Source organism: Mauremys reevesii, linkage group 10 (assembly GCF_016161935.1).
Source record: "Mauremys reevesii isolate NIE-2019 linkage group 10, ASM1616193v1, whole genome shotgun sequence".
In the NCBI taxonomy this organism is placed as follows: Eukaryota; Metazoa; Chordata; order Testudines; family Geoemydidae; genus Mauremys; species Mauremys reevesii.
Genome location: NC_052632.1, coordinates 53,103,923 through 53,245,401, shown reverse-complemented (window position 1 = coordinate 53,245,401; position 141,479 = coordinate 53,103,923). Strand labels below are relative to the sequence as shown.

Below are 141,479 nucleotides of genomic sequence, written 5' to 3'. Positions count from 1 at the left end.
ATGTCGAAGAAGGGCTGATCTCCAAAGGAAGCCTTTCCCACAGTCAGCACATTCGTAGGGCTTTTCCCCTGTGTGGACTCTCCGGTGCTGAATCAGGTGTGAGCTCACTGTGAAGCTTTTCCCACACTCGGCACATTCATAAGGCCTTTCCCCTGTGTGGAATCTCTGATGCTGAATGAGGGCAGAGCTCACACTGAAGCTCTTCCCACACTTGGAACACTCATAGGGTCTCTCACCCGTATGGATTCTCTGATGCTGAATAAGGTGTGAGCGCTGCCGGAAGCTTTCCCCACACTCGGCACATTCATAAGGTTTCTCTCCAGTGTGTGTTCTCTGATGTTGAGTAAGAGCTGAGCTCACACTGAAGCTCTTCCCACAGTCACCACATTTGTAGGGTCTCTCACCTGTGTGGACTCTCTGGTGCAGGATAAGCTGTGAGTTCCCAATGAAGCTCTTGCCACACTCACCACATTTATAGGGTTTTTCTCCTGTGTGGATTATCTGATGCCGAATGAGTTTTGAGCTCATACTGAAGCTTTTCCCACACTCGGTACATTCATAGGGTCTGTCCCCCGTGTGCTTTGTCTTATGCTGAATAAGGTGCGAGCGCTGCCGGAAACTTTCCCCACACTCAGCACATCCAAAGGGTTTCTCTCCGGTGTGAATCCTTTGATGCTGTCTGAGGTTTGATCTCAGCCGGAAGCTTTTCCCACAGTCATCACATATTACTGGTTTCTCCATCTTGGGATTTCCCAGCTGGATAATGTCTGGCAGTTTCCTAAAACCTATTTCACATGCAGTTGATTTACCTCGTCTCTTCCCTGGAGGAGTTCTTTGATGCCTTTCTGATCTATGCTGACCCTTACAGGCTTTGCCCTGCTCAGAGCTTTGGGAAATATTCCTTTGGGATGCTCCTGATAATGTGTCATGTGGTTCCACTGACTCATGACTGTCCTGGTGCAGATTCTCCTCCCCATTCTCACTCACAATCCCATCACCTGTTAGAATAAAATGAGAATCTAGAGATGAGTGACTGGAGAGAAAGGAAACCTTGGGAAAGGGAACAGAAAGGGAATATCATATTTCCATATAAACACATGGTACCTACTGTTTTTACAGGTAACCCATAAGATAGTAAAAGAGTGGTTCTGCTCTCAAGCCTACTGAAAAGAACCTTCTGAATATACAGTAGAGCAGAAAAGCACCATTAACAAATGTATAGAAAATGTTATAAATTAAGTTATATTGTTTAAAGAGAGAATTGATTTTTTAAAATTTAGTCAATTAAATGAAATCAAGTTGACCGCAGTTCCCGGGAGACACAATCAAGGATCAGGGTCCCACTGCCCTAGGCACTGTACAAACAACTAATAAGTAGAGTTCCTGTCCCAGAGCGCTCACCGTCTAGCTTGAAATAGGGTTTCAGGACTAGAAGGGTTCCAGGTTTCAAACAGGACTAAAATCATGAACTGAGAGCAGATTCTTCAGCAAAAGAGAGGGAGAGGCCCTATTCTCCTTTCGCATTCCATCTGAACTCTCAGAGGAAAAACAAGTGAGGTCACAGACTTCCACCTGAAGTCAATCAGTATGGCTGGGAAGCTCTCAGAGATATCGGTCTTGAGAACGAGAGTATTGGTTACAATAGTGGGACAAAATGGTGTGAGCTCACAGCATTTCTGGGGGAATTCCAGAGTTTCATTTAACTCACTGACAGTTCTCCAGACAGTTTAGCTTATTCCTCACCTGCACAGGTGCCACTCAGCATCTCCTTTTCCTCGCAGCCCTGGAGATCAGGAACTTACGGCTCTTCCTCTCGGTCTATGAGGGAGATTATGTCCAGGTTTTGAATTGGAAATTCTGCTCTGGGTAGGAAAAATGAGCAAGATCAGGGTTTGTCACATCTTGCTACAAAAAACCCTGCCCCTCTCTTTGCTGGAGCGGACATTTCATCTGTATGGAAAGGAAATACAGTAACTCCTCACTTAACGTTGTAGTTATGTTCCTGAAAAATACGACTTGAAGTGAAACGATGTTAAGTGAATCCAATTTCCCCATAAGAATTAATGTAAATGGGGGGGAGGGGTTAGGTTCCAGGGCAGCTTCCCCTACTCTGCAAGCACCAGGGGCAGGGGGCTCAACCCTCGGCCTGCCCACTCCACCCCTTCCCCCAAGTCCCCACCCTTGACCCGCCTCTTCTTCCCACCTACCTCTTCCCCCTTTACTTCGCATGCTGCATCCTGGCTCCTCCCCTCTCCCAGTTGATTGCTGTGTTCGGGAGGCAGGGGAGGGAGGGGGAGCCTGCGTGCCGAGTCCTCGCTCCTCCTCCCTCCCTCCTGCCTCCAAAACGCTGCAAGCCAGCTGATTGCCGCAGGCAGGAGGCGGGGGAGGAGGGGGAAGGCGCTGATCCGCGGGGTCTGCCGGTGGGCAGGAGGCATAGGGAGGCTGCCAGCTGTGGAGAAAGCAGACAGCCAAACAACGTAAGAGTGGAGCATTGCACAACTTTAAATGAGTATGTTCCCTAATTGATCAGCAATGTAACAACAAAATAACGTTAAGCGGGACGACTTTAAGGGAGGAGTTACTGTAGCTCCTGGGAAAGTCAGATGTGCTGTGAAATGTGTTGTGCCCCCTGTAGGAGATTCAGAGATCTTCACACAGTGGGGGACTATGGCAGAGTATTACTGCGCCACTTGCACATCTCTAACCCAGCCTGTTAGAGACCAGGGCCTGCTAGAGAATAGAACCAGCCCAAGGGTGGAGGAACAGCCATTCTATGTGTGTGACTGACCAGGGACAGGTCAATGTCACAGTTCTTTCCCCCTTGGAAGTCCTGGGCAGAGGGAGATTGGCAGTGGTGCAGTATCTCTGACCCTCTTTCCCAAAGGGAGGAGATAGGAGAATACAGTCTCTGCCCACAAGCTTTGGGAGCTATCAGGAGTGAATACATAACAGGGAGCATGCCGCCGCCAGGCATTTGCTGATGGTGGTGACCTCCTATCTAGGCCATTGGGCTGCTTAAGAGAAGGAACAATGACCTGTTCTGTGCTAGCACTGCCTGCTCTCACTCATTTGTCCAGCATGGCTACCTCCAGGATTCACCCCTACCTCACCAAGGGGAACAGGACAATGAATGAGGACTCAGAGATCCCTTCCTTTCAACATGGAGAAGGAGAGAGGCCAACTTCTGGTCTCCTCATTCTTACTCTACTCCTCCATGGAGACCAGGGAAAACTCTCTCTGCCACTTCCATGTGGATGGGACCTCAGGGCCCCTCTGGGAGAGATTCTGTTAGCCAAAGAAGTAAGTGTGACTGGGGGTCTGAATGGGAAGGTGACTAATGTGTGAGGGGCAGAATGGCAGGATGACTGGTGTGTAAGTGGCTAGGTCTGTATGTGACAGCATGGCTGATGTATTATTTGTATGGGGTAGACTGGGATGGAGGGATCATGACCTAAGAGTGGCAATTTTGGGGGGGTCTGAATGAGAAACTGGACTGAATGATGAAGGCAAAGAAACTGTTGGTGGGGAGGTGAAGAGAGTATTAAAAGATGAAGAATGGGAGTAAAATATTACAAGAGAAGAGGGGAAAGGGGAGGAGAAAGCATGATTCAGGGAAGGCAAGGGGGATTGAGAGAGAAGGAAATAAGCAGGGAGAGGGAGAGAATGCAAAATGAGAGTGGAAAGAAAGAAAGAAAGAAAAAGAAAAGGAGAGACAAATTCAAACACAAATTACTCAGTTATTTTTGGGCTGCTTGAAGATATTGTGTAGAATGTTTCCGCCTTCCGGGAACCAGAGAAGAACCCAGAGCTGAAGTCACCCTGGGAACACTAGAGATCACAAAGCTCCTACTAAATATGGACAAACAAATCCTTCACCACTGATAGCAAAATCCGGTCATTCTCCTGCACAATGTCTTTGCAGAGGGCCCCTTCCCTTTCACCTTAAAGGCCGCGCTCTGCCTAGGTTAAACACATGGCTGCTTCCTCACATCACTGGCATCACTCCCTTTTTTGGTCCTTAAAGAAAGAGACTTTGGGAGGACTAGAATAGATAGAAGAACAGAGAGCGACTACTGAAGTAACCTTCACCACCATGGTTGCCACAGCCCCTTTGGGGGGCTGGGTTTTTTGTCATCCCGAGAGATGTCCTGACCAGACCAGGCCAGCAAGAGGGATCCAAATGATATCACCCTCCCTACCAACTCTAGCTGAATCCAAAATACTACCTGAGATGAAATGGGATGAGTCTTTAACACAATAGCTCTAGCCCACCTCAATTAACTTCTTGTCTTTTCCCCAAAGGATAGTTATTAGCATCTTTGATACTATCTAAGAGACTGTCAAACAAGGGGGGTTTTGCTACTAAAGCTCTCTCCAGCTAGAGAGAAAGGGAAGAAGAAATGTAAAGTTTTAAGTAAAGCTTTCATTTTAACAACATTTCAACACTTGAACTGGTTTTCCTTTTCTGTATCTTTAATAAAAAGTTAAAATGGTGCATTTGCCATTGTACTAAGCAGGCTGAGGTCTCTGTATACCAAACCTCAGACCTTCTTACTGTTTAGATACTGGGTTATCTTAGCACATATATTCCACCTAAATTAATATAACAGGTGATCTGGAGTGACACACAGGAAGCTATTCTACAACCTGTCAGGGTGATAAAGGGTTTTGGTCCATTTTAAAGCTAAAGTCTCAGGCTTTCCTTGGGCGCAGATATTCTAAACTCTAATATTGAAAACCGCTTGGTCCCTTTACTACAGTGCAGGCCCAGCATCTTCCCCGGGACTAAATGAACCAAGACATTTGTGTTACCTCCCTTTAACAGACTGAACAAATTTCTGTAGAGGAGCAGAATAAAACGCTACACTGTGGAGAGTTTCCCTGACAATGTCCCTAAGAACAGTACATTTCCTTTGCAGCATGGTTACTAGGCAGAGATAGGGCACTGCCTTTTTACTCTTGCTCCTCTCAATCTGCTCAGTGATGCTGCAGTAACAGGACTGGGAAGCACTGGGAGCTCGTCACCTCTCATTATTTTTCCTGTCTTTTTCAGTCCCTCTTTCCTTTCTATCTCCTCCCACTCTGCTGGGAGATTTGGTGACTCCCATTTCCGGGTGCATTGGCTCTCCCGTACCTGGATTGGCTCCCGCAAGTACTAACAGGACCAAGAACCTGTGTGTGCCAGTAAAGTCAGCAGACCTGGGACCTACAGTCACACATGGAACAGACATAGGCGTGGAAGGGGCAGTTTTACAGTCACGTTCCCCAAGTTCTCTCGGTTACCTGGAGCCTTCAGCTCCGAAGGAAGCTAGTGAAACTGACCCCACCTTGCTTGGAACAGAAAAATCTTACCATGCAAAAGAGGAAGAGAAGAGAGTGAACAGCAGCCAGCGTGCTCGGGCTCCTGGGAGAAATGAGGCAGCCGCAGCGCAGCACACATCAGTCTCAGCTGCAGCAGCAGCAGCATAACCCTTGTCACGTGACAGTGGTAACGCTAAGGAACCGGGAATTGTCATGTGACAGTAGCAGCAACTCGCAGAACCCCTTTCTCCCAGAGCTGAACAAGGGACGTGTCTAGGTGCAACCACAGGCTCATTTTGTTGGTCTTTTAATGTTAAATAATATGCAAAAGCATAACCGCTCTCTGCTCTGAACAAGACTAAATTAGTGCCAACAAAGAGAATGATTTTATCCTATGGAAATTAGAAACCGCTACGTTTGAGGGTTCATTCAACAAAACAGTGACAAAGGGGTGCAGTGGCCACAGAAGCAATGAGTTCTGTGTCATTCGAGGATCACATGCATATTGATTTGCTTATACACTAAAATAAAAAATGTTGTAAATACGATTGGCCAAAATTCTGATAACAATAAAATACAATATTTGTAGACTATTAGAGGACAAGACTTTATTTTATGGCTTTGGTAAAACAAAGGATTTCCAGGTTCATTTTAATAGAGATACATCAGATCTCTAAATCAAGAATACCTGAGCATTCGCTTTCATGTCAGAAAATGTAACTGAGAAGAAATTAAGATAACTGGGAAGGTCAGAAAGAGAAAGAACTTTCCCATTAATATCTCCAAAAGAAGTAATCCCCAGAAGACAAATGAAAGCTACAGTATGCCATGCATTGGCCGAATGTTGCAATTCAATGCGAATGCCATATTAGACCCACTCTGGGCAGTATATTAATATGACTATAATGGAGCTGCAGTCTTCTCAAAACTGGACAATGTTAAGAGTTACCATATGAGAACCACACCCTAGCTACATCACCATGTGTTCTACTCACGTTGGCCTCTGGATCTATCAAAATTTGTCATTTGGAATACTGTTGGCTGCAGAAACATTGCAAGATATTTGGAGACAAATAATGAGTCCTCTGAATAATGTGCTGAAATACAATGATGACATTCGTGTCTTTGCAAAAAGACATGATGAAAAGCTCAGGAATGGCTCCTTGTTTTCTCCCTTCTCCTCATCAACATAAGGCTACGAGCAATCTGCACAAAGACCTGGGAAAATAGAATAAACTAATAATATAATAGTATTGTTTTCCTGTTTCAAGTTCCCCCATACAAGTAGCAAATACAGCTGTAAAAGCCTGCAACATACAATATCTATTTTATATCAGAAAACAAAAAAAGCTAGAGTAAAGACAGTGCTCAAATCATATTACATATAAAAACTATGTTAAAAATTAGGTTGTAAATTCAAGCACTCCAAAGTTGGAAAATTCCAGATTTAATTCTTTAATTCTGCTTCTGTGTGAGTCCCTGCTGTGTACTGCATGAGGCAGGGGTCCTGAAGGAAAAGCATGTTATAATGGAATTAAAGACTGCGTCATAATGTGTATACAGAAGGAGACCAAATTAAGATTGCACAGGCAACTTTATATCTGGCATATTCTAACTTTCAGCACTTAATTTTTAGGTGCCACTCAGGAATGACCCTTACTCATAGCCCTGTAAAGCCATGGCTTTACTTGTTCTCTTATTCCATGTGGGAGATCTTGTCAGTTTTGGAAGTAGGAAATCTTGTTTAGAGGAAGAGAGATGAGCAAGAGCACAATTTTGTCATAGCTTCACTTATTATTTGCTATAAAGAACTCTCCATGATTTTAAACCCAACTCCTGTCTATATATTGGGAGGTTCTCAGACCTGAGGAAGAGGTCTGTGAAGCTTGAACGCTTGTCTCTTTCACCAACAGAAGTTGTTCCACTAAAAAGTATTACTTCAACCACCTTGTGTCGCCTATATATTGGGGGGACATTTCATGTACATGGGAGGGAAATAGCTCTTGGGAAAGTCAGATGTGCTTGGAAATGTGTTGTGCCTCCTGTAGAAAATTCAGGGATCTCCACACACCCGGGGACTTCATCAAAGGGCAATAATATGCCACTTGTACATATCTAAAATGGCAGAGATAACACAAGATAGCACCAGAACCAAAAACAGAGGGATGTTTAGAATGCAGAACAAAGCTCGTCCAAGTTTAAGAAAACCAGGAGATCAGTTCTGAAAAAAATGAATGAGGTAAACTATTGACATCACCAGCTGTTGTTAGTGGACATAAAATGTGTACTCTAAGATCCTACAGGGATCAAGATACTAAGCACAAAAGAAATGGCAGCATCATTCCAAACCCAGCTTAATTACTATGTGACTCTGATAGCAATGGCACTCCCATCATAATTTTAGTGACAGGAGCAAATGCTGTTGTGAATAAATCCTGAACTAACTGAAAAGAAGGCTACACCTTTGGGATTTGATAATCTAGACTAAAGCACCAAACAAAGCCCATCTCTCAAGACCAGATCTGGATGAGTGCTGAAACGGCTTTCTCATTTGGATCTTTTGTGTTGTAATTTGTTAAATATAGGTTCTGTTCTTTAAATCTGTCTTAGGAAGCTGGGGAGAATTCTAGGTAAAGATCTCCAGTGAAGCAATGGTAGAGTCAGATGAGATTTAAGTTAATACTTCAGTAAACGGGAAATGACTGCCTAGGAAGGAGTACTGTGGAAAGGGCTCTGGGGGTCATAGTGGACCACAAGCTAAATATGAGTCAACAATGCAACACCATTGCAAAAAAGTGAACATCATTCTGGGATGTATTAGCAGGACTGTTGTAAGCAAGACACTAGAAGTAATTCTTCCGCTCTACTCCAGGCTGATTAGGCCTCAACTGGAGTATTGTGTCCAGTTCTGGGCACCACATTTAAGGAAAGATGTGGACAAATTGGAGAAAGCCTGGAGAAGAGCAACAAAAAAAATGATTAAAGGTCTAGGAAACATGACCTATGAGGGAAGATTGAAAAAAATTGGGTTTGCTTAGTCTGGAAAAGAAATGATTGAGAGGAGACATGATAACAGTTTTCAAATACATAAAAGGTTGTTACGAGGTGGGGAGAGAAGAATTGTTCTTCTTAACCTTTGAGGGTAGGACAAGAAGCAATGGTCTTAAATTGCAGCAACGAGGGTTAGGTTGGACATTAGGAGAAACTTCCTGTCAGGGTGGTTAAGCACTGGAATAAATTGCCTAGGGAAGTTGTGGAATCCCCATCATTGGGGATTTTTAAGATCAGGTTAGACTAACACCTGTCAGGAATGGTCTAGATAATATGTAGTCCTTCCATGAGTGTAGGGGACTGGACTAGATGACCTCGTGAGGTCCCTTCCCGTCCTATGATGCCAGTACCTGTGATATTATCCCAAGCGCTCCTATTTTGGGGCATTTCTAAATGTAGCTTAGTGATATGATCAGCTACAGTCAAAATTTTTCAAGTGCCAGCAGGTACCCTGTTAGTCACCAGAGGCCACTATTTCATTCACTGAATAGGCAACATTGGCTGTGCAGTGAGCCCAACATAGGAGGGCCGAGGGCGTAACCACAGTATTGCCAACCTTAAAAGTTCAAAATCATGAGTCAGACCCCCCCCCCACCAGAATCAGGAGATTTAAAAATATATTATATCATGTGTTTGGACTATCATTTGATGTTTGGATTCCTCCTGCCCACCCCCAGTGTGTGCAACAATTTCAGAGCTGCCCATTCTCCCAAATGTATAGAACAGTGATACTCAGACCTCAGTAGTGTGAATTCATTATTTCATCTACTATTCATATTTAAAAACAGCATGCTCGGGGAAATATTTAGTTTATATATTATATTCACAGCAAATAAGTTAATAACAGTACAAGCTGATAACTTGATTGGTTAATACTGTAGAACCTCAGAGGGACGAATACCTTGGGAATGGAGGTTGGTTGTAGCTCTGAAATCTTTGTAACTTTGAACAAAATGTTACGGTCGTTCTTTCAAAAGTTTACAACCAAATATTGACTTACTACAGCTTTGAAACTTTACTATGCAGAAGAAAAATGATGATTTTAACCATCTTAATTTAAATGAAACAAGCACAGAAACAGTTTCCCTACTTTGTCAACTCTTTTTTAGGTTTGCCCTTTATTTTTTAGTAGTTTACATTAACAGTATTTGCTTTTTTATTTAATCTCTGCTGCCTGATTGCGTACTTCTGGTTCCAAAGGAGGTGTGTGGTTGACCGGTCAGTTTGGTGTTCATAATGCTGAGGTTCTACTGTAATTAAATCACACAGTGTTTTAATATCATGTGCTGCAAAGAGCCAAAGGAGACACATTAAAGAACCACTTTCCACTCGTGAGCCGCAGTCTGAGTATCACTGGTATCAAACAAGAGGATTTTGGCCCCTGTTGTAGGAGCTCTCGCTACAAGACCCAGCTGAGATCAAATCATAGTTTTGTCTAAAACACTGCCTGATGGCACAGAGAATTCACAGCTTCTTTTCAAACTCAGATTCTATTTAATTAATTCTGCATCCCACCTCAGCCTTTCCCCTGCTCCAGCAATTAATTATGCACTTCCAGCCCCAAGAACAACCTCCTCTTATTGATCCAGGAACGTGTGTGTCCCCACCACTGTAGTGTCTACTTGGTGTACTTTTTTATTCCTGAGTTACATTCAAACAGGTCTGCTTGTCACTTGTGAGTATCAAGTTTTCCATTGCATATTCTGCCTGTAATTATCCTGTTTCTATGCCCCAATTATACAGTCAATACTAGGAAAGGAGGGTAGGCCACTTTCTGTTTGGGATCAAAGGGAGAAGTTGCGGGGTGGCAGGAAGCAGTGGCCAGTACGTCCCTCGGCCCGTGCCGCTTCCAGCAGCTCCATTGGCTTGGAGCAGCAAACCGCAGCCAGTGGGAGCCATGATTGGCTGGACCTGTGGACGTGGCAGGTAAACAAACAGTCCCGGCCTGCCAGGGGCTTTCCCTACACAAGCGGCATCCCAAGTTTGGGAAACACCGATCTGTAGAATAATGACTGGTGTGGAGAAAGTAAATAAGGAAGTGTTGTTTACGTCTTCTCATAACACAAGAACTAAAGCTCACCAAATGAAATTAATAGGCAGCAGGTTTAAAACAAACAAAAGGAAGTATTTCTTCACACAACGCACAGTCAACCTATGGAACTCTTTGAAGACCAAGTCTTTAAGAGGTTCAAAAAAGAACTAGATAAGTTCATGGAGGATAGGTCCATCAATGGCTATTAGTGATGGTGTCCCTAGCCTTTGTTTGCCATAAGCTGGGAATGGGCAACAGGGGATGGATCATTTGATGATTACCTGTTCTGTTCATTCCCTCTGAAGCACCTGGCATTGGCCACTGTCGGAAGACCCAATATGGCTGTTCTTATATCACCACTGCTCCCAACCCTTTCTTTCTGCCAAAGAGATCTCAGAGAAATTTCCCATTTCCCAGTTCTGTTTCTATTTTAGGGTTTGCCTACACAGGGGATTTAATCTGCAGCTATTTGACAAACTTTATGTAACACACAATAAGCAAGTAACACAAATAGCTTGCCTACAGAACAGGTGTACCCAGTTCAGTTCACATTACGGTGTGCACACGGTGGGGATCTGCTGCATACTAAGTATGTGGCATGAGTCTCTTAGAGGATATCCCCTGATCCTTTGCTTTGCTGCTGAGCTGTGTGCATACTGGGATTTTTCTCACTGCACATTGTGGGATGCATATAGAGGAAGCAAGGCAGAAGCCAGTGGCATTATGGGATTTAGGGTCAAATTTTAAAAATCCCATGATTCCACACTCTCTGTCCCATGCTTCCTCTTTCTGGGCATGCTAGCACCATTTTCTAATTGCCAGCATGGACCCAACAATGTTTCACACCACTATGCTGGCAACCAAAAATACACAGAGGCTGCTTGGGGTGTATTTCAGCTCTCAAAGTCAGGTGGCTTAAGTTTTGGACTTCACCCACCACACCACCAAGCAGATGATGTGGTAGCAGCAGCAGATCCTCCAGCAGCAACAGCTTCAGTGGTGGGAAGTAGGACAAGGATGATGAAGAAGGGGGTAATACCAAGCAACTGCTACTATAAGAGCAGTTCCTGGGGCAGTTTCACATGGTACAGTGCTGTTTCTGGGCTTGGGAAAACAGCATTGATTGGTGGGAAAGGATTGCTCTGCAGACCTAGGATGACAAACAGCGACGAGATAATTTCAGGATGACAAAGGTGATCTTTTTTGAAATATGTGTTGAATTAGCTCCAGAGCTGCAGTGGGAGTGTACCAACCTGCAGTGCCCCATATCATAATGGGTTGTGAGCAAGCTGCTTGCTTGTAAACAGGAGAGACTCTCCTTCCTCCTGTCAGTACACCCCATTACAGTCCACCCCCACCCCCCATCCAGAAGTGCTGCAGGAGTGGAAGGAAATTGAGAGTTATACTGGGAAGAATGTTCATGCAGCTATCCCTCATAACCAGCAATTTCTCAGTCTCAGATTTTGCTTTATCTCCCCTGCAGACATGATGAAAGTGCAGAGAAAAATGGAGAGGGTTTTGCACTTATTGACTGAAACATTCACTGTTTCCAGTCTTTCTTTTTGCACGTCTGTGAAAAGCCATTAAGAGTGTTGCTATCGCTAAGGGAGCTGTAGTCTTAGTGCCTGTATGACTATGCAACGCCCACGTCTACTTCACGTAAACTGAGAATACTAAATGAACTTCTTTTCCTGTAACCACTGTCTCAAACAGTTGAATTTCCCAGATTTTTTCATTATCACATTTTCATTATTAAACTATGCTGTGGGAGAGGAGGGGAGGTGGGGTAGAGGTTGTGGCTGCACTATGCTGCTGGCTGCCATTTTGAGCAAACAAACAGGGTTGGGGAGTGGGGTAGGAGGTGGTTCACTGGGCAGACAGGGGCAGGAAGGGAAAGAAAAATAGGTAGATGAGTATGTGCCCTCCGTGGCATGGGCTTGCAAACATGTGGCCACTGTGTTTGTTTTATACCCTCAGTCCATGTGCTTGGAAAACACAAGTCCAGGCTTGTCTGGGTGCATTGCTGAGTCTCCTGGCATGATTGAGCAATTCCCCTGGTGTGGCCTCATGCAGGTGAGTCATTGCATTGTAGCTCCCTTGCTGGACAATGGTTGTTGATGGGTTGATTGACAGCGCACTCACATGTTGGCTACTTTCCTTGCTGTTGCCTCTGGGGAACTAGTGTCTGGCTGATTCCCCAACATACAGCAAGTATTAGTGACCACAATACAACATAATTCTCATAACTTCATATGCATTAATGATATACATATATGGATAGAGAAATGACTTTCAGCAGATCATAACCTTTCCCCTGATACATATAAAGCATGCCTTGTAAGGTAAGATCATGCTTATATAAAAATGAGGACTATAGGAGTTCCAGGATGCTCCCCCAAGGTATAGAATGTCTAACCTTGGTTTTAGTGTAAATACCCGAGCTGTTTGCTCAGCATTGGTAGGCATCCAGTTGTAACCCTTTGCAAACATCTTCTTAGCCACAGCCACAAAAGATCTTTATTCCAGTGACTTGCCACATGAGATTGCTGCACCAACACTTCTCCCCAGATGGCTAGGAGATCTAGGGTCTCAGCACTCCACAAGGCATGTTGCAAGGTTTCTGGAATAGCACTGCAGCAGTGCTGCTATACTCAATCCAGGAGCAAATGGGAAACTTCTGGGTCTGTGCCAGTTTTCAAATGCAGGAAGGGACATCTGGTCAACTTGACCCCAGAGCAGTGGAGGGCACACAGGTAAACAGACAGGTCAGTACTGGACACCTGCAAAGCAGTATGGGATAGAAGTTGGAGGACTGCCAATACAGTGCATCGCAGCATTGCATGTAGACAAACAATGGACCTAACTAACTCGATTTGCATCAAACAATACACTTTGAAAGAGAATTCCAGAGCTTCTGATAAATGTGGCATTCATGCGCTGTGATGAATTGCATTATGTATATGCAGACATTTTCATGCTGGACTAACTTGAGTTATTGAGGACTAACCCCCATCCCATTTAGACACCTCCTTAAGGGTTTATACTGCCTCCCATCATGCTGCGAGCAGCGGCACAGGAGGCAGCAAACAGGGCTGCCAACAGGGGAGTTAGCGTGGGAGTTCCCATTGGAGGAGCAGTGTGTGTATCTCGCTGTAGAGGCCCGGAGGGGCAGGCTGCTGAAGGGGCAGCTGAGCCAGGATTGGCTGAGCCCTGAGTAGGGGGAGGAGCCAGGCTAGGAGGGGCCTATAAAAGCGGCCGCCCAGCCAGGCAGTGGCACAGCTTGAGCAGCGGCACAGGAGGCAGCAAACAGGGCTGCCAACAGGAGTTCCCATTGGAGGAGCAGTGTGTGTATCAGGCTGCTGAAGGGGCAGCTGAGCCAGGATTGGCTGAGCCCTGAGTAGGGGAGGAGCCAGGCGCCCAGCCAGGCAGCGGCACAGCACAGGAGGCAGCAAACAGGGCTGCCAACAGGAAGCGTGGGAGTTCCCATTGGAGGAGCAGTGTTTGTATCTCGCTGTAGAGGCCCGGAGGCAGGCTGCTGAAGGGGCAGCTGAGCCAGGATTGGCTGAGCCCTGAGTAGGGGAGGAGCCAGGGCCCAGCCAGGCAGCGGCACAGGAGGCAGCAAACAGGGCTGCCAACAGGGAGTTAGCGTGGGAGTTGGCAGGGGAGGTGGAAGGCGAGGCAGAGACAGCAGCAGCCAGCAGCCATGAGCCAGGCAGCAGAGGACACACCGAGGATGAGAGCATGCAGCAGCTGTGGTATGTACCTGGTCCTAGCAGGGGACCCAGAACAGTACTATATATGCACGAAGTGTCGCCTAATAGAGCTGCTGGAGGAAAAGATCCAGGGCCTAGAGCTGCAGGTGGAAACCCTGATAGAGAATAGAAGGGGGTTTGAGAGGCTGATGGAGCAATGGCAATCAGTAACTGAAGCACAGGGGAGCAGGGGCTGAGGCAATGTAAGGGGGAGCAGCAGAGGAGGAAGATGGGCGGTGGAAGCATGTGACCATGAGAAGCAGGCCAAGGAAAAGGAGAGCCAGTGAGGGGGAAATCGAGCTAAGGAACAGGTTTGAAGGTTTGGAGAATGAGGAAGGGGTACAGCAAGTGGTAGCTGACGGTGGGAGGCCAAAGAAAAGTCGATGGAAGTAGGACCAAGTTTGGGCCCAGGAGGATACAGGATGGCTTAAGGGGAACCACAAGGGATGATAGGAATGGAAGGAGCTTGCAACCAGGGGAACAGGGGATAGGTTAGAGGACGTGCTGTCCCCAGGCGAAGGCTGGTCTATGTGATTGGGGACGTTGGACAGGCCTGTGACCAGGGCCGATCCGGAGAACAGAAGGGTGTGCTGTCTACCGGGTGCTAAAATACGGGATGTGGACCTGAGGTTGAAAAGGATCCTCAGAGGAGCGGGTAAGAACCCTTTGATCATCCTTCATAGAGAGGATCAAGGGAGACTATGCCAGAAATTGAGGCTCAGGTGATCTTCAGTGGGATTCTACCTGTCCATAGTTGGCTGAGGGAGGGCTTTGGGATGTATGGGCACTGGGAGGCTTTTGGGGACAGACAACAGTTCTCAAGGGATGGGCTCCACCTAAGTAGGGAAGGAAGTAGACTTCTAGTAGGGAGGCTGGCTCATCTGATTAAAAGAGCTGTAAACTAGACACTGGGGAGACGGTTGGGAGAGGTCAAATTTTCACATTGGGAGTGAGGACAACAAGATAACAACAGATATAGCCAGAGGGGGCGTGTTGTGTAAGGAAGAGGGGGACAGATACTAGATCTACAAGTCATACTGGAACTGTGTCCCTACGAGTTGGGGTGAAAGAGTGAGAGGAGCCCAACAGGAAAAATTAGGATGTTTGTTCACCAATGCAAGAAGCTTAGGTAACAAAATGGAGGAACTGGAGCTCCTGGTCTGGGAATTGAAACCGGATATCGTAGGAATAACAGAAACATGGTGGAACGGTAGACATGACTGGAGTACAGGTATGGAAGGGTATGTGCTGTTTAGGAAAGACCGATGCAAAGGTAAAGGTGGGGGAGTAGCACTGTATATCAATAATGAGGTGAAATGTAATGAGATAACTAGCACTGCAATGGACAATACAGAGTCTGTTTGGGCAATGGTCACATTGGGGAAGAAAACTACCAGAGCCTCACCGGGGATAGTGATTGATCTAGCTTAGAGATGGATAGAGAGCTCTTTAATGTTTTTAAGGAGGTAAACACTAATAGGAACTGCTTGATCATGGGGGACTTTAACTTCCCGGATATAGATTGGGAAACAAATGCTAGTAATAATAATAGGGCTCAGCTTTTCCTAGACGTGATAGCTAATGAATTCCTTCATCAAGTGGTTGCTGAACCATGCCATTTTAGATTTGATTTTGGTGAGTGATCATGAGCTAATTCGTTTCCAAATAAATGGGAGGATAATCAATAGTGCATCTGAGACTAGGGTGTATGATTTCAAAGGCTAATTTTTTTTTATAAAGGCGACTAGTTAGGGGAGTGGACTGGGCTAACATATTTAGGGATCTAAGGGCAGATGTTACTTCAGGTTGAAGTTGCAGGAGTTGTCAGAGGCATGTATCATAATCTTGGAATGGCACAATATCTGAACGAATACTTTGCCTCGGTCTTTAATGAGGCTAATGAAGGGCTAAGGAATAGTGATAGAGGCGATGGGAATGAAGATATGGGGGTAGACATTACGGTATCTGAGGTAGAAGCCAAACTTGAACAGCTTAACGGAAGTAAATGGATAATCTTCATCCTAGAATATTAACTGACTGGAGATTAGCTAATGTAGTTCCTATATTCAAGAAGGGAAAAAGTGACCCGGGAATTATAGGCCTGTTAGTCTAACATCTGTAGTATGCAAAGTCATGGAAAAATCTAAAAGAGAGAGTGGTTCGAGCATGAGGCCGATGGCTACTGGGATAGATTACAGCATGGATTAAACCAACTTGATCTCCTTCTTTGAGAAAGTAACAGATTTTTGGATCTAATATATCTGGATTTCAGTAGCATGAAGAATTACTGGTTAAATTGGAAAAGATGGGGATCAAATGAAAATCCAGAGGTGGATAAGGAGCTGGTTAAGGGGAGACTGCAGAGGGTAGTATTGAAGGGGAACTGTCCGGTTGGAGGATTCAATCTATTTCTTGCTGACCTGGGAACCAAGTAGGAGTGGGCTGAAAGAGGATCGGATATTCTCCAGGGAGATTTAGATGACCTTGTAAACTGGAGTATTAGTAACAGGATGAAATTCATAGTGTGAAGTGTAAGGTTATGCATTTAGGGATGTCTAACAAGAACTTTAGTTATTATTTCTATAGGGATAAGGAGGTGCTAGTCCCATTATAAGACCTCATTTAGAGTATTGTGTCAGTTTTGGTCTCTCCATGTTTAAGAAGGATGAATTCAAACTAGAACGGGTACAAAGAAGGGCCACTAGAATGATCCGAGGAAGGATAAGAGGAGATATGATTACACTCTTTAAATATATCAGAGGGATAAATACCAGGAAGGAGAAATGACTTTAAGATTAAGCTAGATAAGTTTATGGAGGATGGTATGATAGGATATGCCACACTGGTAAATAGTACAATGGGTCAATGGTATGATATAACCTTTCCAGAGGTTTGGCTGGAGAGTGCCTGCATCTTGCAGGAGGTCAGACTAGATGATCATAATGGTCCCTTCTGATCTTGAATTCTATGATTCTATGATGCTAGTATCTAAGCACCTTCTATGTGAAATCAATAGCATTAGTCCCTAATGGCCTTTATGGAGTCTGTCACTACTCCTTTTCAGAATGAAAATAAGCTTAGAGTGGTTTTTTTTTTAATTAACACATTTTAGATTGATTGGTTTCAGGTTTTGGTTTTTTGTTTTGCCATTCCTGGGAGGGATGCCAGATGGGAGGGGATGAATGCATTTTTTGGGGTAGAAGAAGGTGGCAATGCCATTTGCTCCTGTTCGGATTAAGTGGATGAGGCTAGTATAAAAAAAAATAAATAAAAAAAAAACTAAAATGATTTGTCTAATGATTTGAACACAAGTGTCAAGACTTTTTCTCCAATAATCTCAGTTGTTTGCCAACCTGTACAAAGACAAGTGGGTGAATGTAATCAGAGCCCAGCTGTTGAGACGCAACTTTAAGCTCCATCTATAGTGCCAGAACCTCCAAGGGGGTCTTTGAGATAGAAAATGGGCTAGCTGAGTATCAAGGAAAGAGGATGTAGAACTCTTGACACAGCAGGAAACTAGGGTATTCTAAAAAGTACCAGAAAATTGGGGCAGGAGCTAGGCATCCAATGGAAACCACAAGCCTGGGGTGGAGTCTGGCCAGAATGTCTTAAAGGAGCTCTTATTTAAAGAAAAGTTTGCTGAACTCTTAAATATAAGTGGAAACCACAAACAGAAGATCGGTGCTGAAGACACTGTCAGGTTCTCCCTGTGAGAACAGCTTCTCAGGAAGGAGCCATCCCAGCTGGAAGGCTTTATCTACTTTAAGGAAATTTGCCCTGTTGTCACTACATAGTTGGTACTGGATTGAACTGCCCTGATGACAGCCCATATTATGCTGTGCAACATGTCTATATCCAGTGGTGGCACTGGTGTAACTACATTAATTACACTGATGAAATTTCTTTAATGCAGTCAGAGCCTGAATAATCTCTTGAGCTCACATGTACCCCTGATTCTTGATCACAAGCATTCATGAATGGGCTGGACACAGAAATAAGTGATTTCCACTGAGTGGAGCTGTGGATCTTTTTGACATACTACTTGACAGTGAGAAAGTTTCCAGGAAACTGGAGGAGAGACAGATCATTTTAAACAACTTTTTATTGGAACTTTAAAAAAAAATAAAGATCATGTTTTTTTAAACTAGAATTAAACTCATACCTTTGAAAACCATATTTCAGACACTCACACACACAAACAGAAAACACACAACCATACTCCCTGCACTCACAAAAAGAATCCTCAAAGCTCATAACGTCAAGAAAAATTCTTGTCAGTAACAAGGGCTACAGAATCCCAGAGAAGGAAGCTGGTTTCTTACATTGTAAACTCTTCGGGGCAGGAATCGTGCAAACCTTGTTGTGCACCACCTAGTATAATACAGCCCCAATTCCTGATGAGGCCTCTGGGCACTACTTTAATAAAGTCATTAATAGTAAAATCCTCCTGTAAGAGTTATTGTCTCTGTTTTACAGATGGAGGGAACGAAGGCACAGTGAGGTGAAGTGAGCTGCCCAGAGTTACCAACCAAGTCTGTGACAGAATTGGGAATAGAACCCAAGAGTGCTGACTTTCCACCTCCTCTATCTGCTAGAAGATGCTCCATTTATTTCCAACTATAAGTTCTCTGAGGCTCTCCCTGTGCTCATTTTTTCATTCCTCTTAAATATATTTATTAAAAATGACTAAAATGATTTCCCCTTAATTACACTACCTACTCCTCTTCCATCACCCAAATAACCCACCCCCCAACACCTCCTGGTCCCTTCCTTTGGCTCCCACCATGCATTCCTCTCAACACCCCAGGGCCTTACATGACTCTTCTTCGAGCACCAACACTGCCTCTTTTTCTAACTCGACCACCGACACTCCATCCTCAGCAAGGCATTTTTCATTCACTATGAACAGGGAAGAACCCTGTGATCCCAAAGTGGAAACACAACTGGGAGACCCTGGAAGGATATCAGATACGAAACTTTCTCCGCTTTCAGACCACTCTTAGGGCTCCCCCCCGATGTGGATTCTCTGATGTCGAATAAGGGCAGAGCTCACAGTGAAGCCTTTCCCACAGTTGGCACATCCATAGGGTTTCTCCCCAGTGTGGATTCGGCGATGCTGGATAAGATGCGCGCTCTGACGGAAGCTTTCCCCACACTCGGTGCATTCATAGGGTCTCTCTCCTGTGTGGATTCTCTGATGTCGAAGAAGGGCTGATCTCCAAAGGAAGCTTTTCCCACAGTCAGCACATTCGTAGGGCCTTTCCCCTGTGTGGAATCGCCGGTGCTGAATGAGGTGTGAGCTCACTGTGAAGCTTTTCCCACATTCGGCACATTCATAAGGTCTTTCCCCCATGTGGAATCTCCGATGCTGAATGAGGGCAGAGCTCACAGTGAAGCTCTTCCCACACTCAGCACACTCATAGGGCCTCTCGCCTGTGTGGACTCTCTGATGTTTCATAAGCTCTGAGCTCTGACTGAAAGTTTTCCTGCACTCGGCACATTCATAAGGTTTCTCTCCAGTGTGGGTTCGCTGATGACGAGTAAGGGCTGAGCTCACACTGAAAGTCTTCCCACAGTCACCACATTCGTAGGGTCTCTCTCCTGTGTGGATTCTCTGATGCTGGATTAGCTGCCAGTTCCCACTAAAGCTCTTGCCACACTCGGCACATTTATAGGGTTTTTCTCCTGTGTGGATTATCTGATGGCGAATGAGTTTTGAGCTCATACTGAAGCTTTTCCCACATTCAGCACATTCATAGGGTCTCTCCCCTGTGTGGATTCTCTGATGCTGAATAAGGTGCGAGCGTTGCCGGAAATTTTCCCCACACTCGGCACATCCAAAGGGTTTCTCTCCAGTGTGGATTCTCTGATGCTGTCTGAGGTTTGAGCTCACCCTGAAGCTTTTCCCACAGTCATCACACATTACTGATTTCCTCCTCATAGAATTTCCCTGTTGGACAATGTCTGGCAGTTTCCTGAAAGCTCTTTCACATGCAGTTGATTTACTTTGTCTCTTCCCTGGAGGAGTTCGCAGATGCCTTTCCAATCTGCGTTGACCCTCACAGGCTTTGCCCTGCTCAGGTCTCTGGGAAATATTCCTTTGGGGTATTTGTGATAACTTGCCTTGTGGTTCCATTGACTCAAGACCTTCCTGGTGCAGATTCTCCTCCTCATTCTCACTCACAATCCCATCACCTAGTCAATAAAATGAGAATCCAGAGATGAGTCACAGGAGAGAAAGGAAACCTTAGAACAAGGACTCATCTTGAAAATCTTATTTACATATGAACATACGATACCTGCACTTGTTACATGTGACAGGTTATGTCTACACTTCGAGCCTGGGGGTGTGATTCCCAGCTTGTGGAGCCATATTCATACCAGTTCTCATCTAAGTTAGCATACTAAAAACAGAATACAGCCCCAGCAGTGCAAGCAGCAGGATGGGCTGCCACTAGCCACTCTGAGTGCATGTTTATGGTCTTGGGCAGACAAGCACGCCAGGTGGCTCCCTCCAGTCACTTATCCTACCATGGCTACATTTTATTTTTTGTTTAAATAAATATCTATATATAGGGTATACTCCTGGTTAGTAAAAAGTACCAAATTTAGTGTAAAGGCTGTATTTGGTTGAAAAGCACTATGTTTTTAATAGTTATACCAACCACAAGATTTAACATTTCCTTAGGAAAGCAACTAAAAAGTACAAATGCAAACAAAATTAAAATTAACTATTTAAATCAAGGTTTCCTGCTTGCTTATTTAACACATGATTTAAATCAGAGATTTAAATGACTTTGAAAAGCCCTGGCTGGGATGATTTAGCTGGGGGTTGGTCCTGCTGTGAGCAAGGGGTTGGACTGGATGACTCCTGACATCTCTTCCAGTTATTTAACTCAATCTAGCTGGTGCTGCATATTCATCAGTTTGGGTTGGCTAGCTGGGGTTTGCCAGAGGTCTTCGGCTGGTTTTAATATGCCTTTGTTAATGGGCATTTCTAGACAGAGGGTATCAAATAATTTGTGGGCCTTCCTGTTGAACCACTGAAGTCTCAATCTCCAGTGTCTCAGTGATTCTGACTAGCAGATCCTGAAAAGCTTTAAAGACATCTGAGGCCAGTAATCGTGCTAAAGATGCTGCTGCCTCAGGAGAGGAAGATGAGAGGTCCACTGTAGAGGCTGGATCTAGAGGCTGCTGATCATGGTCTTCCTTATCCATGTATTCTTCTATCTGTTCCCTAGCAACTGAAGAAGGTGTAGGTAGGCACATCGCAGTGTGGGGAGTCAAAATGGAAGCAGCAGGGGAGCACGATCTTCACTGTTGCATAGATGAATGAGAGGGGCAAGTTTTGGAGCAGGGTGGATAAAAATGAACAGATTTTTTGAAAAAATGTTTTTTGGGGAAAAATCCTATCTAAAGAGAGTTTTAATTAAGATACATTATAGCTCAAAGATATCATCATGGAACAGGGATTATAAATTCTAATTCTATAGTATGAGACAATATAGTCATGTAATGTTTGAGAAAAGTTTTGTAAATGAGTTCCAGTAGTTCATGGATTAGGGACCTAATCTTATGGGGTTCCAGGGGCTTCTATATAGATTTATTTAAGTTAATCTTTCTACAGTACAGACCTGTTTACGCGCAGATGTCGGGAGTCAAGCTGTCACGACCGCGTGTTAATGGATTGCGGGTTAAGAGGGCCATGCTGAAATATCTTAAGATATCTATATACACACACACATGTATAATTATCTAGGATTACATACATATTCACAACGTCCCAAATACTGCAGGCCTATCTGCTAACTGCGCTTTGCAAGAATATGAATTCAAATGTGTAATCTAACAAAAACCATTATTACTACTACACAGGGGTGAAAGTAACTCAGGACACTTTCCGGTAAAGGGTGGGGGCAGGTCTGGCCCCCGGAAGGGGAGGGGCCTCGGGTGGAAGGGGCGGGGCTAGGGTCAGCACCCCCCAGCCAGCCCTTCCAGGCCGCCTGGGATTCCCATGGTGATTTAAAAGGCCCGGGGCTCCAGATGCCGCTGCTGTTGTAGCGGCGTCCAGAGCCTTGGGCCCTTTTAAATCGCCGGCCCTGGGGCAGCTGCTCCCTTTGCCCATTCCCGTCAGCGGCCAATGGGGGGGCAAAAGGGGTAGAGACCGTAAAGCGCTGCAGGGTCCTTTGCCACGGCAGGACTTCAATGTTGCTGCGTGCCCCCCCACCCCCGCTGTCAGCAGCCCAGCGCTGCTGTGGCAAAGGACCATTCTTAAAGTGCTTAATGTCTCTGCCCTTTTTGCCCCTCCCATCGGCAGCCCTGCTGGTAGGGTCTCTACCGGCAGGGCTACTGACGGCAGGGTGGGGTAGGGGCAGCAACGTTAAAGCTCTGCCGCGGCAGCACTTTAAGGATGGTCCTTTGCCGCGGCAGCACTTTGAGGATCCTTAAAGCGCTGCTGCAGCAAAGGACCATCCTTAAAGTGCTGCTGCGGCAGCGCTTTTAACATTGCTGCCCCTTTCTCCTCCCCCGCCCGTCGGTGGTAAAGACGTATAACACGTTTCCGCTCTGCACTTCCTGTCAATTTCTAGGTCAGTGAGTTAGTGAGCAAATCTGTAGCGCTACATAGCAAGTTCCTGTACCGCGTGTTAACGAGTCTTGCATGTTAAATAGGTAGCACTGGTAGGCATGGCGCTACCACACGTTAAGCAGATTCGCGCGTAAACAGGTCTGTACTGTATCTACACAATGGAACTCAGTGCTCCGTCTAGAAGATACCATCAGAGATGCTTAGTTTTGCAGTTCTCAAACTGTGGATTTGTGTCTCCAGAGATAACATGCTTGTTAACACCAAAATGTTTTTATATAAATCAATAAATAATACATAGAGGTGAGAAATAACAGACCTCAACCCTACTGTCCCTCTGCAAATCTGTGTACACAGACTCATTCCCACACCTCTCTCTAAAAGTGCAAAGTTTCAAAAAGTTAAATGAATAGAAGATTGTTGGGGGCAGAACAGATCTGGACAAGAAGAAGTCTGGAGATAAACGTGAGACGGGAGGGACAGGCAGTAGAACCAAAAATGAAACTGTTTGAGCAGCATATTCCAGAAGTCTTGAGCTCTTTCTGAGTGTAGCCTTCATTGATTTGAGATCTACCATAACATTCTCTCACTAGAAGGGAAAACGTCTAATAGCAGCAGGCCATAAAAGAGACCCAATTTGGGAATATTTTAATGAAGTTCCTCTACCTGTGGGTAAGACAGGCATGTGTGCAAAATGCAAACAGTGCAACAAAAAAATGCAAGGCCTGATTGCCCGAATGAAACAACATCATGAGAACCATTCCTTCTCAGGAGGAAGCTGGGTTGAAAATGATGAAAGGAACATGTCTGAACATGAAGGATCTTCAGGTTGGTAAACGTTATTTCATACTTCATTCTTAAGGACTGCCTGTCTTCCTTCTCGACTATTCTTGAATTCTCATGTTTGAACAAAAAATATAGTTGTTACTCTATGGTACTATCATTTTAGATGCAGTTGTGATAAAAAATAAATAGCTGAAATAGGCAGATCTTCCTTTTACAATTTCACCTTTAAAGGAGATCTGAGTGTCAGTGAATGCAATGAGTAAAATGAGCAGTATGGTAATAATAATTAAATAACTGCATTAACTTATTTTGTTTAGGAGAATCCATCCTCAACATACAGGATTCGGAAGACTATCCACCTTCAAGATAATCATTTTCTACAGTTTCAGAGTTATCTGCCAATGATAGTGTTTCAGTCACATCATTTATGTCACATAGCCACAGTATATCACCTGTAGCAAAAAGAAAAAATATCTCCATCATCCAGAAACAACCAGAGATAAGTTTGTGATAAGAACCAGCAGATTACAAAAAAGGGATTGATGAAAAAATTGCCCGGTTTGTTTATGCAATGAACTCTCCTTTCCATATGATTGAGAACCCACACTTCATTAACATGGTTCAGTCACTAAGACCAGGATACAGTCCACCCAACAGAGCAGATGTCGCAGGCAAATTGTTGGATAAAACGTATGAAAGAGAAATTGAGCAGTGTGCAAAAAGTCTAGAGGGTAAAATTGTTAACCTGAGTCTTGATGGGTGGAGCAATGTCCACAATGATCCTGTTGTATGTGCTTGTGTGACAACTGAAGAAGGGAATGTCTTCCTTACAGAAACAATTGATATATCAGGAAATGCACGCACAGCAGAATACTTACAAGAAGTAGCAGTATAAGCTATAACAAACTGTGAAAAAAAATGTCTAGTACGCAAATTGGTCACAGACAATGCTGCAAATGTATCCAAGATGAGAAGAAATTTAGAAGAGAGTCCCAAGCTAACAACATACAGTTGCAGTGCTCATTTGATGCACCTCCTAGCCAAAGACTTCAGTGTTCCAGAAATAAAGGCTAATGTTGTTGAAATTGCAAAATACTTCCATAACAACCATTTTGCAGCAGCTGCTCTGAAAAAAAGTGGGAGAAACCAAGCTAACTCTCCCACAAGACGTGTGATGAAACTCAGTAGTGGATTGTTTTGAGCACTATATCAAGAACTGGCCTAATCTGATGACAGTTTGTGAAAAAATCGTGAAAAAAATAGATGGCACTGTCACAGCCAAAGTTCTCAACATTGGGCTTAAGAGAAATGTTGAACACATGCTGAATACCCTGAAGCCTATTTCTGTAGCCTTCAACAAATGCAGGGAAATAGCTGTTTTATTGCTGATGCTGTTGAAATTTGGAAGGAACTGAGTGAGATCTTAAAAGAGAAATATTCAATGACAGAGTTAAATTACACGCATTAAAAAAACAAATGGAACAAGCATTATCTCCAGCTCATTTTCTTGCAAATATTCTCAATACTCGGTATCAGGGTCAAACCCGAACTGCTGAAGAAGAGGAGTTGGCTATGACATGGACATCTAGCAATCATCCCTCCATAATGCCAACTATAATAAACTTCAGAGCTAAGGGTGAAACTTTCAAGAAATATATGTTTGCTGATGATGTTTTAAAGAAAATCACACCAGTGAACTGGTGGAAGTCACTTAATCACTTGGATTCAGAGACTGTTGAAGTGACGATCTCACTTTTAATACCAGTAGATTCTTCTGCCGCTGTAGAAAGAACATTTTCTTCCTTTGGACTAATTCATTCCAAACTGAGAAATCATGTGGGACCTGAAAAAGCACAAAAGCTTGTTTTTCTTTTCCAGATTAAAACAAACAGGAAAATGAAGGTGAAGACAACTGTTTTAGCTGCAGAAGCCATTATTTTAAGTTTCTCATGTTGACCTGGCTAACAGTCGATTTAATGTTTGTGGTTTTTTTTTTTTAAATATTTCATTTAAACTATTTTAGTTTAAAACAATTTTAACAAAAACAAACCTGATTTAAAAAAACTTGAATGTTTAGCTAAATTAAAAAATTCATATGCTTGTTTTGTTAAAATATTATATGTTATAATAATAATAGGAGATCCAGTTCTAGGAGATAGGTGTAAGGGACCTTGAAAGTCCAGCCCCCTGCCTTCACTAGCAGGACCAAGTACTGATTTTTGCCCCAGATCCCTAAGTGGCCCCTTCAAGTATTGAACTCACAACCACCCTGGGTTTAACAGGCCAATGCTCAAACCACTGAGCTAGTCCAGAATACATTAATGTTGTTATTTTAGTTAAATAAAACAATTTAAATGTCTGTCTGGTGACGTTCTCCTCCTAACACAGCATGGCAAGAAACGCCTCCAAATATTAATGATTAACCTGTTGAACTGGAGATATTTATGAAGTCATTGGGAGATGAACTATCTGCTTCAATTACCTTTGGTAAATGAAACCACCAAACAATCATTCATTTTCTGATATAGCTGTAAAACTAATCTGAAAAGTTTTCAAAATAAATCACTTTAAAATGTATAGTGTGTACCTTCTAAAAATGAAACCTACATCTAACTCTGGGTTGTGAAGAATATGTATTAAGGTAATAACAACCAACAAGAATGCACTTTTATGTAGAAATCCATGATTAAATTGTGTCTTCCTGACTAGTGATTTAAATCAAATCCACCCTGCTTTGGAGGGAGGGCTTCAATATCTAAATTGTTGCCAAGAGGGAATATTAAAAGGAAAAAACTGATAGGGTTGAGTACGCCAAGGTGAGGGCCAAGCAGAATGTGAAGGGTGAGATGGGGCCCTAGGATGAGAAGCCATACGTTGAGAAGGTGACCCATCACCTAACCCAGTTGCACAGGGAGAAGAAACTGGGGATGGTTTCTAGCTAGAGGAGGGAGAAAAAGCATGGTCAAGAGAGGAGAAGGAATATGCTATAAGTAGTGATCTTGATGATGACAGAAGCTACCAGTGATATGGTGATTGCAGCCAACAGGATGTCTGCTGGCACCGTGATTGACTCAACCACTACTGCTTGTTCTGGTACCAAGGGCTTCAGTGTCTAATAAGACTGCCTTGTTTTGGACTCTGACACCAGGGTTGATTTGACTTTGCTTGGTACTGAGCATGCAGGCATTCGTGCCTCACTAGTCCCTGCTGTAGGAGATGGCTTAATGTTTGGCTCCTGGGAGGAGGCAGAGGGATATGACTCTTCTTAGGCCTGTTAGATTTTTCCTTTTGCGGGGAGGCAGATAGGTGCCGGAAGTCTTTTGACTGATGCTCTGACCTGCCTTGCCATAGTGTGGAGGAGGCAGGGTTGGTCTTTGACACTCCCAGTGGTGCCAAGTGTGGATTAGGAATCCAGGGATGGCCCAACACCTAAGACCAGTATTGATACTGGTCTTAGGTGTTGGGTCTCCACTCACAGGAGCACTGGCTGGATATGATTTCAAGGCTGCAGGTCCTTTTTTAGTGTCAGAGGTGCATTCTTCTGAATGAGATGTTCCGCTCCTTGACTGTTCCAGGAGAAACAGCTTCATATGAGTATCGCTCAACTGACAGGTTCTTGAAGAGAAGGGCTAGCAGATCAAACACCTATCAGGCACACGGTTCTCATACAAACAAAATAAGCAACAGCAGTGGCCATCAGCCAGGGGAATAAGTTCACTACAAGATGGACAAGGCTTAAAGCCCAAGGGCTTTGAATCCCCTATTCAAGGTGGTAGTGACAAAGACACAAAGAAAGAGATAACAAAGAAACCTTTTTTTAATTAACAAAAAGAACTAATCAATTATTAAGAGTTAGAGAGAAAAAATGATGCACGGTAGAAGGCGGACACCATCGAGTTCAATCTTGCTCCCAAGGGCAGTAAGAGGGAATTTGGGAACAGCTGTGGCCACTCTGCCCTTTATGAACTCAGATGAAGGACACAAGGATATGCAGGGCGCAGGGGCAGCCACAATGGACTGGTGAAAGATTCTGATCTTACACACATGAGGCACATGTACAAAGACTCAAAGACTGGTTACAACAGTGGTCTGAGTTAGACAAGACAAAGTGATGGGAACTCACAACAGGGCTGAGGGAATTCCAGATTTTCATTACGCTCACTGACTATTCTCACCTGTGCCATTTGGTATCGCTGTTTCCTCATAGCCCTGGAGAGAGGGGATCAACGGCTCTTCCTTCTGTTCCATGCGGGAGATCATCTCCGGTTTGATAATTGGAAATCCTGCTCAAGGGAGGAGAAATGGGCAAGATCAGGACTCTCTTTACCAGGGGACATTTCAGTTGCATGGAAGGGAAATACCTTGTGCTAAAGTCAGATGTGTGCTAGGACGTGTGTTGTGTCCCCAGTAGGAGAGTCAGCTCTTCATAAACTGGGGGATTTAGAAAGAGAACAATATTAAGCGACTTGCAGAGATCTTACTGGCAGAGACCAGGGCCCATCAGAAAACAGAACAAGCCTGGGGTGTGGAGGGGACAGTGACTCTGTGTGTGAGTAACCAGACAGGTCAATGTCACAGTTCTCTCCCCCTAGGAAGCCCTAAGCAGAAGGAGATGTGGCATCTCTGACCCTCCTTCCCAAAGGCAGGAAATAGAAGGTGACAATCTTTCCCCACAGGCACAGACATTTGCTGTGTGTAGCGGTTCCCTTGCTGGGCTGCTGCAGGGCAGAAGCAGTCACCTGTCACTTGTCTGCTCCCACTCACCTGTCCTGAAGAGCTGCCTCTCCCTCTTAATTAAAGCATTGCTACCCCAAGTGTTCAAATATCATGTAATTTTTAAAAACAAATTTATTTGCCTTCTGATTTTTGAGCCTTTAGAAGTCATGTTTTAAATGATAACAGATTCTCACATAATCACAAAGCTGGAGCTTTAAGAGAAACATCAATTATCACAAGAGTTGGCAACACTGGGTTAATGTCTCCCTCCTGCCTTCCTCAATTTACTGCTTCCTCATCCTTTTCCTGATATCTCCATTAACAGTTCCCTGCGCCAGCTCCCCTGCAGTCGTTTCACTTCCCCCAGCTCCCCGGGGAGATGGGGCACAGTAACACATGGATGTTGTTCAGATCAGGGCAACTGGGGAGATTTTTATAAAGGGTTTCAGTCCATTTTGAAGCTGACGTCCCCTCAGGCTCTTCTGCACAGATACCACTTGCTTGGTCCCTCTGCTACCCTGCAGACCCTGCATCTTCCACAGCACTAAATGAACCAAGACATTTGTGTAACCGCCCTTTAACAGAGCCTGAACAAAACCCTGCAAGAGAGCAGACTAACAGGCTACACTTTGGGTGGTTTCCCTGACAGTGTCTGGGAGGGCAGCCTTTCAGTCTGCCTCCTTTTAGATTAATCCTTCTCGATGATACAGTACCAGCCCTGGGCAGCCCTTCTCTTGGAGTTTATCGCCCCCTTTTCTTATTTTCCCTTTCCCTCTCCGGCTGGGGGACTTGGTTAGCGCTCCATTTCCGGGTGTACTTGCTGTCCTGGAACGGGGTCAGCCCCTGTGAGCGCTAAGGGGATGTCAGCAAAGCCAGCCGGTCTGGGACTCGCAGACACGCCGGGAGCGGCGATGGGCAGCAGGGGGGTGTTTTTACAGACGCACGTTACCCGAGATCTCAGTTACCTTTAGTCTCCGGCTCAGGACTTGGCGTTTGGCGCGTCTAGTTCCAGCTGGCCAGGCTGGGAACAGAGGCCGCGGAGAGCCGACGGCCGGGACCAGCTGGGGGCCCCGCGAAGAAAGCAGGAGCCGGAGCCAGCCTTTGTCACGTGACATGGCTAAGGAATCACAGACACTGGTTCTCCCCTGCTGAGCACGGGGCTGTCATGTGACCGTGCTAACCAATCACAGAGAGGGACATTGCTCCCAGGGAGGAAGAAGGGGTCGGGACTGTTATAGAACAAACACGCTGTAAGTTGCTCTTGTGACGCTCCCGTTACTTGTAACTCAGAAGCGAGCCCATGGGAGCAGCTAAGGAGCACAGGGAGGAGAAGCCCTGGGTGGCCATTGAGCAGGGAACATACATTCACTAATATCCATAGTTAAACCATGGGATTCTCTTGCAAAGAAATTAAAGCCCTTTCAATAGTCTCTGTTACCAACATACAAAAACAAGACTTTCTATACTGAAGACTGGGGGAAGCAGGTATTTATATATTCAGTGACGCATTCCACATGAAACCTTATTTCCGTGAGAGGGGAGAAATAAAACTGCCAAGAACTGCAGGATTCACAACATTTACAAATCTAGGACTACAGCTCTCAGAAAAGAGCAAAGAAGCATTAGATAGGGATGTTTTAGTAAAGATAATTCAGTTGTTCCAGAGAAGAGTATCAAAGAAGCTGGGTCTTAAAGCTTTGAATAATTTTGATACTGTAATGTTAGTTGTGACACATTTCTTATTAGGAAGGACAATGGGAGCATCAGACTGAATCGATTCCATCCTCCAACCCTGCTCCAGCCCTTACTCCCATTTTACTGACCCCTCCTAGCTCCAGGTACAGTATCTCACCCTCCTTGGTGACCATGGGACCAACACTGCTGAGCCGACAACATTGTTTGGGGAGATACGTCATACCAGGAAGGTCAGACCCATCACATTGTTCCCTCTAACCCCACTCCAGGCCTTAACCCCATTTTACTGACTGCTGGTAAGATAACAGGCTGGAGTCAGATGAGCACAGAGAAGTGCGCACATCCTGCGTTACCACCAGGTGATTTTATCAATGTGCCAGCTTGCTCACTGTCTCTCCACATGGTTCAAGCTACATTTACCTCCTCCAGATCATCCCTCTCCTCACTCACCACAAATAATCTGTGCTGGGGATGTCAAGGACTATGAGGCTTGATTCAGGGCAACATGCCTCCTCTTATGCCATCAAGGCAAGCAGTTAAAATAGGCCCTCTGCTAAGCATCTGGAAAGACCCTGCTTACCCCCCAATTTCAACCTCTGACTGCCCCAGGAACTCCTCCCCACATGCACTGATTTCAAAAAGAAGAAAAGCCATTCCTCCCGTGGTGAGTTCCCTCCCCACCCCCCAGCTCTCGCACTGCTATTGTCTGCCCCTCCCAGTCTCTTGATGAGGATGAAGAAAGGGGTACCTGATTTCCCTTCCTTGTTTCATACAATTCATTCCCATATTGTAATTTCCTGCCCACATTTCCATTCTCTCTAGGCTCCTTTGGATTATTTCTCTGTCATCAACAGTCCTTCCAACCCCACTTATCTAGTCCAGGAATGAAATCTCACTTTCTCTCCAAGAGATCCTGGAGAAATTCCCTGGTCAGAATGGTTTTGTTTCTCTCCTATTTAGATGACATATATGAGTCTATTTTAAAATGCCAGACTAAGATGATTTAACTAATAACTTTAGATTGTAAACAAGAGTCAGCTGTTTTGTCCAGTGATGTCAGTTGTTTGCCGACCTGTGCAAAGACAAGTAGACTGATGTGCAATCAGAGACCAGCTGTTGAAATTCAGTGGTCCCATCTACATAGCCAGAGCCTCCAAGGTGCAGCTTTGACACAGAAAATGGGCCAGTAGATACCAGGGAAACACACCAGGGAATTGAGTATTCCAAAAAGTACCCAAAAATTGGGACAGAAGGTGGATAGCTGATGAATACCAGAAGCCTGGGAGGGAGTCTGGCCAGAACCTCTGAAAGGAGCTCTGGCTCTTCTGTTTAAATAAAAACAGTTAATTAAATTCCTAAAGAGAAATGGAATCAACAGAGGGGAGACAGGTGCAGATGTTGCTGCCAGGGAGGAGACAAGTTGTGCCCCAGCTGGAAGAGTTCAAAAGTCCAGGCTCTCAGGAAATAGCCTTTCCAGCTCTAATGCCCTATCTACATTAAGGAAAGTCATACATGTATCCCTACATTAGTGTTACCAAACTGAGCTACCCAATCAAAGCCTCACTTTGTGCCATTCAGCATGTCTGCATCAGGGGTTGGCATCGGTGTACATTCATTATACTGGTGCAAATTTCCTTCAAGTAGCCAGGGTCTGAGCAAGCTGTTTAGTGCACACATACCCCTGATTCCTGACGGTGGAGAGAGAAATGAGTATGGGGGAAATTTGTCACCTCGGGAATCTTTGTTGCAACCATCTCAGGTACTGAAAACATTTCCAGGAAACTGGAGGACACAAAGGAGTTTTTAAAACAAGTTTTTATTAGGAATTTTAATAAAGGTTAAAGCTAGAATTAAACTCTGATGCTCTCTGAAGCCACATTTTCAGAAAGTTCACCTCAGCCTAGAGAAAAAGGAAAAGAAGTCTAGTCCCAATCTCAAAGCTCCAAGAAAAATCTCAGTAATAAGGAAGCTGAGACCCACCTTACTGTAGGCCTGGCCTAACATGAGTAATTAGACATTAGTGAGGTCTTATTTTTGGCAAGACAGGATTAGGGAGGTAATGAATTAGCAGGCTGGAAACAGAATGTCTGTACTAGCAAAGATAAGGGGGAACACCCCTAGGAACCATTCAATAATGTTGTAATTGCTTTAAAATATAAAATTAAGTCAATATATTCTAATAATAACACTTGTAGTATTTTAAAAAAATACATGCTATACAAAGTAAAAGCAGCCTTAAGTAATATAAAGCAAAACAACAACAACAACAAACCACTTGTCCTCTTTTATTACCAGAAAAAAATTAAACATGTAGTACAAAAAGGTAATACCAGTTAGTGCAAAAAAAAAACCCAAAAAAAAAAACCCCCAAGAGTCCAATACCATAAAATTAAATGCAAAAGCACTGCAACCCATACAGTGTAAAAAAAAAAAAAGTTTGTTTTCCTTCTTTCATGCTGCTTCCAGAAGCAACTGCATGCCCCCTCTTTGGCTCTTACCCATAGGGGCAGCCAGGGGGCTCCGCTCCGCACACTGCCACTGGCCCAAGCGCCGCCCCCAAAGCTCCTATTGGCTGGGAACCACGGCCAATGGGAGCTGCAGGGGCAGCGCCTACAGACAGGGCAGTGCACGGCAGAGCAGCCTGGCTGCGCCTCTGTGTAGGAGCCAGAGCGGGGACATGCCGCTGTTTCAGAGAGCCGCTTGAGGTAAGCGCCGACAAGAGCCTGCACCCCTGAGCCACCCCCCAGCCCTGATCCCCCTCCCATCCTCCAAACCCCTCGATCCTAGCCTGGCGAACCCTCCTGCACCCCAAACTCCTCATCCCCAGCCCCATCCCAGAGCCTGCACCCCCAGCCAGAGCCCTTGTCTCCTCCCACAGGTGCACCAACCCCCTGCCTCAGCCCCCCCGCTCTCTGAACTCCTCGGTCCCAGCCCAGAGCACCCTCCTACACCCCAAACCCCTCATCCTCAGCCCCGCACCCCCAGCCAGAGCCCTCACTCCCCTGAACCCCCCCTCCACCCCAGCCCGGAGCCCCCTCCCACACCCTGAACTCTTTATTTCTGGCCCCACCCTGGAGCCCGCACCCCCAGCCAGAGCCCTCACCCCTTCCCGCACCCCAACCCCAATTTTGTGAGCATTGATGGCCCGCCATACAATTTCTATACTCAAATGTGGCCCTCAGACCAAAAAGTTTGCCCATTCCTGCAGGGCTGGCTTTATGACCCACGGGGCCCGATTGGAATACTTGGTGGTGGTCCGGAGCTTCGGTGGCATTTCGGCGGTGGGGGGTCCGCTCCGGGTCTTCCGCGGCACCGAAGGACTCCCCACTGTCGAAATGCCGCCGAAGACCCCCAGAGCAGGGCCCCCTTAGGCGCGGGTGCGGGGCCCTCTTCAGCGCGGGGCCCAATTCCGGGGAATCGGTGGAATCGGCGTAAAGCCGACCCTGCACCCCTGCTGTACAGGGATTGGTTCCTACAAAGTAACCAAGCCAATCTCAAAACATGTAATGCAACGTATAGTAAATGTAATGTAATGTGTAATTGTATATAAAAGAGGTTTGATGTGTAACTTTAAATGTGTGGTACATCCTATAGTCACTCCATATGCTTGAGTCTAATGAACTCAGCATAGGTTTGCTGTACTGCAAGTATGAAAACCTAAGTAACAAGACTGAGGTCAAACTAAGTTTAAAAAAAAAAAAACAAGCGAAAAAGGTCTCAACCCTCTCCCTCCCCCCCAACACCTATAAACAAAGAGAAGAGAATCCTAGAAAAAGAATCTAGTTTCTTAGACTATATAAATTCCTCTGGGCAGGGACAATTCTATTCCTTTTTGTGCAGAATTTAATGTGGCCCCAATTCTTATGACTCTGAGAGTCTATATTAAATAATATGTGAGGTGAGTGATTCTTATCCCAGTTTTACAAATGGGAAAACAAAGGCATGGAGAAGTGGAGTGAGTTACCTAAGGTCGTAGAACAAGTAAGTGGCAGAGCTGGGAAAGAATCTTTGCACCCCACTCTGCCCTCCAGAAGACCCTCCCTACTGGAGCCAGGAGTAGGTTTCATTCCATCCCACAGCAGTAAGCCATGCAGTCCCTATAAAGTCCCCACTTGACTGTGAAATTCCCACTATAACTTGTCTGAAGCCCACCCTGTGCACAGAGAAATGGGTAACTTTACCTTTCCTCCTAAATTTATTTATTAATACCCTGTCAAAGTGACTTCCACCTAATTACACTACCAGGTCCCCCTCCCTCCCCAAATGATCCACCCCCTCCAGCATCTCCTGGTTCCTCCTCTGGCTCCCACCACACATTCCTCTATATGACTTATCTCACTGCACCAACCTTTCCTCTTTGTCTAACTACACTCCATCCTCAACAATCCACTTCTCGTTCTCTATGAACAGGTCAGAGCCGTACAGGCCCAAAGAAACACACTTGGCTTCTATCTGTTGGGAGGGATATCTGACACAAAGCCTTCCCCATTCTCATCCCAGTCTCAGAGATTCCCTCCCATGTGGATTCTCTGATGCTGAACAAGGTGCGAACTCTGACTGAAGCTTTTCCCACACCCGGCGCATTCATAGGGTCTCTCCCCTGTGTGAATTCTGCTATGTTTGATAAGTGCTGAGCTCCAACTAAAGCTCTTTCCACACTCAGCACATTCATATGGTCTCTCCCCTGTGTGGATCCTCTGATGTTTCATAAGGTCTGAGCTCTGACTGAAGCTTTTCCCACAATCGGCACACTCATAGGGGCGCTCTCCTGTGTGGATTCTCTGATGCTGAATAAGATGAGAGCTCACACAGAAGCTCTTCCCACAGTCAGTGCATTCGTAGGGCCTCTCTCCTGTGTGAATTCTCTGATGTTTCATAAGGTCTGAGCTCTGACTGAAGCTTTTCCCACACACGGTGCATTCATAAGGTTTCTCGCCAGTGTGGGTTCGCTGATGACGAGTAAGGGCTGAGCTCACACTAAAGCTCTTCCCACAGTCACCACATTCGTAGGGTTTCTCACCTGTGTGGACTCTCTGATGCTGGATAAGCTGTGAGTTCCCACTAAAGCTCTTGCCACACTCGGCACATTTATAGGGTTTTTCTCCAGTGTGGATTATCTGATGACGAATAAGGTTTGAGCTCACAGTGAAGCTTTTTCCACACTCGGTACATTCATAAGGTCTCTCCCCCGTGTGCTTTGTCTGATGCTGAATAAGGTGCGAGCGCTGCCGGAAGCTTTCCCCACACTCGGCACATCCAAAGGGTTTCTCTCCTGTGTGGATTCTCTGATGCTGTCTGAGGTTTGAGCTCACCCTGAAGCTTTTCCCACAGTCATCACATATTGCTGATCTCCCCATAGTGGGGTTTCCCAGCTGGTCAATGTCTGGCAATTTCCCGAAACCTCTTTCACAAGCAGTTGATTTACCTTGTCTCTTCTCTGCAGCAGTTGTCTGACGCCTTTCTGATTTGTGCTGACCCTCACAAGCTTTGCTTTGCTTAGGACTCTGGGAAATATTCCTTTGGGGTATTCCTGATAATGTGCCACATGGTTCCATTAACTCAGGACCTTCCTGGTAGGCATACTCCTCATTCTCACTCATAATCCCATCACCTGGTGCATTGAAATGAGAATCCAGAGATGAGTCATTGGAGAGAAAGGACACCTTAGGAAGGGAATCTGAAAGGGATACAACTTGAAAATCTTATTTCCATATGAACATATGATACCTACCATCGTTACAGGTGACCCCTAATTGCTGCTGCTGCTCTCAGACTCACTGAAAACAGCCTTCTAAACAAACAATAGAGCAAAAACATGCCAGCAACAAATTTTAGAGGACATTTAAAAAAAATCAGAGCAGACATTTAAAGAGAGAGATTTACTTATTTATATTAGTCAATACAAATAATCAAGTTGATTCTGTCCCTTGAAATCCAGTGAAAGGTATCACCTTACCCACCATGTCTCTCTAATGGTTCCTAACATTCTGTTAGCTTTTTTGGCTTCTGCTACACATTGAGTGGATGTTTTTGGCCATCAACAAGGTTAGGCTTGATATTAGACAAATGTATCTAACCCTCAACGGAACGAAATTCTGGAACAGCCTTCCAAGGGGAGTAGTGGGGACCAAAAAAAATCCTAATTTGTTTCAAGACTGAGCTTGATAAATTTATGCAGGGGATGGTATGAAGAGGTTGCCTGCAATGGCATATGGCCAATCTGCAACTGCAATTAGTAAATATTTCAAACCAGTGAAGATGGGACACTAAAGAGGAGGGTTCTGAGTTACTACAGTGAATTCTTTACCAAGTATCTGGCTGATGGGTCTTGCCCACATACTCAGAGTTTAACTAATCACCATATTTGGGGTTGAAAAGGAATTTACCCCCAGGTCAGACTGGCAGAGACCTGGGGATTTTTTGCCTTTGCCTGCAGTGTGGGACCTGGGTCACTTGTTGGTCTGAACTAAAGAAAATGGCAGATTCTCTGTAACTTGAGGACTTCAGTAACTCAGCCAGAGGTTATGGGCTATTACAAGAGTGGGGCATGAGGTTCTGCAGCCTGTGATGTGCAGGAGGTCAGACTAGATCATCATGATGGCCCTTCTGGTCTTAAAGTCTGAGTCTAAGTCCTGATGCAGAAAGCTATCTAGTTCAAAATCCTCTGTGTAGAAGATGCTGATCTCCCATCCTTTCTGCACATCAGTCTCAGCGAGGATCTAATTTGTTTGCTACTGTCAATATAGAAAGAGAGAACTCATAGCACATCTAATGTGTGGAGTCTCTCTTCGTCTTTATGGCTATGAGGCTTTGGAAAGAATATCAAAAGATGAATCATTTGATTCAGGTGAAAGTCTGATACCACTTTATTTAGGAATTTGGGGTAAAGTCTTAAAGAAACTTTATCTTTATAAAAGACCCCACCATCAGACACTGTAGCTCTTCCACTCTGACATGATCACTACCAAGAAGGCTATCTTTTTAGACATAAGAGAAAAAGAGCAGGAGGCCAGTGGCAAAAATACCATGACGAGGGCCCAGGGAGGAGTGGGTTCATGAATGAGAGGATAAATCCTAATTAGTTCCTTCAGAAATCTCCCAACCATGGAATGTGAGAAAACCAAATGTTCTTAATTGGGAGAGTGGATTGCTGAGTTGTATGCTAAATGAACTTTTACTGAGCTCATCAAGAGGTCCAACTCCTTCAATTGCAGTGGGTATTCCTGCATTTTAGATGGCGAGAGAGAGTATCTAGCGGCCAGATGGAAAATCTCTTCCACTTTGCAAGATAGGTTTCCACCAGGACAACTATTCCGCTGCTGATAAGAATGTTTTGAACTTCTTGAGAACAGGCTCTTTCCCCTGGGTTCAGCCACTCAACTCCCTTGCTGTGAGGTGGAGACCGTGAGGGTTGGGGTGGAGAACTTTGGTCATGGTTCAGTGTTAGTGGGACCTGAACAATGGTAGCACCATTGGAGGCTGTATCGAGAGAATCAGGAGGTCTGACAGCCAGTGCTGTCTCAGGCATGCTGGGACTATAGGACTCAGCCTGGCACGTGCCTTCCTCAGCTTCTTGAAGAAACTGGGTAGCAGTAGGACTGGGGAGAATGCATAGAGAGGCTCAAATCCCCAAGGAAGCAGAAACACACCCCTGACTGAGCCATGACTCAGACTTGCCCTGGCACAAAAACAGTGACATTTTCTGTTTTGTCTTGCTGTGAACAGATTGGCAGGGAGGCTGACAGGAGATGCAGAAATCTTACTAGCAGGGACTAGTACAACCCCAGGGGCCGGAAGGGACTGTGACTATGACTGTGACTATGCCATAGCCTGCTCCCCCAAGCCCTCAGCACTCCTTGGGAATCCCAATGCTCTTGTTGTCCCCGTTATAGTCAAGGGGGTGGAGTTTCCAGGGACGGGCTGACTCGAGATGTTCATATGTGAGCAGCTACTGGGCCCAAATTTCCCGCTGATTGAGGAAATGTTTTTTACAGGGTGTACCCGCAGGGATTACCCACCCCCTCCCATTACCAGTCTTAAGCTGTCTGTAAATGGGAGGTCTACAAAGTTGATGGTGACCGTGACAAAAGAATTGTCAGATCCAATGGTGCTGGGCTGCTAATGGGGCCTGGTAACTGGCCTGCTACAAGAGGCAAACCAGTCATGCCAAGATGCTAACTTGCCTGGGGGAGAGGGACAGGGTGGATGTACTGCTGGGAAAGATCTTTCCCTGAACTCTGTGGCCCTACTACTCTGACCCAGAAAACAAGTGAAGAGCATCACCTTGCCTGGAAACAAGCTCTACTGACACGTTAGGGCCCAGGGAGATTGGCCAAAAAAATCTGCTGCCAACTAATATGACTCTGACAAGAAGGGTTTCTACAGATATGTTAGCAACAAGAGGGTGGTCAGGGAAAGAGTGGGACCCTTACTGAATGGGGGAGGCAACATAGTGACAGATGATGTGGAAAAAGCTCATGTACTCAATGCTTTTTTTGTTTCGGTCTTCACAGACAAGGTCAGCTCCTAGATTGCTGCACTGGGCAACACAGTATGGGGAGAAGGTGAACAGCCCTCAGTGGTGAAAGAACAAGTTAAGGACTATTTAGAAAAGCTGGACATACACAAGTCCGTGGGTCCAGATCTAATGCATCCAACAGTGCTGAGGGAGTTGGCTGATGTGATTGCAGAGCCATTGGCCATTATCTTTGAAAATTTGTGGCGATCAGGGGAGGTCCCAGACGATGGGAAAAAGGCAACTATAGTGCCCATATTTAAAAAATGGAAGAAAGAGAACCTGGGGAACTACAGACTGGTCAGCCTCACCTCAGTCCCCGGCAAAATCATGGAGCAGGTCCTCAAGGAAGCCATTTTGAAGCACTTGGAGGAGAGGAAAGTGATCAAGAACAATCAGCATGGGTTCACCAAGGGCAAGTCATGCCTGATCAACCTGATTGCCTTCTATGATGAGATAACTGGCTCTGTGGATATGGGGAAAGTGGTGGATGTGATATATCTTGACTTTAGCAAAGCTTTTGATATGGTCTCCCACAGTATTCTTGCCAGCAAGTATGGATTGGATGAATGGACTATAAGGTGGATAGAAAGCTGGCTAGATTGTCAGACTCAACAGGTAGTGATCAATGGCTCGATGTCTAGTTGGCAGCTGGTATCAAGCGGAGTGCCCTAGGGGTCGGTCCTGGGGCTGGTTTTGTTCAACATCTTTATTAATGAATTGCACCCTCAGCAAGTTTGCAGATGACCGTGACAAAAGAACTGTCATACCCAATGGGAGCAGTGAACAGTGGAGAGGCTAACAGAGGGAGTTTTACTGGGATCTGGCTGAGAGGAGGTATGCTAAACACTGGGGGGCTGTGTTGGTGAGTATCTGAGTGTCTGTTGAGGGGACAGTTTATCAGTTTGACTGTGTGCTTGATTGTTTTAAAAGTGTGAATTGGGAGTGCTTTGTTCCAGGTGGGCCTTGAGTGGGCCTGTTATAAAAAGCCAGTCAGCTGCGAACTAGAGGAGAGGCTAACATAGGGAGTTTGCCTGGGAGTTTGCCTGGGGAGATCCCACTGAGGCTTTCAACTTGCAGGCTCCAATAGCTGAGGAAGCTCTTAGAAGGAAGGTAATATGGATGGTGAGCAATCAGCTGCTGTGACCTGCACAGGATGTGCCATGTTTGTCTTTCTTCCACAGGACAGAAGCAACTTTGTACAAAGTGCAACCTGGTCTCCATATTGGAAGAGAAGGTTCAAGGTCTGGAAAAACAAGTATCAACCCTGCATTGCATAAGAAAAAATGAAGATTTCCTGGACAGACATCAGGATATGCTGTACCCATAGAAGCAAGGAGTTGCAAAGTGAATGGTGCAGCCCAATTGTTCTAGTTCCCAAATCAGACAACAGCGTTCATGTTTGTGTTGATGTTAGAACTGTTAATATACAATGATGGGGTCTAAATTAGCTATTACCACTCAAGAAAGAGATCTTGGAGTCATTGTGGATAGTTCTCTGAAAACATTCACTCAATGTGCAATGGCAGTCAAAAAAGCGAACAGAATGTTGGGGATCATTAAGAAAGGCATAGATAATAAGACAGAGAATATCATATTGCCTCCATATGAATCTATGGTACGCCCACATCTTGAATACTGCATGCAGATGTGGTCATCCCATCTCAAAAAAGAGATATTGGAATTGGAAAAGGTTCAGAAAAGGGCAACAAAAATTATTAGGGGTATTGAACGGCTTCTGTATGAGCAGATATTAAGAAGACTGGACTTTTCAGTTTGGAAAAGAGATGACTGGGGGGGATATGATAAAATCTATAAAATTATTACTGGTGTGGAGAAAGTAAATCAGGAAGTGTTATTTACTCCTTCTCATAACACAAGAACTAGGGGTCACCAAATGAAATTAATAGGCAGCAGGTTTAAAACAAACAAAAGGAAGAATTTCTTCATACAATGCACAGTCAACCTGTGGAACTCCTTGACAGAGGATGTTGTGAAGGCCAAGACTGTAACAGGGTTCAAAAAAGAACTAGATAAGTTCATGGAGGATAGGTCCATCAATGGCTATTAGGGATGGTGTCCCTAGCATCTGTTTGCCAGAAGCTGGGAATGGGCAACAGGGGATGGATCACTTGATGATTACCTGTTCTGTTCATTTCCTCTGGGGCACCTGGCATTGGCCAAAATCAGAATGCAGGATACTGGGCTACATGGACCATTGGTCTGACCCAGTGTGACTGTTCTTATGTTCTAATGCCATGTCAAAGTTCAGCTCAAATCCCAGGCTGGAGTAGATGAGTTGCTGGGTGAGGCCCAGTTTATGACCACATTCAACCATACTAAAGCTACTGGCAAATTCCTCTGGCACCAGAATCCAAAGAAAATCTGACCTTTGCTACCCCTTTTGGCCAATGTCAGTTTCAAACCCTCCCATTTAGATTCTGGGAGGTGCCTGCCACCTTCCAGTGTCTAATGGACGGGGCACTGCAGCCCCATTGGCAGTATGCTGCTGCCTATCTCAACAATGCTGTACTCTAGTCTAGCCCCTGGGGAGAGCATCTCCAGAGGATTGCTGCAGTTTCTAAGGGAAGCAGGCCTAAGTGCACGGTGAGTAGTACCAAAATGAAACACTTAGACCAGAGGTGGGCAAACTATGGCCCGTGGGCCACATCTGGCGCACAGGACCCTCCTGCCCAGCCCCTGAGCCCCTGGCGGCTAGCCTCCAGCTCCTCCCCCGCTGTTCCCCCTCCCCTGCAGCCTCAGCTCACTGTGCTGGCGGCACAATGCTCTGGGCGACGGGGCTGCGAGCTCTTGCTGGGTAGTGCAGCTGCAGAGCCGTGGCCTGAACCGGCGCTCTGTGTTATGTGGTGGCGTGGCTGGCTCCAGCCGGGTGGCACGGCTGCCTGTCCTGGTGCTCTGGGCGGTGTGGCTGTAGTGCTGCCAGCCACCGGTGCTCCAGGCAGCGCAGTAAGGGGGCAGGGGAGTTTGCGATGGTGGTCAGGGGGCGGGGATGTGAGGGTTGGGGCAGTCAGAGGGTGGGAAACAGGGGGGTTGAATGGGGGCAGGAGTCCCGAGGTGGCAGTCAGGGGTTGGATGGAGCAGCGGGGGGCAGTCAGGGGTGGATAGGACAAGGGCCCTGGTGGCCATCAGGGGGTGGGCTGGGCCATGCCTGGCTGTTTGGGGTGGCACAGTCTCCTCTAACCAGTCCTCCATACAATTTCAGAAATCCGATGTGTTGCTCAGGACAAAAATTTGCCTGCCCCTGACTGAATCTGACCTTTGGCCAGCTAAGTGAAAGTCATAGAATATCAGGGTCGGAAAGGCCCTCAGGAGGCATCTAGTCCAACCCCTGCTCAAAGCAGGACCAATCCCCAGACAGATTTTTGTCCCAGATCCCTAAATGGCCCCCTCAAGGATTGAGCTCACAATGCTGGGTTTAGCAGGCCAATGCTCAAACCACTGAGCTGTCCCTCTCCTCTGCTAGAGTCCTGCTAGAGTGCCCAATCCCTGCCCACCAAAAGGCAGGTGAAGACATTCCTGGGGTTATCAGGGTATCATAGGTGCTTTGTCTCCAGGTTTTCCACTAACAGCACTCCTCCCAGACCCCCTAAAGAACAAGCCCATCAAAACGTCCAATGGACGCCGGCTTGTGCAGGTGCATTTGGCGCAGTCAAGCGCATCTTGTGCAGTAAACCAGAGCTGCTGAGTCCAGATTTTACAAAAGGATTCATACTACAAAGTGATGCCTCTGAGGTGAGACTTGGGACGGTTCTATTGCAGGTGGCGGAGGATGGAAAACACTCCATCCTACATCGCAGTAGGAAGCTTCTCCCACAGAAGAAGAACTATTCCAGTATAGGAAAGGAAAGTCTTGCAGTGAAGTGGGCAGTGAAATCATTATGATACTACCTCCTGGAAGCGTCCTTCACCCTGCAGGCTATGAAAGATGACAACCCCAGACTCGCCCTGCAGCCATTTACTTTTTGTTGCGCCACAGCCCATGGAAACACCAATTTTTTTCCCCCAGAAGGGGCAGGTGATGTTTCCACAGAGCGTGCCCTTTGCCACACTCACAGGAGTGCGTGACAGGGTACAAAGGCACTCCCTAGCCCAGACCCTAACAGGTTAATGCAACAGCCAATTAACCCTGCTGCTTAGCGGGAGCAAGGGAAATATAAAGGGCTGCCTGGGTGATGGGGGAACAGCTGGGTATGAACTGGAGTCCCACCCTGAGGTCTACATGGGGAGACCATTGGTTGCAGTTTCTGTCTTTGTTTTGCTGTGGCAGGTTTTGTTCTGTTTGGACACCCTATGTTTTCATAAAGACAGCCCTGTAGAGAAGGGGCCACAACTGACTGAGGGCTGCCTGACTCTTATTTTTGTGCCTCCGAAACACCCCTGTTTGCTGCTTCAGTTCATCGGCTCAGAAGTCCCGCCCCATCCTCCCACCCTGCCCCCAGCATCTGACTTATCCGCTAAGCCTGACTGCCCAGCTGTCAGTACCAGTGACATATTCACCCCACTGAGGCTGATCACAGACCCAGAGGTCCCAGCCACATAGCTCTCACTGAGGCACAAGCATCCCAGACTCATCTGACCTATTCACAGCCCCAAGGCCCAGCCACACAATCCTTGCAGAGACAGACTCAATGCACATTCATCTAGTCCCTCTACACCAGGGGTTCTCAAACTGGGGGTTAGGACCCCTTGGGGGTTATGAGCTTATTACATGGGGGGGGGGCCCACGAGCTGTCAACCTCTACCTCAAACCCCGCTTTGCCTCCAGCATTTATAATAGTGTTAAATATATAATTTATAAGGGGCGGGGTCATACTCAGAGGTTTTCTATGTGAAAGGGGTCACCAGTAAAAAAGTTTGAGAGCCACTGCTCTACACCCAAGGACAGAGTCCATAGCTACGCCCTGGGAATCACCCGTTTGCTATTCCTGTTCACCTGGGATGGTGGGAGCTCACGGCAGCACTTCGGCAAATCCAGATTTTCACCTCATTCACTGACAGTTCCCAATTGGTTTAGTTTATTCCTCACCTGCGCAGGTGCCACTCAGCGTCTCCTTTTCATCGCAGCTCTGGAGATTAGGCTCTTCCTCTCATTCCCGGCTGGAGATCATGTCTTGTTTGGGAATGGGAAATCCTGCTCCGGGGAGGAGAAATGGGCAAGACTGGGGTTGTCACATCTTCACCAAGGATTTGCTATGCAGATCTCTCTAAGGTTTAAAACCCAGCCCCTCTCTTTGCTGAGGGGACATTTCACCTGCACAGAAAGAAAATACCTCCTGGGAAGTGTGTTGTGCCGCATACGAAATTCAAGGATCTCCACACACTGTGGGACTTGACAAAGCAAAACCAAGCCACTTTCACATCTCTAACCAGGCCTGTTAGAGACCAGAACCAGCCCTTGGGGTGGAGGGGACCCCAGACAGGACAGTATCTCAGTTCTGTCCCCCTTGGAAGCCCTGGGCAGAGGGAGATCAGCAGCAGTGCAATGTCTCTCAACCTCCTTCCCAGAGGGAAGGTTGGGAGGTGACAAAGGTGTTAGGGCCATCAGGGGTGAAAGCATGGTTGGAACCCCAACAGATGGCCCCTTGGCTGGGGCTGCAGCAGAGCAGGAGCAGTAATTGCTCTCTGCTAGCACTGCTGCTCCCACTTATCTGTCCAGCAGAATTGCCTCCATCCTCACCCCACCACAGGGAGAAAGACAATGATCTGGGACTCAGAGTTCCCCTGCAACATGGGGAGGCAGAGAGGCCAGCTTCTGCTCCCCACATAGCAGACTATCTCTGCTACTCCAGTTCTTCCATGTGGTGGGGAGGCTGGGAACAACCTCAGTGGAAGCTGCCGCTTGCCAGGAAGGGAATTGGGCTGGAGTGTGACTGGGGGATGTGAATGGGGAGGTGAATATTGTGGGGCAGACGTGGGGCAGAGAGCTGTGATGACCAGTCTGTGAGTGGCTCTGTCTATAGTGACAGGGTGCCTGGTATATGAGTTGCAGGGGGGTGACAGACGTGGGGGGTTGTGAGTGGAGAGTGGTGATTTTGCGGGGGCTGAGTGAGAGACTGGGCTGGGGAAGGAGGTGGAGAAACTCTTGGCCAGGGCCAAAGGTGATAGTAAAGAATGGAGGGGGGAGAGAGCCTGGGTCAGGGAAGGAAGGGAGGATGGAAAGGGAGAGGGAGAGAGACAGCAGCATGAGAGAGGGAAAAGAGCAAAATAAAGGAAAAGGGAAGGATGGGAGGAGAGCACTAGGAGCAAAAGGGAGTTCCCTGGTGAACACAGTATTTAATAGAGCACAGCAAGAATGTGAAGAACATCTGCCTAGAATGGGGCAGCAGTGGGAATTCCTCTGAATCCAACCACCCCCACCCCCCACCGGGGGGTTGACACCCCTCCCAGACCAGAAACTACTCGAGCATTTATGGGTTGCTTGAAGGATAATGCACAGGATGTTTCCACCAGCCAGGGCCAGGGGCCAGAGAAGCAACCCTGGGAGCTTCAGAGACCACAAAGCTCCTAACACTCATGAGGAAACCGGTCACTCTCCTGCAGTGTCCCTGCAGAGGGCTCTCTGCGTTTCACCCTCAGGGCCCCTTTCTGCCTAGGAGAAAGACATACTGGTAGCTGGAACAGTAAGTATCCCCAGCTCCCTGCCTGCTTCAACCCCACTGGCCAGGGAAGGGGCCCCAAGGTTTGGCCCAGATTCTCTTACTTTATGCACCCTGGAACAATAATAGCTCCCATCAACCCTGGCTTAGACTCATCACTCCCAGCTGGGCCTTTGTACCCAGGGTGCCCACACTCCAGACCCAATTCCCTCTCCCCACTCAGACTGCTGCTCTCTCCCTGTCAATAATGACTCAGAAGGAAGCAGCAGCTACAGAAAACACATTTCATAGCTCCATCCTGCACACCCGGTATGTCCACGTGTGACCCATGGTAACCCCATGTGGGTCTTCATCCCCTTCTACAGGATTTATGAGGCTGCTTCTTGTAACACCACAACAGCTAGGAGATCAAGCCCAGGACCTCTCAAGCTAAGGGCATGAGCCTCTACTGCTTGAGCTCATGGAACAGGTCCATTAACTTTAAGGCAGTGGCAGACTCAAACTTCTGAGTTCTGCTTTACAGCTTGGGCACAAAAATCTACACTCAGCCGCAGGAATCGCTTGGTGCCACACACAGACATGTGTCATGTCCCTTTAACAGAGCTGGAATAAAACACTGTCAAAGAGAAGAATAAACAGCAACACTGTGGGGAGTGTCCCCAAAGCAGCATTGTTATTAGGCAGAGACAGGGCACTGCCTTTAAGTCCCGCTCCTGTTAGACTAATCCTGCCCAGTGATGATACAGTAACAAGTCTGGGCAGCACTATTCTTGGAGCTTGTCACCTTTTTAAAAAATGTTCCTATCCCCTTCCGTCTCCTTCCTTTCTCTCTCCCCCCTACTCCAGCTGGGAGAGTTGGTTTTTGTTCCATTTCTGCGTGCATGCTCGCTCCAATAGCTGGATCAGCTAAGAGCTTGTGTGTGCCAATAAAGCCAGCAGATCTGGGACTCACAGACACACATGGAGCAGAGATGGGGGAGGTGGGGCGTTTTTACAGAATCACTTTCCCCAAGTTCTCTCAATTACCTGGAGTCTCCGGCTCAGGAGTTAGTGTTTGCAGAGTCCGGGGCTTCCCCTAAGAGGCTAGTTACAGCCTGTGACAGTCCCCAGCTTGGCTAGTAACAGAAGGGTCTTTAAATAAGGCAGATACTGTAGAGAGGAGAGGAGGGAAGCAGCAGCTGCTCCGCCTGGACTCCTGGGAAGAAAACAAGCAGCTGCTGCAGCAGCCCTCATCATGTGACACTGGTAAAGAAGAGAGAGAGAGATAGTCCTTTCTTCTAACACTGAACAAGGAACTGGCATGTGACTGTGGTAACCAATCAGAGATAGAGCTGCTTTCTCCCAACGCTGAACAAGGAACTTTATTAGAACAAGGAAAACGGTATTATCCCTAAAGCCATTCTCGCTCTCTGCTTTGCTGCTGAACTTCTACCTAGAATCTTATCCAGCCCCGCTCCCTTGCCTAGCTTCCTGTTACAGATTTAAAGCCACAGCATACATATCCTCACAGCTGCTTAACTATTTAACCTGTCTTTACTGTCACATCTGCAACACTGGGCCATGCAACTGTATTTGTTCAGGATGGAAAACCCAAAAGGCATGTGACACCCAAGCAAGGGATTGGCTTATGTGGCCTGCATCTTGCAGGAGGTCAGACTAGATGATCATAATGGTCCCTTCTGATCTTGAATTCTATGATTCTATGAAACTGGTTTGCCGCTGGTTTTGAGGATAACAGCAGTCAAGGTCACAGCACAGTGCAGCATAATACAATGTACAAGACACAGCTAATCCAAAAGCAGATGAAAGAGAACAGTACACAGATGCTAAGCATCCCAAACTCCAGTGTGGCTCTTCTCAGCCTTCCCAAGCCCGGATTTGTATAACAAGGACAATCTAAGTTTAGAGAGCCACTCAAGATTGTGCAACAGAACAGCCCTTCTATACATAACCTATGAGTAGGCTTGGATGGATTAGATTTTTGTTGGTAAATGTCAATTTAATCGTACACACACAAATCCACCAAAAAATATTTCCATTGATAAACAAAATTTACAGATAGGCAAAATAAAAAAAGTGCTGCTTTAGCACTTCAAGTTTGAGTTAAGGATCGGTCCTGTATATTTTTTTCATATGATGTTGATCATTTGTGTTTTAATGGTTATAAAGCTTTAACTCTTTGACTCTCAATATTTACTGTCATTAAATAATTAGTCAGACCCCCACTGTTGTCTGACCTTCCCCCATAATTTCCCACAACTGGGACTATTTAAATAGATAAAAGTTTAAAAAATGCTTAACATAATTTTGCACAACTGTGAAAATTTAAATTGATAAAAATATAAAAATGCTTAAGAATAAGCTTCAGTAAAAATTATTTTAAAAAAACCCCAAATTCTGCCAAGACTGCCTATCCGCTGGGGAAATCGGAATGCTGCACACCTGTATGTGTAGACCAGGAACAGAAAGGCCGCATTGCTGAGTCTCTTGGGTAGATAATGGTATTTTGGTCCCCACTGAAAGTTCCCTAGTGAAAAAATTGTGCCATGCTGCCACAGCATTAGAACAAGAGGAACACTGGTAAGGACCAGGGACTTTTAGATGACAAGATTATAGACGTAGATGATCTACCTTTCAAACTGTGTTAGCTGTATAACGACGTAATGTTACAAATAGGCATCGGGGTTAATTCTCACCTGTACATATGACTGTCATCTGTAAATAATTCTCTGGGTTCATCTGAAATTTCATTGCATCAGAGCCTCACTAATTCTCACTCAGAACGGGAAGGCTCATTGCAAATCAGTGCAGCTTATGAAGCTGCATAATAAAAAAAGATTGTCACTTGTTTAATTTACACATGCAGCTTTTCTAAAAATAATAAAATGTTAGCAATCTTCAGACCTCACCGCCAAGTTATTAGTATAGGTGGAGTTCAGGGGGGGGAGGGGTAGGAGCATGGGAGGCATTGTCCTCCCAAACTGCAATGTAATTAATTTTGCAGTGAAGAAAGGCGACGTGCTGCTCCCAGCTTGTGCTCCTGAGGCAGGGAGTCAGAACTGTGTTTATAAACAGGGTGATTAACAGGTGATTAAGATAAGAAAGGGCTGGTAGGATTTTTCCTAAAGTTAAAGATCTATTCAAAGCCTGGTGAACTGCAAAAAATAAGTAGCCTAAGGCTTTGTCTACCCTGCACTTTCACTGGTAAAACTTTTGTCATTCAGGGGTGTGAAAAAACACCCCCTCCCAACCAACAAAAGTTTTACCCATGAGAAGTGCCGGTGTGGACAGCACTTTGTTGGAGGGAGAAGCTACCACCGCTCGTTGGGGATAGATTTATTTGGTCGGTGGGAGAGCTCTCGCCTGCAAAGAGCGGTTACACTGCACACCTTTTAGTGGCACGGCTGTAGCGACAGTGTAGCCATAACCTAAATGATAGAATGATTTTTTTAGCCAAAGGAAATGCAGTAGAACTAATCTGCCTGGATGTCAATAAGGCATTTGATACAGTTCCATATGAGATGTTGTTAAATTGGAGAAGATGGGGATTAATATGAGAACTGAAAGGTGTATAAGGAACTGGTTAAAGAGGAGACTACACGAGATCATACTGAAAGATGAACTCTCAGGCTAGTGCTAGAGGGACGTTACTAGTGGAGTTCCTCAGGGATCAGTCTTGGGACCAACCTTATTTAACATTTTTATTACTGACCGTGGCACAAAAAGTGGAAGTGTGCTAATAAAATTTGCAGATGACACAAACTTGGAGGATATTGCCAATACTGAGGAGGACTGGAATATCATACGAGATCTGAATGACCTTTTAAACTGGAGTAATAGAAATGGGATATTTAATAATGTAAAGTGCAAGGTCATGTATGTAGGGTCTAGTAACAAGAATTTTTGCTATAAGCTGGAGACTTATCAGTTGGCAGGGACAGAGGAGGAGAAAGAGTTGGGTGTATTGGTTGATCACAGGATGACTATGAGCCATCAATGCGATGTGGTAGTGAAAAAGGCTAATGCAGACCTATGATACATCAGATAAGGTATTTCCAGTAGAGACAGTGAAGTGATAGTACAGGGGTCGGCAACCTACGGCACATGTGCCAAACACGGCACGCAAGCCGATATTGAGTGGCACGCACTTGCCTGCCGCAGTCCCGGCCCCCAGCCCCACTCAGCCCGCCCACCCGCTCTCCCCTGTGGGGGCAGGAGGCAGAAGCTTGGGCCCGCGGCAGCCAGGGCCGGCGCTTCCATTAGGCGACGCTAGGCGGTTGCCTAGGCTGCCAGGATTCGGGGGGCGGCATTTTGTGCACTCCCCACTGGGCGAACAGGAGCTTCCGGTTCCACTCCCGTTGTGCCGCCGAAGGACCTTCTGCCGACGTGCCGCGGAAAACAGCGGCAGGCAATTGAGCAGCTCAATGACTGCCGCTGTCGCCTGCGGCATTTCGGCGGAGGATCCTTCTTCGGTGGCGCGATGGGAGTGGAACCGGAAGCTCCCGCAGGCCCCATGGGGAATGCACAAAATGCAGCCCCCCGAATTCTCCCTAGGGCGCCAGAAACCCTGGTGCTGCCCCTGGCGGCAGCCAAGCTTCCCCCCTCCCCTGCTTCTTCCCCCAGCCTGGTGCTTTCCTGCCCCTCCCCCTCTCCTTCCCTGTGCCAATCAGCTGATGGCCCTAGCGAGCGGGAGGGGGAAGAGCGGCAGCGTGCACGCAGCTGGTAGAGGAGGCAGAGAGAGGTAGGGACGGGGCCTTGGGGAAGGGGGTGGAACAGGGCATATCCCTTCCAGCCCCCTGCCATGAGCCGCTCAGGGCTGGGGGCAGGGGGCTGGGGGCACCCCCACGAGCCGAGCACCCCAGCCCTCTGCCCTGACCCCCGCCACACCCAGCCTTCTGCCCTGCACTCCCCACACTCCCCAGCCCTCTGCCCTGAACCCCCCCACACCCAGCCTTCTGCCCTGCACCCCCATCCCTCTGCTCTGAACCCCCCCACACACACCCAGCCTTCTGCCCTGCACCCCCACAGCCCCAGCCCTCTGCTCTGAACCCCCCCCCACACCCAATCCTCTACCCTGACCCCCCCCACTCAGCCTTCTGCCCTGAACCCCCCACATCCCAACACACACCCAGCCTTCTGCCCTGCATCCTCACAGCCCCATCCCTCTGCCCTGAACCCCGTCATACACCCAGCCTTCTGCCCTGCACCACCACAGCCCCCATCCCTCTGCCCTGACCCCTGAACCCCCCCCACACCCAGCCTTCTGCCCTGAACCCCTCCCCCCCAGGTCTGGGGTCCCGGCTGCAGGTCCTGCTCAGCCCGCAGCCGGCCTAGGTGAACAGAACCCCAGGCTGGCAGGGAGCTGAGAAGGCTGGCGGCATAAGATCAGCATTTTAATTTAATTTTAAATGACACTTCTTAAACATTTTGAAAACCTTATTTACTTTACATACAACAATAGTTTAGTTATATAATATAGACTTATAGAAGGAGACCTTCTAAAAACGTTAAAATGTATTACTGGCACGTGAAACCTTAGAGTGAATAAATGAAGACTCGGCACACCACTTCTGAAAGGTTGCCGACCCCTGGTTTAGTACCATTATACAAGACACTAGTGAGACCTCATCTGGAGTATTGTGTGCAATTCTGGTCTCCCATGTTTAAGAAAGATGAATTCAAACTAGAACAAGTACAGAGAAGGGCCACTAAGATGATCTGAGGACAGGAAAACCTATCTTATTAGAAGATACGCAAACAGCTTGGCTTGTTTTGTCTAACCAATAGAAGGCTGAGGGGAGATACAATTACTCTGCATGAATACACCAGAGGGCTAAATACTAGGGAGGGAGAGGAGTTATTTAAGTTAAGCATCAACGTGGACCCCAGAACAAATACATATAAACTGGCCATCAACAAGCTTAGGCTTGAAATTAGGTGGTTTCTAACCATCAGAGGAGTGAATTTTGGAGCAGTGTGAGCAAAAAAACCCTTCAAGACTGAGCTTGATATGTTTATGGAGGGGATGGTATGACAGGGCTGCCTATAATGGCATGTGGCCCATTGGCAACTGCCTGTAGCAAAAATCCCCAACAGCTGGAGACAGGACACTAGATGAAGGAGGCTCTGAGTTACTACAGATAATTCTTTCGCAGGTATCTGCCTGGTGGGTCTTGCCCATATGCTCAGGGTCTAACTGATTGCCATATTAGGAGTTGGGAAGGAATTTCCCCCCCGTCAGATTGGCAGAGATTGTGGGGGTTTTTTACCGCAGCGTGGGGCCCGGGTCACTTGCAGGTTTAAACTAGTGCAAATGGTGAATTCTCTGTAACTTGAAGTCTTTAAATCATGATTTGAGGCCTTCAGTAACTTACCGAGAGGTTAGGGGTCTATTACAGGAGTGAGTGGGTGAGATTCCATGGCCTGCAATGTCCAGGAGGTCTGACAAGATGATCACGATGGTCCCATTTGATTTTAGTAAGAGTATCTGAGTAAGACTATATAATTTAAAACCTACAGTGGCCCTTAAGTGACTTGCCACAAGATGTCAGAACATGATAGTATTAGAGCTGAGAGGGTCTAATATTTATTTATTTTTCTTTCTTAATACTGAAATTATATACAATGTGTCTGCCAGATAGTTCTAGGTTATTATCTGCAAAAACACTAGAGTTTTCAGTTGCCTATGTAGCCCCTGGAATCAGTGTTAAAGTTTGGCCCCTTCCCCATCTGAAATGGCGCCCCTGCAGGCACGGAATTTGTTGTCTCCCCCCAGCCACGCATGGCCCCATTGGCCTGACTGGAGACACCCTCCAAAATATAGAAGTCAAACTACGTCTATGGCTATTAGCTAGTGCTGAGAACTGTGGGAAGACTGCAAATACTTTGCGTTCATCGTATAGTGTGCAGGTGAACATTTCTGTGCAAGCAAGTCCCTATGCACAGAGTGGGCCACGTCGAGGTGGTTTACAGAGGGAGGTCACTAGAACAGTCTTCAAAGTTCCTATACTAATGTGCTTGAGGGACAATTCTTGTAGTTGTTTATTCCAGGAACATTTACAGAGACTGCTTTGCTTTACTGAGTTGTTACACTGGTCTGACACCCCCTGTCAGCACGGATGGCGGCTTAACGTGCATCCACCCTTCCCCACAAACCCTATAGGAAGGGAAAGACAGGCAGGCATCAGGCTGGGGAACCTGCCTTTCCCTTCCTGTTGGCATGGAACTGAGCAGTTAGCAGGCATGTGGGGAAAGAGGCCCTGTGAGCCTTACATGATGAAGAAATAGCGTCTCAGCCTGTCCCAGTAGCTGACCAAAACAAAGAAAGGGTAATAAATCAGCTGATGTGGGGGCTAGGTCAATGATGTGCACATCTGAATGGCTAATTCTAAGTCACACCGCAACTGTATGTGTCCTCTTCGCCTCCCTTCCCATCTCACACTGTGCAGGGCTTTGACAGGGTGAAGGAGGAGAGATGATACAGAGTGGGAAAGGAGGGAGGAGGGGTGGGGTGACTGAGGAGAAGGAAGGGCAAAGGAGATGGAGGTGTAGTACCAGCTCCAGAGCATCAAACTGGATGCAGCAGCCAACATGACGAACAGCCACCGGGACTCACAGAAACGCATGGGGTTCATGAGCGTCCAGCAGCTGGGCTCTCCACCTCCGGCCTCCCCTCCTCCAGTTCCACCTACACCAACCCACTCCCGGGGCCCAGCAGATCGGATTGCCCCTGCAGTTCTTCCTAGCATTGCCTCTGATCCTGGCAGATGGGGACTCCTTCCCCAGCCCTGCCCTTGTTCCCCGTATCATATGGATTTGCTTGCCTTCCTCAGTCCTCTCCATATAACAGAGCTAGCATTCCTCACGGCCAGACTCCCATTTGCTGCTGCAGCAGCTCTCTCCAGCCTCCCGCTCCCCACAGTAACCTGACTCCTCCCTCTTCCTCCAACTCCTTGTCAGGGTCTTTAGCCAGCATGAGAGGCCGACTAGTTGCTGGGATGCCCCTGCAGCTCCAAGGCTGGGCCCAAGATTTTAAACAATAAATTGCCGACAAGCCTTTTACTTGATGCTACCTGTTAACAAAGTTTACAGCTGAAGGTTCTTACAATTTTTATTGCACATAATGTACATCCAATAAAAACCACACTATACTGTATCAAAATTAAAAAACAGACATTCCTATGCTACAAAAATACAAACACTGGTTTTGAGGAGCTTGGCTTCTTTTTTTTACAAAGTGAGGCCATCATCGATTCACAACTCCCAAGGCTGGAAAGAATCAGCACATCTCTGAAGATTAAATAAACAGAAGTCAATTCTCTAGGATCCAAGACTTCCCTGTTGTAGACTTACAAACGACCTGGAAGCAGTCCAGTTTGGAAACTAGATTATGTAGCAAGGTGTGGTTAGGTGAGGAATGAGTACAAGGCGCTGAAGGTGTCCATTGGTCACTGCAACATAAATATGGTGTCTCCTTTAAAAAAAAAAAAGGGGGGGGGGCACAGTGGAAACACAATTGTCCAAGCCCAGGCCACATGGCAACTTGACAGGAGTTCTAGTACCACTTGCAGTTCTCAGAAAATGGAGCTGACAGTATCTTTAACAAAGAGGTCTAGCCCTGCAGATCCCAGCATACAATGCTCTACCTCAGTCCAAACAGTCAAAACACACCATTGCATCTTGGGACCTGTAGCCTCTGAGGTCCTTATCACTGTATTAAATATAAGAGGCTGAAGGACTCCTGGTACCCATCACAAATCTATAGAATAAGAGTGCTTGTAGATTGTATGTAAACAGTATCTCTTCCTTGCATTCTCCACAACACAGCTGTTACCAATAAGTTACCCTTTCAATACAGCAAGTAACATTCTGCACTTCAATAGCACCGTCTTCCATTCTGAGCCATTCAAAACCCTTTCCAAAGGTGGACAGCTCTCATTCCCCCTCTTTTACAGGTGAAGCACAGAGAAATTAAGGCTCAGACTTTCAAAGCAGCCATTCATTTTGGGTGCTCAACATCAAACACCTGTGGACAATTTCAGAGGTGCTCAATACTCAGTACCATCAACTGAAGTCAGTGGGCTCTGCAGGTGCTCGGTACTTGCTGAAAATCAAGCCCTAAGCGTCCACTGTTAGGCACACAACAAATGAAGCATCCAAAATTTGAATCCACTTGCCAAAGATCACAGAGTGAGCCGGGAACAGAAGCGAGGTCTCCTGGACTACCCACTAGACAATGCTGCCACCACAACAATCCCTGCCCCTCATTCTGTAAAATCTCAAACTGAATAAACAGACTGAAAAACCGCTGGGGTCCCAAAGACAAACCTGAACATCTGGCTGTTCTCACTGCTTTACACATCAGGGCAAAGCGAGTTGTTTCCTGCTAATGTGGTGGGTTAGGCAGGTCTGTTTCTATTCTAGGAGAGAACAATTCAGGGGGATTTGACCTGCTTCCTTCCACAGCCAGCACTGCCTATGGCTCTCTTACCATTCAGGCAGGACCTTATGTTCCAACACTGATGCACTCAGTGCGGAGCGTGGAAGTAGCACCCTCTGTCAGGCACTTAGAAGAAGCTCTACCTCTAGAAGCAGCAGTTAGAAGCAAGGCTGAAATAAAACCTATTAGAAAGGAGGAAGGCAAGCGGGGAGGACAAGAGGAGAGGAAACAACTGAAAAGGAAAAGGCAGAGGAGGACAGATAAAAGAAAGTGGAATGGAAGGGGAAAAGATGACAGAAAAGGCAAAAGGAAACCAATGGCTAAAGAACTAGGAAAACAGGCAGAGGGACCATATTAGCTGTATGCTGAAGCTCCAGCAGTACTAGTAGTGGCCTCGGTGTCCTAGAGATCCAGCAGGCACTGTTTCAGCAGGGAGTGGGGTGGATGTTACTGAAAGCATGCGGGGTCTCTGCACGTCTAAAGCAGAGTGACTGGGAACAGATGCTTCTCTCACAGTTTCAAGCCATTCGAGCACATTGGGGAGCAATGTTCTAACTGACTGAAAAGTCAGCAGCATAAGCACATGTACAGCAGATTCTACTGGGGCAGGGAGAATGTTTAGTAGCAAAACAGAGGAGCAATTCTTGAAGAAGCTCTGACATGGAACAATGGGGAGAGTTTTAGAGCTTGCAGTGGGGAAGTGTGAATGCACCAAGGCAGCAGGGAAGGGAGAGGAGGCTCCAGTCAGTATCGTTTGCATCCCTTTTTCTTGCCCCCGCGTTGCTGCTGCTTCTCTTTCCGTGCCCCGGCTGTGGTAAAGGTGATACAGTGAGCGTCCAAAAAGTCCAGCAATTTTCCCAGTGCAATCTTAATGCCATTCTGCTTCAGCTCTGCCTGCAGCCCAGTCAGCTCAAAGGGCTGGTAAAGGAGGATCTTCCGGTGCAGGACTGGATTTGAATGGATGTAGCGTCTCACTGCCTCCAGCTTATCTGCCTCCTGGGCTGCAGCCTGAGATGCTGGGATCCCCTCGTCCTCTTCAGATGTAAGGGCACCTGTCTCAAACTCATTGGAAGAAGAGCTGAAAATGAGAGAGAGGAGAGATCAATGAAATGCCCTATTACCAAGGAAATGATCACGGACTGACGGGGAACATGGTGGAGTTATTGATTAAACGCCCTTGTGTGGCCCACCTTAGTGCTATGAATTCTCTGACTTTTTAGGTCTCATGAAAATAACTGTCTGACAGGACAGACAGTGTGGGCAAATGTTCAGCGAACTTCCATTCTCAGCTCTGCCAATGCCCCTCCCGCTATTCCAGTCTTGGGCCCCTCATACATGTGCTGGTGCTCCTCAATCCTGACCAGCACTGCCTGCTTCTATTCTACTCTTGGACTCCCTATGCACAGCTCTGTTATTGCACCTCCTGTGACCAGCAGAGACCCCTGCTATTCCAGTTCTGGGCCTTTACCAAGCTCAGAATACCAGATATGCCAAACTACCGTTTTGTGATCTGACAAGAGATCACTAGGAATTAGACTGAAAACCCCCGAAAAAGGATATGTGGGTGAGCTAAGCCTAGGACAAAGGGCAGGGCTTCTCTACTTTGAGGGAGAGCGGAGGGGTCTCCCCCCCTTGACCAGACCCACACCAGTAAACAAGGTTTTCCCTGCTGTTTCAGTCCCTTACCTCTGTGACCCAAAGGAGTTGTCACTTCCAGCCACTGAAGAAGCCGCAGACTCCTGAGATGCTGAAAGCACCTGTCCATCAGCACTGCCCACCAGAGAACCTTTAACTGGAGATGTAGCTGGAGACAAAGTATCTCCCTTTAGCCCTCTGGCTCCTCCTGGGTGGCCTTTAGTTTCAGCTGTTTTCTTAGTCCTCAGATAGCCTGTTGTAGAGGGGCCCGCTGAGCTGTCAGCATCACCACTGCCCAGAACTGGCAGAGAAGGGACCGAAACCCCCAGCTTCTGCTTGCGCCCTACACTGGAGGCTTTGGAACTCTCTTCTCTCAGTCCAATCAAGTCTGCTTGGGGTTGGCTGGGGTACTTGGCAGTGGCTTTCTGTAGGGGTGGCTGGGAGGATGGGATCTCATCCTCCGAGTCAGAGGACATGATCTGATGAGTATACTGGAATATCTCCTTCAGCTTTAACACCATCTGCCGTTTTGGGAGAGGACGGACTCCAAATCTAAAATACAAAGGTGGCACTTCAGTTAAGCAATATGGTGAGTTTAGGCTGATGTGGTGATGCCCCATCTTTGTGGTGTCGCAGCATGGGTGGAGGAACTGAAGGCTCCAGTCCCACATGAAGTCTGCAGTCCAGCCATCACTACTAACTGGGTCTCAAGCAGCATTTACTGCAATGCCATCAAATGTTTCTCTCTTGCCGCAAAGGAGCTTCTCTGTCAAGCTACTTCCCTGCAGGTACCTGCACATTAAGAAACTGGCCTTGTTCTCCAAGGTGCTCATGGAGGCAACACTAACCTGTTCAGTTCCTTCTTCAGCTCTGGGGTCTCCATGATGGAGTAAGCTGGTACTGGTGTTATGGGAACTCTGGGGGGCTGCTTTCTCTCATGACAGACAGGGTCTGCAGCAAAATGAAATTATTACAATGAGAATAAATATATCGACATGGAGGGTTCTGGGACTGGCTGATGATTTCTAGTCTTTGTGAGAGATATTACAAGGACACATACTAGTAATATCTAGAGCATCATTTTCCACCAAAGGATCCCACAGCCTTTTACCAACTATCTCTTGTTCATTTTAGACAGAGCTGTGAAAACTTTGGATGGGGGGTTGGGTGGACTCAAGTCAGCCTTTTATTGTTTTGTTTTTACTCACTTTAACTAAGAAAACAGTTTAATTTAAAAGAAATGACAAGTTTTGAACCCAAAGTCCCTATGCTGTAAGGACAGGCACCTTTTGCCAGTGAAGAAAAAGGCTGTGTTCTTGAACTTTGTAAAGGGGCCACTGCTGGCATGAGCCATGCCTGTAGCACAGGAGGGTGAAATTCAGGGGAAAGGGGCTGTTGTTCCAGAGGTAAACAAATGGGTCTTAACATTCTGGAGAGCCAAGTTAGAACACTGTGCTGGGTCTAAAGCAAAATTAGTTTGTTGGCCACTTCCTAATCCCTTACTGTGAAACTATCACCCAAAGTGGCGTAATTAATTAACACTATGAGATCTTGGAGAGAAGGAGCAATATCAGTCTACAGAGATTTAAAAACTATAATCAAATAAGCTCTCCAGCACTGCAGAGAGGTAAGTGTCAGCTCAAATGTATCGATATTTAAGCTGAAGCACAGAGATGTTAAGTTACTGCCCAAATCACACAGTGAGTCGGTGTCAGAGATGGGAAGAACCCAACCTCCCACTCGTATTACTAGATCATACTATTTCCCTCTTCGTAGGTCAAGATTTGAGTGTATTACGAGAGCCTCTGGGAAGGGGCCCAGAACTGGGGCTGCAGGTCAGGACTGAGGGGCACTGTATGAGCTTTAAAGGAAATCTTGCATGACACCCATCTGCAGCCTGCCTAGTGCTTGCCAGTGTTATAAGTCTCCCAATTTGCTTGCCACATTCATATACGTAAAAAGAAAGACAACTGCAACTGTTCTACTGACAAAGTAGCTGGTCTGAAGGCTTTATGTGCTGTTAACAGAAAGGTCACACATAGTGTTTGAATAGTAAGGATCATATTGATACCAAACCATACCCACAGCAGCCAAGCATCCAGTAGGATTTAGATTAAAAACACACTTGTATTGTGATCTTGATATTGTTCACTGCAGAAACTTCCCTGGGGAATGGGACTCATGAAACAAACAATGTGAATGAAACAAAAACACTGTATTCTGATAATACTGAGTGCCAAGCAGAATCCCCTACCTAGCAACTAGGAACTGTGAAGCTAACACTACCTCTCTGAAAATCATGTCAGACCAGCAGGTGAACCACCCCAACACAACAAGGTGAACTACAGACAGAGTGACCAGTTCAAATGACAACAGCACAATCCCTTGCAATGATTCTGGGATTCATACAAGTACTTACCAGGAGTCTTTTGGGGCTGGGTATTCTGGGCAGCCGCTGCAGCTGACACCCTCTGTGTGAGAGGAAGAATCTCTGGGAGTTCATCTTCATCCCAGTCATCCCAGACTTTAGAGTTCAGAAAACTTAGCCTATTGCTCACTGAAGAATGTTTCTCAACAGGACTCTCGTCATGACAAAGCAAGGTCTTTCTATTGTCAACAGGATTTCCTCGAAGAGGAGGGCTACCTGTAATTTCCAGGGCTCTGATTGGGCTCTTCCATTGGTCGTGCTGAGAGCCACTTTTTCCGCGGATGGGACTGCTGGTATTTGCACAGTCCAACCTCTCAAGCACCCTGTTGTTATCTTTGATTGGTGACAGACGTTCGACACTCCAGCAGTCGTCATCGACTGGGATTGGTGGCTCATCACCGAGCAGGAAGCTGCTACTCGAAGGGAGTGGAGCCACCTCCTTTTCCTCCTCACTGTCCTCTACCTCAACCACACTAATGTCTGTTTTATTCTCCAGAGACAGCTCACAGCATGGAAGGCCTCGTATGGGTGAAGACGGGTTTTCTGAAGACTTCTCTTTTACACGAACACAGGCAGGTGAGAGTGGAGCTGGAGAAACTCGCAGAGAATCCTTCCAAGACTGACCTAAAGGACTGCCAGGAGAGGTTTTTTTGCTGACTGACGAGTTCTCTGTAAGCAAATGTTTTTGTGAGGAAGTTGCAAGTAACAGATCTGAAGTTATCTCTGGAATCTTCATAGTTTCCCCAGCTTGTTTATGGTCACTATTATTTACCAATAAAGCCTTAGTCCTGTGCTTAGACCCTTGACTCCTCAAACAACACATACTTGTTGCCTGGGTCTGTGTGGAGCAGTTCCTGCTTCTGGTAAGAAGAGGTGTGTCTGGCACCAACCATGAGGTGTCCATGCTAGAGCTCTCCTCATGGCTCACATTCAGTCTGTTATCAATACAGGTCCCAATCTGGTTGTTAAGAGGCATCTCTCCTGACAACTTTACAGCATTCTCACTGTGCATCCTGTGTTGACTTCCTAGTGACACTTGAAATTGTCTCTGGTGTATTTCAATGTCAGCAACTGAAACAGGTCCAGATTTTGGTACCTTGTGCTCTTGCTCCACTTTCTTACAGTTACAATCCAATCGCCTGGAGATTTCCATTTCCCTCAGGGAAGATTCAGAATCTGATTTCTTCTTCATTTGTTCTAACTCCATTTCTTCATCAGAATCCAGCAAAAGAATAATTTCAGCCTCTTGGTTCACATGAGAAGCAGTATTCTGAGTTGCGAGGACCAACGATGAGCAAGTTGGGACATGTTTTTGCTTTTTTAAATCAATGTGGGGAGACTTTGCTGGAGAAAGTGTGTTCTTTATGATCTTCTCAAGGCCTGAAGCTTCATTCTGTTCACTGGCTTTTTGGAAGGATGCATCATCAGACTGAAAGAGTCCTTTATTTTTATTTTGCTTTGGTGCTGATATGGGAGACATTTCTGTGGATACTCTGGAAAATGTCCTATTTGATTCTGGAGACATAGGTGATGAACCAACAGCTGGCAAAACCGGTGAGCAAGGGTTGATAAGAGGACTGCTACACAGATCACTCCTAACTGACAGAAGGTCTTTCTGTGACTGATAGTGAACAGGTGGTTTATTAACCTCAACGTGTATTTCACTGAAAATCTCTCCTGGCTCTTTGTTGTCTTCATTTAGTGGAGAAGGCTCACAATGTTCCCCTTGGGTTGCGGAAAACACGGGATCATAACTTTTACTGAGGTCAGCACCATTGTGTCGACAACTAGGGAACAGTTTTTCCCAGGCATCATTCTCTTCTTCACCTTGTGAAATCTGAGAGAATCTAGAAACCTTCACAACTTTGGGCATTCTCTGAGAACCCTCTCTTTCATCAGAGGCTCTACCATGGGAAGCCGCAACATCACTGCACTCACAAAGCTTATCCTGCAAGTGCACAGGAGCGATTCGTGTAACACTCATGCTCTCACTCCTACTTATACCTGGGATTTTCTTTTCTTGCCCAGGCAATTCACAGCGGGATTTTCCCATGCAAAAGTTTTCCTTCCATTCTTTAATCTTGCTGCTTGTTGAGGGAGATTCACACACCTCCACCTTTTCATCCTCAGTCTGTCGGTTCACATTTTGGGCCTCCTCTGTTTCACTGTAAGTGCAGCTGCCTGTGCCTTCTTCCACCTCTGCTTCATCTTGAACAATCTTTCGCTGAGTGGCAACAAACTCATAAATTTCCTCCAGTTCCTGCTCATCCACTTTCTCATTGTCTTCCTCTTCCTGGTCTTCAGGTTTCAGCAAAGCTACTTCTTCCTCATCTTCATCTACCCACATTGACCTCAAGAGCTCCTGGAAGTTCTCAGCTCTGTTCTCACAATTCTCTTTTTCCCCTATGGAGAAAAGTTCATCTCCCGAGTCAACCACAGCATGCAGCTCCTTCTCCCCAGGGATGTTTCCACATACAGAGATCAGTTCACTCACACCAAACCTGCAATGATACAATGGAAGGTTATTGTTTTCCCTCCACCAGTTAGCTGGGCCACCAGCATCCTCATGAGGATTTCCTTACAAGAATCACATGCTTCATTTCCATTAGGTGCATCAGTTCAAATCTAACTCTATTATTCAGAATCCCCTTTCTCAGCCAATACCTGAAAGCACTAGTCCCACTCCTTAAAGCTTATATTTTAAGATAAAAGACTTTACATGGCTGGAATTAAAATTCCTGGCACTGTGGACAAAACCAAGAGGCAAATCACAGCCCTCCCAAACAGCAGGATGATCATGTTTACACTTCTTCTGTTTCTACCTCCATCATGGATTCTTTCGCTAAGAAGGCTCTGATGTCTGAGCAGCTTCTCCCTGAAATGAAGCTAGTAGGCTCAATATAGACCCTCCCAAAGCAGAGAACATTTAATGCTCTCAAGAGTCTAAATTTGCCACACTGCAAAAAGGGGCAAATATATCTCACCATGTAAGTGACTAGACAGCAGTGTACACACCTGACAGCAAGAGCTCCCACATCAGAGAGCACCTGGGCGGGGATACTGATATCAGCTGCATAGAGGTACTGCAGAAACGCACGGGCTGCCTCGACCGTCACTTCACTCAGCAACACTCGACGGGTCCTCAAATTCCCATCCTCTTCCACTAAGAAACCTTCACTGTGAACCTGAGAGTGAAAAGAAACAAACAGCCAAAGCAGGGTCATTTGTCAGCAAGAGAGGGGTGCAGGGGGATCAGGCCCAGAATGCCCACACTAGATCAGACCTTTCATCCACTAAATTCTCATCTGGACTCTGGCAGTAGCCAGTACCCAAGGCTTCAGAGGAAAGCTAAAAAGGTCAAATATGCAATGCTCTTTATGGGGGCAGGGGAGTGTTCCTCCTGACCCCTACAGCCATCACCTTACACCCGGAAGTATGACGTCTGATCCCTCTGTATAACTGCCACACATCAGTCATAACCTTATCCAGCCCCTTTCTAAATCCAGTACCTTCTATACGCTGGGTAAAGAAAAGTTTCCTTGGATTGGTTCTGAATTTACCAATAATGGATTGCATTGATTGGCCTCTTGCTTTCCTGTTATGGGACAGCATAGAAAGGAGGGACTGATCAGCTTTTCCCATATCCTTCGCAACCTGAATCATATCTGCTGCACCCGCATGGATCGACCCTGCTCCCCTCTCTTGCTGGCATGCTTCCACCCCTATCCACCCATAGCATCCACTGCAGTATCTGAGATTCTCTCTTATGGTACTGAATGTCACCCAAAGGCTACGTCTAACACTGGAGCTAGGGCTGTGATTCCCAGCTTGTGTAGAAATACTCACAATAGCTCTAGCATGCTAAAATAGTAGTGTAGCTGCAGTAGCAAGGGCAGCAGTGAGTGGCAGCATGGGCTACCTGCCCGAGTACAAACCCACCCAGACTCCATAGGCACGTACCCTTGGTCGCTAGCCATGCTGCCACTCACCGCCGCTCCACAATAGCTGGCATGAGTTTGCCTACGCAAGCTGGGAATCAATCCCCCAACTCCAAGTGCAGACATAGCCAAACAGAAAACACAGGCTCCCAGTTGCTTCTGATTCCTCTGTTAACTTCCAGTGACTCAAGGTCTCTGAAAATGGCAAGACCTGGCTCTAACAACACTCCCCTGGCCAACAGAGACACTAAATGGAAAACACCACACTGCAGAAAAGGGAAAAGATCCACACAGAAGAGATTAAACATATCATGCAGGGGCCGGATCCTACAACCATTACGCATACAAGTAGTTCCTATGCATGCAAGTAGTCAATGAGGACTACTCAGGTAAGAAAGAGTTGTAGGGTTGGGCATGTGTCAGTAATGCTGGGAGTGTATCTAAACCACTGTGCATGGGGCTAAACCATGACCTCAGTCTCCTAACTCCATTTACAAAAGGGTCTCAGGGTGTACGGGTACCTCTGAGTTAACAGCATTTAAGGAAACTCAAAATGTGTTCAGATGCTGGTGGCAGCTCTTCGTGCTATGACCAGGGTTCAGATCCTAGACTCAGGGCCTGTCACGTTGTGTTGGCGGGATACTATTGAGGATGTACTGTGGGCTGCTCGACTGCACACCCTGCTGGGGAGCGTGAGGAGCATTTCACTGTCCTTCATGAGAAGCTCTGTTCAGACTGTTAGCTCAACAGCAACTGTGGGAGGAGAGGCCTTGTACAGGGAAATGATTTCTACTCTGGGGGAAGGGGTGGAGACAGACCCTCATAAAGGTCACGCACAGGCATAGCTAGACTCTCCATAGCCTACTCCCTGGATTTCATGTGTCGCTCAAGCTCAGCTCTAGAAGAAGGGCAGGACAGATGTACCCATTAGGACACACTAGCCTAGGCTTGTGTGAGGTGGCTGGCTATGGAAATCCATAGGGAAAACATATAGTTAGATAGATACCCTCCCGTATAAACTGCTGGCAGATTGCTAGGCCTACCATCCCCCTTACTCTCTCAAACAAACTGCCACTCGCTCTCTATGACAACACCACAGGACTCTTGCTACCTGCCTGCGGGGAGGGGCAGGTGACTGCAAATCACAGCTGGGTCAGAAGTGCTCTCTGCACCAGGCTTTAGCACATGCTCCTGACTCTGAAGCAGTACTGCCTGTAGAGATTGGAGCCAATCTCCTAGTTAGGAGGAGAGTACTGCATGGCAGCTGTGCCCAGAGACATCAGCACTACCAAAAGGAAGAGAAAGGCAGCACAGCAAACAAATACAAAAGCAAAAACATCCAGCCATACTTACGACTTCAGTCAGCTGTGGGCACCGTGCATAAAGCACAAACATATGGGCATAAAGGACTTCCCCACTGTCTACCTGGAACTGGACGTCACTTAGATGGGGGTTGTTGACCATTCCACTGAAATCGGCAGCCAGTGACCTGAGTGAGGACTAGAACAAAGAAGAAAGGAGAGAGAAAAACACTAGTGCAGCTGTAATTCATTTCCCTGACAAAGGCAGAGGGGATAACCCAATTTGTCAGTGCTGCTGTACTCTGGGCCCAGGTTTGGATGGATTTAACTTTCCCCTTTGTGATGATTCATGTCCTCAATTAAATTTCACTTCTAAGCCAACAATAATGAATTTGAGAAGCATCTAGTATCAAGCTTTCCCTTCGGAGTTACTACCCTGCAGCTGGAGTCATGCTTCTCTGCTGAGCTCTGTTACCCTGCCTGTTCTGGCAGACAGGACAGTTTTAGCGAGACTTCAGTTTAACTGGCCTTGAACACACTGGGCCAAATTCTCTGCAGGCGTAGCTGCAAACAGCTGCACTTGCTCCAGCAGAGAATTAGACCCACAGGCTGACTGCAGTGTGAGTAAGCAGTCCTCACTGGGATGTACTCAGCATCTAAGCCAAACTTGGGAAATGAGGCTGGAGCAGACTTCTGAAATTGTTCTGACTGGTACTACAGCTAGAAACACTGCAAGATTAGGAGCAAAGTCATGCCATGAGGTGCACCTATCCCCAACTAGGGTGACCAGACAGCAAGTGTGAAAAATCGGGATGGGGGTGGGGAGTAATAGGAGCCTATACAAGAAAAAGACCCCAAAATTGGGACTGTCCCTATAAAATCGGGACATCTGGTCACCCTATCCCCAACCAATGCAACAAGCACATCAACACAGGGCCTTCCCAAGTGACATCAGAATGCTAATCTATAGCATCTCTCTGGTTGCAATGTCTACCTGGAATTATTTTAACAGAATGCATAATAATGGGAAGGGGCACAAAGGATAGTGGAAGACTCAGGGACTGCATCATGGGATACAGAGCCTTTTCTTCTCCAGTTCACTGTAGTCTGGCTCACACTGATAATAGCTGAGAGATGTCACCATCTAACTGGGTGTTCCATGGCTTGTGTTCTCACTCCATTTGCCCGTGGACAGGTACACTGGGTGAGATTTTGCTTAAGTGACCTTAGGCGTTCGAAAAATCTTTTTGAAAATCTTACTCACTTGTCATAACCCCCTCCCCTACTATTAGCAGAAATAGGGTCTCTAGCTGGCAGGCTGAAGAGGGGAGCCATGGAGACTGAATTCCCTCACATGGCTAGTGATGGTGCCCCTGGGTCAGGACTGGGGCACACTGCCAGGGCATCATGCGAGGGAAACTTGCCCTGCCACCTCCTGTGCTGCACCTGTTCTGAGGCTAGAGAATTTCAGTACCAATTGAAACCAAACCAGTGCTTTTCACCAGCATGAAATTCAAAGGAAAAGAAAACAGCGTACAGTCCATTTCTCCTTTAGGAGTTTGGAGCTGCCCCAGATAGTCTGATCTTTAAGAGAACTGGATCTATCTAGTCTGATATCCGGCCACCAGACACGACCTAGTCTTTGAAGGAAAGTGAAAATCCTCATCTTGCCAGTTGTACACTGGAGGGGCTTCCCCCATCCAGCTGGGAAGCAGCTTATACTTGAAGCATTGGTCACAGACCTGGTACATTTTTAACCTTCAGCAGCTTGAGGAACTGCCAATGTTATTCCTATAGACATCTGCGTGAGATGCAGCTCCATTTGGAACACAGCTCTTTAATTTATTTTAGCAGGTTTCTGTATTCTGCAGCGGACTGTGGAAATCAACATTTGATTCTACACAGTACGTGCTCATGGGTGGCCGACACTATGTAGTACTGAACTATCAGTGTACATCTGACCAGACTTCCTGGATTTGGTAGATGGGCTGGAGAAGGCTTCATGGGTCTGGGCAGCAATGTGGAGTCATTCTACAAGGGGAAGACAGGAAGCTAAGGCTGGAAAGCAATCAGATGTTTTGCGCTGTCTTATTCTTGGCAAGACATTCCCTTACAATGCCATTGAACCAAACACACTGGCGCCACGTTCCAGGCAGGGAGCCAAGATCGGCTTTCCTGCTGCAGCTAAAATCATGAATGAGGAAAAGGAAAATGAATTCAAGCTAGAAACCTTCTTCTGGCTGTACAGTAGCCTGGGCAAAGTGAGTGGCTGGGTCTCAATCCAGTTCTGAGTGAACAGCTGTTCACATCACAGAATCCAAGCACTGCTCCTGGCAGCTTCAGCAGCAAGGCCAAGTTCTGCAATGTGACACAGAACTGAACTTCCCCATAAAACAGAAAAGGCTCTGGCGTGAGGCACAAAGGCTGAGCAGTGTGAAGAAGCCAGTGCTCCTCTATCTTTGCCCTAGTTCTGGTCACACAGAGAACTGAATCTTCAAGGATTTTTTGATCGCCCCAAAGGGTCAATCCTGAGACTGGAACTTCTGCTGGAGTTTCTCCAGTGAGAACCTCAGGCTGCAAAGTGGGGCTCCCATATCCCAACAGATTACATGCCAGAGCTTACCACTGACTCCTAAGAGATTGGATTCCTTTCAGAAGTCTCTTAATACTATCAGTCAAAAACAACAGTCTCCATCCTCAAGGATTCAAAATATATCTAGCCTGAAAATCCACAAGGCGCCATGACATGTGCACCAGATAAATAGAGGATAACAAATTTCTACTACATAAAGTGGATGATCTTGATAACAAAGATAAGAATTAGAAACCTCTACAAAAATTATACATATACTGCAAGTGTGGGAACTGGAGTATGATTCTGCAGGGCAAGGTCCCTGCATCTGGGGTTAAATGTGATTGATGAAGTATTACAGGCTTGATGGGAGACCCTCTGGGGATGCATACCACATGGCATTGCACTGCTCACCATGTGGGACTGCAGAACCTGGCAGGCTGCAGCTCTCAAAGGACACTTTGACCCATCCAGCTATCTTCTTTGAAATGTATTCACCTATGGACTGAGGGTACCACGGAAAGATTTTCTTGGCGAGTAATAATAGTGCTGAGCTCTTACAAAGTGCTTCTCATCCATAGATCTTCCAGCATTCCATCTCATCTGCAAGCTTCTTATCCCAGATGGCGTGAGTTCAGTGTAAATCAGCCTGACTCTGTAGGAACCCATCTCTTTATTTTTATTTATATAACTAGATGCTGGGCAGACAGGTAGGAAGACATGGTTTCCTGCCCTGAAATGCTTAGAAACTAAGGGCATGTCTATACTACCAGCCAGATCGGCAGGCAGTGATCGATCCAGTGGGGGTCCATTTATTGCATCTAGTCTAGACACGATAAATCGACCCCCAAGCGCTCTCCCATCGACTTCTGTACTCCACCCGGCTGAGAGGCGCAGGCGACGGGGGAACGTCAGCAGTCGACTCACTGCAGTGAAGACACCGCGGTGAGTAGATCTCACGGATTCACATAGCTGAAGTTGTGTAACTTAGATAGATTCCCCCCCGAGTGTAGACCAGGGCTAAGTGCATTACCTCCTGTACACAAGCCACTTGTCTTTACACAGATCACCTGGGTATTTGCCTAATGTTCTCTTAGTTTAGAGCTTTCCATTTCCCAGTATGATAAGTTCTTCGTCACATACACAGGCCTCTTTGTGGGCATTAATGAGACACTGGGTGTGTTGACATCAGCTGCCTTTTCTGATGATCCCTACCACAGAAGGATGGGACCTCAGGGCACCTCTTCCTTTTCTACAGATAGGGATGGAAGATATTTTGTGTCACTTTCTAGGTATTTCTGCTCTTACATTAATCAATATTCATAGGGGGAAGGGATACCTCAGTGGTTTGAGCATTGGCCTGCTAAACCCAGGGTTGTGAGTTTAATCCTTGAGGGGGCCATTTGGGGGAACTGGGGTAAAAATCTGGAGATTGGTTCTGCTTTGAGCAGGGGGTTGGACTAGATGACCTCCCGAGGTCCCTTCCAACCCTAATAGTCTATGATTCTATATGCCCCCTTCAACCCCTGAGATACACGGCAATAAAAGTACAAAAAAATAAGGAGAACTAAACAAGGCTCTGCCCTTACTGTGTGAAGGTTGCTGCTCTGGCACATCTTCACCTTGGATGGGGGGACGAAGCCACTAAGTGGAATGTCACTGGCCACTGATTCTCCTCCTCAAGGAAGAAAATACAAATTGAAACTCAAACACAACCTCTGTACGAGACAAGCTGCAAAGTAAACATTCCTAATGGCACCTGTGCTTTGACAGATACCCCAAACATGTGAACTAATCCTGACATGTCAGCCTCCCTCTCCCTTACTTAACAGTGATCCGCTGGGCTGGGCTGCTGATTTCTGAATCCCATTCAGCTGAGGGCAGCGCCCTCCTACCATGGATCCTGAGTGAATCTGAGACTGGGGTTTCAAAGTGTGGTGTGCAGAACAACTCCATGGGGAGTGGCGGAAGAAACCTGAAACTGGTACAATTGCATTAGCATCTATTTAGAGCCTTTCATCTCAGAAGGCTCAAACCAAAATACATATATTCATGAGAATTACTTCAATCACTAGCAAAGTGAAGTCCCCTCCAAAATGGACCATGGCTGCGGTTTAACATGCCCAGCAGCACTACACAACAGGAAGTGAAGAATACTACACCCAATTGAAAAGGCAGAGAGATGGCACAATTTATTAACTGAGTTCTCCTTTATAAGGACACAGGAAATACATAATATGCCCACTCTTGACAAGTGGCTAGATCCTCAGTTTTAAGGGGCCACTGTCAACTTGAAAATCACTTCACCCTCTGAAAATCTGGCACCTGCTGTCGTTCTAAGTAAATCCTTAGGGGACTATAACTGTGAGATTAGAGAGAAATAAATATTCTGTTTTCTGTTTACACAGAGTTCTTACTTTGTGCATTTGGCAACCCTTGTGCATGGTCAGCCTCTCTATTTTGCTGATGGTCAGTTGCAATTCCTGGCTCATCTTCCAGCATGACATTACTATTGTGCTCTGTTTTGGGAGAAGCTTACACACATCGTGGCCTTCCCTGGACTCTGGAAGAGTGTGTTACCAGTGACCGTCAACAGACATGAACAGGGAGCAAGGAGGGGTGTGCATGGAAAGAAAAGGGCGAAGTGAGCAGACCTGGGCCAGATATCCAAGAGCAATGCTAAAAATGTGTCCAAAAGACTCTCCTGGGCATCAGCTGAAGAGCAGAAAAATGCTGATAGAGTTTTTAAAGGAACTGTAAAAATAAAATTCAGGACATGCTGTTTAAAAGGGACACCATCCAAACCAGGATGTATGAAAAATAAGTCAGTTTAAAAAGTGTCAAGTTGACAGTCTCCCAGACTGGCACTGCTGCAGAACAGTGCCCCATACACAATGCTTGGCACATTCATGATTCTGTGAAAAAAGTGCCACCTACTGAATCACCTTTATTATCTCCTGCAGCCTCTGGTCAAGCCTCTGCTATCCAAGTATTGACCAGGCCCAGTTCTGCTTAGCTGATGTGATTTGATGGGATCAGTTCATAGGGCTGCCAGAACTTACTCAGCTGCTTCACTTCGCTGGTGTGGTCAACATCAATGTTCCACTGTGTGAGAGTAAGTCCTTCCCCAGCCAGCTCCACCAGGTCCTGCAGAGTCTGAACATCCTTCTGGCTGCAAGACAGAAACTGCTGCTCTCCATCAGGGTCTGCATGGGGATCATCAGTAGTTCTGTTTCCAAGCCCCACAGAAGCAGGATCAGGATGATTGCTGCTGGTCTGTAACTGCTGAGATAGTTTTGGTTGGTCAGATCTTGCTGATGGCAAAATAGTCCCTGACTTATGACAGACAGACAGACAGAAAGAATTGGTTCCTGTCTTGTGTGTTCATGCAGCTTGGGAATCACTCAGTGGTTGGACTACACCAGGGGTAGGCAACCTGCGGCACATGAGCTGATTTTCAGTGGCACTCACACTGCCTGGGTCCTGGCCACCCGTCTGAGGGGCTCTGACTTTTAATTTAATTTTAAATGAAGCTTCTTAAATATTTTAAAAACCTTATTTACTTTACATACAACAATAGTTTAGTTATATATTATAGACTTATAGAAAGAGACCTTCTAAAAATGTTAATGTATTACTGGCACGCAAAACCTTAAATTAGAGTGAATAAATGAAGACTCGGCACAGTACTTCAGAAAGGTTGCCGACCCCTGGACTACACCAATGATTCCCAAACTTTAAAAACCCATGAACCCCTCTCACTAAAATGTCAAGTCTCACGAACCCCCTCCTAAAAATGAATATTTCCAGGGGTTTTCTCCTTTATCTGAGTATAAATTATAAAAAGCAGTGATCTTAGAAATATAAAATTTGTTTTTATGACATGCTTATTACAAATTATTTATGATTAATTATTATGTATCATTACAATATTTTTATTATATTATGAAAACTCTTCCAAGATCTCACTTTCATAGCTTGTATCACTTCAAATAAGCCTGTTATAAGACAAGGCTCCTTTGTTTCATCAAGGAGTATCAGATGTGAAACAGCAGGAAGGTATTTAAGAAGCCAACTCAAAGAGTTCCTCCTACACAAGCATTCAGGTCTTGAGCAGTCCAGGCAAACAACGCATGTTACAACAAAGCTTAAACTTGTTCTTCATAATAATTTAAAAAACAATACTAGCTGCCTATTTAATTTTAAAAACAGCAAAAAAATATCCATCTCTCTTTCCATTTCATATAAGGAGTCTTGAAGTTTAAATCTCCTCAGTGTGCTAGATATGCTTGCTTTGATCTGCTTCGCTCTTGGAAGTCCAGGGGCTCCAGGCTGCTGGCCCCATGCTGCCTGGGGTTCCTAGGGACAGCTCTGTCCACCATTAGGGATTTTTTCCCCCAAGAACCCCCTGTAACATTTTGTGAACCCCCAGGGGTTCACAAACTCCAGTTTGGGAACCACTGGATTACACTCTAGTTTACAGTTTTAAAGCCCTAGTGTGATGGTTACAGGGTCTCCAGAACAGTCCCCAGATGCCGTTGCTACCTACTGAGGCAAATCTCCTTTGCATATGGAGACGTCTATGGAGATAAGAGAGCTCAAACCACCATCAAAGCAAGCTGACTGCCACGGACAATATGAGAAGAGGGGTTTCCCTGGGAGTGTATTTGTGTGACAGCAGCTGCCAAGCAGGGAGGATGGACTCTAACAGCTGAACATTTCATTATGGCTGGAGCTCACTGCGATAGCTATGGCTAAAGCAGCCAAGGGTTCCACTCTGAAGGGTCTTTTTGCAGTTACTTATAACTTAGAATTTTTACCTTCTGGGCTGAAATTTTCCAGGTTTGGTCTCTGCTTTAGTTTTTAATGGTGTTTGGGTCCCACCCCACCATTTCAATAAAAATGGCTCAGCCATTTGAGAGAATGAAAATTATGAGGGAAAAATACACTTCTGCCATTATTTAAAATGGTTTGCAACCTGTTTTTGAACCGCTCTAGTGTTTCATCATTAGAAACTTGAAATCTGGCACACAGGTAGCTCCTAGGTCAGATGCGTGCCTTTGAGTGCCCAACTGAAAATCTACTGGGATTTAACCAAGTTATAAGAGTTTAAACAAGGTACTTGCACATGCACACCACATCTCTTGTTTTAAAAAAGAACTATTCTTCTGGTGTCCATGGATAAGGAAGGAAGCAAAGTGAAATTTTCCCTCTTGGAGGGTAAGTGTGAAAAAAGACAGAACTCTGAAAGAGTCCTATCAATGTTTAAACTGAATGAAGTGCAATGAAAGAGGCGGGAGATCTGTGAAAAAAACAGTTTGTGATTGTGTAATTAAAGAGTGTACCATAAATAAAGCATATGCACAAGGGGGCAGAGTTAAGGTTGTACGAGCAACCTCAGATTTGGCAATGCCTGATATTCGAATGCTTCACTTTGCAACCTCAATTTACTTGGACCATACTCTTTGTATGGAATACTAACAAATGTCCTCAAAACACAGGTGCAACTTAATTCCTAGCTAGTCAAGTACTGTATATGGACTAGGAAACAGATATAGAAGGTGGTGAGAATGCCAGAGCCAATCAAAGAACCAGGAACTCTCTGGGGGTACGTCCATACTACCCGCCGGGTCGGCGGGTAGCAATCGACTTCTCGGAGTTCGATATACCGCGTCTCATCTAGACGCGATATATCAAACTCCGAACGCGCTCCCGTCGACTCCGGAACTCCACCACCGCGAACGGCGGTGGCGGAGTCGACGGGGGAGCCACGGACTTCGACCCCGTGCTGTGAGGACGGGTAAGTAGTTCGAACTAAGGTAGTTCGACTTCAGCTTGCGTACCTTAGTTCGACACCCCCCCCCCCCAAGTGTAGACCAGGTCTGGGCCTCAGCAATGCAAAAGGCAAGCATACACCTAAACTGGGGTCAAAATGACTGGGTAAGATTTCCTTATTTAATTACCCTCTATTGCTGCACAGCTTCTTTTTCTGAAATGTAAAAGAAAAAAACTCTAAACAGACCAGCAGGTGCCTTTGCCTTCAGTTCTAAAAGCAGATGTACACAGTCAGACCACATGAGGGCAGTGGTGGAAACCGGAAGGGTAAACACACAGTGCCAATGTGTGTGAAGACTCGGGAGGGCAGCAGGGCCAAAGAGCAAACGTGAAAGCAAGAAGGTGGCAGGGACAAGCCACTGGTGAGAATAAGTAATAGAGGAAAGAACAGAAGGATTCCTCACCTGCACAGGTTTCCAAGGTAAAATAGGAGGGGTTAATCCCGCTGCATAGAAGGACTCTGGGACACAGGGTCCTGTCAAAGTACTATACTCCCACAAAATACAGTGCTGGTCTTTGGGCAAAGATAGAAGCCAGGCTGCCTTCCCAGGCTCTTCCTCCAAAATCCTGCTGGCAGGGAGCGGAGGGGTGCTAGGGAACTCCGCCTCCTCTGTTAGTAGCATGGCCATCCGACTTTGAATCCGTTTATGGGCTGTCTGTGGATCTTGAAGTAACAATGGAGGTGGTGTGCGGGGGGTGTTCTTACGCCTTTTTTTCTCTATTAAAAAACAGTATATAATAGAACATACAAGGTGCAGGAGCACAACATGCAAGCTCCTCTGAGAGCTGAAGACAGGGTACCAGAAATGTAGCTTATAGGCCAAACGGGACACTCAGAGCTCCACAACAACACTTACAGCTGCCATAATTTTTAATACAGGGGAAAACCCCTGAAACAACAGCTCCCACTATGCACTGCTCCATGATGAGAGCTGTAAACTTTGAGTTTCACTTTCATCATATGCAATCTCTCTATTTTACTGAAGTTACGGGCATCTCCCAGGTTCATGGCAGGTTGCCAATCCAGCTTTTGGTTGCCTGTCCCTGCTACAGGAAAACAGCGCAGCACCTTGCAGCAACTATCACTGTCTCTTTGTGACTTCTGATGCCCAACCAACAGTAGGTCCCCAACTCCACACAACTGCCATTCAGCAATCTCTGTGCCTTACTGGCTCACTTTCGCCACTGCAAGGCTCTTCTGCATTCCCCAATGCAGCTGTGAGCTCAGTAACTGGAGCCTTGGCAGGAGGATGCTAAGGAGAATTTGAGCACACTCCTGAAGAGTATGTTCACCCACCTTACCATTTCACAGCCAACTGGCTTTCTTTCAAAATCTTTATTGAGTGCTGCATAAGCAAGGCATGCAACCACCACTATCCATTCTCCATCACATGTCCATCACAGCCGTTACATGGGGTACAGGTAAGGTTGGGGGAGCAGTGTGATTCAGGTTGGATAATAAGGAGTAATGCAGAGTACATTGCAGTGGAAAAATGGAGTGACCCCTTAGCTGTTCATTTCTTACACTGTACAAAAAAAATCTACAATTTCAAAATTCCCAACAACAGAAAGAAAGTGTAAGACTACAAGGGGACTCCACTGACACTCACTGATGACCAGAAATCCTTTTTAACTAAATTTTGTGTAGGAATTATATATTGTGTTAGAAACTGACACAAAATACAGGCAAGGCTGTCATACACACACACACCACTTAGGTTTTAATCCAGGATATACTGTGTTACATTGCTCCTAAAACTCTGCCAGCCACTGACATGAAGACACTTCAATATGTACCTGCTCCAGGCTTCCACTTGATTGGCAAAGCACTCTCCAGTTTAATGCTTGTTACTGATTTTGCTTGCTCCTGCCTTATTTGCTCCAGCAGAGATCGTGACATTGCCATGGCAACCAGAAGATCCTCATCTTTGGTCTCCACCTTGGATGTCTTCCGCTTTTTCTTTGACTCCTTCTCTTTGGAGGAGCCTTTTCGCTTTGACCTACTGAGCTGATTGCTGAAATGTAAGAATGCAGCATGACACACAAGTTAACTGCAACCGGATCAGAGATGAGGAGCAGTCCACCCTCCACATCAGCTGTTCTAATCACTTAGGTAGATTCCCATTTCTAGGATAAGGGGAAACCATTCACAGTAAACTACTCCTGACCATAGGGAAGCATTAATCATTTTAATTAATTCATCAATTTCACTATCTAGGAGGTCAAGAGAAAGGCAGGGAGGACACCACTGAAGCAAAACATAGAAGTGTGTTACACAGTACCAGAAGCTGGCTGTAAGTGCTTCATAGCTGTTTCTGGAATCTTTTGTTTGCAACTCTGCCTTTTCAGTCCCACGTCCTTTAAAACTTGGTGCCAGAGAACAGTAAAAAACAAGTCAATGTGGGGCAAAAATCCCAAACACCAAAAACTGCTCTGCCATTTCCCACGTGGCTGAGGGGACAGGCATCAGCTCCTCCCCAACCCAATGGGACTAATGGACTTTCCACATATTGAACTTAGTAGTCAGCCAGTGTTTGCTTTACTATATAGACCCGAGGTGGGCAAACTTTTTGGCCTGAGGGCCACATCGAGGTTCCAAAACTGTATGGAGGGCCGGGTAGGGAAGACTGTGCCTCCCCAAACAGCCTGGCCCCCACCCCCTATCCGTGCCCTCCCACTTCCTGCCCTGACTGCCCCCCTCAGAACCCTCCCCCCATCCAACTCCGCCTGATCCTTGTCCCCTGACCGCCCCCTCCCGGGACCCCACCTGCTCCCTGTCCCCTGACTGCCCCAACCCCTATCCACACCCCTCTGACAGGCCCCCTAGGACTCCCACGCCTATCCAACTGCTCCCTGTCCACTGACTGCCCCGCAGGACCCTCTGCCCCTTATCCAACCCCCTGACTCCCCACCCGCTTGCCATGCCGCTCAGAGCACCAGGACTGGCAGCTGCACCGCCCGGCCAGAGCCAGCTACGTTGCCTGGCAGGGGCTCGCAGCTCCGCTGCCCAGAATGCTGGCAGCACGGCGAGCTGAGGCTGCAGGGGAGGGAAGACAGCATGGGAGGGGCTGGGGGCTAGCCTCCCTGGCCGGGAGCTCAAGGGCCAGGCAGGATGGTCCCGCGGGCCAGATGTGGCCTGCGGGGCCGTACTTTGCCCACCCTTGATATAGACACTACTTGAGACCACCAGCTGAGCTAAAAGTCCATTCCACCTAGCCCCCATTCTCAGAATAAATTTTTATACATCGGATTCTTATGTGTATTCCCTCTTCGTATCCAGGTACAAAAAGTTCCTTAGCTCCAGTCTGTCTAATAAACTCCAATGGACCATTTAGTTTAATTTTTATAACTACTTCAGCTAGTGTAAACACCTCAGCCAAGTCAAGGCAAGACTAATCCTTGTTTTGCCCCTCTCTGCTCAGCCATTAGCCCCTCCACCCTATGATCATCTTGGTTGTCCTACTGTGCTCTCTCCAACTGAACTGCAGCTTTCTTCAACTAAGGTGCTAAGCTGGCTCCTACCCGATTCCTCCTAGTTTCAGAGCCCAGACAGTATGTGCGCTTACCCTGGCTCTAACGATGCTACTAACATTGCTGATTTGCTCCAGCTCACCTGAGTGCTACAGGGAGCCCATCACCCAGGGCCAATGCCTGCGATTGCACTGCCTGGAGAAGCAACTGCGGAGGGACCTCCATCTTGACAGCGCAGTGTTTCAAGTGACTGGCTCGGCTTTTTGGCGTATGGAACTGCTTCCCACAGATGGGGCACTCAGGGATCTGTGGGTTGCTGGAAGAGGACGCCTGTGATTTCTCCATTTCATCCAGACACCTGCGGGAAAACAGCAGGGTTTGCTCTTAAAAGCATTTTAAACTCTGCTCACACTAACACTTTTAAACCAATTAAAGAAGAACTGGAGTGATCAGCTCTAATGCCTGAAACAACCAAAGTAACATTCCCTAAAGAAGTGTGTGTTACATATTATACACTGTTACCTATCAGCTCTGTGTTCTTGGGGAACCAGGGCGCAGTATCCAGCCTGTCTGACTCACAAAAGACCTCCCTCCCGACCCTCCAGCCTCTGCTTGAACCAAAGCCGATCAGAAGCAAGCAGGAAGCACTGCATGATGGGGAATCTCTGCTCCAGATGTTAATGAACTCATGCCTGCACACCCCCAGCTCAGTAGTTATCAGACAAATTCTAGTAATGAATCCTTTATTGGTATCCAAAATACTGAAGCTGCCTAATTGCACTGTGAGCTCCCTCAAAGGAACACCGTCCATAGCCAGAAATGATCAGTTCTTATTCTCTAGCCTGAACAAAAGAACTTTGGTATGCTCCCTTGAGCCATCAGTTTACCCACAAAGAAATCTAGTGTTCTCTCTTGAACCATTGCTCTTTCCCTACAAAACTCCCTACCCATACTCAAGTAAGTGCTCTGATGCCCAGATTCAAAATCTGCATCAGTTCCATTGGGACTTCATCTTCTCCTGACTGATCGTGCTGGGGACTCTGCCTGTCCCCAGCACTCCAGACCCGCAGCTACCACCACCACCTGGGACCCCGATTGATCCAAGCTTCACGGGGTGATGAGCTCTCTCTCGATACAGCCTTCTGACCCTGACTTGTGTGATCGGTTATAGCTTATCAAACCTGACTTTTCTAATCAACTGTAAGTTAGATTGAATAGTATAACTGCTTTGTTTGGCTCCCTTTGTATAGTTATTACCTGGCAACAAATAACCTTCATGGTTAAGCTGGTTGCTTCTCTCTTTCTCTCCCCCCATCCCCACTGCCCTTTGTGGGTGTTTTTTGGCTTCCCCATTCGCTCTGCAGCAATGCTCCTCATACCTAAGCTAAAGATCCCTGCAGCACCCAAAAATCCTGTGGGGTTTGCTCACCAAGTGGGTTACTGCCAGAACAACTGTAACTTGAAAGTGGGGACAGGGACGTGCTGACCCTGGGAGGTATGAGGGTGGCAGCTTGGAAGTGCTGCTCGACCAGCCCGCTCAGGCATACTCTACTCTGGTGCGGTGCCCATGGCATATGAGGGTGACAGCTTGGAGATACTATTCGACCCAGCCTGCTGAGTCCAAGGGCCTATGAGGGCGACAGCTTGGAAGCGCTGTAGGACGAAGACTACTTTGTGGGCTGGGACTGGCAGCACTCAAACTTGGATTGTCAAACACATGCTTTCATAGATCATCACTTACTTACTAGCTGTGCTGTCTTCATTAACGCACCCCACTGAGGCTTATGCTGGGAGAGTAGCAGAAAACTCGGCCTCACCACACACTCCAGGGAGAGCCACGGAACAAAGAATTCCCCCACAACAGGTTATATTTACTTTTACCTTTCCTACTGTAGCTAGGATGGCTGAGTCTTTAGTCTAGGCTGGGGAGAAAAGGCAATTCACCTGTTAACATGCTGCTCCCGTCGTGTTGCATTCATGGCTGAGAGGTCCTTCTGACAGATCTGACAAAAAAATAAGCCTGCCTCTTCCAGACTTCCAGGTACTACTTCTTTGAGCTCCTGCTGGAGGGCCACGGCCAGAGCAACATCTGGCTCTTTCCCAGGCAGATCTGGAGTAGTCACTAGAGTGAAGGAAAGATCTTCTCAAAGATAGCACTAAGCATTTTTATAAAAGGCTTGAACCTGTTATATTCAGTTATTATTTTATTGAACTGGATACTTAAAAATAAAATGTGAACCTTCTCTAGAACCTTTCATTCTAAAGGGTCTCGAAGTGCACTGCAAACTATATACACAGCATCACTGAAATGCAGCCACTTCTGGGGTGGACAGTGGCAATCAGCACACCACCATACAATACAGGAGAGAAGAGCAGTGGTGCAAGTAGGGAGGTCCGGTCCGGCCTGCAAGTAAGATATTTATACCTGGTACACTGTATCAGAAAGGCAGAGAAGGAGCAGAAAGTGGGGCAGCTCCTCTGGTGTGGCTGTACCATCCCCACCTGTAACACCACTCTGTTCCACGCACTTTTGTCTAGCGTCTCCTGTCTGGGATCTGTAGGCTGCCCTGCCAGAGGGCAGGGCTGGGGTGGTACCGGTACAGCCGCGCCGGAGGACCTGCCGGCGTGAGGCCCACGCTCTGCTCCTTTCGCCATTGCGGTTCCCAGGAGAGCCCTGAACTGCAGGAAGGTCAGCCACAAAAGAAGCAGAATGTGCAGCTCCTCTGGCATGGCTGTACCACCCCCAGCCCTTCCATGTAGCTACAGGCCTGTGTCTCCTGTCCGGGGTCTGTACAGCAGCCCCGCCAGAGGACAGGGCTGAGGGCGTACAGCCGCACCAGAGGAGCTGCCAGCATGGGGCCGCCAGGGCTCCTTTTGCTGCTGCAGTTCCCAGGACTGCCCAGTAGTTTAGGGCTCTCCTGGGAACAGCAGCGGCGAAAAGAGCAGAACCTCATGCCAGCAGCTCCTCTGGCACGGCTGTACTGCTCCTAGCCTCACCCCCCAGCCTTGTCCTCCAACAGGGCTGCTATAAAGACCCCAGAGAGGCTCAGGAGGAACTGCTGCGTGGAAGAGCTGGGGGAAGGGCTGGGGGCAGTTCAGCCATGCTGGAGGAGCTGCTGGCGGGGGGCTGCAAGGTGGCCCCACGTTCTGCTCCTTTCAGTGCTGTGGTTCTGGAGAGCTCTGCAGTTCAGAAGTCTGTGGCATAGCAGGAGGAAGACAGAGTCATGAATCATGGGGAGGAGAGGAGAGAGGGAGAGCCTGGGGCCCTGGGCTGGGGGCAGGTCATGTGGAGAGGTCATATGTCCCCCTCTTTAGCTGGTGCAATGTACTGGTAAGAAATGAATTCTATTTGCACCACTGGAGGAGACGGGGAACTTTGGCTAGGGTCACTAGTGCAAACCATGGCTCTTATATAAAGGCCAAGGAGATTTTTAATGTCCACACAGAGCCAAGATGATCTTAGCTTTTAAAGATTCAGTTTATCTACAATGATACTGACCTCCTTGAATAAGTGCTTAGAGATCTACTGATGAAAGCGCTATATAAGAGTTAGCTATTATAATTATTGTTACACTGGAAGGACGAAAGAGTGAACTGACCCTGCTGGGATTGAACCGGTGCTTCCAAGAAATCTATTTCAAACAGGATGCTTAGATCACCATCCCCTCCAGGATCTAAAAGCCTGTTACAGACATTAACTAAGCCACACAACAGCCCTGTGAGGCAGGTATTGTTAGCCTCATTTTACAGATGAGGAAAGTGAGACACACAAGGGATTAAGGGATTTATCCAAGGCCACACAATGAGCCAGTGGCAGAGCTAGGAATGGAATCCTGAAGCTGACTCCCAGTCTGGCACTCTAAGCACTAGACAGCACTCCTTGTATACTTAGGATAGCTTGCAAGAGACATATACCATTCCCTCGCTGGTTCTTCTCCAGGATCACCTCCGGGATGTTTCCATCTGTTACTGTCTCTGGCAAGCTGCTGTCCCGGGTGTGTTTCAGCTGTTTTGGTTCCACTCTCTTAAACTGCTGCATCCTCTCCAGCACCAGCTCTGCTACCCGCAGCCTGGTTCCTGAGATCTGGAGCGTCTTTGCAGGGGATGAGGTGGAGGTTGCTGGTTCTGCAGCAGCAACAAAGGATGATCTGCGCTTGTCACTGCCTGTTGGGGAAAAAAGCACAGTCCTAGTAACTGTCCCATCTGGGGCTTTGCAAATCTGCATCAAACACCCAGCTAACAGTCCAGATGACAGAGTTTCAGAGAAGCCTCCTCCTACAGCAACCTGAGCCAGTCTTGATTTTGAAGTATGCTGATTCTGAGTGGACTGGATGCACAATTTGCTTAGCTAGTGAGTTTCACCCCAAAATAATAATCACACTAGCTCTTCTACAGCACTTATCATCAGTAGATCTCAAAGTGCTTTACAAAGGAGGTCAGTGTCATCAACCTCATTTTACCGATGGGGAAACTGAGGCACTGAGTAGTGACATGTCTGGCCCCAGGCCATACAGCAGGTCAGTTGCTGAGCCAGGAATAGGACCCAGATCTCCTGAATTCCAGTCCATGTGCTATCCATTGGGCCACACCAACTCCCAACCAGCACTCTAGGATCTGACTTCCAACCTCTACCAATAATGGGGCCTGACAGATGCTGAGCAGTAGGAGTGAAGGGTTTCTGGAGAGGAGAAATAGGGAGGAGCAATAGGGAGGAGCAGGCAGAAAGAGTTGCCAGGGCAATACCTCACTGCAGCTGTGGCTGCTTTGGGGAACCCTCCCTTCTCTGTGCTTCACCTGACCGAGGGAGACCTCTTCTATCTGACTGCACTGTTGAAGAACAGTTACTAGGGACAGTCAAAGGTGTCAGTCTAATGAGTTGAATATTGTCTAATAATGCACTGTCTAATGGTATGGGTGAGCAAAATGCACCCCCTGTGCCATCCTAACTGCCTGGTACCCCTCTCTGGGTGAAGTTTAGAAAAGTTCCACTGAACGTGAGAGTCCTTCCAGCCCCAGGCTTTTTTCCGTTAGAAATATTTCAGAGTGAGGGAAGGAGACAGAGGTTGGAGATATTACCTGCCAGGCTGTTCTGATTACAGTTTGGTGCCATAGCATCCAACTGAATGGCAGAAGGAGGGTCTCCATTTTCATCTCCCAGTGGAGGCCCATCATTTCCACAGGCTGTAGTTTCACCTTCTGGTTCATGCCCCAATGCCTGCTCATTGGGGTCCATGCAGCCTGGCCAGCCCACTCTCTTTCCAACAGAGGAGTCATGCTGGCTTTTGCTCTTAGCAGTTGACTTATTCTTTTTTAATTTGCTTTTTGTTGCAGTTCTCCTTGTCCCGCTCTGAACCTTCCTCCCTCCCTCGGCATCTCCAGCCTTTTTCTTGACTCTACTCAATAGGTTAGCACAGAGTTCTTTAAAATCATTGTCCAGCTCATCCATCAGCCACCAGCCTCAAGACACTCAGTTTGGCTTCAGTGCGATGGAGCGTGTGGGAGTATTGGACTGAGACAGCAGGGTCAGCACAGCTCTGCCTCCTTTGATGACCTAGTCCTCATTGTGCCTTCCACCATCCCAGAGATCTGCCCGCTCTGGATTCCAACAAGATCAACAGTGGGCACCTTTCTGACTGGTCCAATATTTCACTCTCTATATTTACAGCTTAGCCATTAAGTCTAGTACAATCTTCAAGGAGTCCATTTGATATCACTCATATTTAGGGGACTTCCTTGCTCTTTGATGGGTTCAACAGCAGATGGACAATGCACTCTGTTTAGAGGATGCCCCAGGATCTTCATGGTGTGCTAGAAGGCTTTGCGAGGAGCTTTATCATAGCATCTAAACAAAAGAGAGAAACAAGAGTGTAAATGAAGGATGGTCTGTATAGGCATATTCTGGAATAGGATGGAGCTTTGAGGATCAGTGCAGGAAAATCCTGACTAGATAAGGCACATAATTGACACAAAGTATTATCCATCACTGAACTACCAACAGACACAGGGCGTGTTAGGAGGTGAGACACAAGCACTTCAAAGTAGGTTCCTGACATTAGGCACAACTATCACATACACAGAAGCATGTTTCCTAATTTATGAATAGGCTGGAGCTCAGGACTTAAGAGTGACTTTTTTTTTTTTTTTAAATAATAGGTTCTGGAAGTGAGTGTCAGGGAGTGGTGTATGGGGAGACTTTGGCAAACCAGTAAAGTGCCTGAAACCACTATGGGTTATTGTTAAAGGCAGCTTAGTCAGCAAGCTGTAAATTGGCCATTCAGCAGTTTCAGCTTACCAAGGCAGGAGGGGAGGGCGTTTGGGGTGCCACAGAAAGGGCAGCTTGACCCTGTGTCCTTCCTGATAAGAACTGTGTTGAAGTTGCTGATACATGCATTTTAAAAGAGCAGGATGTGCCTCAGGAATGTCTATTGGGGTCTCAAGGCTGCAAACTCTGGAAAAACCCACACCTGGTTAATCAGTAATCAGAAAGAGCCTCTTTCTTGCCCATTGGAACTGCTTGCTTAACAAGTTTTCTTTAAGGGACATTACTAATGTATAAATAAGGGGGAAAAAGCTTGAGATAGTTGGACTCATTTGGGGACTCTTTTTGGACTCTCCCTCTGGATATATCTTGTGGTCCCCACCGGCAGATGGAAGATTTGGCCACCGGAAGCCTGCCGCTGTGTCACTCGAGAGCCACACTCAGCTTTGGTCATTATCGAGGGTTGGGGGTGTTTTACTAATCTGTTGCGGACGTGTGTAAGTAAAGTATAACTTTAAGTGAAGGCACTCTTGTGTTGTCCTGTTTGTGCCAGCCATCTATCGGTTGGAGGCCGTGTCTCCCCTGATTTATTTCCTGATACCACCCCGCATAGAGTAAAAGTTACCAAGAGCTTTGGGTTGAAAGAAGACCGGGTAACAGTGGAACTAAAACCACACACACACTTCAGATTGAACACCTGTGCCATCATAGTGTGAAATTCAGTTTTTTGTCAGAGCGCCTTTTAATAGGATGGCCTGACACGTATAAGGCTTTTTCTGCTCCTGGTCTGTGTTTGGGAGCAACTCAACTATACATAGTCAAGCCCACATCCCTTCCCTTCTCACTTCCTCTGTACACAGATACTTACTGCTGCCTGATCACTTTCAGTGTTTGCTGCTGTCATTGCTGGTAAACACTGCCTTGCAGGGCCTGAGGAAGGACACTCAGCAAACCAGGACACTCGCCACTCTACACAAAGTTCCATCAAAGTACAGAGACTAAACAATCAGAGAACAAAAATATCAACAAATATGTTGTTTTTGTGGATACAGACTAACATGGCTACCCCTCTGATACTTAAAAAGTATCTTTAATCTCTCTGAGTTATAGTAAACATAACACACTACTTAGGGGTTACCAGGTTAGACATGTCCAGGTGGAAATTGATCAAACACCAAGTGATATTACAACTAGATCTCTATTCTTAGACTGCCTTCTTCCTAGTCCCAGAATTTGGTATGGTCATGACTCATTTACAAGAGGTTATATATTGCTCTCAATTCCTATTGCTTTCAGTCCTGAAACTGAGCGTTTCACTTGGAATGGCAGCAGTCGCTGTTCAGTTTCTCCAGCAAAACTCTAGGCACCAAAAGAGTCAAAATGCAGGAAAAACACAAGATGGATTGTTTTTTCAAATGGCTTGGCTTCAGACACACAAGGCGAAGGAATGCTGGTTACACACTTTATGGGTCAGCCTCTCCTATAAGCAATGACAGATGTTAATGGATATTTTTCTTTCAACATAGTCTCCCAAACCTGTAGAGACTTTGCTGTGAATCTTGGAGTAATTTCTTATTAGAGAGAAACAGATTTTTTTTTTTTGTAGCTAGTTCATACATTTATTTTCCTGGACAGAGTCTTGAGGAAATTATCCCTACAAACTGACCACGTTCTTCTAAGCAGAAGACAGCATAGAGAGAGAAACTGAATCTTCAGCCTCTGAGTTTCTATACAGTCCTCACAGACAAACTAGTGGTGTCACATTACTTAATGGTGACTTCCAAATACTGTCCTTTGAAACAAATCCAGCACTTCTTTGTTTACTATATGTGCTCAATGCCTCAAGTAGGTTAGGTGAGATGGGCAAAGCACAAAACTGACATAGAACTTACTTTTTATATTCCTTCTTTTTCAGGTATCAAAGTCTGGATTTGCAGGTGCTTGGTCATTCACTGTGCTGACAGTATCACATGAAACTTGGGGCTTGTCTTCACAAGAACACAGAAGAAAATTAATCCAAATTAAACTAAACGTGTGAATTTAAAGTGGATTAATTAAACCACATTAAATCCCTGCGTGTTTTTTGATTCACTTCCAAAGTGAATTAAGATAAATAAAATCAATGCTGCTTTAAATCTGAATAAGAGTGTCCACATAGGGGTCCAATGCAGTTTAACTAATCCACTTTTAAAAAATAATTCAGATTAACTTTCCTGAGTATTCCCATGTAGACAAGCCCTTAGAAATCCTTGGACATTGGCTTAAAAGGGAAGGGAGTATTGCTTCTTCACAACATTTCATGGGTTTGTAAAGTGCTTCTTTTAAATTTCATATGCTCTTCCCCTATGGGATCAAAAAATCTTTCTAAGCCACCCAAACGAGCAAAATAAAATAAAAACAACAGCACTTAAACCACCTAAATGCCAACTCTATGATCCAGGTGGGGCCTGTGACTGATCTCCCATCACTAGGGTAGTGCATGCTGGGATGTCACACAAAATGGGACCAATACAAATGGATGTTGGGACCTGGAAAAATAGGGGGGGAAAGGTAAGAGTTAATTATGTTGAGTGCCTCTCTTACCTAGGCTATTTGACAGACAGGGAACTCTAAATCATAGAATGTCAGGGTTGGAAGGGACCTCAGGAGGTCATCTAGTCTAACCCTCTGTTCAAAGCAGGACCAATCCTGACAGATTTTTGCCTCAGATCCCCAAATGGCCCTCTTAAGGATTGAACTCACAACCCTGGGTTTAGCAGGCCAATGCTCAAACCACCGAGCAATCCCTCCCCACAAGGTGCTAGATTTTTCAAGGAATTTGCCATCTCCTTTAAATAGTGTAAATTATTTAAAATTGACTGTGAGATCAACTATAAGGGTCTCAGGGATTGCAAGGTTCAGATGCCTTGGGCTTTCTTTTTTCCAAGTAGTGAAGTACTCTACAGAAATGATGACTACAAAAATAAAGTGAACCATGAGCCCCTCTCAAGAGGGAAAGCATGAAAAAGTGAGTGAGCAAATCTACTGGAAAAGAAAGAAAACTAAGCACCACACAAATTATTATTAATAATAAAAATACTTTATTTCTCTAGTTACTCCTGAAATAGATGACTTCTTGTCTCATTGGAACATAGCAATTGTGACATTGGATCTAGTCCAGTATTCTGTCTCCAGGCACTTCAAAGGATGGTACATGAAACCATGCAGTAGGCAGACGTGGAATAATCTGCACCCCACATTAAATCTCATCCTAATCCCTAATGATTACCTTAAACCCAGAACCATGACATTTAATATCCCTTCCAAAATGTGTTAGCAGTAATAACAACTCTGGATATTCTTGTTTTCTATATAATATCCAATCCCTCTTTGAATCTTGCTAAATTTTTGGACTCACTGACATCCTGTGGCAATGAGTTCCTCAGTTTAAATAGCTGCTGTGTGAAAAAGTATTTCTTTTTATCAGTTCTGACTTCACCAGGTTTTAATTTAAAACCCTGTAAGGTGTTGAAGTAGGGTGGTCACCAACAGTGTTCTGTCTATTTTTTCTACACGAGTGCGGAATGAATTTTTTTATGTGCACCAATATGGAGGTGATGTGTAGTGGGGGTGGGGCCGAGGGGCTCGGAGTATTGGAGGGGGCTCGGGGCTGGGGCAGAGGTGCAGGGGTGTGAGGCCTCTGGCTGGAGGTGTGGGCTCTGAGGTGAGGCCAGGGATGAGGGGCTCAGGCTGGGGCGTGGGCTCTGGGATGGGGCTGGGGGTTAAGGGTTCAGGGCTGGGGCAGAAGGTTGGGGTGGGGGGTTGAGGACTCTCGCTGGGGTGAGGGCTCTGGGGTGGGGCTGGGGATGAGGGACTTGGGGTACAAGCTGTCCCAGGGCCACAGTGGGGAGAGAGGACTCCCCCCAGGTCTCTTTCCCCGCAGCACCTCCCCCTGCCCAGGTGCTGCATCTCCCCTGGCTGTGGCAGGTCGGGGCTGAGTTGGGGCCAGGGAAGGGACACCCTGCCCCCAGCAGATTCAGGCTGAGGCTGGTTCAGGCTGAGGGAGGGGTGCTCCTACCCCGGCTGTTCTGGGCAGAGGCTGGGTTCGGGCCGGGGGAGGGGTGTCCCTCCCCTGGCGGATTCCCTGAGCGCCTGCGCAGCACTTAATAGGCTGCTGTGCGGCTGCGCAGCTGTGCAGCTTACAGGGAACTTAGGTCACCAACACATTCACAGAATACCTAGTATTCTGGTACTGGTGCATGAGATCACGTCAGTGGGGGCTGAGCGGCACTCTGTTCAAAATTGCCTACTCCACGTGTGATACTGGACAAAGGTTTTATATTAGTACCAGACAGGGAACAAAACACAAAAACATAAAACCAGAAGCTTAAAATCAGACAAATGGCCTGTCTATGTCCAAGTAGTTTACATTTTCCCCTCCTATGTGCCTGTCTGGTCCTGACTAACCTACATAGAATCACAGAATAACGCTGTGTCATCTGGAAAATCTTATTACCTCACTGCTCACCTCTCTGTCTGGATCATTAATATACATACACCGGACCTAGTACTGAACCCTGAGTCCCACTGTTAACTTTTTGCCATGATGAAAATTGACTATTTATTTCTACTCTTTGTATCCTGTCTTCTAGTCAATATCTGATCTATGACAATACTTTGCTTCTCACACTTTAACTACTTAACTTCACAGTGGATTGATTTAAATCAAAGTGATCTGAACCACCAATTTTAATCAGTATTTAAATCAGCAATCAGGAAACCTTGATTTAACGAATTGATTTTTAATCTTGTTTTGCTTTTGTACTTCTTAGTTATTTTCCTAAAGAAAGGTTGATTCTCACTGGTTGGTGACCATTATCGCATGTTGATTTGCAACTAAAGATAGCCTCTACCCTAAATTTGGTCCTTCTTTTTGATAACCAGGAGGATACACTATATCTATACATATTTATTTAAATTATACAGCTCAACTCACATTTATTCAGATTCTTAGCTTTTATATTTCCTATTATGTTAGAAAATGGTGAATGATGGATTTCTTACTTACTAGATGATTAATTTTTTACTTGTTATTTGTGTCAAGTTCTATTTCGATGGCAATTGAAATTCAATTAAAAATGCACCAAAACAGCATTTAAAAAAAGAATGAATAAAATAATTTTAAATATGCTAGACACATAAGGAAAAAAAATTATCATAACATATTTTGCATTTAAAATTAACTGATTTACTAAGCAAAACAAGTATTATCTGTAGTTAGTGAACTGAACTGATTGTTTCTAGTCACTCAGTCCATCAAGATTTTAGAACTAGTAGAGCTGGTCCTCTCCCACCTAGTTTTTGCTCATAGGTTGGAAGAGGAAAATAGGCTTTCCTGCTTTTTCAACTCCCATTCAGTTCTCAATTTTGAATGAATTAGTCATTGACCTAAACTAACTGAATATACTGATATGAAGAAAATATTATCACTGCACCTGCAGAAGAGGCGGCTACTGCTGTCAAAGATTGGTTTAGCACTTCAACAAACTATGGTTCCAGATGCTCAACCAGTGAGTACCACCAATTCAGGGGTCTGACTTTCTTTAAAACTTAGCAGCAAACGTGTACTGCTTACCATTATTTTTTTATTTTAATTTGATTTTAATAGTTTATAAGTTTAGGCCTTAATATAAGTTATCAATTTCAAATTTAAATATGTTTATTTAAAAAAATAAATAAACTTGTATTTAACTTAAATTTTAAAATTCCAATTTAAATACAAAAAATATTTTTATCCACCCTGCTTAGCTTCTTTAGCAGCTTCCTGTGAGAGACCTTGTCAAAAGCCCTTTGAAATTCTAAATAAACTATGTTGACTGGTTTTCCTTTATCCACTACTTTCCTGACATGTTCAAAGTATTCAATAGGTTAGTGAGACATGATTTTCCTTTGCAGAAACCATGCTGATTTGACCCTCTCACATTATGATTTTCCAAATGTTTTATCATGATATTTAAAATATAATTTCAATCAATTTACCAGGTACAAATGCAAGGCTTACTGGTCTATAACTCCCCAGTTCACCCCATAATCTTTTTTTAAATAATGTAAAACATTTCCTACCCTCTAATCCTCTGGTGCAGAAGCTGTTTTTAATGAGCCTGCACATTTTTTGCTAGCAGCTCAGCTCCTTCAGGACTCTTTGATGAACCATCTGGGCCTGATGACTTATTGTTTTTAAATCATCAATTTGTTCCAGGATCTCTTCTTCTGTCACTCAATCTCAGAGAGTATCTCATCTTTATCACCAGAAAAGTGCAGGTCTGGGGTAGATATCGTCCTGAAACCTCCTCTGTATTACGTAGACACCTATTTTCTACCTTGCTGCTAAATACACTTCCATGTCCATTATTTATGAAGGCCTCATTTTCAAAGATCCTGATTCTGCCACCCTTACCGATAAATAATATCTTACTCTGTGATTATTCCCTTAATTTGAACAGGATTACCTGGGGAATAAGGCACTAAACATCAGTAAGGGTGGCAAAATCAGACCCTTTAAAAATTAAGGGTCTGATTCTGACACCATTCTGACTTGCATCGAGGGTGTATTCCACAAAAGCTCATGCTGCAAAAAAAACTGTTGTCTATAAGGTGTGGTGATTCTTTCTTTGCTGCTTTTACAGAACCAGACTAACACGGCTACCCCTCTGATACTTGACATTATTTGTTGTTTCCTTGAGGAGACAGTGCAGATTACACCATCCTACAGAGACCCCTGCTGGTTCTATATGCCCACAGCTCCATCAGTGGCACAGCCTTGACGGAGAGAGTGTATTCTGATGTGAGATGCAGAGAACTGGACGGAACTGATACATTTGCACTGCCTGACACTGAAGAGCAGGAGACCTGGACTCAAATCACAGTCTGCGTGCCAGCCATAGCGTGGACTGCTAAAAAAGCAGCACACCCGTGTCTGGGGGAGTACATCATCTCACTCAACAGCAGATCAGTGAAGTATCTGCACTGATGGTCCCTCAAGGGTGGTCATAACTTAAGGAGGTCTCAAGGGATAGGGTCAAAGTAGTAGGAAGGTTGGAGGCGCCTCATTCTTCAAAAATTAAATTAAATGTTTCTTTTTCCATATGCACCTAGGTTTCTAATTATAGAAAGTTCCTGATGGAGAATAGCTCCATGCTGCTGTGCAGGCACCATAAATATTACTTCTCCTCCCCTGAAGGCTAGTTACAAAAGATTTGGAAGGTTGGTAGCAGAGTCTTCAATCGAGCCAGTCAAAACACAACATGGGGAAAGAATTGGTGTTTGTGCTGGAAACCACATCAGAAAGAGACCCCCTGGAATATTTCCAACCTGAGTCTTGCAACTACAAACTTTCCTACAGTTCTCAGTATTTCCCATTGCTGCTGGAGAGAAATCCACAGATACAAAGCAGACTTTCCAGAGGAGCAGACACCTCTATGCCTCTCACAGACCTTCCCTTATGCAGTCTCTCTCTATTCAGTTCTACATAGGTTCTTATACCATTCTCATCACAGTAGTATCTCCAGCACATGCACTTATCTGTAAACACAGTATGGTAGACTCACTATATTGTTGGACTGTCCACAAGGTATGGCTTCTCTATGCCCCTGGGTGTGCAGAGAACATCTCAATGTGCAATGGCAATCAAAAAAGCTAAACGAATGTTAGGAACCATTAGGAAAGGGATAGATAAAAAAATATCATAATGCCACTACAGAAATCCATAATATGCCCACACCTTGGATACAGCATGCAGATTTGGTCATCCCATCCCAAAAAAAGATATATTAGAACTGGAAAAGGTACAGAGAAGAGCAACAAAAATTAGGATTGTTCATCTTAGAAAAGAGATGACTAAGGCAGGATATGACAAAGATCTACAAAATAATTAATAGTGTGGAGAAAGTGAATAGGGAAGTGTTATTTACCCCTTCTCATAACACAAGAATTAGAGGTCCCTTAATTTCAGTAAGTACTTCTTAACACAATGCACAGTCAACCTGTGAAACTCATTGCCAGGGGATGTTGTGAAGGCCAAAACTACAAATAGCTTCAAAAAAGATCATGGGGAGGTGTCATAAACAGATAGTTAAGGGTTAAGGTCTCTTTTACCTGTAAAGGGTTAACATGCAGTACCTGATGACCACCTGACCAGAGGACCAATCAGAGACAAGATAATTTCAAATCTCTGTGGAGGGAAGCCTTTGTCTGTGTTCTTTGTTAGAGTGTTCTCTTTTTGGATCTAAGAGAGGCCAGTCATGTCTCCAAGTTCTCCTGGAGTAGTTCCTACTATTCAATAGTGAGTATTAATTAGAAAGGCGGATTAGTCTTATAATTTGATTTCTACATTTGCAATTGTGTGTTTGCTGAAGGAAATTCTTCATTCCTGTTTGCTGTTACTTTGCTTTTACTGAGAAAGAAAGGAGGGGGGGATTCTCTCCAGAGATTGATAAGTTTAGACCCTGTATATTGTTCCATCTTGGTTACAGAGACAGTGACTTTCTTTTATTTTTTAATAAATCTTTTCTGTAAAGGACTTGGTTGATCTTTCTTTGGGTGGATTCTCAGGGAAAGGGGAGGGGGAGGCATCCCTCTGTAGTTAGATCCCGGTATCTCTCCTAGGAAAAGGGAGGGAGCAGGAAGCAGGGGGGAATGGTTTATTTCTCCTGGGTGTAAGAACTCCATAGATTTGGGGCTCTTGGGATCCCCAAGGATTTTGGGGAAGGACTGTGTCCCAATCCACGTACCTGATTGGGTGGTGGCAGCTTTTACCAGATCTAAACTAGGATTTTTAGTTTAGAGGGAAACCAGTGCAGGTCCCCATTTTGGAACCCAACAGCTCTAAGTGGGGGTGAGACCTATGACAGGAGGATAGGTCCACCAAAAGCTATTAGCTCAGATGGTCAGAGGTGTCACTAACCTCTGACTGCTAGAAGCTGGGACTGGATGACAGGAAATGAATCATTTGATAATTGCCCTGTTCTGTTCATTCCCTCAGAAACATCTGGCACTGGCCACTGTTGGAAGACAGGATACAGGGATAGATGGACCATTCATTAGTCTGACCCAGCATAGCCATTCTTATGAATTCATGTATGAGTGCAACCACAAAATACCATCAGTACCACATTCTAGGCAAATAGCTTTAAGAAGTCTTCCTAATAACCCCACCTGCTCATCAAGCTGACTAAGTCTATTGAAAATAGACTTTGTGGTTTGGTTCATTGCTCCCAAAATGTATTTTTATAATTCTGATCAGTAAGTTAGTAAGAGAAAAAGTAGTTTAAGTTCCAGACCACTCAGTATCCCGTTGCAGTGTTACTTACCACTGTTATACACCCCATCTGAATGCTATTGTTGAGCTCTGCTATTATACAAACAATTTCAGTTTAGAACAGGAATTCCCACTTATTTCCATTCTGCAGATTACTGCATAAGAACAAGAGACTATCTCACAGACCCGCATTTGAAATCCTCTGATGCCCGCTTCTCAAAAAGATTAATTCTACAAACCATAAACAAGGGCTTTGCATGCTCCTGAAACATACTGGTAGTTTGAGATTGACTGGTCTAGAACAAAGTATTTAATCATAGCACCCTGTTTATGTTGCTGTACCGTATCACTAGGCACTTCCACTGGATATCCCTATGATCATATATAGATAGGGCAAGGAAATCATACATAAAAGGACCTGTGGTCTACTTTTCTAAAGCTGATATTTAAAAAGTTTCTAGCTGTTTCAATAACAAAGATACATCTCTGTAAAGTGATGCACTATTTCCTAATAACCAGCATGCAGGAAACTACCTCCAGCCAAATAGCAACAGCAGCAGGCAGCAAAGGTGGAAACTCACCTATCCCCATCCCATGGATCTCAATGAGATGGGAACTGCAAACTCACTTGGGAATTTTTCAGTGCTAAAGCAATGACTGCACCCACCTGGAGACATGACATTTTCTAACGTCTGTACAATGTCCAGCACAATGGGGCCCCAATTAGGACTGGGGCCTTTGAGTATTACCATAATATATGTATTTACTGATGATAATAATAAAGGCTCTAATCAACACTTACACTTGTGCTTAACTTTACTACTATGAGTAGCTCACTGAAGTCAATTCAACTAGCTGTGATAGTAATAAGTAATAAATCATAAAAAGACCTAGCTTTTATATAGAGCTTTTCATCAATTGATCTTGAAGCACGTTACAAAAGATGTCAGTATCATTAACCCCATTTTACAGATAGGGAAACTGAGGCATAAAGGTGACTTGCCCAAGGTCACGCACAGGTCAGCGGCAGAGCTGGGAATAAAGTTAAGCATGTGAATGTTTGCAGGCTCAGGGCCAACATTTTGTCTTAAACCACCACAGCCCCTGGTTTTCCAACCAGGATGAGCTCTTTCTGTACCCAATCCCTTCTGACCTTGAAAGTGAAAGGTAGATTCCCACTTTGCTGCCTTGAAGAAGCTGCAGAGAGCTTACCTTAGGCTGCCTACCCCCATTCTATTGTAACTATGAATGTTCTTATTATCCATACAAATGCTCAATCTCTCTTTGAATTTTGCTAATGTTATGGCCTCCTGTGGCAATGAGTTCCACAGTATAATTACACCTGTGAAATTTTTAAAAATTTGCCATAATTTAATTCCATTGATATCACCTTGTTCCTGTGTTGTAAAGCAGGGAGAACAGAAACTCCTTATGTACATTCTCTATACCAGTCATCATTTGATAGATTTTTATCATGTACTATCACAGTCCACTTAGAAAAAAGATGACAATTTTAAAAGTTATAATAAAAAGAGGATGATTTAACAGTGGCTTTACTCTTCCTTTTAAAGGGCATTTATTCACCAAATCCCATACTGTAATATGTTTTCTCCACAATTCCAGTTAAATGTTTTGCCACTTTTTAAAATCCATGAAAATCAGACTGAATTGTATAGCAATGTTTCCCATTGTCCTAGACATGAGTTACAGATAACTTTTTACCTATTCTTAAAAAAAAAAAGTGATCTAGTATTGTTTATGCTCCCCTGAACCAAGGTTTGTCCCTTTCTAGGCCATGGAAGATTGGAAAGGTTTAAGGTGCTAAGGCCAACTCGACTTCCTGCTCAACTACAGCAAGGAGGACGGAGGTAACATTGGTAGGCGTGGAATGCACATTAGGAAATCGTAATCAGTGCAGTGCTGTGTCAAGCGCTCGTCTGCTGGCGGGCAGGGGCTGCCCGTTGAGTGGCCACTGGGCTCGCCCATTTCCCAGCAGGGCCCTGCAGGCCACAAGCCGCTGCTGGTGTTCGGGAGACATCATGTTGCTATGTGACACAGTGATGACGGTACAATGACATCAGAGGAGCGCAGCCTGACGTGATCATGGATAACGACACAGTAGTGACATCACTTATATGTGCTGATGTCACGATGACTGGAGTGTGGCCCGGCACCGTCTCCATGGGAACAAGCAGTGGTACCAGGGCTGTCAGGGCAACAGGGAACCTACCCCCACCCCCAAGCTGCAGGCAGGACCCCCCTCCCGTTACACCGGCTCTCCCCGCCCTCCCCCGGCCCCTCTGACCTCTGCTGGGAGAGGCGGGCTCCATCCGCTCCGCGCCCCTGGGCACCAACAGCCAGGCGGCAGCAAATTCCGTTCGAGGCGCATGCGCGCATCATTTGGCGCGCACGCGTAGAACAAGCGGCGGCCGTTGTCTGTGAACACTAGAGTGCTTCCCGTCGCCTTGTCCCTTCGCGCATGCGTAAAGCATACCGTCACTGTACAAGGCCCACTTCCCAAACGTGTTTCTGTACGCATGCGCAAAACCACCCCTGTATGCCCTGCTGGGGATGCAGGGGCGGGGCCGGAAATAATAAGTAGGGGCGCGCCCCCAATGGCGGCGGCGGCCGCGCGTCAGTCACGTGGGAAGTTGACCGGCGCGGGCCGGGCAGTGGGGAGAGCGGGGCCGGGGCGCTGAGCCGTGCCTTACGCGGGAGAGACTGTGTTCTGCGCTCGGTCCTCGCCAGCCCCCACGTTCGCCGCTCCCCGAGGGGACTCAGAGGGGCTCCCGGGAACGGGCACTGCCAGATCGCCAGCCCAGTCCCGGCTGCCACCGACAGCTGCAGGGTGCGGCTGGTGGCCGAGCGCTCAGCTGCCAGGCGGCGCATGTGCCCTGGGCAGCTGGGGTAGCCTCAGCAGTAGCTGTCCCTGGGTCTGGAAAGGAGGGAAGTTTGGCTTTGCCTACGCTACCACTTTTGTCGTTCAGGGGTGTGAAAAAAACAGGCCCCTGATGGACATAAGTTTCTCCAACAAAAGTGCTGGTGTGGACAGTGCTATGCTGGCAGGAGAAGCTCTTGTGCCAACATCGCTACCGCTGCTGGTTGGAGGTGGTTTAATTATGTCAACAGGAGAGCTGTCTCCTAGGAGCAAAGGGCAGTTACACAAGGTACTTAGTGTAGACACAGCCATCAGGAACTTGCCCTATCTGTAGTTACCAGTGCATTGAAAATGGATCAGTCACTTCCTTGGCCAAGCCCTGTGATCTGACTAAATCATTCTCTAAATCTCATACCAAACGTAGCCATTGAATGCTTTTCAGTATTTCAGGCTCCTGCAGTGGTTTTACATTTTAAGCATTGAGAAGACTCTATGTTAGGCCTTCTGGCAAGACTATCCGAAATAAAAATCCCTAATGGCCCTTATTTCACATATGCACAGCTTGGTGTTGTGTTGGGGCTTTATTGGGGGATGGTTCCTGGGATTCAAATAAGCCAAGTTTCCACCTTTCAAGATCCATAGGTCCAACACGTGCCTATCACAATGTGGTGTAGCTCATCCACTGCATCAAATGCCCCAACGTCAAGCTGAAACCAGACAATTGCTGCACTCTCAAATGAACTCACACAGAAAAATAATAAAAGACAGACACATCCTATCTCCCCTGGGTGAATGCTTTTCACAAAACAATCATTGCATATCGGACCTTTGGGTCCTTGTTCTCAAAGAAAATCTGCACACCTTCAAAAGACGAGCCTGTCTTAAATTCATAACTTTGTTAGACACTAAAAACCACGGACTCAGTAGAGACACTGAACGTCGGCCTGCAAAACTCATTCTCTGAATCTCATACCAAAGGCAGGACTGCTTTTCAGTTCTTTGCTTCATGTCTCACTCGCTATAACTGGTCACCAACTCGTAGATCGTGATTGACTGGTTGTTCGTGGAACCTCTGACAGTCGATTTCAGTCTCAGTCCTCCATCTTGTTTTTTTCCTCCTCCACTCCACACCCGCTCCGGAGGTCCACGCCATTCACCTGGTCCCTCCTCTCCTCCACTCCCGTAGGACTGGGGAGGGTGAGCCTCTGTTCGTCAGAGGATGGAGATGGATGGCAGGAGAGAGATCACTTGATCATTGCCTGTTAGGTTTACTCCCTCTGGGGCACCTGGCATTGGCCACTGTCGGTAGACAGATACTGGGATAGATGGACCTTTGGTCTGACCCGGTACGGCCATTCTTATGTTCTTATGTAATGGTGTAGGTAATCCACCTCTCCAAGAGGTGGTAGCTAAGTGGATTGAAAAATTCTTCCGCTGACCCCATGCCAACTATATAGGGGTTAGGTTGATATAGCTACAACTCTCAGGTGTGTGGATTTTTTTGCTTTTGCAAAAAAAAGCAAATGTAATTTTTGGATGCAATAACAGAGGCATAGCATGCAAGTCAAAGGAGGTGATAGTGCAGTGCCGCTGCACTGGGAGCTGGTTCGGCCTCAGCTGGAGAACTGTGTCTAATTTGGTCACCAGTGTATAGGAAGGATGTAGAGAAACTGGAAATGACCAGAGGCAAGCGACAAACTTGATGAAAGGGAGAGAATTCAAGCCATATGAGTGAAGGCTAAAGGAAGTGGGTATGTTTAGTTTGGGAAAGAGGAGACTGAGGGGGACATGGCAGCAGTCTTCCAGGATTTCAACAATTTCCACCCCACCACCAACCTCAGCCTGGACCAGTCCACACAAGAGATCCACTTCCTGGACACTACAGTGCAAATAAGCGATGGCCACATAAACACCACCCTATACCGGAAACCTGCTGACTGCTATACTTAACTACATGCCTCCAGCTTACATCCAGGACACACCACACGATCCATTGTCTACAGCTAAGCCCTAAGATACAACCGCATTTGCTCCAATCCCTCAGACAGAGATAAACACCTATAGGATCTCTATTAAACATTCTTAAAACTACAATACCCACCTGGGGAAGTGAAGAAACAGATTGACAGAGCCAGAAAGGTATCCAGAAGTCACCTACTACGCAATGGGCCCAACAAAGAAAGTAACACAACGCCACTAGCTGTCACCTACAGCCCCCAACTAAAACCTCTCCAGCGCATCATCAGGGATCTTCAACCAATGCTGAAGGACAATCCCTCACTCTCACATACCTTGGGGGAAAGGCCAGTCCTCGCTTACAGACAGCCTCCAAACCTGAATCACCAGCAATTACACACCACACAACAAAAACACTAACTCAGGAAACAATCCCTGCAAAAGAAACCCCATTGCCAACTCTGTCCACATATCTATTCAAGGGACACCATCATAGGACCTAACCGCATCAGCCACACCATTAGGGGCTCGTTCACCTACACATCTACCAATGTGATATATGCCATCATGTGCCAGCAATGCCTCTCTGCCATGTACACTGGCCAAACTGGACAGTCTCTATGCAAAAGAATAAATGGACAAAAATCAGACATCAAGAATTGTAACATTCAAAAACCAGTAGGAGAACACTTCAATCTCTCTGGACACTCAATGGCAGACTTAAAACTGGCAATTTAACAAAAAAAATTAAAACAGACTCCAACGAGAAACTGCAGAACTGGAATTAATTTGCAAACTGGACGCCATCAAATTAGGCATGAATAATGACTGGGAGTGGATGGGTTACTACAAAAAATAATTTTTTCCATCTGCTGATATTCACACCTTCTTGTCAACTGTTGGAAATGGGCCACCTTGATTGCATTGGCCTCGTTAGCACTACAAAAGACCTCGGCCTGGTATTCACCCCTTCTTGTCAACTGCTGAGAATACGTCACATCCACCTTAATTGAATTGGCTCGTTACTACTGACCCTGCACTTGTAAGGTAACTCCCATCTTTTCATGTGCTATTCTGCTTACTGTATTTTTCGCTCTATGCATCTGATGAAGTGGGTTTTAGTTTATGCCCAAATACATTTGTTCATCTCTAAGGCACCACAACGACTCCTCGTTGTTTTTGCTGATACAGACTAACACAGCTACCGCTCTGAAATAAAAAAAGATGGAGAAAAGTTGTTCACTCTTGCCACATAGGGCAGGACAAGAGGCACTGGGTTCAAACTACAGCATAGCAGACAGGGCCGGCTCTATGTATTTTGGCGGTGTACCTGGGAGGTTCCATGGTCCCTGCCGCCGAATTACCCCCAAAGCCGCGGGACTGGCAGACCTCCCACAGGCATGCCACCGAAGGCTGCCTGATTGCTGCCCTCACGGCGACCGTCAGGCCACCCACCCCGTGGCTTGCTGCACCAGGCATGCGCTTGGAGTGCTGGTGCCTGGAGCTGCCCCTGATAGCAGATTTAGATTAAATCTCAGGATAAACTGCCTAAATGTAGGAACAGGAAGCCAATGGAACAGACACCTTGGGAAATCATGGAGGCTCCTTTACTGCAGGTTTTCTAAAGGAGGCTGGACAGTCATCTGTCCTGGATGGCTTAGACACAACAAATCCCGCATCTTGGCAGAGGTTAGATTAGCTATTCCTTTTCACCCTGTGGCTGTAGGATTCTATGATGTAAAATGCCAGTGTAGACCAGACCTTAGTCAAACACAAAGGATTCACTAATGGATTGGCCATTGTAGGTGGTGCTGGTGGCACCACTGTTGGTTAAGGCTGTCTGACACCTTCAATTAGGAGACCTCATTTTCAGTTGCTTATAAATTTGCCAAACTTTAAGCATTTGGGCTGAAATTTCACACAGAATATCAGGGTTAGAAGGGACCTCAGGCGGTTGTCTAGTCCAACACCCTGCTCAAAAGCAGGACCAATCCCCAGACGCCTAAATGGCCCCCTTCAACAATTGAACTCACCACCCTGGGTTTGACAGGCCAATGCTCAAATCACTGAGCTATCCCTCCCCCAAAGCCATACAACACAGCACCACCAGGCATTGAACCAAGGATCTCCTGTGTACCCAAGCTGGTGCTTTAGCCAGCTAAGCCACGGTCCCTGCTTTAAGAAAGTGTTTGCAACACATACCAGGTGTCTGCTTCTGGCTGAATTGTTTTTTTGAGTTTCCAGCATAACATTTGAGCCGACTTCTCAAATGAAGCTAGGAGAAAAGATGTGTTGCCCATGCTGAAACATTCTTAGCTGACTTTTATCTCCATGGAGCTGCTTGGGTTCCTCACTGGAACAATTCTAACAGCTACCGCTCCCCCGTTAAGAACCAGAGCCCTGAAATGGAAGAGGATGACAAGGTGAAAGTGTCTCTGCATTAACACACAGCTGGCTCCTGAGGTCTTTACACAGTTCTTACTCCAATGGCAGTTTTGCCTCAGTGGGGCTTGAGTAAACAGTAGGCCATGGCCTCAGAATTTGGCCTTGCATTCTACATCTACTAACCATTTCATCCTGAAGAATCTACTGTGGCACTGACATGCAGCCACTTTGGGGCTGGAGGCCATCAGCCCAGGAGGGTACAGCAAAGAGGGACATTTTAACCCATGATACTGAAGCAAACTCATCCACTGTGGCAAGGGCCCTTGGATGTTTAATGGCTGTGCAGAGCGGAAAGGACCACAGATCTATTCTCTGTCCCATCGCGTCCACGTTGCACTGGGTTTGTCGAGCAGGTGATCTCCTCAGCAAGAAGTGGGTACCTGTGAATTCTGAGACAGACACGTCTTCCCTGGGAATCCCCCTCAGGTAGCCGTGTCCCACACCTCTCTCACTCCAGCATCTGCAGCAGTATCCCACACCAAAAGCTGACACAGTGATGTGCACCATTTCTAATATAGCTCTGTGCAATTCCAGGGAGGTTCACTCAGCCTCTAGCAGGTAAGCAAGCATTTGAATGTAAACAGGCTGGAGAGAAGCCTGTCTAGGCGTCTGTGTTCTTTATCCAGCTTTGGGAGTAAACAGTAATTAAGGGACCTTCCCAAAGGGAGATGAGAACTCTTGGGCTCTGTGCTGAATCAGAGAGGAATTGGCTGCTCTGTGCATTTGTGTATATTTAAAATTGTAGTTGATTAGTAGGAAAACAAATGATAATGTTTAAAACTCCCTGTGAAGTCCCAGGTGGGATGGGTAGATAGTAGACAGACAGATCTATAGAAAGATGCCTGAGGGGAGACAGATGCATTTTCTGCAGGCACACGGTGCTGTTACTAAGGGATCAGAGTAATTCTCACCAGTAATTATCATCATACTGTGCAGAAGAACCATTCACTGAAGAATGTTCAAAACACCTAGTAAAGGAAAGTCATTATGACCATGCCACATTAAACAGATAGGTAAACTGAGGCACAGGGAGATGTTATTTGGCCGAGGTCACACAGAGATTGAGTGGCAGGATGATAGCCAGAACCCAGGCTTCCCTGCCATAATCACGATCTCTCCGTCACACAAAGAGGGAAATGGACTCCTGCTCTGGCAGGGGCTGTTCATTGGGTGGGATGCAGAGGTTAGGCTGGGAGAGGAAGCCTGTGCCTTCACCATACACGTTTTAGAACTAGCTGGAGCTCTCCACTCCTGTGAGGTGTGAACTCCGGGACTCCACTTCCGCTCCCACTCAGAAACCTGCCAACTCATCACAGTCACTAGGGTGGCTTCGGGGGAACAGACTTAGAAAAAGCAACACCAACAGAATACTCCTGTGAATAGAGTACAGTTGGGGTCCTGCGTGGGGACAGGGGCCTCACCCCAAAGCTGCCAGGGAACAAGAGTGTGGGGGAGCTATAAGCAGGACAGAGACTGGATTAGTGTTTGCATTGGATTTGTTCTCTGCCTCTTGCTTCACTTTCTCCCAGTGTCTCCTAAGTGGAATTGAAATCTAATGTTCCAGGCTGAGTCAGACTTTCCAGGACTGCAGCAGCTGGAGGGCACTTGAATTCCCACAGCTGGACTCCCTGCCTGCTCATCTGGCTAATTGGGGTATTTCTCCAGTGCGGAGCACCAGGGTTTTAAGCACTGAAATGAGACTGAATGAATTCTCCTGACAAGGGCAACAGGGACGCCGTGTTCACCTGCATTCAAGTTACTAACACTCTGTACCTGCCAAGCATGGTTTGACCTTCGTCTGTAGCTAAGGCAAAGGGAGGGGGAGGCCCTGATTTGGCTGGATTAGTGTGTTGATTATTTTTTATCATTATTTGTGTTGTGGAAGAATCCAGAGGCCCCGCTCCAGTTCAGGGCCCCTTGTGCTGGGCCCTTCACAAACACTGAAGGAGAAACAGACCCTGCCCAAAGGGGCTTATAAGTCACATTAAGACAAGACACAGCTACTGTGTGCAGCAAACCAGAATGTGGGTAGGTGGGAGATGGGGGAGGAACAGCACTAAGAATGGGTGGTTCCACAGGCTGCTGGGTTGGTGTGAGACAGCTGAAATGCACAGCCCTGCCCTGGCTCCATAACGATGCTGGCTGTGGTGGGACCCAATTGAGAGTGCCAATTCTGTAGAGGGCAAGCTGTACACACAGCGCTGGCGGAGTGTCACCTTGCTTATTAGGCTCAGAGACACTGCCAATCAATTGATTACAATAGAATATATAGATTTTCCATGGGCGGGGGGAAATGACAGGGTAGGCAGTTCCACACCCCGGGATAGGTTTTCCAGCAAGACAAGATAGCACATTAGCCAGTGGTTAAAAGGTTACATAATGTCTCCGCCCATGGTCTCAAGTTAGCAAGTTAACATTTAATTAACACTTTGATAAAATGTTATTAATATAAAATAACCCAGGGGTTCTCAAATTGGGGGTCGGGACCCCTCAGGGGGTCACGAGGTTATTACTGGGGGTTGCGAGCTGTCAGCCTCCACCTCAAACCCCGCTTTGCCTCCAGCATTTATAATAGTGTTAAATATATTAAAAAGTGTTTTTAATTTATAAGGGGGGGCCACATGCAGAGGTTTGCTATGTGAAAGGGGTCACCAGTACAAAAGTGTGAGAACCACTGAATTAACTCCTCTGGAGACTTGGGGAATGCAGGGGAGGGGGGTCTCCCTTGGTAGGATTGGGAAGGAGGTAGGTGGTGTCGGATATTGCTCTTCTCATGTGATCCCTCCCCCATGGAAAAGATAACAGCTTGGCTCTTTGTGTTAAATAGCTGTTTGCAAGCTCAAACTGCTGAATGAGCTTTAGGGTAGGGAAGGCTGTGCCTTCCCAAACAGCCTGGCCCTGCCCCCTGTCTGCCCCCATCTACTTCCTGCCCCCCAACTGCCCCCCTCAGAATCCCCAACCCACCCTGCACCTTGTCCCCTCACCACCTCCCCAAGACCCCCCAACCACCACCCCAGGACCCCACCTCCCACCAACCCCCCCTTGTTCCCTGTCCCCTGACTGCCCAGACCCCTATTAGCCCCCCCACCAAGTCCTGACAGACCCCCAGAATGCCCACAATCCAACCCCATTCCCCATCCCCTGACTGCCTCCCCAGAACCTCTGCCCCTACCTGTCCCCTGACTGTCCCTAGGACTCCCTGCCCCTTATCCAACCCCCCCCGGCCCCCGCCCCCGGCCATGCTGCTTACCCCCACCTCCCCCCTCTCCCGGGGGCTCAGCGCACCACGTCCAGGAGTGGCCCTGGACAGTGCTGAGGCAGCGTGGCTCCAGTGGGGCATGAGCTTGCAGCCCCGCCCCCTTACCACGCAGCTCCCAGTGGGGAGGAGCACAGGCCCCGCCCCCTTACCACGCAGCTCCGAGTGGGGAGGAGCACAGGCCCCGCCTGAGCCACACCGCTTTAGCTCTGTCCAGGGCCGCTTCTGGGTTACTCCCGCCTCTCCTCTCTCTCGGAGCCTCAGCGCACCGCACCCAGAAGCTACCCTGGCCCCTGGACAGCGCTGCTGCGGCATGGCTCCGGCGGGACCGGAGCTCGCAGCCTCGCCCCCTTACCATGCGGCTCTGAGCAGGGAGGAGCTCAGGTCTGCTCCCTGATAAAATCCTGCAGGCTCCGTTGTTGTTCCACCTTTAAGGTCAGGAAGGCCTGCTTCTCGGTCTGTTGGGTCAACTGGAGATTGACCAAGGTCTGCTTCATCTCCTCCTGCTGCTTCACCAGCCATTTTAGGGTCTCTTCCATCTCCAGGGTCACCAACCACAGTCACTGGCGTCAAATCCTGGATGAGTCCCCACATGTAACACCAGTCTAGGCACCAAAAACACCCAGAGACCAACCGAGGTGCAGCACCCGTGTCCTTTTATTGTTTGTGTCTGTTCCCACCACCTATTATTTACAAGTATTTACAGAGACCAACACTCTGGGAGACTACTAGCCTCCCAACCAGCAGGGATCTAGACCCCACACCCCTCCCTTTCCTGTCTCTCCCCTCCCTTCCTGTCTCTTAGCCAGCTTTATAGGGCAGGCTGGCTACCCAGACCTGCAGGTGGAGCCACTCTGGTAATTAGAGCATGGCCCCTCAGCCAGCCCAACTAACCCTTTTTCTTCTTGAACAGGGCTAACGGGCTTGGCTTGTCTTTCCTAGCCAACACCCTGTTATAGGTGCCACAAGTACTCCTGTTCTAATCATTTTTGTTGTTATGAGGTTGTTAAATTATTTCCATGCAGCTTGCAGGGACCGAATGGCTGGGCAGCAGTTCTGCAGAAAAGGACCTAGGGGTTACAGTGGACGAAAAGCTGAATATAAGTCAACAGTGTGCCCTTGTTGCCAAGAAGGCTAATGGCATTTTGGGTTGTATAAGTAGGGGCATTGCCAGCAGATCGAGGGACGTGATCATTCCCCTCTATTCAGCACTGGTGAGGCCTCATTTGGAGTACTGTGTCCAGTTTTGGGCCCCACACTACAAGAAGGATGTGGATAATTGGAGAGAGTCCAGCGGAGGGCAACAAAAATGATTAGGGGGCTGGAGCACATGACTTATGAGGAGAGGCTGAGGGAACTGAGATTGTTTAGCCTGCAGAAGAGAAGAATGAGGGGGGATTTGATAGCTGCTTTCAACTACCTGAAAGGGGGTTCCAAAGAGGATGGATCTAGACTGTTCTCAGTGGTAGAAGATGACAGAACAAGGAGTAATGGTCTCAAGTTGCAGAGGGGGAGGTTTAGGTTGGACATTAGGAAAAACTTTTTCACTAGTAGGGTGGTGAAGAACTGGAATGGGTTACCTAGGGAGGTGGTGGAATCTCCTTCCTTAGAGGTTTTTAAGGTCAGGCTTGACAAAGCCCTGGCTGGGATGATTTAGTTGGGTTTGGTCCTGCTTTGAGCAGGGGGTTGGACTAGATGACCTCCTGAGGTCCCTTCCAACCCTGAGATTCTATGATTCTATGATTGCAGGCACTTCACTCTTGTTACTCTTCCTTTTAACGTCTGTTAGCAAGCTACCTCATTCTTACGTAGTTCCCCTTTCGGAAGTTAAACGTTACCGTGGTGAGCTTTGTTGATATTTCCCTCCCTACAAGGATGTTAAATTTAATTACATTATAGTCACTATTACCAAGTGCTGTAGATATATTCACCTCTTGGACCAGACCGTGTGCTCCACTTAGGACTAAATCAATAATTTCCTATCGCCTGGTGGATTCCAAGACTAGCTGCTCTAGGAAGCAGTCATTGGTGGTGCCTAGAAATTTTCTGTCTGCATCCTGTCCTGAGGTGACGTGTATCCAATCAATACAGGGATAGTTGCAATCCCCTATTAGTATTGGGATTTTTTGTTATTGTAACCTCTCTAATGTCCCTGAGCATTTCATAGTCACTGTCACCATCCTGGTCAGCTGGTCAGTAATATATTCCTACTGCTATAGTCTTATCCAAGCATGGAATTTCTATCCATAGTCTATGGTTCAGTTTGATTCCTTTAAGATTTTTACTATATTTAACTGTCTCTTTCTTTCACACACAGTGCCACTCCTCCACCAGCATGACCTACATGGTCATTCCTCTACATTTTGTGCCCTGGTATTCCCCTTTCCCATTCATTATCATCAGTCCATCACGTTTCCGTGAGGCCTGTTATATCAATGTCCTAATTTAATACCAGACATTCAAGTTCACCCATTTTAGTATTTAGACTTCTAGCATTTGTACACAAGCACTTAGAGACTTTGTCGATATTTAGATGTCTGCCTTCATAGGATGTAATTGAATGGGACTTTCTTTTGTCTGTTTCTCTTCAGTCCCTACCTGCACTTATCACTGTCTGTCCTTGTCTCTTGTCTAGGATATAGAGTTTCCCCTTCAATAAATCCTTGCCTAAGAGATTTACCCAGGCTGTTGGTGGATTCTCCATCACTTGGCAATTTTTGAATCACGATTGGCTGTTTTTTCTAAAAGCTCTGCTCTAGGAACTATTGTGGGGCTGGTCTCTGGCCTGTGCTGTACAGAGAGTCAAACTAGATGATCACGATGGACTTGGACTTGGAATCCATGAATCAGTCTCTTTAGGTCCCCTTAAGTGAAGCCCATGGGAGCCCCAGTTCTCACTGGACAGTACTAGAGAACAGACCCCCGTGTGGCTGTATCTTCCCTGCCCTGTCTTGATATCCCAAGGAAGCTGGTGCATTTTTTCCAGTCCAACCCCCCCATCCCTACCCCCCCCACCCCATACACACACACTGGGCTCACTACAGCTAAGCAACTGAAGCTCTTCGAGTTCCACTGAAGTCAAGGCACTTTGCTGAAGTGGGGACCTCAGTAAATAACCAGCTGGCTGTAACCTTGGTCCTTCTTTATCCATCTACTATGCACCACTGTTTGCCCCTGCCCCCTGCCATGTGCCAGGCTGGAAATTACATTGCCAGCCCATTGGTACAAGGACCAGGGTCTAAATCTTAGTTGCCTAGACACCCTTTGAAGATATAGGCCCATGTCATTATATCTTAGCCTGGCACACTTCTCCCTGAGGCCCTGCCCCCACCCCACCCCTTCTCCCTGACCCCCTGACCCACGTAACCTCTTCTCCCCATGGCCCTGTCCCCACACCACCCTAAGCCCCAAGTACCTGCCCCCATCCCGTCCCTTTTCCCCGAGGCCCTGCTCCCACCCTGCCCCTTTTCCCTGAGGCCCTGCCCCCACCCCGCCCCTTCTCCCTGAGCCCCTGCCCCCATGCCACCCCATCTCCCCAATTCCCTGCCCCCACATAACCCCTTATTCTCAAGGCCCTGCCCCCATCCCACTTCATCTCCCCATTCCCTTGCCCCCATGCAGCCCCTTCTCCCCGAGGCTGTGCCTTCATCCTGTCCCTTCTCCTCGAACTCCCCACCCCACATTGCTCCTTCTCCCCAAGGCCCTGTCCCCACCCCACCCCTATGGGGGCCTGCATGTACCTTAAAAAATAGCCTCAGTTTAATGATGTCCCGACATGCAGGTCTAGTAACCAGAAAAAGTAGATGGGTGTGACCTAAACCTGACGAGAAATGTTACGCTGAGTTTTATATTGCCTGCTCCGACCAGAGTACAGCGTACTGCCAAAGACAACGGCAACGCCTGGCAGGTTGTGTCAGGCAGACTTGTAGCCCATGAAGGGGTACCTGCGTGCACTGTCTGCCTGTACGCTACACAACGTAGGCTGTGCATCAGCAGACATGTGTTGTCAAGCAACCTGGGTCTAGGCTCTGCTACTGACTTGCTGTGTTGTCTTGGCCCAGTCAGCAAATTCAGCAAAAATATTTCTTTTGAAAATTTGGACCAGGTCTAATAATAATACAGGAATGGCTGTCGCGCTAATTCCCAGATTTATCAAAAATAAAACTCCACAACTCAGTTTACTTTTATTTATTTAAACTCTACATGAAAAATAAGAGGGCTATCAAAAGGTCACAAATGGGTTGCAAACAGAACAGTTTGTACTATATAATTTCAGTGTTATGACCCTCCAGAGTGCAAAAAACTTGATTCAGGTCCCATAAAAATCGAGAGATTGGTTCCAAAACCATGATTAAAAAAAAATAAATTTGGATTCTGTTTATTCACCTTCTGGGTTTTCAATCTTTAGGATGCACTTGGGTCACATTTTTTCTTTTCTGAACAACCATGAATGCCAGAAACTTACTTGTTGTTGTCATGGAAGCTGAGAGTCTCATATAATCACGTGACTCCAGCAGTTGAGGCTTTGCATCAAATGTAGCGAATCTCCTGATAAAATGCAAGCATGGGCAATGTTGTGTGAACGTGTACAGTAAATGGAGATATCCTTAGTCATACTGAGCAGAGACTTACTTATCAGATTTTCTTCTGAAAATTCTCCTCTCCCTGTCTCTGAATTGAACAGTGCCAGGGTGGAAGATGGTGGCACATAAGAACGGCCATATTAGGTCAGACCAAAGGTCCATCTAGCTCAGTATCACGTCTTCTGACATTGGCCGGTGGATGTTGACAGACAGACACCCGGTCTGGGGACCAGTCCCATCCAGAACCTCACAGCGCCTGCCTGATTCACTGTGGTGTTACTCCAATTTAATGCCATTCTCCAAGGGGTTATGCTGGTGAATGCCATTCCAGAAGGATACAGTCTCTAAGGTACAGTCTCTAAGTACCTACATGGGGTGCTGGGGAGGGGCTGCAGGGAGCCAGGGTCTTGCCCACCTCTGATGCCTGCAGTCCCTTTGTGATGTCAGGACCCGCCTGGTCCTGGCCCTTTATGATGCGTCACTGGAACAAACAGCCCCTCAGGCGAGATCCAGCCACAGCAGTAGCAGGGAGTGTAGTGTCTCCACCCCCAGTGCGCGTCCAGACCGTCCACCCCAGCATGTTTGACGCGGGAGTGGGGATCATGCAGAGCTGGTTCTGTGCCTGCTTTGACAGCTCCTGGGTGTTGTACACCTGCGTCCTTCTGGTCCTGGTCATCTGGGTGGCCATCGTGACTCAGCACAGCTTCTCCTGGAGAAGCAGGATGGTAGGAGGACCCTCCCCCACCCCCCACCCCCAGCCGTCCTGCGCTCTCAGCAGAGCTTGCCTGGACAAAGCCTCATGGAAGGGAGGGTGGGAGCGCCCGAGGCCCCCTGTTCTGACCAGGCCCCATTGGGCTGGTGGGGCACATCCACAGAGAGAGACAGGGCCACAGACAGAGCTCGTGGCTCCATTCATTGGTTGTTCCTTACTGCCCCGACCACCAGCTAGTGCTAGAAATGCCAGGGCTCTCCCTCATGGTCCCAGGGTTCCTGGCACCCCTGGCACTAAGCCGGCTCTGGCCAGTTATTTCCCTCCGCTGGGGGAAGCTGACCAACAAACCCTCCCAGCTCCCTCCCAAAGCCACAAGCTTTCCTGGGTCCTGGCCTCCCAGCCGGCCAGGGAGAGGGCAAGGCAAGAGGTGTGGGGAGGAAGGGGGAATCCAGGACAGATCTTTGGGTTTGGTCAGTTGGGGATCCTGCCTTGGGTCCCAGATCAGTTGGAGAGCTGGGCTCGCAGGTGAGAACCATGGGAGACGGGGAGAGAAGAGGAAACCAGAGCACATTGCGAAGCCCAAGGGCCTGGTCCCTATTCGACTCATAACACTGGGGGCAGAAATCACCCACTCTGGTGTGGCGATGCCCCGATGTCGTCGGGTGGCGGACCCAGGATTGTTCCAATGACACTTGGATGGGGAGCCCGGGGCATGGCCGAAGGAGCCTGAAGTTCTCCAGCTGCAGGAGGTGGAGGGAAGCGTGGGCACCCCTGGCACTGGGCTGGGCTGGGCGGGAGGCTGGCACTGCACGGCCTCAGTCTGGGTACCACGTAACTCTGCTGCTTCCTTGGCTCCTGCAGGCTCTTCTGGTCAGCAGGCTCCGGTGGAGGGGGACGGAGGACGAGGGAGAAGGTAAGGCCCTGCCTCACGTTCCCTGATGGCTCCCTGGCTCAGAATCCCAGGGCTTCTCCCAAGCCCTCCACCCTGGCCCAGGGGTCCCACACGAGGCCCCTCAGACTTGGCCTGCCCCTGGGGATAGGAGCAGGAGCCAAGGTGCTGACTGGAGCCGGGATAAGCTGACATGCTGCTAACGAACCGTCGTCTGGGGGCTTTGCAGCGATGGAGGCAAACACCCGATTGTCTGTCCCCTCTGGCAGGTTGTCCCCATGTCCTCCAGGGCTTTGCGCAGGCTAATGGTGAGCATCGGGGGGAGCTATCTGCCCTTCCCAGAACAGGGCAGCTTTGCCAGCAGGAGGCACTGCCCACTGCCCAGCAGATCTTGTCTTTATTTCACCCCGTCTGCTCTGTCTTGGATAGGGGTGTAGCCCCCTGGCACTCCGTTGCTGTGCATCGTACCAGGGCTTTCAAGGCCAAGGCTGCTAGGTGCCGCCAGCCCCTGACATTTGCCAGAGAGATTTCCTGGGATCCCGCACACTGTCGAGACCCATTTCTGCAGGATGGGGCACCGGCTGGGTTATTTGCACCAGGACCATGTGCCATCCGGGTTTCTGGTACTGGGATAGCGCACTGGCCAGATTCACGGCCCTGGCACGATGCCCGGGCCGGGTTCACGGCGCTGGGACTTCACCATGGCCAGGTTCACAGCACTGGCAGTGTTTGAGAGGGGGCCCGGCGTGGTGCTGGCGGAGTGTTTCATCGGGCTCTGGGCTCTCACAAGCTCAGCATGCCTGGTTCTGGAGCAGCAGCGCAGAGTGGCCTGGGGCCAGGGCACTAGAATGAGGGGGCCGGGGGGCCATGCTCACTGACTTTTGACTGGCTGTAAGGGCGAGCAACAGGAGGCAGGGCGTGCAGAGAAGAAAGAGCAAGCGGGGGGCAGGCTCTTGGAGGGAAGCAGTGGTGGAGGAGCGGGGCTTGGTGTGGGGGCGAGACCTCGGGAGGAACCACAGGCGGGCGGGGCGCTGGGAGAAGGAGTGGCACGGGGCAGGGCCTCGGGGTAAGGAGCAGTGCAGGAATGGGGATTCGGGGTTGGGGTGGTACAGGTGGGTGGGGTCACTGTTTGGGTGCCTGTGGCCCCCGCTATGTTCAGGCCCCATCTCTCCTCAGAAGCCCTCTCTGCTGTTCTGTTTTAGGTGCAAAGAAGCAGCGGGTGAAACAGCCGCGTGACCGGCTGAGCCGGGACCTCCCACGCTGCGCTCGCCGAGCTGCCAGGCGCCGCTCCATCCGCCAGCTGCTGTGTGACAACTCAGACTGTGCCCTGTGCAATGAGGTGGCCTGGCAAGCCGAGCAGCTGGTATATGCCGACAGGGCCAGCGCCTGGGTCCCTACTGGGCCAGGGTCACCTCCTGCTCCCGCCTCCCACTCCAAAGGGAGAAACTTGCTGAGTAGATCCATGTGGAGAGGCCTGGATGTGCTGCAGTGGTGCCGCTCTAGGACATGTATAGGAGACCAGGTCCTCCCACCCGCGCAGGGCCACTTCCCACCCAGCAAGTCCCGTTCCCCTCCTGAGCGCCAGGCAGGCAGCCGGAAAACGGAGTGCCGCCCGCCGAGGGAGGATGAGGAGGGGCTGTCCTGCCCACAGCAAGTCAAAGGCTCCTCCACGGAGCAGGACAAATGTCTCTTCTGCTCCTCTCTCTGGGATGAGACTCTCCTTCGCGGGCAAGAGCAGGCCCAGAGCTCCTCTTCTCTACAGCATGAGCCGCTCCTACTCGCTTGGGAGCTGAGAACTGGATCGAGCCAGCATGAGCCATTTCTTCCCAGGCATGAGGAGTACCCCAGCCCCACTCCTGCCCAGCACGAGCCCTTCCCTCCAAGCCAAGCGGAATGTGGCTGGGTCGGGAGTTTCCTGCACAGAGACAGAGCAAGGAGCCCCCAGGCCGCTCCCCATTGGCAGGCGCATCGCCCCGATTGGGTGCCGTTTCTGGCCAAGTCCCCAGGCGGGACCAGGATGTCAGGGCGGGAGGCCAAATGGCAGCGAGACCGAGAAAGCACAGCACCCAGAGCCATGGGGGAAGCTCCGATGTCTCTGCCTGGGAGACCCCTGGTGCAGGTCAGCCCTGGAGCCCTGCGTGTGGCCGGCAGGCTCGAATTGGCCGAAGCGGAGACCCCCTTCCTCCAACGCGATGTCAGGGCGAGTCTCGAGCGGCACGTCCAGGTGAAGAGGCTGCAGCACACCCTGGGGCTGCCCTGCACCCTGCAGAGCGCTTTGAAGATCTTCATGCCCCCAGCACCGAAATCCATCGCACGCAAACCCTCGGGGGCAGGCAGGGTGGTGACGATGCCACAGGCCCTGCCCTTCCTAAGCGTCGGCTCCAGGACAGAGCTGGAGCGGCATCTGCAAAGGATGGTGCATCTGAAGAGATGGGGGCTGCCCAGGAGGATCCAGGAGTCCTTGAGGCTGCTGATGCCAGCCACACCTCCACACCCCCGTCTCGGCCCCCTGCCGTCTGGGAAATGGGCTCCAAGGGGGCCAGGCCCAGTGACAAGGGCAGCCCAGACGCCCGGCCTCAGAGCTAGACCCCCAGCCCAGGCCTCCCAGGGCCCCGCCAGAGCGTCCAAATCCGCGCCCGGCTCGCACTGCTGCAGAGACACTCGGGAGCTGCAGGGGCACATTGCCAGGAAGGGCTTGGAAATCAGACTAGGCGTGCTGCCTGCCGCGCTGAGGAGCTTTCAGAAAATGGCTGCCCTGGGGCGCAGAGACCTGCTCCTGCCTAAACTGATCCCCCCGGGCTGCAAGGCCCCCCTGGTGCCCTGCCCGCCCGTGCCACCCGCCCCCCTGCTGCCCCTGGGTGTGGCCATCGAGTTCTGCCCCCTGGAGACTCCCTTCATGGCCCCTGAGGGCCGGGAGCTGCTGGAGAGGCATGTCCTGAGGAAGCGGCTGCAGCACGAATGGGGCCTGCCAGGCCTGGTGCGGCGATCGCTGAGGTGTTTCATGCCACCCCCGCCCACGCGCCCCAGGCCCAAGAGGAGCGACCGGCCGGCAGCCATGGAGCTCCGTGTCAGCAGCGGGGCCCCTCCCATCCCTCTGGCCACCAAGAGGGAGCTGGAAGCCCACATCCAGCGGAGGGTGGCTGAGAGGAGGTGGGGGCTCCCCAGGAGAGTGCAGGAGTCCCTGCGGGGCTTCATGCCTCCCACGACCGCAGCTCCGGGGACACATCCAGACACGCAAGGCAGAAGGGCCAGCTGGCCGCTCAGGGGGCTGTCAGTGAGAAGGGCTCCAAGAGAATCACCCTCCAGGGTGGCACCCGTGGGCCCCACAGCGGTGGCTGTCTCCTTAGCCGGGCCCCTGGGAACTGCATGGCGCCAGCAGCTCAGCCGGGACACGTGCCACCAGCTGCTGGAGAGACATGTGACCAGGAAAAACATAGAGATCCGTCTGGGCCTGATCCCCCGCAGGGCCCAACACTCACAGGAAGCCGCCCGCCGGGTGGGAAAGCTCCCCTTGCCCCGGCTGATTCAGCCGGGCCAGAGATCCCTGGAGCTGCGGCCCCGGGAGCTGCTCTTCCTGGAGCAGGCGGCCTCAGATCACCTGGAGCTCAACCTTCTCCACAAGCACCTGAGCTTCAGGTGGGGGCTGCCCACGCTCTACCGACAGTCCCTGGCCAAGCTGTTCCACACAGGCCCCTCGCCCGCCCCGCTGCCCGCCAGCTCCCGCGCAGCTGGGACTGAGTAAACGGAGCAGGAGCTGCCCTTCCTCCCACCGGGAGCCCGGGAGGAGCTGGAGCTGCATGTCAGGAAGAAGAGGCTGCAGCACGAGTGGGGGCTGCCTCTGATCATCCAGAAATCCATGCAGGGCCTGATGGCGGCTCCCCCCCGCCCCGGCCAGCCCAAGGCCCCTCCGCCAGCTGACGGGGACGTGGCCGTTCTCCAGCCCGAGCTGTCCTTCCTCAGAGAGGGCAGCAGACGAGAGCTGGAGCTCAGCCTCCGCAAGAGACTCATGCACCGGCGCTGGGGGCTTCCCAGGAGGATCCAGGAGTCGGTGTGGCTGCTCCAGCCTGCCTCAGCCCCTGCAGAGTTCAGGCCTCGCAGCTGTACAGAAAAGGATGCAGAGGGGCCTTTCCTGCTGCCCTGGCACAAGAGCACCGTGCACCTGGAGCGGGGCATGGGGAAAGCCAGGAGAGTGGTCGCTGCTCCCCACCCGCGGCTCAGCCTGGGACGTGACGCTCAGGAGCAGCTGCAGATCCATGTGGCAAAGAAATGTGTGGAGACCCGGCTGGGGGCCGTCCCCGCTGCAGTGAGACACTCTTGGCAAAGGCTGCATCTCGTGTCCCGGCTGCCCCTCCCCAAGCTGATCCCTGCTGGGGACAGGGCCCCGAAAGCCAGGAGCCCCCTGCTGCCCTTCGTGCACCCGGAGGACGTCTGCCACCTCGAGTTGAATGTGCAGCACAAACATCTCACGGCCCTGTGGGGCCTGGGCACTCTCTACACCCAGTCCCTCAGCAGGATGGTCCCCAGGGCGCCCCCTGGGCCGGTTCCACCCCATGAGGCTGAAGTCGAGTTCTGGGCGCAGGAGGCTCTGTTCCTGGGCCCGGAGGCCAGAGAGGCCCTGGACCTGCACGTCAGGAAGAAGAGGCTGCAGCACGAGTGGGGGCTGCCTCTCATCATCCAGAAATCCATCAGGGGCCTGATGGCGGCTGCCCCCCGCCCTGGCCAGCCCAAGGCCCCTCCGCCGGCCGACGGGGACGTGGCCGTTCTCCAGCCCGAGCTGTCCTTCCTCACTGAGGGCAGCAGATGAGAGCTGGAGCTCAGCCTCCGCAAGAGACTCATGCACCAGCGCTGGGGGCTGCCCAGGAGGATCCAGGAGTCGGTGCGGCTGCTCCAGCCTGCCTCGGCGCACGCGGAGCTTAGGCCCCACGGACCCGCGGAAAGGGATGCAGAGGGGCCTTTCCTGCTGCCCTGGCACAAGAGCACCGTGCACCTGGAGCGGGGCGTGGGGAAAGCCAGGAGAGTGGTCGCTGCTCCCCACCTGCGGCTCAGCCTGGGACGTGACGCTCAGGAGCAGCTGCAGATCCATGTGGCAAAGAAATGTGTGGAGACCCGGCTGGGGGCTGTCCCCGCTGCAGTGAGACACTCTTGGCAAAGGCTGCATCTCATGTCCCGGCTGCCCCTCCCCAAGCTGATCCCTGCTGGGGACAGGGCCCCGAAAGCCAGGAGCCCCCTGCTGCCCTTCGTGCACCCAGAGGGCATCTGCCACCTCGAGTTGAATGTGCAGCACAAACATCTCACGGCCCTGTGGGGCCTGGGCACTCTCTACACCCAGTCCCTCAGCAGGATGGTCCCCAGGGCGCCCCCTGGGCCGGTTCCACCCCGTGAGGCTGAAGTCGAGTTCTGGGCACGGGAGGCTCTGTTCCTGGGCCCGGAGGCCAGAGAGGCCCTGGACCTGCACGTCAGGAAGAAGAGGCTGCAGCACGAATGGGGCTTCCCTGCACTCATCGAACGGTCGCTCAGAGCCTTTGTGCCGGCGCCCCCGCTGCTGGGGCCGACCACAGCCCGCCAATGCGCCGAGCTGCACGTCCTCGTCCTGGGGCAAGAGCCTTCACTCATGGATGGGGACACGAGAGGCCGCCTGGAGCGTCACCTCCAGAAGATGACGCTGCAGCGGAGATGGGGCCTTCCCCGGAGGATCCAGGAGTCCTTGCGGCTGTTTGCTGCTTTTACCCCGCCGGCTGGCCCGCAGCTTCCTGGGGCCAGTGGAGAAAAGGGCGTTGGCCAAAGCCGGCTGGGGCCCAGCCAGCCAGACGTCCCCGCAGGGAGCCGCTTGGCAGGAGACAGCAGAACCCATGGCCTTGCTGCTGAGCGGAGGGATGAGCTCCAGCGGCACCTCACAAGGAAGTGCCTAGAGATCAGGCTGGGGGTGAGGCCGGCCCTGGTGAAGAGATCCCAGAGAGTGGCCAGGGAGGGGGAGAGGATACGCCTCCCGAGGCTGATCTGCGCAGGCCAGAAGCCCCCCAAGCCCAGGGCCGGCTCCCTGCTCTGCCTGCCGCCCACAGCTATGAATACACTAGACATGAACGTGAGACACAAGCAGCTGGTGCATTTCTGGGGGCTGCCCACGCTGCGGGAGGTGTCCCTGTGGAGGATGATGCCGAAGGCTCCGGCTGTGCTGCTGGGGAGCGCAGCAGGGAGGGCCTGGATGCAGATGGGCCTGGCTGGACGCATGGGGGCTGAGGAGCCGGAGAGGAACGGCTACAAGGAGCCGCCTCTGGTCACGGGGCCGCCTCTGGTCACAGCCAAGGCCAGGGACCGTCTAGAGAGCCACATCCTGAGAAAGATGCTCCAGCACGAGTGGGGCTTACCGTGTGTTGTGCTGAGATCCCTGGGCGTGTTCACACCCCCACCACCTGGGAGGGGCCCCCCGAGGCGGGTCCAGGCCCCAGCCAGCGAGAGCGTCGCCACGGGCAGCCTGCTCTTCCTGCACACAGAAACCAGGGAGCACCTGGAGTCACACGTGAGGAAACTGGCCCTGGAGCGGAGATGGGGCCTGCCCAAGAGGATCCTGGAGTCCTTAAGGATGTTCCTGCCGCCTGCCCCACCAGGAACAGAGCCCAGAGGCCAAACCCAGCCCCTGCTCCATGCCTTCCCTACACTCCCCCAAGGTCCTACAGCCCTCTCCACGGGGCAATCGGAAGAGCTCCAGCGAGGCCCCAGGGAGGCCCTCACCCACCGGTCCCAGCACTGGCTTGAAATGGGGGTAAAGGAGGGCGAAGCCAGCTGCCCTGAGGCAGTGTCCCAACACACCCTGGGGAGCAGCAGCAGGAGAAGCCAGGAGACCTCCCAGACGAGCAATGGGGAAGGGCCCCCCAGCTCCCCATGCCACTTCCCGGAGGACAAGGCAGAGCTGAAATCCGCCCTGGACTTTCCCAGGAAGAAGGTGCTGGGAATTTCCCACAGGGCCCAGGAGTCCCACAGACGGGCCTTGTGCCCGGTGGCCCATGAGTCTTACCCACAGCAGAGAGAGCAGAGCTCTGAGGAAAGTCCTGGGCAGTGGAGGACCCATGATGGCGAAGGAGCTCCGCAGATGGCGGGGACCGGCAGGCGCTTCCGGAGCTCGTCTGTGGAGACAGCTGTTTGGAATGAGAAGAGGATCTTGCGGGAGCTGGAATCCAGCTTCAGGAGAATAGCCCGGAGCCGCAGCCGCCATGGCCCAGGGGGGAAGCAGCCTCTGTCTCTGGAAATTGTGGGCCACCTGGAAATGGGCCATTGCACATGCTTGGACTGTCCATGCTGCAAGCTAGAGGGGTGGGACGGCGCCCGCTCTCCAGGGGCCAGCTCTCCTGGGTGGCAGACACAGCGTATCCATGCAAGGGGGTCAGCAACTCTCCTAGGAGATGCGGCAGCTCCAAGCCCTATGCATGCTGAGCCCGGATGGCAGGGGCAGGGCACTCCCAGCATGGCAAAAGATGAACTGCCTGCCTCCTCTCCGTCGTCTCTGGAGGGCAGCGAGTCCAGGGCCTCTGACTGGTCTGAGGGAGAAAGCTCTTGCGCAGCCTCTCGCCCAGTGCCCAAGGGGCCCACGCTGGCACGGGTGCATCTTGCTTCTCCGCGGGCCGCGGCACACCGGCTGGACATCCACCTGGCGCAGAAGGCCCTGGGCTCCTTCATCCTGCCACCCTGCGTCATACGCTCCCAGGCCATCTATGCCGACATGGCAGCTGAGCGGCTGAGAGCCGCTGCCCAGGAACACAGGCGGGAAATTAACATCCGGCTGCAGCGCAGGAGGGGCCGGAAAAGCCAGCTGGGAGGGTCCCGTCAGGAAGCCCTGGGAGAAAGAGCCCGCCCCGCGGGCACAGGAGAGCTGGGATTCCCGACAGCTGGCTCCTTGGGCCAGAGACTGATCAGAGAGTCCCAGAGCCAGGCAAACCAATACCTGTGTGAGACATGCCATGGCCTCTTCACCACCAGTGAGGAGGGACTCAGCCCCCAGCCCTGTCCTGCCAAGGGGGCTGGGAAGTCAGACGTGGCGAGGACTCAGCTAGAGACTCACGTGCTCCCGAGGGACAGGGAGACGTCAGGTGATGCCTGCAGAGGGGAGCAAGGTGCATCCTACCAGCGGTCTCAGGATCTGGGCCATGCAGCTGGTGCCCCCCTGTATGAAGGTCCCGCTGGTGCTGAGGATGGAGAGGAAGCGGGGGGCCAGACGTGCGCCCCACTAGTACATCATCCCCAGCCTGTAACCAGAGACAATGTGGGAGACAAAGTTTCGTCCGCAGCCTCCAATGAGCTTGTGGGCTCCCTGTCCAGCAGCCGGTGGCCAGCCAGTCCCTCGGAGCAGCGCCCGCGGTCTGCAGAGGGGCTGTCCCAGTTCAGCACCGAGGGCGAGTGGGAGATGGTCGGGGACTGGGACAGTGAGGCTGTGGCAGCCTGGGATGCAGAAGGAGAAGGCAGCCTGGGGTGGAAGGAGAGGAGGGACACCAAGGGCGACGCGGCATGAGAGAGATGCCGGCGGAGGGGACAGGCCCCAGGGCTGGAACCAACATGAGGCAGACAGAGGCCCTGGTGCTGACTGAGGCACCGCCTGGGGTTGAACAGCCGCCCCGTGCACCTCCAGGGAGAGGGGCTGAGTCACTGTCCATCCCCTGCAAGGGGAAGGGCTCCACCTTCAGGGGAATCATGCTGGGCTTCCTCAAACGTGTCACCTCCAGGGCATCGGTGGAGAAGAGAGGGCAGGTCGACAGGTCAATGGCTGCACCACACGGAGCCCCGCCGCCCCCTCAGAAACTCGCCCCATCCCCCAAGAGCATGACCTTCAACGCCAACGTCCACGTGCGGGCAGAGGTCAGGAGATGCCAGCTGTGTTCCAGCGCAGAGGAGATGGACGGTGCTGGGAGAAAGGAGCCAGCCGCAGCTGCTCGGACCAGGGGGCTGCCAGGGAATGGGGCTCCCCAGGGATCTGGGGCAGCCTCCCCCGATGCCAGGCGAGGAGACAGCGTGACCAGGGGAGAAGAACCTTCTCCAGAGGAAACAGGGCCCTCAGCAGAGTATGGTGGATACCAAGAGCTGGTGACCCTGAGAGTGACCGAATGCAGGGAGGGGAAGGTGCATGACCCCAGTGGGACGCCGGCTGCGTCAGCGGGACCTTCCGCCCCGTGGCCACCACCCCCAGCCTGCCGCACTGCCAGGGACGCCAGAACAACCGGCAGTCACAAGGGAGAAGGAGGCAAAGGAGTCTCACAGTCTGGCTCAGCATCCCTGGGCTCCAATCAGCCGTCTCCCATGGAGTCCTCCAGAACAAAGCCCAGAGAGCAGAGGGGTTGGGGACTCAGCCCTTTTCGCCCACGGGGCCGCTCCAGGAGCTGGGTGGAAGGCCCGTGGTGCAGCGGCAGGGCCAGAGGACCGGACAGCGAGGGGATCCAGGCCCGCAGCAGAGAGTGGAGATCCGGCAGCAGAGGGAGGCCTACCGGTAGAAGAACAAGGTCCAGAAGCAGAGAAGGGGAATCCCTGGTGGGAGAGGAAGTCCGGAATCGGCAGGGCACACGCAGAAGGCCAGGCAAGGCCAGGTCACACGGGGTGGCCACACCAGCCAATGGCGTGGGAGGAAATGCCATCGAGGACACATCCGGGACAGTCGGCGTGTCTAATCTGGAGCGCCGTGGGCACCGGGCCAGGCTGGAAACTGAGCTTCCGCAGCCAGGGTCACGTTCTGGCAAGAGTGCAGGCCAGGTGTGCTGGTTCCACCAGCATTGTGCTCACGCCCACCTTTGCTACGTACACGATAGAACGCCAGCACTGCGCGGAGAGAACCTGTGTGCCCTGCGGGAGAGGATGCAGGCCCGGCGGAGGACGCTGTCCCCGTCACTCAACAGCACCGCCTCTGAAGAGGAGAGCCGCCTCCGGGCCTTGGACGAAAGTTAGGGTTGGGTCTTGCAGGTGGCTAATAAACCTCTATTTTGTGTGCAATCCGCAGGAGTGATCTGGGGCCCGACACAGCAGCAGAGGGGAGGGCAGGGTCTAGTGGCTGGCACTACTGTTGCCAGGTGTCCAGTTTTTGACAGGAAGGCCTGGTTGAAAAGGGACCCTGGCGTCTCCAGTCAGCACTGCTGACCAGGCCATTAAAAGTCTACTTGGCAGCACAATGGGGCTAAGGTAGGTTTCCTGCCTTCCGTGGCTTCACACGGCACCCAGAAGTAACGGTATGTCCCCCTTCCAGTTCCTACGCGTAGGGGCAGCCAGGAGGCTCTGCACGCTGCCTCCACCCCAAGCGCCAGCTTCACAGCTCCCATTGGCCGTGGTTCCCAGCCAATGGGAGCTGCGGGGGCAGCATCTGCAGACAGGGCAGCATGCAGAACCCCCTGGCCGTGCCTCTGGGTAGGAGTCAGAGGGAGAACATGCCACTGCTTTCGGGAGCTGTCTGAAGTAAGTGCTGCCTAGATCCTTCACCCTGACCCCCTCCTGCTCCCCAACCCCTGTCCCAGCCCTGACCCCCTCCCACTCCCCAGACCCCTCATCCCCATCCTCACCCCAAAGCCTGCACTCCCAGCTGAAGTCCTCAACCCCCCCCCCCCGCACCTCAACCCACTGCCTCACCCTGAATTCCTCATTTCTGGCCCTACCCCAGAGCCGGCACTCCCAGCCAGAGCCCTCACCCCCTCCCGCACCCCAAACTCCAGAGCTAGCCCAGTGAAATGAGCAAGTGAGCGAGGGTGGGGAGAGTGAGCGACGGAGGGAGGGGGGATGGAGTGAGAGGGGGCGGGGCCTGGGAGAAGGGCAGGGTCAGGGCAAGGGTGTTCAGATTTGTGAAAGTAGAACATTGGCAACCCAACCTGTGCAGCGCCTGGCACAACATGGCCTGATCCCAGCTGGGGCAGCGCCTGTCTCTCTCGCTGTGTCTGGGCAGGGCCTGTATCTCACACTGTGTCTGGGCAGCACCCGGCACAACAGGGTCCTGATCCCAGCTGGGACATCGCCTGTCTCTCTCGCTGTGTCTGGGCAGTGCCTGTATCTCACACTGTGTCTGGGCAGCGCCTGTCTCTCTCGCTGTGTCTGGCAGCGCCTGGCTCTCATGCTGCGTCTGGGCAGCGCCTGGCATAACAGGGCCCTGATCCCAGCTGGGTCAGCGCCTGTCTCTCTCGCTGTGTCTGGGCAGCGCCTGGCACAACAGGGCCCTGATTCCAGCAGGGACAGCGCCTGTCTCTCACACTGTGTCTGGGCAGCGCCTGGCACAAGGGAGCTCTGATCTCAACTGCAGCTGTGAGATAATTAATGATAACGAGCAGAAGCTGAGCTATAATTAGCATCCTTCGAACTGCATTCAGGCCCGTCAGCCCCATCCTGGAGCAGGGTGCCCTGTGCTGGGCAGACATGGCATACAAGTCATCTCCTGCCCCACAGAGCAATCAGGCTTAGGCCCCGATCCTGTCGTGAGCTGTGGGCACAGCTATGTCCCTACATGCTGCGCCTCGCAGGAGTGGGGCTAACCTGGGACAAGATGGGACAGGTGGGTGCGGGGCGGCTGCCCGGCCGGCCGTGGGTGTGCAGAGGAGCTGGGTGTGATTGGGAGATGGCCTCAGCTGTATTGTTAACAGAGGGGAACAAGGCTCACAAGGTAGGAGGGGAACAAGACTCATAAGGTAGGAGCCCCCTTAGGAAGGAATCAAGCATGGGGGACCCAGTGGCAGGGCACAGGCCTGACACTCAAGAGGCCTGGGTTCAATTCCTGCTTCAGACAGGTCCATCCTGGGTGATCCTGAGCAAGTCCCTGCGGCTGGACCCACAAAGTCTCTGGGGGTAGAGCGATGCAGCATGGCGCTGTCAGTCACTTCGATCCCTGGGCTCCACGAAGCGGAGCTCGGCGCCTGGGCTCCCTGCACAGTGACTGGGAGAGGTAGGCGCCTGGGAAGGGGACCCACAAAGCCAGCACACCAGGCACGGAGCCACATACGCCAGCAAGGTGCTAACGCCGCCCCCCCTCCCCCCCACACTCACTGGAGCCAGTCTCTAGGAAAGTATCAGAGAGGTAGCCGTGTTAGTCTGGATCTGTAAAAGCAGCAAAGAATCCTGTGGCACCTTATAGACTAACACGTTTTGGAGCATGAGCTTTTGTGGGTGAATACCCACTGCGTCGGTTGCATGTAGTGGAAATCTCCAGGGGCAGGTATATATATGCAAGCAAGAAGCAGGCTACAGATAACGAGGTTAGTTCAATCAGGGAGGATGAGGCCCTCTTCTAGCAGCTGAGGTGTGAAAACACCTCATCAGGGATCTACAACCCATCCTGGACAATGATCCCACACTTTCACTGGCTTTGGGTGGCAGGGCAGTCCTCGCCCACAGACAACCTGCCAACCTGAAGCATATTCTCACTAGTAACTGCACACCGCACCATAGTAACTAACTCAGGAACCAATCCATGCAACAAACCTCGATTGCAACTCTTCCCACATATCTACACCAGCGACACCATCACAGGACCTAACCAGATCAGCCACACCATCACTGGTTCATTCACCTGCATGTCCACCAATGTAATATACGCCATCATATGCCAGCAATGCCCCTCTGCCACGTACATCAGCCAAACTGGACAGTCTCTACGGAAAAGGATAGATGGACACAAATCAGATATTAGGAATGGCAGTATACAAAAACCTGTAGGAGAACACTTCAACCTCCCTGGCCACACAATAGCAGATCTTAAGGTGGCCATCCTGCAGCAAAAAAACTTCAGGACCAGACTCCAAAGAGAAACTGTTGAGCTTCAGTTTGTCTGCAAATTTGACACCATCAGCTCAGCATTAAACGAAGACTGTGAATGGCTAGCCAACTACAGAACCAGTTTCTCCTCCCTTGGTTTTCACACCTCAGCTGCTAGAAGAGGGCCTCATCCTCCCTGATTGAACTAACCTCGTTATCTGTAGCCTGCTTCTTGCTTGCATATATATACCTGCCCCTGGAGATTTCCACTACATGCATCCGACAAAGTGGGTATTCACCCATGAAAGCTCATGCTCCAAAACATCTGTTATTTTATAAGGTGCCACAGGACTCTTTGCTGCTTTTACAGTCTCTAGGAAACAGATACATTCATGGAGGGTAAGTCCATTCATGGCTATTAGCCAGGATGGGTAAGGAATTGTGTCCCTAGTCTCTGTTTGTCAGAGGGTGGAGATGGATGGCAGAGAGATCACTTGATCATTGTCTGTTAGATTCAGTCCCTCTGGGGCACTTGACATTGGTCGCTGACGGGTTAAAATCCATGTGCATTTTATACAACAACCTGGTAAATGGATTGTGCCAGCTCTTTTCCAGACCCAAAGTCCAGAGTTTGGTCAGGAGACCAGAGGCCTAGCAAACAGTGATTAGCTAAGAGAAAGCTGGGGTAAACAAGATAACATGCCTTTGCTAAGGTATGCTTGGTCTGTAGAAATGCCAGATGTTGAAGCAATAACAATAATTATGTTTCATCCAATGTTTCAGATTGAACAAAGGATCCTTGTTCCTATTGTGTCAGTTTCTTCTGTAGGGAACGTTCTTCCCACAGATGCAGCCGTGAGTTTATGAAAAGTTGGCACATGTCAGTATAAGATATGGCATCCTTCCACCTCCCTTTCCAGGGACCCGTGCCTGCCTTAAGACATAAAGCGGACAATCTTTATTGCCATATACGTTCACTGTTTCTTTGCTTTAACCCCTAGGAATGTACCTGTTGGACAAGTCCATTCCTATGGACCCCAAATCAGAATTCCCCAAGGCTGGGGATTTTCCACCTCTAAGGCAAACCAAACCAGCCAGCCAGAGATGACTTTGGTTTTACCCCACTAGTTAACCATAAATCACACAAGCAATTCCCTCAGACATTCCAGTTTCCCAGTATCACCACCAGTGCCACTTGTTATGGGGACAAATGGTTATGAAAACCAACACCCCAGTAAAACAAAAAAAGTTTCTCCTGATGCCAAAGGACCAAGCCCTGGACCCAGGTCAATATACAAATCAGATCTTACCCACAAATCACGCTGTTGCCAAGCCTTTAGAATCTAAAATCTAAAGGTTTATTCATAAAAGGAAAAAGATAGAGATGAGAGTTAGAATTGGTTAAATGGAATCAATTACATACAGTAATGGCAAAATTCTTGGTTCAGGCTTGCAGCAGTGATGGAATAAACTGCAGGTTGAAATCAAGTCTCTGGAACATGCCCAGCTGGGATGGGTCTTTCAGTCCTTTGTTTGAGCTTCAGTTTGTAGCAAAGTCCCGCCAGAGGTCAAAAGCAGGATTGAAGACAAGATGGAAGAGCTGCAACAGCTTTTTATAGTCTCTTGCCATGTGGTCTCTGCTTTCTTTGTCCCAAAGACAAGCTCTCCAGCACATGGTATGAAAAACCTTAGAGTTCTCTCCATAGGAAGGTCCCTGCATAACTTGCTGAGTCATAAGGCGTATCTGCCTTCTCTCAATGGGTCAGTTGTTAGCTGATGGTCCTTAATGGGCCATCAAGCAGGCTAGGCAGAGCTGACACCAACTTGTCTGGGGTGTCACCCAGAAGCATAGCACAAGTTTGAACTACAGACAGTATAGAGCCAATATTTATAACTTTAAATACAAAAATGATACATGCACACAGACAGCATAATTATAACCAGCAAACCATAACCTTGTCTTAGACACCTTTTTTCACCCACTTTATACAAGACTTGGTGCCACTACAGGACTTTGCTTGCAACTATGATTTATATGGTCCCAGTTAACGTCAATAAAGACTGTTAGAAGTATGTCCCGGGCGTTCAAGAGCAGAGCACATGTTCGGGGGAACTAGATTGGGGCTAGCGAGAATAGGCCTTTGGGTGGCGGATGCAGCAGACACACAGCTGGGAGCGGGTGGCTCTCCGTTACCTTTTGTAACTCTGCTTTAGTTCTAATCACACCTCTCTTCTTTGAGTGCAGACTGTGGCTCCTTTTCATGAATTCCCAAGACAACCCCTGGTACCGGAGGGGAGACCAGAGGAGAAGGCAGAGATAACAAGGCTGTGGGGAACAACAAAGGATCCATTCTGGAGATGGAACAACTGAAACCCCCAAGGAGTTGAAATTCTTGGGTAGTTCAGCAGACTCCGGGAAGAGATTTAGGCAGAGTTTTGAGATATATCTATGCAAGCAGCTGGGTTTGATGAGAAAGGAGACCAGAAGACAATAGCAATCCTTTTAAACATGTCAGGACTTGATCAGGGGGTGGCTTTATTAGCATGGAACTTGGGCTTTATCTACACTAACCTTTTTGTCAATAAAACTATTCTCTGTCAGGGTTATGAAAAAAAACACACCCCTGACCGACAAAAGTTTCACCAACAACAGCACCGGTGTGGACAGCCCCACGTTGGCAGGAGACGCTCTCCAGCTGACACAGCTCCTGCCGCAAAGTAGGGGTGGTTTAATTATGATGGCGGGGAGCGCTATCCTGTCAGCGTAGAGTGGCTACACAGCAGACCTTGCAGGGTGCAGCTGCAGCAGTACATTTGTGCTGCTGTGAGGTGTGTAGTGTAGACATAGCCCCAGTGGGGCAGAGGGAGCAGGTTATTACACACTTTACAGAAATGTGAAGCGCCTTGTGTAGCGCAAAAGAGCAAAACATTTGAAAGGTGAAAGTTTCACCTTAGAAGAGAAAACGAAGGTGAATCCTTTGACGAATTCCTAACTGAGCTGGAGCTAATGAGCCCAACCTGCAACAGTGCTCAGGCGGGTGGGGTGAGAGCAGGAGTTCAGCCCAAATTCAGTGCACCTGGAATGATAGATACAAAGCAGCAGACACACAACGGGTTGGTTCGTGCCCTGAAGGACGCTGGGAGTGTTATGTAGAGAGACGTAGGGATACACAACGAATGACAGGGAGTCTGGTCCATTTCCTACCGGTAACATTAAGTAGCAGGTATCGTTGAACTTTGAATTTCCTGTGTTCCTTTCAACCTGCCCAGACCCAAAATATGGCACCCAGGGTGTGACAAGGACCCAGACAGAGGCTCACACAAATATTGTCCTTGCAGGGCACTCCAGATAAATGTGTAGATTATATGGCCAGGAGGGACCCTGCTCTGACCTCCTGGATTGCACAGGCCATAGGACTGCCCTAGATTAATTCCTGTTTGAACTAGATATTTGAGGAAAAAACATTTCATCTTGATTGAAACGTGGCCAGTGATGGAGACACACCACAATACTTGCTAAATTGTTTCAATGGTCAATTATCCTCAGTGTTGAAAAATTCCACTTTGTCTCTCATTTCAATTTGTCTAGGTTCAATGCCCAGCCACTGACTCTTGTTAGACCTTTACCTTCTAGTTTTAAAAGCCCACTTTATCAAATGTCTGTTTCCATTTATAAGTGCTGATAGAATGCAATCACGTCACTCCATAACCATTTCCTCATGAAGAGGCTGAGTTCACTGAGGTCCTGGGGCAGAGTTGCACTGCCCTCCTCCCTTCCCCCCCCGAGAAAGTGCTGTCTCCTGCACTGACAAGCTTTACCCCTGCTGTCGAGAGTCCCATTGTGCCAGAGAAGTGCAGTTGCTTGAACTTAGGGTCTGTCAGTCCCAAGGCCTTTGGGTACATTGAAGGTAAGGAGCAAGAGCTTGAACTTGACATTCTCTGGGAAACCAGTGTGGAGCGTAGAGAACAGGTCTGATGTGCTCGCAGTAATCTGTGCTGCTGAGGAGACTCTGCAGCCTTTGGTACCAATTGGAGTTTCGTAAGCACTGAAGATATCCTGCCCAGGTGTATTCCATTCTATAGTCTAGACAGGAGTGACTACGGTCTATGTAACTAAAGCCAGCTCATCATCCACCAGGGTGGGACGGAGTCTCCCAGTCAACCAAAGATGGTAGAAAGCACAGCTCACAGACGCTGCTATCAGAGAGCTCAGCGTCAGCACGGCATTCAAGAGCTCTCTAGACTGTGGACTGAATTGTCCAGCTGTGGGTGTGAACCTTCAGCCAAAGAAGGCTGCATTGTAGCTGCCAACTCTTCAAAATATTTAGTTCTGTGCACGAGCATCACCTCTGTCTTTAGCCAGCTGTTCCATCCAAGAACAAGGCCATCTTGGCAATAGTGGTGTGGTCAAGTGGGAAGGAGAGGGAGGAGCTCGGTGCCACCTGCACATTGCTGGTGTTTGAGTCCATGTTGTGGGAGAAGTTCTGATAGAGGCTGCATGGAGATGTTGAAAACCCCCATAGAGAGAATTGATCTTTGTGGGAATCAACCAGGGATGGGTCTAGTGCTGGAGGTGCAGTTTTCCATCCTCACTAATTGGGTGCATCCCTCCAAGAAGGATTCAGACCATTTTAGTGAATGCCTCTGGACTCCTCCTGCCCCTCAGGTGTGACAGCAGTATCTCATTGTTAACAGTGTCAAACAGTGCAAAGAGGTACAGGAGGATCAGCATGGATGTGTGAACCCCTGTCCACTAGAACAAGTTGCATAGGACAGCTCAAAAAGAACAGGAGTACTTGTGGCACCTTAGAGACTAACAAATTTATTTGAGCATAAGACTAACATGGCTGCTACTCTAAATAGGACAGGTCAGCTATTTGTCATGAGGGATATAAGAACATATATAACATGAGAACAGCCCTACTGTCAGACCAAAGGTCCATCTAGCCCAGTATTCTCTCTTCCGACAGTGGCCAATGCCAGGTGCCCCAGAGGGAATGAACAGAACAGGGAATCCACAAATGATGCATCCCCTGTGGCCCAGTCCCAGATTCTGGCAAACAGAGGCTAGGGACACCATCCCTGCTCATCCTGGCTAATAGCCATTGATGGAGTTCCACGGGTTGACTGTGTGTTGTGTGAAGAAATACTTCCTTTTGTTTGTTTTAAACCTGCTGTCTATTAATTTAATTGGGTGACCCCTAATTCTTGTGTTATGTGACAGAGTAAATAACACTTCCTTATTTACTTTTTCCACACCAGTCATGACTTTATAGCTCTCTAACATTTTCCACCTTAATCATAGCTTTTTCCATCTGAAAAGTCTGTGTCTTTTTAATCTCTCCTCACCCAGAACCTACTCCATACCCGTCATTATTTTTGTTGCCCTTTTTGAACCTTTTCCAATTCCATATTTTATTTTATTTTAGATGGGGTGACCACATCTGCACGCAGTATTCAATATGTGGGTGTACAATGGATTTATATAGAGGCAATATGTTATTTCCTGACTTCTTATCTATCCATTTCTTAATGATTCACAACATTCTGTTAGCTTTTTTGACTGCTGCTGCACATTACGTGGATGTTTTCAGAGAACTAGCCACGATGACTCCAAGATCTCTTTTTTGAGTGGTAACCAGACCCCAACATTTTATATGTATAGTTGGGATTGTTTTCTAATGTGCATTAAATTGCATTTATCAACACTGAATTTCATCTGCCATTTTGTTGCCCAGTCACCCAGTTTCATGAGATCCCTTTGTAACTCTTTGCAGTCTGGTTTGGACTTAACGATGTTGTGTAGTTTTGTATCATCTGCAGATTTTGCCACCTAACTCTCTACTCCTTTTTCCAGATCATGTATGAATATGTTGAATAGGAGTGATCCTAGTACAGATCCCTGGGGGGTGTCATAAACAGATAGTTAAGGGTTAATGCCTCTTTTACCTGTAAAGGGTTAAGAAGTTCACCTAGCCGACACCTGACCAGAGAAATGGAGTGGAAAAGATCAAGGAATCAGCCTCTTATCAGAGTAATGAGTAAGAAGGAAGGAAATAAATAGGTTTATGTTTATTTTCTTTTGTAACTTGTCTTGGCATTAGGGGAATAATCAAAATTGGGTATTCTTGTGTGTACTAAGGTTTTTGCCCAGGGGAACATCCTGTGTTTTAATTCTGTTGTCTGTGAGATCAGCTTGTATGCTGTCTCCCAGAGGTTTTTTTTTCTTTTACCTTTCTTTTCTTTAATTAAAAGCTTTCTTTTTAAGAACCTGATTAATTTTTTCCCTGTTTTTTAGATCTAAGGGGATTGGATCTGGACTCACCAGGGATTGGTGGGGGGAAAAAGGGAGAGGGAATGAGTAATTCTTCCTTGTTTTAAGATCCAAGGGGTTTGGATCAGTGTTCACCAGGAAATTGGTGGAGGAGTCTTTCAAGGCTACCCAGGAAGGGCAAGGTTTTTTGGGGGGAAGACAGTTTTCCAGATATCAGAGGGGTAGCCGTGTTAGTCTGGATCTGTAAAAGCAGCAAAGAATCCTGTGGCACCTTATAGACTAACAGACGTTTTGCAGCATGAGCTTTCGTGGGTGAATACCCACTTCGTCGGATGCAAGTAATGGAAATTTTCAGGGGCAGGTATATATATGCAAGCAAGAAGCAAGCTAGAGATAACGAGGTTAGTTCAATCAGGGAGGATGAGGCCCTCTTCTAGCCAGGGCCGGCTCCAGACCCCAGCGCGCCAAGCAGGCGCGTGGGGCGGCATTGTCCTGGCAGGGCGGCATTTGACTCTGGCGGACCTTCCGCAGTCATTCCTGCGGGAGGTCCACCGGAGCCCCAGGACGAGCGGACCTGCCGCAGGCATGACTGCGGAGGGTCCCCTCTTCCCGCGGCTCCGCTTGAGCTCCCGCAGGCATGACTGCGGCGGGAGCGCTGGTCCCGCGGCTCGGACGGAGCTCCCAAAGGCATGCCTGCGGATGCTTCACCGGAGCTGCGGGACCACGGAACCATCCGCAGGCACTTCTGCCCCGGCCGCGGGACCGGGGAAGGGCGGCGCGAGTGGCGCGGCGCACCGCCCTGCTTGGGGCGGCGGAATTTCTAGAGCCGCCCCTGCTTCTAGCAGTTGAGGTGTGAAAACCAAGGGAGGAGAAACTGGTTCTGTAGTTGGCAAGCCATTCACAGTCTTTGTTTAATCCTGAGCTGATGGTGTCAAATTTGCAGATGAGCTGAAGCTCAGCAGTTTCTCTTTGAAGTCTGGTCCTGAAGTTTTTTTGCTGCAGGATGGCCATCTTAAGATCTGCTATTGTGTGGCCAGGGAGGTTGAAGTGTTCTCCTACAGGTTTTTGTATATTGCCATTCCTAATATCTGATTTGTGTCCATTTATCCTTTTCCGTAGAGACTGTCCAGTTTGGCCGATGTACATAGCAGAGGGGCATTGCTGGCATATGATGGCGTATATTACATTGGTGGACGTGCAGGTGAATGAACCAGGGATGGTGTGGCTGATCTGGTTAGGTCCTGTGATGGTGTCGCTGGTGTAGATATGTGGGCAGAGTTGGCATCGAGGTTTGTTGCATGGATTGGTTCCTGGGTTAGAGTTACTATGGTGCGGTGTGCAGTTACTGGTGAGAATATGCTTCAGGTTGGCAGATTGTCTGTGGGCGAGGACTGGCCTGCCACCCAAGGCCTGTGAAAGTGTGGGATCATTGTCCAGGATGGGTTGTAGATCCCTGATGATGCGTTGGAGGGTTTTAGCTGGGGACTGTATGTGATGGCCAGTGGAGTCCTGTTGGTTTCTTTCTTGGGTTTGTCTTGCAGTAGGAGGCTTCTGGGTACACGTCTGGCTCTGTCGATCTGTTTCCTTATTTCCTCGTGCGGGTACTGTAGTTTTGAGAATGATTGGTGGAGATTTTGTAGGTGTTGGTCTCTGTCTGCAGGGTTAGAGCAGATGCGGTTGTACCTCAGTGCTTGGCTGTAGACAATGGATCTTGTGGTGTGCCCAGGATGGAAGCTGGAGGCATGAAGGTAGGCATAGCGGTCGGTAGGTTTTCGGTATAGGGTGGTGTTAATATGACCATCACTTATTTGCACCGTGGTGTCTAGGAAGTGGACCTCCTGTGTAGATTGGTCCAGGCTGAGGTTGATGGTGGGGTGGAAGCTGTTGAAATCGTGGTGGAATTCTTCCAGAGTCTCCTTCCCAGGGGTCCAGATGATGAAGATGTCATCAATGTAGCGTAGGTAGAGAAGGGGCGTGAGCGGACGGGAGCTGAGGAAGCGTTGTTCCAGGTCGGCCATAAAAATATTGGCATATTGTGGGGCCATGTGGGTGCCCATAGCGGTGCCACTGATCTGGAGATATATATTGTCATCAAATCTGAAATAGTTGTGTGTGAGGATAAAGGCACAGAGCTCAGCAACCAGTTGTGCTGTGGCATCATCAGGGATACTGTTCCTGACAGCTTGTATTCCATCTGTGTGTGGGATGTTTGTGTAGAGAGCCTCTACATCCATGGTGGCTAGGATGGTGTTTTCTGGAAGGTCACCAATGCAGTGTAGTTTCCTCAGGAAATCAGTGGTGTCACGGAGATAGCTGGGAGTGCTGGTGGCATAGGGTCTGAGTAGAGAGTCACATATCTAGACAGTCCTTCAGTGAGAGTGCCAATGCCTGAGATGATGGGGCGTCCAGGATTTCCGGGTTTGTGGATCTTGGGTAGTAGATAGAATAACCCTGGTCGGGGCTCTAAGGGTATGTTGATTTGTTCCGGTGTTAGTGTAGGGAGTATCCTGAGTAGATGGTGCAGTTTCTTAGTGTATTCCTCAGTGGGATCTGAGGGAAGTGGCCTGTAGAATTTGGTATTGGAGAGTTGTCTGGTGGCCTCCTTTTGGTAGTCAGACCTGTTCATGATGACAACAGCACCTCCTTTATCAGCCTCTTTGATTATAATGTCAGGATGGTTTCTGAGGCTGTGGATGGCATTGTGTTCTGCACGACTTAGGTTATGAGGCAAGCGATGTTGTTTTTCCACAATTTCTGCCTGTGCACGTCAGCGGAAGCATTCAATGTATAGGTCCAGACTGTCATTTCGACCCTCAGGAGGAGTCCATGTGAAGTTCTTCTTCTTGTGCTGTTGGTGGGAGGGTAACTGTGTATCAGTGCGCTGTTCAGTGTTGTCCTGAAAGTATTCTTTGAGTCGGAAACGGCGAAAGTAGGCTTCCAGATCGCCGCAGAACTGTATCATGTTTGTGGCGGTGGCAGGGCAGAAAGAGAGTCCCCGAGATAGGACAGACTTTTCTTCTGGGCTCAATGACGTCACTGACTCCTGCTCCTTTTGCAGAGCAACTGGCCTTGTCCAGGTTTCTCAGCTCAGTGTCACCTTCCTTATTTTGCACCTTTGTTCAGCCCTGCTTCCATTCCCATTTGTTGTCCTCCCCCCATTCGATTGGTTCCTGGGTCCTGTGCCCCTCCCATGTCACAGTGGGCCCTTTCTAAGCCAAATTTTCACATATGGTATAGGATTCCACTGAGTAGAAGGAGGTCATGCATGTGAAATGAATAGCAAGTCCTCTATGTGACGAAAGGTAAGCGCAGTCCATTTCACTCTAATGATATTCATCACACTGAATATTCTTTCGCAGTCAGCGTTGCTTGCAGCAAGTGTGTCTACTGGAAGGGTGAGTTGAAGCCTTCCAGGAACGTTTTTTCCTTCAGAAGCATAGAATCCACAAATCCCAAGTGTTTCCTGTTGATTTGTTCCCAACTTGTTTCCTCTTCCTTTTCTCCAAAGTAAGGATTCTCTTGCCATTTTTCAGGATTCAAAACTGACACATTGTTAATTAAGTTCTTATAATCAGAAGCCCTTTCTTCATGTGCACTTCAATCAGCGTTGTTTGAGGCAGTTGTGAATAGTTTTGTCCTCATGTTGTCAACAACTGCTTGGATGAATTGAGATGAGTTGATTCTAGGGCTTTTTCCAGCACTGTTTAGTTTTGTTTTTGAACATCATGGGTTGTTCAGCCTTCTGGGCTTGTTCAGAGTGAACTCCTGGGTCTGTTTTTAGACTTTGGTTCTCTTGATGTATATTTTCATTAGGTTGTCTGCTTTGGGAATGGTCATTTCTCATTCTTGTAACAGAACTGAAGACTTGTCCCAGCATTAAAGAAAAGGTTCTGAGAAAATGTACAGAGCATAGCTTTGCGTGCTGTGCTTGAAATTTAGCACGTTCACTTACAACTCTTGACCAGTCTTGTGAGGCCTCCTCAAAGTGTTTTGCCAAAGCAGAGTATGTGTGCCAGATTGCACTGCCTGTTCTGCATGTTGGCACCACACACCTGACATTGAACACTTATACAATGTACTTCAAAACACTGGCAAATGCATTCGCATGAGCTCTCAGTTCACGAGATTTTTTTGGTGATTGACTGTAAAACAAATACAATACAACCAAAAAAGCCTTAAAGTCATTTGTTCCTCCGATGGCTTCTGATGTTCCTCTGATGACTTCATCAACAGCAAGTGCCAGTCTCTGGTTGAGGCAATGCCATAATGTCATGGTAGGAAAGTCCATTTGCAGAAGTTTTCCAACACCGGCTTTGACTCCTAACGTCACATTAGGATCCTTGCCCTGTGCTGTTCCTGTTTCCAGTAAGAGCTGTAGGGGTGGTGCCTTCAGGCAAGGTGTCATCGTCGTGCAAAGACCTCCCGCCACTCCCTTCTCCCCCAGGGGCCGCACTCTGTAGGGAAGGCCCATGTCTGCGCTCCTTCCAGCCAGGGCAGCAAAGGGCCAGCAGGACAGGCTGGGAGCCCCACCGGGAGTCATCAGGAGCCCAGCTGGGAACACATGCCTCCATTTTCAACATCCCCAGCTGGCCCCTTTCTTACCGGTATGGCATATCATGGCACACCAGCCTACTTTCACCTCTGGATTTTTCACACTGTTGCTCCAAGAGACTTTCTCTGAGATACTGTCCTGTCTGCCAACCCTGGCCAGTGCCAGGTGCCCCAGAGGGAGTGAACAGAACAAGGAATCAGCAAGTGATCCATCCCCTGGCAAATGGAGGCTAGGGACACAATCCCTGCCCATCCTTGTTAATAGTGTTAATAGCACTTGTAATTGCACATCAAAGCACTTAGAGCAAAATGTCTCGATAGCCAGCTCACTTCATTTAGAGGTTTAAAGGATAGTTTCATTTTTTGTGACATTTGCCATTTCCTGAAATTATCCTCTTTGGACTGAGGATCTGCAGAAGACTGTATAAATGGTCTAAGTGTCTCTATTGTCTCTATTGTCTTTGTTCCACGCATCAACTAACCCCAGATCTTCCCGATGGGCCACACAGTGTTCTATTGAATGTGGTATGCACTGCTTGAATTGTGTGGCAAGAACATTGTTTTTCCTCTAGCATGACAGAAACACCATCTGAAGTGAACATCACCATTTTTATTATGTCCAGATTATTCAGAATGTAGAAATCTTTGATAGCAGCTCTATAGCTTGTGCATTACAAGCAGATAATTTAATAATTCCACCAAACACCCTTATGCACTGCAGATACTGCATCTCTGAATTTAAAGTAAATTATAAGCATCTTGTTACAGAAATATCTGTTTTCATCAGTACTAAGTGTATGATTGCAGAAATCACGTCAGAGATTTGCCTGTCTTCCTAATACTTTTGCGTTAAAGCATAGTTTTTGCTATGCCCCCTGACTGGTACATACAGCTACTTTTGCCATGTGATTATTTATATTTTGTACGGGATTCATGGATATGTTAATTTGTACTGCAAGCAGAACATTGTCTATGAGAACTTTTATTTCTTCTGGCTTTGAACGTTGTCTTCCTATCAGTTCCAGTCTCTTCTGTTTGTCATTAGTGGTTTCTAATAGAATACTTCGCAAATCAAATCCCAGTGAGTGAGAATTTATGCTTCTAAGAATATGTACAGCAGATTCATGACTTTGCTTGATAAATGCTCTTCATGTAGTCCATCTTCCATCCATCTTTGCATTTCTTGCATTTAGCGAAGTCACTGGATGGTCCAGCTTGAACAAAAATTTTGCAGATCAAGCCCACATCTGCACTGTACCGGAATAAAAGGTAATAATTGGAGATATACCAATCTCCTAGAAGTGGAAGGGACCTTGAAAGGTCATCAAGTCCAGCTCCCTGCCTTCACTAGCAGGACCAATTTTTGCCCCAGATCCCTAAGTGGCCCCCTCAAGGATTGAACTCATAACCCTGGGTTTAGCAGGCCAATGCTCAAACCACTGAGCTATCCTTCCCCTATGGTTGTAAAAAAATCTTCCATCTAGACTGCTGAGATTTCATTTTGACTATTTCATCCAGCCACACTCCTTTGAACGTGAGGCAGCATTTCTTCTTAGGATTTTCCCCTTTGTTGGTTGGTGCTGTTTGCCTTCATTTACACATGGCTGTTAAAAGCGTATGTTTTTGTTAATAAATAGAATCTCCACAAAAGCATAATTAAAATCAATAATAATTTTTAAAATGCTACATTCAGTTCTGATATTATACACAATTACTGTAGTCAAGACTTTTCCAATATTGTTTGTTTATACGTTTGATGTGAGAGAAGCAACTCAGAACGTTAATCGTTAAATTGAGCCACACCATCATTACATTGAACCAAAAACCCTATAAGGTTATTGCATATATGTACTTTTATCAGCAAAATACATATTGTGACGAAGTGGGACTGGTTTTAATGTTCTCTCTGAATACTGTGTGTGTGTGTGGGGGGGCTCAGCTCTGGCCCACCCTCTGTTGCCTGGCAACTAATGGCCAGGCCCTTCCCCCTGCAAGGGGATGCTAAAGGTGTGGGAGAACAAAGAGATCAGGTGACCTCCTGGCCAGGGGAAAGAGACAAAGGCCAGAGAGGAGGGGCTGGAGGGGGTTTTGGTAGTCATTTGGAAGCTGGCTGGAAGATGGAGGGGAGCCCCGAGGAGGCTCGGGCCTCTCAGCGGGGCGGTGGCCTCCCTGGGGCCCCAGATGGACCTCACTAAGGGGGGTCTTGCTGTCTGTACTGGCAAGACCTGTTTTGGACTGTGTTCCTGTCATCTAAATAAACCTCTGTTTTACTGGCTGGCTGAGAGTCACGTCTGACTGCGAAGTGGGGGTGCAGGACCCTCTGGCTTCCCCAGGACCCCGCCTGGGCGGACTCGCTGTGGGAAGCACATGGAGGGGCACATGCTGAATGCTACGTGTGAGCTTCCTGCCCTAAAGATAGTCAGCTCCAAGGGAGAGGAGACTCCCCAAAGTCCTGACTGGCTTTGTGGGGAGCAGTTCCAGAGCATTGCCCGGGGACTCTGTGACACATATATATTACAAGTATAAATTTTATCAATCTTACTGAAAATTGGGTGAAAATCAAGAGCTTATCAACCGCACGCCACTTCGCAACTGCCCCACGGCCACGTGTGCTTCTCTGTTCCGGTGTCCCAGCATGAAGTTAGATGTCACCACCAGTCCAGTGACTACGGAGTGAAATTCAAATGATTAATTTTTTTTTCCTGTCAGAAACACAATGAAGCCCTGACATTCTGACAAAAGTTTCTTTGACAAGTCACCAAGGCTGAGGATGTGCGCGGCTGTAATAATCAGGTGTGTGGCGCTTGATGGACTGTTGTGCAGGTGGCAGCTTCGAGGGAGCATTGACCCCATCCTGGTGGCCATGATCCTGTTTAGCAGCCCTTGGTAATATGGCTTGGACCTGTGTTTGATTGCGGAACGCTGTGTGTGGATCGCTCTCTGATACAAATCCCTGAAGTCTTCAAATGTACCTGCTGTGAAGACTTTGTTGTGTGACATGGCCTGGAAATGTTGCTACTGTCTGCTTTGGCTTCACATTTTCAGAGGCTTTTTGTATCAAGTTGAGCAGTGTCAATATGGGAATCTGTGCAGCCCAAAATTTCTGGTGCGGGGATTGTCTGGGCCATTTCAAATCCCAGAACGGTGGGCAAAGCCCTCCAGGTGCTAACGGCCTGGGACTGGGAATCTACTATTTGGGGCAAAACAGGGAAAATGGGAACAGGAGTGTGAGTGAGAGGTTTAAACTCAGGAGCAAGATGGGGCCGTTCCTGGATCGTGCCAGCTGCACCAGAAATGGCATCCAGGGATGCTGCCCAGAGGAACGTTGCCCAGGCGTGTAAGTCAGCTAAGGAACAGAAACAGACCCCCTATAGGTGCAGGGAATCTCCTTGTGCAGTATCATCTTTCTACATCGATTGATGGCTCTTTTGGCCAGTGCCATGGAGAGTCTGAAGTCTCATGACTTCATGGTGTTACCTTGTTGGTAAGGGTGGGGTTCTGCCCTGAGGTGCTCTGGTTAAGAGACTAGGAGACCTGCTCCATGAAACACACATTGTTTACTGAGTGATACTGTAGCATATATACACAACAGTAAAAACCTGTTCTATATGGTTTACCTTAATCCTAGCTCTGTTCTTGCTACCGGGGGCCCTCCAGATCACAAGGCTGGGGTCCATTGCTTGCTGTCCTTCCGTAGCTGAGGAACAAACCAACTCTTCTCTCTGTCCTGCCCTCTACGCTCTGAGGCAAACAACCCCCTGCGCACATACAAACTTCAAACTAAACCTGTCTCTAGGCAAACTTTTCTCATTTTCCCACCAATAAACAAGGGTGGCCACCTACTAATCATGTGGTTGGGTCTTTGGCCAGGAAGGGGTGCACTGCAGCCAGGCCTGCACTTGGCCCCTCCCTCTGGAATTTCTCTGGGCTGGATCCCACACACTTGTGCAATAGGGCAAAGTTTTTCTTACTGCTGCCTTGAAGAGGCAGTTTTATCTCTTACAAGCGTTGCAGGAACATCTTTCAATGGGATGCTCTGGACCCCTTTGGACACTGCACTTTCTGTTCCCAACAGGTCAGCCGGATGGACCCCCCCCAGGAGACCTGACCCCCAGGTTTCCCTTAAAACCTGTTCCATAGGAGGGGGGTCTGGCATTTTAAATGCAGACTTTTCACCCTCCTCCGGGGAAAGTCCCACCCTACAAAAGGTGGGCAGACTCTCTGCCCTCCCCCCTCACCTTCCATCTGGGCTTCCCTCTCTGGGCTCCCCTCTGGGTCAGACACTCCTGTGTCCCCTGAAGGGGAAGGTGACCCTGGTCCTTCACAGCTACCAGCTATGGCAGACTCTTCACTGGCCAGCAAAATCCTCCCCTCTTTTTACTCAGGTTGGGTTTGCTTCCAGGCTACAGAGATCTTGGGGTCTGTTTCCACCGCAGGGGTCACCAGGACCATGTACCAGAAACACAGATACAGGTGAGCAACCGTTTTCGTGTTCTCTCCACAGGTACTAGTGCAGAGAGTGGAGTGGATGATACATCTGAGGGAACAGAGCAGAAGGAGACTCCACTGATTGGAAGGAGGAGGAGGGTGGTAGTGGTCAGGGACTCTCTCCTCAGGGGGACTGAGTCATCTATCTGCCGCCCTGACCGGGAAAACCGAGAGGTGTGCTGCTTGCCAGGGGCTAGGATTCACGATGTGACGGAGAGACTGCCGAGACTCATCAAGCCCTCGGATCACTACCCCTTCCTGCTTCTCCACGTGGGCACCAATGATACTGCCAAGAATGACCTTGAGCGTATCACTGCAGACTACGTGGCTCTTGGAAGAAGGATAAAGGAGTTTGAGGCGCAAGTGGTGTTCTCGTCTATCCTCCCTGTGGCAGGAAAAGGCCAGGGTAGACCGTCGAATCGTGGAAATCAACGAATGGCTACGCAGATGGTGTCGGAGAGAAGGGTTTGGATTCTTTGACAATGGGATGGTCTTCCAAGAAGAAGGATTGCTAGGCAGAGACGGGCTCCACCTCACGAAGAGAGGGAAGAGCATCTTTGCAAGCAGGCTGGCTAACCTAGTGAGGAGGGCTTTAAACTAGGTTCACCGGGGGAAGGAGACCAAAGCCCCGAGGTAAGTGGGGAAGTGGGATACCGGGAGGAAGCACAAGCAGGAGACTGCAAGAGGGGAGGACTCCTGTCTCAGACCAAGAAAGCGGGACAATCAGTGAGTTATCTTAAGTGCCTATACACAAATGCAAGAAGCCTGGGGAACAAGCAGGGAGAACTAGAAGTCCTGGCACAGTCAGGGAATTATGATGTAATTGGAATAACAGAGACTTGGTGGGATAACTCACATGATTGGAGTACTGTCATGGATGGATATAAACTGTTCAGGAAGGACAGGCAGGACAGAAAAGGTGGGGGAGTTGCGTTGTATGTAAGAGAGCAGTATGACTGCTCAGAGCTCCGGTATGAAACTGCAGAAAAACCTGAGAGTCTCTGGATTAAATTTAGAAGTATGAACAACAAGGGTAATGTCGTGGTGGGAGTCTGCTACAGACCACCAGACCAGGGGGATGAGGTGGACGAGGCTTTCTTCCAGCAACTAACAGAAGTTGCTAGATCACAGGCCCTGGTTCTCATGGGTGACTTTAATCACCCCGATATCTGCTGGGAGAGCAATACAGCGGTGCACAGACAATCCAGGAAGTTTCTGGAAAGTGTAGGGGACAATTTCCTGGTGCAAGTGCTGGAGGAACCAACTAGGGGAAAAGCTCTTCTTGACCTGCTGCTCACAAACAGGGAAGAAATAGTAGAGGAAGCAATAGTGGATGGGAACCTGGGAGGCAGTGACCATGAGATGGTCGAGTTCAGGATCCTGACACAAGGAAAAAAGGAAAGCAGTAGAACAGAGACCCTGGACTTCAGAAAAGCAGACTTTGACTCCCTCAGGGAACTGATGGGCAAGGTCCCCTGGGAGAATAACATGATGGGGAAAGGAGTCGAGGAAAGCTGGCTGTATTTTAAAGAAACCTTATTGAGGTTGCAGGAACAAACCAGCCCGATGTGTAGGAAGAAAAGTAAATATGGCAGGCGACCAGCTTGGCTTAACAGTGAAATCCTTGCTCATCTTAAACACAAAAGAACAGCTTACAAGAAGTGGAAGATTGGACAAATAACCAGGGAGGAGTATAAAAGTATTGCTCAGGCATGCAGGTGTGAAATTAGGAAGGCCAAATCACACTTGGAGTTGCAGCTAGCCGGAGATGTTAGGAGTAACAAGAAGGGTTTCTTTAGGTATGTTAGCAACAGGAAGAAAGTCAAGGAAAGTGTGGGCCCCTTGCTGAATGAGGGAGGGAACCTAGTGACGGAGGATGTGGAGAAAGCTAGTGTACTCAATGCTTTTTTTGCCTCTGTCTTCACAGACAAGGTCAGCTCCCAGACAGCTGCACTCTGCAGCACGGTATGGGGAGGAGGTGACCAGCTCTCTGTGGAGAAAGAAGTAGTTCGGGACTATTTAGGAAAGCTGGACGAGCACAAGTCCATGGGGCCGGATGCGCTGCATCCGAGGGTGCTAAAGGAGTTGGCCGATGAGATTGCAGAGCCATTGGCCATTATCTTTGAAAAATCATGGCGATCGGGGGAGGTCCCGGACGACTGGAAAAAAGCTAATGTAGTGCCCATCTTTAAAAAAGGGAAGAAGGAAGATCCAGGGAACTACAGGCCAGTCAGTCTCACCTCAGTCCCTGGAAAAATCATGGAACAGGTCTTCAAGGAATCAATCCTGAACCACTTAAAGAAGGGGAAAGTGATCAGGAACAGTCAGCATGGATTCACCAAGGGCAAGTCATGCCTGACTAACCTAATTGCCTTCTATGATGAGATAACTGGCTCTGTGGATGAGGGGAAAGCAGTGGATGTGCTATTTCTGGACTTTAGCAAAGCTTTTGATACAGTCTCCCACAGTATTCTTGCCAGCAAGTTAAAGAAGTCTGGGCTGGATGAATGGACGGTAAGGTGGATAGAAAATTGGCTAGATGGTCGGGCTCAACGGGTAGTGATCAATGGTTCCATGTCTAGTTGGCAGCCGGTATCAAGTGGAGTGCCCCAAGGGTCGGTGCTGGGGCTGGTTTTATTCAATATCTTCATTAACGATCTGGAGGATGGTGTGGACTGCACCCTTAGCAAGTTTGCAGATGACACTAAACTGGGAGGAGTGGTTGATACGCTGGAGGGTAGGGATAGGATACAGAGGGACCTAGACAAATTAGAGGATTGGGCCAAAAGAAATATGATGAGGTTCAACAAGGACAAGTGCAGAGTCCTGCACTTAGGACAGACGAATCCTATGCACTGTTACAGACTAGGGACCGAATGGCTGGGCAGCAGTTCTGCAGAAAAGGACCTAGGGGTTACGGTGGACAAAAAGCTGAATATGAGTCAACAGTGTGCCCTTGTTGCCAAGAAGGCTAATGGCATTTTGGGTTGTATAAGTAGGGGCATTTCCAGCAGATCGAGGGATGTGATCATTCCCCTCTACTCAGCACTGGTGAGGCCTCATTTGGAGTACTGTGTCCAGTTTTGGGCCCCACACTACAAGAAGGATGTGGATAAATTGGAGAGCGTCCAGCGGAGGGCAACAAAAATGATTAGGGGGCTGGAGCACATGACTTATGAGGAGAGGCTGAGGGAACTGGGATTGTTTAGTCTGCAGAAGAGAAGAATGAGGGGGGATTTGATAGCTGCTTTCAACTACCTGAAAGGGGGTTCCAAGAGGATGGATCTAGACTGCTCTCAGTGGTAGAAGATGACAGAACAAGGAGTAATGGTCTCAAGTTGCAGAGGGGGAGGTTTAGGTTGGACATTAGGAAAAACTTTTTCACTAGTAGGGTGGTGAAGAACTGAAATGGGTTACCTAGGGAGGTAGTGGAATCTCCTTCCTTAGAGGTTTTTAAGGTCAGGCTTGACAAAGCCCTGGCTGGGATGATTTAGTTGGGTTTGGTCCTGCTTTGAGCAGGGGGTTGGACTAGATGACCTCCTGATGTCCCTTCCAACCCTGAGATTCTATGATTCTATGACCCCAACATCCACCTTTGGGATACACGCCTCTGTGCACCCCAGGACAGGCCCTGCCCCCTGCTGATCTGCGACTTCCTGGCAGTCAGCAGCCCGGGTGGCCTCTTTGCTACAAGGTGGTATGGAAACTTGGCAGACTGTTTGTAACACCATCCATGATGAAAAACTGCTACTTCATATCCAATCTATCTAGTATTTTAGGCTTAGTTTGCGGGTTTTGTTATTTGCTAGGTAATCTGCTTTGACCTGTTTACAATCACTTTTAATTGCTTAAAATCCATCTTTTTGTAGTTACACTTATTTTTCCGTTTATCGAAATCAGTGCACCTTTGCGTGTCTGGAGAAAATCTCGGCTCGATTAACACAGATGTCCTTCCCACATCAAGGGAGGAGCTCTATTAGTGAGCTCACATTGTACAGATCCCCGTGCAGAGCCAGACAGTATAAAGGTGGGTTTATACTCCAGTGTGGGTTGTGAGCCTCAGGAGCTGGGAAATTGGCTGATGTCCACGGTTTGCTCTTGGGTAGCTCAGTTTGGGTGAGTTGTCACCCTCTGCTGTTATGGTGGGTGATAACAGGGCCTGGAGAGGCTGAATCACCAGCAAAGCAGTGTGAACAAGGTGTCTCAGAGTGTGGGGGAGTCAGGGCCATGCACCCCTCTTCCTGGGATTCACAGTGACTCTCAGCCAGCAAGTAAGATGGAAGGTTTATTGGACAATAGGAACTCAGTCTACAGCAGAGCTTCTGGGCACAGCCAGGACCCCTCAATCAAGTCCTTCTGGGGGTTCAGGGAGCTTAGACCCCAGCTTGGGGTTCCCTGCATTGTACCACCCAGCCCAAACTGAAACTAAAAATCCCTCCAGCAGCTCTCTTCCGCCTCCCCTCTGCTCCTCCTCCCGTTGTTCAGTCTCCCAGGCAGAAGGTGTGATTTCTCCCAACCCCACTTCTGGCTCAGGTTACAGCTCAGTAGATTTACTCTCATCCCCAATGTAACCTCCCTGCAACATTCCCAGGTCAAATCTGCCCTGCTTCCTGCTCCATCACACAAGGGCCAGCCCACTTGCATGGTTAGAGGGGCACAGCTATTGGCAAAGCTCCCAGATTGCTCCCCAGAAGTCACATCCCCTAACACTCATACTCTCTGGAGTGCAAATTAGCCCCACGGGCGTCTGTGATGCAAGCATGGGGGAGGGACTGTAGTCCGAAGAAAAGATACAGACATAGCAGTTGTTTCATTTCTTTACCACTGTGTTCTCACCCCAGCAGTGCACACCTACCTAAAATTAAAAAAAAAAAGGCCCCTGTGCAACAGATTTGGGAATCTCAGTGAATTCCAGGTGTTTCTGGACTTTGGAGTGGTGAAGGAATCAGAGTGAGCAGAGAAGTCCCATTGTATTAGTTCTGACAGAGGTTAGCACAACCCATTTCTTCATGGATTTCAGAAAGATCAACACAGTAGCAAAGAGTAGATGAACACTGGGAGCTGACAGATGTATATTCAATTTTAGATCTCACAAACGGACACTGGCAAATACCTTTTGAGCTAGAATCCTGGGAGAAGAAAGCCTTTTCCAGGCCCTTGGCTTGCATCAATTCAAGAACATATGTCACAGTATGGCAGTGACTTTTCAGAGGCTACACACAGAAAACAAAGCCATCGTCAATTGCTAGGCTGAACAGTGTGTGAGATTCAGTTTGCCTTGAAAATCTGAGCTCCTGTTATCTGAAAATCATTTCCTCACTCCTGGGAGGCTCTTGGGATGAATTTTTTCAGGGTCTATTTTCTGCTCTTCACAGAGCTCAGGGAATTCTCTGGGAGCCCTGGCCAACCGGAGAGTCCTCAGGGACTGACAGGTGAGTCATAAAGGTCGTTGGCTGGTATGCTGAGTCTCAGACATTCGAGATTCATATGTCGATTCTCAGTGCTCTGCCTTCCTGTCGCTGTAAG

The 141,479-nt window shown here is 48.3% G+C and overlaps 6 protein-coding genes across 13 annotated transcripts in view; 2 read left to right on the top strand and 4 right to left on the bottom strand.

The window, feature by feature from the left end:
• LOC120373562 (zinc finger protein 501-like) overlaps nt 1-5,466 on the bottom strand; it is a 6,522-nt gene extending 1,056 nt beyond the window's left edge. The window contains exons 1-3 of one of the 3 annotated variants that reach the window (XM_039492183.1): nt 5,353-5,466; nt 1,744-1,862; nt 1-998 (exon numbers count right to left, since the gene is read on the bottom strand). The exon at nt 1-998 is cut by the window's left edge and continues 1,056 nt beyond it. In XM_039492183.1, coding sequence (XP_039348117.1) covers nt 1-998; nt 1,744-1,765 — 1,020 coding nt within the window. In that variant the 5' untranslated portion in view covers nt 1,766-1,862; nt 5,353-5,466. Of the gene's footprint in view, nt 999-1,743; nt 1,863-2,207; nt 2,330-5,352 lie in introns of those variants that run through there. The other 2 variants (XM_039492185.1, XM_039492184.1) reach the window with 2 other exon arrangements.
• A 12,754-nt stretch (nt 5,467-18,220) lies between these two features.
• Nucleotides 18,221-29,367, bottom strand: LOC120373561 (zinc finger protein 501-like). Of its 2 annotated transcripts, XM_039492182.1 has the most exons (4): nt 29,188-29,367; nt 27,868-27,937; nt 27,682-27,789; nt 18,221-20,331 (listed from the first exon to the last, which is right to left on the bottom strand). In XM_039492182.1, the coding sequence occupies exons 3-4, from the start codon at nt 27,764-27,766 to the stop codon at nt 19,136-19,138; spliced, it is 1,281 nt and encodes a 426-aa protein (XP_039348116.1). In that variant the 5' UTR covers nt 27,767-27,789; nt 27,868-27,937; nt 29,188-29,367; the 3' UTR covers nt 18,221-19,135. The 2 variants fall into 2 exon arrangements, with proteins under 2 accessions (XP_039348116.1, XP_039348115.1); XM_039492181.1 differs by lacking the exon at nt 27,868-27,937.
• Nucleotides 29,368-34,219: 4,852 nt separating this feature from the next.
• Nucleotides 34,220-46,232, bottom strand: LOC120373563 (zinc finger protein 239-like). Of its 2 annotated transcripts, XM_039492186.1 has the most exons (3): nt 46,076-46,232; nt 43,480-43,584; nt 34,220-35,528 (listed from the first exon to the last, which is right to left on the bottom strand). In XM_039492186.1, exon 3 carries the CDS (start codon nt 35,515-35,517, stop codon nt 34,420-34,422), a length of 1,098 nt encoding a protein of 365 aa, XP_039348120.1. In that variant the 5' UTR covers nt 35,518-35,528; nt 43,480-43,584; nt 46,076-46,232; the 3' UTR covers nt 34,220-34,419. The 2 variants fall into 2 exon arrangements, with proteins under 2 accessions (XP_039348120.1, XP_039348121.1); XM_039492187.1 differs by lacking the exon at nt 46,076-46,232 and having other exon boundaries at nt 43,480-43,626.
• A 6,913-nt stretch (nt 46,233-53,145) lies between these two features.
• SLX4 (SLX4 structure-specific endonuclease subunit) lies at nt 53,146-93,710 on the bottom strand. Of its 4 annotated transcripts, XM_039492377.1 has the most exons (16): nt 93,528-93,710; nt 82,796-82,925; nt 80,745-81,510; nt 79,584-79,832; nt 77,613-77,790; nt 75,811-76,026; nt 73,995-74,212; nt 72,602-72,915; nt 69,425-69,647; nt 67,952-68,040; nt 63,843-63,989; nt 61,567-61,736; nt 58,543-61,052; nt 56,972-57,074; nt 56,175-56,675; nt 53,146-55,566 (listed from the first exon to the last, which is right to left on the bottom strand). In XM_039492377.1, exons 3-16 carry the CDS (start codon nt 81,112-81,114, stop codon nt 55,233-55,235), a joined length of 5,622 nt encoding a protein of 1,873 aa, XP_039348311.1. In that variant the 5' UTR covers nt 81,115-81,510; nt 82,796-82,925; nt 93,528-93,710; the 3' UTR covers nt 53,146-55,232. The 4 variants fall into 4 exon arrangements, with proteins under 4 accessions (XP_039348311.1, XP_039348310.1, XP_039348313.1 ...); XM_039492376.1 differs by lacking the exon at nt 82,796-82,925; XM_039492379.1 differs by lacking the exon at nt 82,796-82,925 and having other exon boundaries at nt 67,952-68,037.
• A 13,131-nt stretch (nt 93,711-106,841) lies between these two features.
• On the top strand, nt 106,842-111,706 carry LOC120372832 (protein FAM205A-like). Its single transcript, XM_039490243.1, has 3 exons — nt 106,842-107,065; nt 107,914-107,965; nt 109,144-111,706. Exons 1-3 carry the CDS (start codon nt 106,919-106,921, stop codon nt 111,681-111,683), a joined length of 2,739 nt encoding a protein of 912 aa, XP_039346177.1. The 5' UTR covers nt 106,842-106,918; the 3' UTR covers nt 111,684-111,706.
• Nucleotides 111,707-111,766: 60 nt separating this feature from the next.
• LOC120372831 lies at nt 111,767-117,953 on the top strand. The gene is made up of 2 exons (XM_039490242.1): nt 111,767-112,051; nt 112,880-117,953. The coding sequence occupies exons 1-2, from the start codon at nt 111,798-111,800 to the stop codon at nt 116,439-116,441; spliced, it is 3,816 nt and encodes a 1,271-aa protein (XP_039346176.1). The 5' UTR covers nt 111,767-111,797; the 3' UTR covers nt 116,442-117,953.
• Nucleotides 117,954-141,479: the final 23,526 nt, after the last annotated feature.

Bases quoted from the DNA above. Each gene is read 5' to 3' on its own strand.
- LOC120373561 (XM_039492182.1), bottom strand. From the start codon at position 27,766: ATGATCTCCCGCATGGAACAGAAGGAAGAGCCGTTGATCCCCTCTCTC. The intron at 20,332-27,681 runs GTGAGAATAGTC...TTTATTGACTAG, and splicing joins AGCGATACCAAATGGCACAG to GTGATGGGATTGTGAGTGAG.
- LOC120373563 (XM_039492186.1), bottom strand. From the start codon at position 35,517: ATGAGTGAGAATGAGGAGTATGCCTACCAGGAAGGTCCTGAGTTAATG.
- SLX4 (XM_039492377.1), bottom strand. From the start codon at position 81,114: ATGGATGAGCTGGACAATGATTTTAAAGAACTCTGTGCTAACCTATTG. The intron at 61,053-61,566 runs GTGTGTACACTG...GTATCATTGCAG, and splicing joins GTGGGAGCTCTTGCTGTCAG to GTTTGGTGTGAGTGAACTGA. The intron at 57,075-58,542 runs GTAAGTACTTGT...ATTTTGCTGCAG, and splicing joins CCAGCCCCAAAAGACTCCTG to ACCCTGTCTGTCATGAGAGA.
- LOC120372832 (XM_039490243.1), top strand. From the start codon at position 106,919: ATGTTTGACGCGGGAGTGGGGATCATGCAGAGCTGGTTCTGTGCCTGC. The intron at 107,066-107,913 runs GTAGGAGGACCC...TGGCTCCTGCAG, and splicing joins TCTCCTGGAGAAGCAGGATG to GCTCTTCTGGTCAGCAGGCT. The intron at 107,966-109,143 runs GTAAGGCCCTGC...GTTCTGTTTTAG, and splicing joins GACGGAGGACGAGGGAGAAG to GTGCAAAGAAGCAGCGGGTG.
- LOC120372831 (XM_039490242.1), top strand. From the start codon at position 111,798: ATGCAGGGCCTGATGGCGGCTCCCCCCCGCCCCGGCCAGCCCAAGGCC. The intron at 112,052-112,879 runs GGATGCAGAGGG...ACCCGCGGAAAG, and splicing joins CCTCGCAGCTGTACAGAAAA to GGATGCAGAGGGGCCTTTCC.